This window comes from Chrysemys picta, chromosome 1 (genome assembly GCF_011386835.1).
Source record: "Chrysemys picta bellii isolate R12L10 chromosome 1, ASM1138683v2, whole genome shotgun sequence".
Taxonomy (NCBI): domain Eukaryota; kingdom Metazoa; phylum Chordata; order Testudines; family Emydidae; genus Chrysemys; species Chrysemys picta.
Window position 1 is genome coordinate 23,467,928 of NC_088791.1, and position 144,179 is coordinate 23,612,106.

The 144,179-nt window shown below is 42.3% G+C and overlaps 2 protein-coding genes and 2 long non-coding RNA genes across 6 annotated transcripts; 2 read left to right on the forward strand and 2 right to left on the reverse strand.

The window, feature by feature from the left end:
- Nucleotides 1-3,934: 3,934 nt before the first annotated feature.
- On the forward strand, nt 3,935-25,965 carry LOC135972960 (uncharacterized). Of its 3 annotated transcripts, XM_065553762.1 has the most exons (3): nt 3,935-4,043; nt 12,727-12,930; nt 13,028-25,965. In XM_065553762.1, the coding sequence occupies exon 3, from the start codon at nt 13,712-13,714 to the stop codon at nt 14,750-14,752; it is 1,041 nt and encodes a 346-aa protein (XP_065409834.1). In that variant the 5' UTR covers nt 3,935-4,043; nt 12,727-12,930; nt 13,028-13,711; the 3' UTR covers nt 14,753-25,965. The 3 variants fall into 3 exon arrangements, with proteins under 3 accessions (XP_065409834.1, XP_065409830.1, XP_065409838.1); XM_065553758.1 differs by having other exon boundaries at nt 12,727-25,965; XM_065553766.1 differs by having other exon boundaries at nt 3,941-4,043; nt 12,727-25,965.
- A 6,985-nt stretch (nt 25,966-32,950) lies between these two features.
- Nucleotides 32,951-102,536, reverse strand: GNAI1 (G protein subunit alpha i1). Its single transcript, XM_005296971.5, has 9 exons — nt 101,516-102,536; nt 80,170-80,212; nt 79,946-80,087; nt 68,735-68,892; nt 54,978-55,106; nt 38,983-39,112; nt 37,486-37,639; nt 35,183-35,389; nt 32,951-35,061 (listed from the first exon to the last, which is right to left on the reverse strand). Exons 1-8 carry the CDS (start codon nt 101,631-101,633, stop codon nt 35,199-35,201), a joined length of 1,065 nt encoding a protein of 354 aa, XP_005297028.1. The 5' UTR covers nt 101,634-102,536; the 3' UTR covers nt 32,951-35,061; nt 35,183-35,198.
- On the forward strand, nt 37,635-52,287 carry LOC122174601 (uncharacterized). The gene is made up of 3 exons (XR_006176671.2): nt 37,635-37,871; nt 46,360-46,620; nt 51,829-52,287. It is a non-coding gene; the product is annotated as an uncharacterized LOC122174601 (long non-coding RNA).
- Nucleotides 55,138-68,728, reverse strand: LOC135972963 (uncharacterized). The gene is made up of 2 exons (XR_010589586.1): nt 65,197-68,728; nt 55,138-58,812 (listed from the first exon to the last, which is right to left on the reverse strand). It is a non-coding gene; the product is annotated as an uncharacterized LOC135972963 (long non-coding RNA).
- Nucleotides 102,537-144,179: the final 41,643 nt, after the last annotated feature.

Genomic DNA, 144,179 nt, shown 5'->3' on the forward strand with positions numbered 1-144,179 from the left:
ATGATGTGAGACTGTAGCATGGGCAGGGATATATACCCGCACTCGCTCTAATCAAGCTAGCATAGATAACAACAATAATGAAGACAGGGCAGCATGGATTTCAGCATTAGCTAGCAACCCGAATACATACACAGGATCCCTGGCAGGCTTGTCATGTGGCACACAGCCCATGTTGAAGTGTGTGCTGCTACATCTTCACCCCTATTGTTAGCCATACTAGCTAGATTAATGCTGGCACAGGCATGCCTACCCATGCTACAATCAGACCTTAATTTGTGATGTGGATGTGTCCTATGCTGTCAGAAGTCTACAGCTAAGGAGGGAATATCTTCCTGTGAGCCTCATTCTCAATCCAGCAGTCAGAGGATAATCTGGTTTAGAATTGAATCCAGTCTGGATGAGTGGTACTTAGTACGGAAATGCCTTGACATGGACCTGAAGTCAAAACCAGACAGATCTAGGTAAAAGGATAGCTACTCTAGCTGGAAGCATCCTACTCTCCCTAAGATGCTCAGCTATTCAGCAGATTGCCTGACTTTCTCAGTAGTTCTTAATTCTTCATGGATGATCATAATACTGTGCCTGATTCTCTTTTCACTTCCACTTGTTTCACACCGCTGTGAGTTAATGGAGTTATTCCTGACTTACACTGCTTTAAGTAGGAGCACAATCAGCCCCTGTGGAGGTAACTGAAAGTGAATCAAGCATCCAGAGATGAAAGACTAGAGTGTATTATATCAAATTGCCACTTATTCAACTAAAAATCTTTCTTGACACAGCACTTAACCACTTTGCAAAGGAAATTTCTAGACTCAGGATGACAACTCAGGCAGATATTTTTGCATCAAATATTATCTTGTTTTGTACATCCCCTCTCATCTATCCCTCAAAAAAAATCCAGAGAAATATTTTAAATACTTGTTTACTTACACTTATAAACAGGGGAATATTGAGTAGGAGTACCAAGGTTATATGTCACCTCTGGATTTGTCAATGGTGTACCCGGTACTAGAGTACTGTGCCCTTGTTCTGGTGTCCACAATGCAAGAAGGATGTTGAAAAATTAAAGAGGATTCAGAGAAGAGCCACAAAAATGATTAAATAATTGGAAAAAATATCCATTATAGTGATAGACTGAAGGAGTTCAATCTGTTTAAGGTTATCAAAGAGATGGCTAAGTAGTAACTTGCTCAGTCTGTAAGAACCTACGTAGAGAACAGTAATTTGATAACAGAGGACTCTTCTAGCAGACAAAGATATAGCAACATTCAATAGCTTGAATTTGGAGCTGGGCAGTTTTAGTCTAGAAACAAGCTACAAATGTTTAAGAGTGAGGGCAGAGCAGATTGAGGCTTATTGGGGCCCTGGGCACAAAGACCATGTGGCGCCCCATACCCTGGGGGCCCAGGGCACCAGAATTGGGGGGAGGCAAAGGGGGGGCTATGCCCACCTAATTTTTAACGTGGGCATAGTAGCCTTGGGCAGGCACAGAGCAGCATTCGCAGGTGTTGCGCTTTGTGGCGGAGGAGCTGATCAGGTGATCAGATCCCCCACCACAAAGCACAGCCCCCGCTAAGGGTGCCTGCCTCTTCCCAGTAGAGGGCTGAGGGGGGCCTGAGCCCCCATTGCCATGGGGCCCTGTCTCCTGTTCTTCCCCTTCCCTCCAAGCCCCTGCCTCCTGGCCAGGCCAGAAGCTGGAGCTGGGCCGTGGTAAGAGCCGCTCAAGGAGCCTGGGCTGCTGTGGGGAGCCCAGTCCCTCCTCTCACTCTGGGTGGTGCACCCCAGGGGGCAGGGACATGGGCTGGCAGCTGCTTTTGGGCACCCTGTCCAAGGCAGGAAGAGGGTACAGGGCTCCCCACAGCAACCTGGGCTCCCTGGGCGCCCTAGTTCCGGCTTTTGGCTTGGCCAGGGGGCGGGGCCTTGGGGGAAGAGGAGGAGCAGGGGTGGTATGGGGGGGGGGGAAGAGCAGGAGTTAGGGGGCACAATTCCAACACCAGAGCCCCCCCCCAACTTCTACACAAGTTTCGGTGCCCCTGTGGGGGCCCCCAAATTGGCCAGGGCCCCTGGGCATGGGCTCTGTGGCCCCATGCATTAATCCACCACTGAGTGAGGGTAAATAATCTTTCAAACAATTTATCAAGGAGTGTGGTGGATTTTCCATCACCGGCAATTTTTAAATCCAGATTGGATGTTTTTCGAAAAGATATATTCTAATTTAACAGGAAATTATTCAAGGAATTGCCAAGGCCTGTATTATGCTGGAGGTCAGACTAGATGATCCCATTGTACAACTGGCTGCTCTCAGCAGAAAGATGTGGCAGCTGCTGATCGTACAGCTGATTTGAGATTGCTATTGCCTTGGCACTTCACCTCAGCCTTCTGCCATGGTCAGGACGCAAGGGTGGGGTGGGGCTTAGGGACTCAAAAGATCCTGTAGGACTGAGTGTAGGTGGCACATTGGAAATATGTGTGGATGTACATTTTGCATGTTGCTTTATTCTTTCCAGTCTTCTTTCCACAAAGATGGATGCTATAGTATCTTCCAATGAAGTTTTGACTGAGCAATGTTACAAAATTTAGAACTAAAAGGAGCATTTTGCAAACCAATCTGTGAAACGTTCTTGGGGGCACAAAGTTTCATGTCAAGCAAAATTCAGAGGGCTCAAAATTGGGTGGGCTATTTACAAGTTTTTCCCACCATCTCACTCAGTCATACATCATAGAATCATAGGATTGGAAGGGACCTCAGGAGATCATCTAGTCCAATCCCCTGATCAAAGCAGGACCAATCCCCAGACAGATTTTTGCCCCAATAGTCCTAATATTATTATCCCCCTTGGGGAAACCAAGCCAGAGAGGTTAAAGATACCATTTTTTAAAATGATCTCTGATTTTGGGTGCCTAAAGACACCTTGGCCCAGAGCCTCAAATGTATTTAGGCATCTAACTCCCTATGGGCTTTATTTTCTGAAGTGCTAAACTATCACAACTCCAACTGAAGTCAAGGAGAGGTTCAGGTGCTCAACATCTCTGAAAATCCAAGATGTTTCAGGTTGGGCACCCAAAAACACGCCATCAAAAGATAGACAATCAGACACAAATCCCTTATTGCAAGTTAAAGAATATCTAAACTGCAATAGCATACAGTTTAAATTATTCGAAGCAGTGCAATTTGCTACAGATGGCCCGTCTACAACAAATCGCCGACAGCCGTTCTTAACTTACACGTTATGTTTTACATAGGAAAATTACCATTAACACATCCATACACGTACTATACTAAAACTATACTATGCTATAATGTAATTATACTTATAATGTAACATTATGGGCACAGTGTAACTAACATAGCAAGTGGAAGGAGTGAGTAGAATAAACTCACTCCTTCCACTTGCTGTGTTAGGTACACTGTCTCTTCCTGTTTTTGCTCCTTCTGCTGTGGTTGCTGCTGCTTTTTCATTCTGTTACTGTTGCCGCTTTGGGTCTGTTGTTCTCTCTTCTCCGGCAGCTCTTCTTGCTGGCTCCTAACTGTCTAACTGCTGGTCAGCACACGGCCTTTTATACTGTCAGACCTTCATTGAGCATGTTCACTATTAAACATTACCTCATCCCTGCTTACTGTGCATGCTTACTACTACTAAAAAAAAAGCAGCCCCAAACCAGCCCAGACCTAGCCCTACCCTTCTAAGCATTATCTCAATTCTGCACATGCTCACATGCTTAGTACCAACATTCAATTTGGGGCATCCCCGGACATGTCCAGACATGCTTGGACTTATTCAATACTAATAACCCTGCACATGCTCACTGCTGTTGTTTACCTCAGAGTTATGGCCTTGCCCTACTTGGCTTTTTGCCAAGGCACCATCTTAGCAATTCTTGGCTTTTTGCCAATTAACGGAACGTTTCACCCCACTCCTTGTACTGGGCATGCTCAGCCCAGAAACACTCTGTGGCCCTTCCTTATTTTACTCTACATTCTATTGGGCATGCTCAGTCCAGGAATCTCTCCACTCTGGTTATGTGACCCACATCGTCCAATGGTAAGCGACCTGCAGTTTTCTGTTGTTGCAGTGTCTCGTGCTTATTCAAAAGGGAAGTCAGAGCAGTGGCGAATTAGCCACTGGGTTGAGAGGACCCCAGCCAATTGGGGGGCCCCAGAAAAATGGGCACCCCCATGCCCTGACCCCACTCCCCAGCAGGCACATCAGGTGGGCAGGGTGTGCCCCCATGCCCCAATCCTGCTCCCCGGCAGAAGTGCCAGGCAGTAGGGGAAGCCCCCGGACCCAGCTGTAGAACCAAGACTGGAGGATCTCTGGCTCCCTGCCACGGCTTCAGGGCTGGGGGAAGCTCTCACTCCCCACTGCGGCCATGGGGACCAGGCCTTGGGCCATGGAGGAAGGGGCAGAATGGGGTTGGATTGTGGGTGGGGCCACAGGAGGAAGGGGTTGGAAGGGCCCCCCCCCCTTGCTCTGGCCCAGGGCCTCACAAACCTTAATCTGCCTCTGAGCCAGAGACACAAAATGGAGGTTATGAACACAAAATGGAGTTAGAGGAATTTCATCAGTTTCACAATGATTTTTCCTCACTTAAGTATGTGATGGCACCTCTAACAGAACCGTTCACTGTTCTCTTAAGTCCATGCATGCTGATGAGGCAGCAAACTCATGTTAAGAATGGAATAAGCTTTCACTTGGAAGCCAATTGAAGGAAATGCCATTTTAGGGGATGAGCCCTCTGTAACCTTCTCAGCCTAGGCTGATCTCAAGGGATAGTGACCTCAGATAATCACTGACAGTATTATCTTCAGAGTCACTTCTCAGATCTATTGCTATAGTTCATCTTTCCTCTTCATCAAACCTGCAAACAGTTATATGTCTAGATCAGCACAGCCTAATCAGGAAGTACCACTGACTCTTATTGGCTCTTCCATGGAAGTTATAAATCATAGAAATGTAGGGCTGGAAGCAACCTCAAGAGGTTATTTAGTCCAGCTGCCTGAGCTGAGGTAGATCCAAGTATACTTAGATGTTCCCTGACTGGTGTTTGTCTGGTGTGTGTCTAACCTGTTTTTAAAAACTTCCAATGATGGGGATTCCACAACCTCCCTTGGAAACCTATTCCAGTGCTTAACTATCCTTATAGTTAGAAAGCTTTTCCTAATATCCTTGCTGCAGATTATGAGACATAGTATAGTGAAACATGCTACTGCACTGTAATATTTCAGCATTGATCACGGGGCAATTCAAATGTTACATTCCTTTAGTTATTCCATAAATCTTTTTGGTACAACTCTGTTAGAGGATGTAAAATGAAGTAGGGTAATTTACTTCCATGCCATGGAATGAGATTTCTAGAGATCCAAATGTTAACAGCATTGTCTAATGACTATACCTTTTGGTCTGTCTTTTGAAGAGTGTTAAAATACAGAAGTAGTGTTAATTATTTGATAGTGGTGTCCCCCACTATTGAATGTTTCATTTCAAATGCAAACATACTTTTAGGAAATTAACTCATTTCTAATCAACTTTCTTTGAAAATCTGAGATTATGAAAGACTTCAGAATTCTTGATTCAAACAAGCAGAAAATTATTCTGCAGACATATCATCTTTTCAACCTTGGCTTGTAGCTTAAAAGGAAACACATATGAGGGGTTGGGATCAGGTTTGGAGGTCAAGTATTAGCATTCCCATGGACATATATTCAACTGATCATTGTCTTCTAGACCATAGCTAAATATTTATTTTCTTCTTGTGAATTTGTATTTGCTGATTTTCACTGAGGTCTATGGTTAACAACAATATATCCATTAAAAGAGAAGGTTATGAACAATCTCTCCTTTGACCTGATCCAGCCATAGGCTAAACATGCCTATGAAACATGAAACTCATGGGAGTTGTGTGTCTTCCCCGGTGCTTGAAACAGCCTCCCTCTCTTGTACATTAAAAACAACCCCTTTCTCTTCCTTTATAGCCATACCCTTAGGCAGTAGCACCTTACTCCTGGTGTAGGCCCGCTATCATAGGGGTTGACAGGCGGTAAGAGAGATTAAGGTCTCCGAATTTCTGGCTGCAGTGGGGATAACTGTCCAATTCCTTTCTGCATGCAAGTTGGAGGAGGTAGAGAGAAGTGGGACTAGCCCTGACTCTGTCCCTTGCCCCTGATATCCAGAATAGCTGGTCAGCTGCACAGCAAGATGTAAGTTTTTCCATGAAAAGGAAGAATTATCTTACTCGCTCCCCAGAGCACCAGTGAGCAGTAGAGGAATAGCACATGATTCACAGTTCATGGTCTGATTTATTTTTGGGGCAGTGCCACCCCCTATTCCAGGCAGATTGTAAAATTACACCCTAATCTACTGAGTTGAATGGGGCTATTAGTGGAGTATGGTACTATTCAAGGTAAGTAATGGCAACAAGGTCTGGCTCTTAATTATTACTATTAAACCTTTATATTATGGTAGTGTCCAAATGCCCCAAATCAATATCAAAGCCACCAGGCCTTCCTGCAATCATCAGCGCCTCACTAACAGCAACTCCACACCTCCAACTCTTGTCCCATGGGTTGTATTTGCCCAGTTTACTCTACATGCTCTTCAGGACAGGGACATTGCCTTATAAAAGCTCATTTACAGTGCTATAGTCTGTAAGCAATTAAATCAGAGTAAAACCACCCATGACAACAAGGCCAGAAGATATTGGGAAAAGACATTCAGATTAATTATTTATGAGTAACATTCCAATTATGATATTGCATTTAGTCAGTTGTCAGTTCAGTCCCTATACACTATTTAGGTCAAACTGTCCTCAGTAATGATGTCTTTCCTCTTAGCTGACACAGAACATGCTTTGGCAGGATGCAAATTGTATTTCCCCTCTACTCCTGGTGTGTTTTATTATTTAAACTCATCGGGAACTGTGGCACACAGTTTCTTTCCCCAGATTTTACAGAATAAACATATTTTATATGGCCTTGCCTCTAGGGAAAGATCTTTGTCCTGGAGTGTTTGTATTCAAACAAATAGTTAACAAGGAGCAAAACTAATTTTTTTTGAGAACCAAGTCTAATTGCAAACAAGTTAATTCTACAAAATTGGGACTCAAAACACATTACCATCACTGAGCAGGACTAAATGATCTAGCCAGTCTAGAAAATAGGACAGACTATTTGGAAGTATTTAATCAAATGTGTCTAAAGAGTAAATGAGATTTTGTTTGATAAAACTATATTTTGCTGATTTTGTTTCTCTTGACTCTAAATGTGTGTGTGCGCTTGCACACACGTACACCCCTACATAGACATATATATGCTGTCCCAGTTGTTCTGTCATGTTCTTTCCTGTGTGTCACTCAGCCTTATTTAAAAAAAAATCACTTGGGGCCAAATTTTGCCAGCCTTACTCATGTTGAGCTCCATGAATAGTTTCATTGAAATCAACGAATGTTCATAAAGTGTTTTGAAATCAAAGGCTCTATTTAAATACAATGCATTGGGTATGTCTTCACTGCACAATTAATCTGGGTGACTGGCACCTAGCTCTGAGTACCTGGATTAGTCTAGCCTAGGTCTGAGAGTCCCCACAGCAAAGCCCTCCCTGCATTACTATGTTCTCCCTGTTTCTGCACTCACCTGTAGTGTAGACATGACCTATGCCAGTGGTTTTCAAACTTTTTTCCTTGTGACCCAGTTGAAGAAAATTGTTGATGCCCATGACCCAACATAATTATATCTTTTGACTAGAGTTTTCATAAAATCATAATATTGCAATACATTCCAGCTTAACTCACTTAACATAACTAACACTAGACACTAGCCTTAGTAAGCCTATGGTAAGGAGTGTGGGAGGTGGCTCAGGGTAGGGCAGAAAGTGCGGTGCAGGGGTGAGGGCTCTAGGGTGGAGCTGCAGATGAGGGATTCAAGGTGCAGGAGGGGGCTCAGAGCTGGGGCAGAGGGTTGGGATGCAGGGTGGTGAGGGCTCTGGCAGGGGCCGTGGGCTCTGGGGTGGGGCCAGGGATGAGGAGTTTGGGGTGCAGGCAGCTGCCCCAGGGCTGGGGCCAGAGGACTCCCCCCAGCCTTCTTCCCACCGGCAGCACCTAGCTCCAGGACAAGGGGCCCTTCTCTCCCGCTGCTGGCAGGCAGCACAGAGCACTGGGGGAATGGCCTCTCTCTCCCTCTGCACAAAGCTCCGTAGGAAGGGTCCCTCTCTCCTCGCCAGCAGCAGCGAGCTCTGGGTTTGGGGGAGAGACCCGCCGCAGCACTGAAAGCCCCAACTTGCTCCCCTCCCCAGCTCCCACCCACCACCTACCTCTCTCCTCTCCCTGCTGTGCGGCCCTTGAGAGCTGCTGCATGGTTGTTATAATTTGAATCAGCAAGGCGACCCAGTGCCTGACATTCCGCAACCTAGTACTGGGTCGCAACCTATACGCTGAAAAACACTGGCCTATGCTATGCTGGTATAAGAACATTCATACCAGGATAGCTGCAGCCACACTAAGGGGTTGTACTATTTTAACTATACTGGTGTATTTAAAGCTGTACAGCTTTTGTATGTAGACAAGCCCTTCCAATATTTTATCCTAATTTATGTCCCTCTTTCTGTCTTCCTGTGTAATAATGAGTATGTCTTCATTGCCGAGTTAACCCCACCTTACCAGGTTTTAGCCTAACCCCCCACCATCTGATCTGGATTTGGAGGTGCTTTAAGCCTGGGCTCACTGAGCTGGCTGGGAGCATGGGTTAAAGTCCAGGCTCCATTTTAATTTATGTTGGAACACACCCACTTTGCAGTGAGGAGGCAGGTAAAATCACTTGAGTGCTGATAGTCCTCTAATGCCCTTCCCACAATTCCCCCTGGAGGACAGACAAGTTCTCCCTCAGTTTACTGGGGGCAGGTCTTCACTACGGGGGGGGGGTCGATTTAAGATACGCAAATTCAGCTACGCGAATAGCATAGCTGAATTCGACATATCGCAGCCGACTTACCCTGCTGTAGGGACGGCGGCAAAATCGACCTCTGCTGCTTCCCGTCAATGGCGCTTACTCCCACCTCTGCTGGTGGAGTAAGAGCGTCGATTCGGGGATCGATTGTCGCGTCCCGTTGGGACGCGATAAATCAATCCCCGAGAGGTCGATTTCTACCCGCCGATTCAGGCGGGTAGTGTAGACTTAGCCTGGGAAAGAATCCTAGAATGTCTCAGCATGAAGAATCATGCGCTATGCCCCCAGACACGCACAGGTGAGCATTTTTGCCAGCATAGCTGATTCCAGCCTCGCCCCCAGGCAAAATAAGCTATACCAGCAAAGGCACAGTTTTGCCAATATAACTGCATCGATACTAGGGACTTTTGACAGCACATCAGCGCTGTCCCTTATTAGTGCTTTTCAAAAGTCTTTTAAAACTTTGATTCAGATTAAAAATATGAATTTAGAAAGGTCTTTTCAAGTAAAACTTGTGCAAATCATTGCAATATATATTTCAATTTTCTAGAGGAGATCAAAAGCAGAAATAACCAGCACTTTAAATAAAAATTCATAGAACATGGTTCAAAGGAAGTCGCATCTAAAGTGAATCCTCTCTTCTCTCTCTTAGGAATACTGACAGTGTTAAACAAAAATAGGTGTGTATTGAGAATATGCATCTGGATTCAAAAAGAAACACTGCCTGCATTCTCCATATGGGTATGCAATATGTATATAGTTAACTTTTAAATACCTAAAATAGTTACGTATTTTCTTCAACTATTTATTGTTTTTACAAAAGTGGGGCAGCATGGTCCAATGGATTGGGACCTAGAGTAGGAATCAGGGGACCTAGGATGTATTCCTAGCTTTGCCAGCAATTCATTTTGTATTTCATTTGTCACCTCTGTGGCTCAGTTTCCCCATCTGTGAAGCAAGGAAAATGATAATTACCTTGAAAATGCATTTTGAAGTCTACAGATGATTATTGCTTAATTATGTATAGATTACTGTTGGAAATCTAAGCATCTGATACGGGACTCGATTAATAAATAATTAAAGGAGGAAAATACAATTAATGCCAATCAACATAGGCTATATTTGCCATAAACCCATCGGACTAATTGGATATCTTTTTTTTAAATGAGATTACAAGTTTTTTGATAAAGGTAATCGTGTTTAGTAATATACTTACACTTTTGTAAGGTATTTGACTTGGTACCACATGACATTTTGATTAAAAATCTAGAAAGCTATAAAATCAACATGCCACACATGACGTGCATTAAAAGTTGGCTAATTGATAGGTCCCAAAATGCAATTGTAAACAGGGAATGATTACTGACCAGGTGTAATTCTAGTGGGGTCCCACAGGGATCAGTTCTTGGCTCTATAATTTAATATTTTTATCAATGACCAGGAAGAAAACACAAAATTATCACTGAAAAAGTTTGCAGATGACACAATAATTAATTAGAGGAATGATAAATAATGAGGAGGACAGGTCACTGGTATAGAGCAATCAGGATCTCTTGGTAATATGGGCTCAAGAAAACAATGTGTGTTTTAATACAGCTAAATGTAAATGTACACATCTGGGACAAAGAATGTAGGCCATACTTACAGAATGAGGGACTCTATCCCAGCAAGCAGTGACTAAAAAAAGATATGGGGATCGTGGTGAATATTCAGCTGAACATAAGCTCCCAGTGTGATACTGTGGCCAAAAAGGCTAATGCTGTCCTTGGATGCATAAATAGGGGAATCTCAAGTAAGAGTAGGGAGGTTATTTTACCTCTGTATTTGGCATTGATGCAACTACTGCTGGGATATTGGGCCCAGTTCTGGTGCCATCAACAACCTTCTTGAATTGTTGATAAATGGGAGAGGGTTCAGAGAAGAGCCACAAGAATGATCAAAGGATTAGAAAACATGCCTCATGGTGATAGATTTAAGGAGCTCTGGTCTATTTAGCTTAAAGAAAAGATTAAGCGGTGACTTGATTACAGTCTGTAAGTACCTTTATGGGGATCAAATATTTAATAATGGATTCTTCAGTCTAGCAGAAAAAGGTATAACATGATCCAATGGCTGGAAGTTGAAGCTAGACAAATTCAGACAATGTTTTTTAATTGAAAGAGTAATCAATCATTGGAACAGTAGATTCTCCAACAGTGACAATTTTTAAATAAAGAATGGAAGCTTTTTCTAAAAGATCTGCTCTCGGAATTTTTTGGGGGGAAGTTCTATGGCTTGTGTTATTCAGGAGGTCAGACAAGATTATCACAATGGTTCCCTCTGGCCTTAGAATCTACACTACTATTGTTACCTGTGCCAGGTAGATTAAAGTAGATTAAACCATGCCATGCCGGGGTATGCCAACCTATCCTACAAGCACACCTTTACTTGAACGTAGACATACCCTGAGAGCTTCAGGCAACCATGGTGTTTGCCAACACATACCTGTGCACGTTACTGATTGTGGGTTTAGTGACCCTGCAGGTAATGGGAAGGGACATGGCTTTTTCCTCATTATGTGACTATGGTAAAAGTCTCACAAAAAGTCACTGTCTTCCAACATTGGACAAGGAACACTATTAGGATAACCAACCAGTATTTTTTCTAAAGTTACTCTCTCTCTCTGCTTCATTAGAATCTCTTATTTGCCTCACTGGCACAAATCATCCTGGATTTTGTCGCTTTTGCCCCACTAAATGAAGGCAAGTGACAACAAACGTGAGTGAGCCAGAAAAGTGCAATATCCAAAAGAACTGTAAGAGCCACTGACACGGAATCTAGAAAATAACATTCTTCTGTTAATGATTAAAAACAGTGTAATTTTATTTAGGACTGTAATAAGCTGGGGAGATTTGCAGTGGGAGTTGGTTGCCTAACTAGGTGTGGTGCCTATACAAATCTATCCCATGCAGATATTAAATATAGAGCAAAAATAATATAACAACTCAAGATCTGTATTGCAATAAATATGTTTTCATATGTAAATTATTCAACAAGATTTGTAAAATCATCTAGTTATTGCTGTTTGTCAACATTGCACACACTTTAAATGTTATACATTAAATTCATTTTAAAATAAATCCAGCACTGAATATAAATTGAAATCACCTTCCAACTTTATTTCCACAAATTGAAAACTAATGGTGTATTTTCTTTAACTGCAAAATCATCCTGAATAATACTTTTTATTTAAGCACAAAGCCCTTAAATGTTAGATGCGAGCATTCTCTTATTTCAATTCGGTAGCAGCCACACATTTTAATTGGAATAGCTGTACTTTTATTTTAATCTATATAGAATATCCTGTAATACATTTTATTGGGTTGTTTCCTATTAAACTTTTATGGAATATAATACAATATTTATCCGTCCAAATTGCTGAGTAAGTTTTGGCTTGTGTTTTTATGAGGCTAACAGCGGGAGTTTGACCGTGTGCTTGATTGCTTGCTTGTTTGTTTGAAAAGTGTGAATTGGGAGTGCTTTGTTCCTGGTGGGCCTTGAGTGGGCCTGACTGGTATATAAGGACAGTCAGCAGCAAAAACCAGCTGAGCGGCGAACAGCAGAGGCTAACAGTGGGAGTTTGCCTGGGAGTTCGCTTGGGGAGGGCGCATGGAGGCTTTCATCTGCAGGTTTCTCTGAGTAGTTCCTGCAGCAGTTGAGGAAGTTCTTAAGAGGATGGTGATATGGAAGGTGAGCACTCAGCTGTTGTAACCTGCACAGGTTGTGCCATGTTTGTCTTTCTTCCACAGGACAGAAGCGACTTTGTCTGTACAAAGTGCAAGCTGGTCTCCATATTGGAAGAGAAAGTTCGAGGGCTGGAGAAACGAGTATCGACTCTGCGTTGCATAAGGGAAAATGAAGATTTCCTGGACAGAAGTCAGGAGATGCTTCTACGGCCACAATGTTCTGAAGATTCAGAGCAGGCGCATCAGGGACAGAAGTATTGTGAAGAGGTTTGGCAGCATGTGACCTCCAGAAGGAGAAAGAGGAGCGTCCATGCAGCAGCAATGGAGATAAAGGTGAGCAATCGTGTCCATGTTCTCTCTACAGGTACTTATGCGGAGAGTGGACTAGATGACCCATCTGAGGGAAGGGAGCAGAAGGAGACTCCACCGATTGGAAGGCAAAAGATGCACTGTCCTAGGAATGGGGGTTCCAGGACCACCACTCCCAAGAGGAGGAGGAGGGTGGTGGTGGTCGGGGACTCCCTCCTCAGGGGGACTGAGTCATCTATCTGCCGCCCCAACCGGGAAAACCGAGAGGTCTGCTGCTTGCCAGGAGCTAGGATACACGATGTGACGGAGAGACTGCCAAGACTCATCAAGCCCTCAGATCGCTACCCCTTCCTGCTTCTCCACGTGGGCACCAATGATACTGCCAAGAATGACCTTGAGCGGATCACTGCAGACTACGTGGCTCTGGGAAGAAGGATAAAGGAGTTTGAGGCGCAAGTGGTGTTCTCGTCCACCCTCCCTGTGCAAGGAAAAGGCCGGGGTAGAGACCGTCGAATCGTGGAAGTCAACGAACGGCTACGCAGGTGGTGTCGGAGAGAAGGCTTTGGATTCTTCGACCATGGGATGGTGTTCCAAGAAGGAGGAGTGCTAGGCAGAGACGGGCTCCACCTAACAAAGAGAGGGAAGAGCATCTTCGCCAGCAGGCTGGCTAACCTAGTGAGGAGGGCTTTAAACTAGGTTCACCGGGGAAGGAGACCAAAGCCCTGAGGTAAGTGGGGAAATGGGATCCTGGGAGGAAGCACAAGCAGGAGAGCGCAAGAGGGGAGGACTCCTGTCTCATGCTGAGAAAGAGGGACGATCGATGAGTTATCTTAAGTGCCTATACACAAATGCAAGAAGCCTGGGAAACAAGCAGGGAGAACTGGAAGTCCTGGCACAGTCAGGGAACTATGATGCGATTGGAATAACAGAGACTTGGTGGGATAACTCACATGACTGGAGTACTGTCATGGATGGATATAAACTGTTCAGGAAGGACAGGCAGGGCAGAAAAGGTGTGGGAGTTGCGTTGTATGTAAGAGAGGAGTATGACTGCTCAGACCTCCGGTATGAAACTGCAGAAAAACCTGATAGTCTCTGGATAAAGTTGAGAAGTGTGAGCAACAAGGGTGATGTCGTGGTTGGAGTCTGCTATAGACCACCAGACCAGGGGGATGAGGTGGACGAGGCTTTCTTCTGGCAACTGGCAGAAGTTACTAGATCGCAGGCCCTGGTTCTCATGGGAGACTTTAATCACCCTGATATCTGCTGGGAGAGCAATACAGTAGTGCACAGACAATCCAGGAAGTTTTTGGAAAGTGTAGGGGACAATTTCCTGGTGCAAGTGCTGGAGGAACCAACTAGGGGCAGAGCTTTTCTTGACCTGCTGCTCACAAACAGGGAAGAATTAGTAGGGGAAGCAAAAGTGGATGGGAACCTGGAAGGCAGTGACCATGAGATGGTCGAGTTCAGGATCCTGACACAAGGAAGAAAGGAGAGCAGCAGAATACGGACCCTGGACTTCAGAAAAGCAGACTTCGACTCCCTCAGGGAACAGATGGGCAGGATCCCCTGGGAGAATAACATGAAGGGCAAAGGGGTCCAGGAGAGCTGGCTGTATTTTAAAGAATCCTTATTGCAGTTGCAGGAACAAACCATCCCGATGTGTAGAAAGAATAGTAAATATGGCAGGCCACCAGCTTGGCTAAACAGTGAAATCCTTGCTGATCTTAAACGCAAAAAAGAAGTGGAAGATTGGACAAATGACCAGGGAGGAGTATAAAAATATTGCTCAGGCATGCAGGAGTGAAATCAGGAAGGCCAAATCACACTTGGAGTTGCAGTTAGCAAGAGATGTTAAGAGTAACAAGAAGGGTTTCTTCAGGTATGTTAGCAACAAGAAGAAAATCAAGGAAAGTGTGGGCCCCTTACTGAATGAGGGAGGCAACCTAGTGACCGAGGATGTGGAAAAAGCTAATGTACTCAATGCTTTTTTTGCCTCTGTCTTCAAGAACAAGGTCAGCTCCCAGATTGCTGCACTGGGCAGTACAGCATGGGGAGAAGGTGACCAGCCCTCTGTGGGGAAAGAAGTGGTTCAGGACTATTTAGAAAAACTGGACGTGCACAAGTCCATGGGGCCAGATGCGCTACATCCGAGGGTGCTAAAGGAGTTGGCGGGTGCGATTGCAGAGCCATTAGCCATTATTTTTGAAAACTCATGGCGATCGGGGGAGGTCCCAGATGACTGGAAAAAGGCTAATGTAGTGCCCATCTTTAAAAAAGGGAAGGAGGAGGATCCGGGGAACTACAGGCCAGTCAGCCTCACCTCAGTCCCTGGAAAAATCATGGAGCAGGTCCTCAAGGAATCAATTATGAAACATTTAGAGGAGAGGAAAGTGATCAGGAACAGTTAGCATGGATTCACGAAGGGGAAGTCGTGCCTGACTAACCTAATTGCCTTCTATGATGAGATAACTGGCTCTGTGGATGAGGGGAAAGCAGTGGATGTGTTATTCCTTGACTTTAGCAAAGCTTTTGATACGGTCTCCCACAGTATTCTTGCCGCCAAGTTAAAGAAGTATGGGCTGGATGAATGGACTGTAAGGTGGATAGAAAGCTGGCTAGATCGTCGGGCTCAACAGGTAGTGATCAATGGCTCCATGTCTAGTTGGCAGCCGGTTTCAAGCGGAGTGCCCCAAGGGTCGGTCCTGGGGCCGGTTTTGTTTAATATCTTTATTAATGATCTGGAGGATGGTGTGGACTGCACTCTCAGCAAGTTTGCAGATGACACTAAACTAGGAGGCGTGGTAGATACACTAGAGGGTAGGGATCGGATACAGAAGGACCTAGACAAATTAGAGGATTGGGCCAAAAAAAACCTGATGAAGTTCAACAAGGACAAGTGCAGAGTCCTGCACTTAGGACGGAAGAATCCCATGCACTGCTACAGACTAGGGACCGAATGGCTAGGTAGCAGTTCTGCAGAAAAGGAGCTAGGGGTCACAGTGGACGAGAAGCTGGATATGAGTCAACAGTGTGCTCTTGTTGCCAAGAAGGCTAACGGCATTTTGGGCTGTATAAGTAGGGGCATTGCCAGCAGATCGAGGAACGTGATCGTTCCCCTTTATTCGACATTGGTGAGGCCTCATCTGGAATATTGTGTCCAGTTTTGGGCCCCACACTACAAGAAGGATGTGGAAAAATTGAAAAGAGTCCAACGGAGGGCGACAAATGATTAGGGGTCTGGAGCACATTACTTATGAGGAGAGGCTGAGGGAACTGGGATTGTTTAGTCTCCAGAAGAGAAGAATGAGGGGGGATTTGATAGCAGCCTTCAACTACCTGAAGGGGGGTTCCAAAGAGGATGGAGCTCATCTGTTCTCAGTGGTGGCAGATGACAGAACAAGGAGCAATGGTCTCAAGTTGCACTGGGGGAGGTCCAGGTTGGATATTAGGAAAAACTATTTCACTAGGAGGGTGGTGAAACACTGGAATGCGTTACCTAGGGAGGTGGTGGAGTCTCCTTCCTTGGAGGTTTTTAAGGCCCGGCTTGACAAAGCCCTGGCTGGGATGATTTAGTTGGGAATTGGTCCTGCTTTGAGCAGGGGGTTGGACAATATGACCTCTTGAGGTCCCTTCCAACCCTGATATTCTATTCTATGATTATGTTTTCCTGAATAGAGGCACCATAAAATCCCAAAATACTTTTCACTTTTCTTCTGTTTTTAATCTATGGCTTTACAAAAGAATTGCCATTCTGGAACAGACTAGTGGTCACTCTGACTGTGGCCAAAGGCAGTGGCTTCAATGAAAGGCACTGAAACAAATGTATTTCTGTGAACTCATCTGTTGATCATCTTAGGACCTGAACAGGGGCACTACTGGGTGGGGGGGCAGGCTGTGGAGGCTATAGCCACCCCAAAATTTGCCTCAGACACCTGTAGCAATGGCCGGTCTCTGGCCGCCCAGATCTGAAGGCAGAGTGGAGAGTGGCAGCTGCTGGTTGGGTGCCCAGTTCTAAAGGCAGCGCCACAACAAGCAGCAAGACAGGAGTAAGCCCAGGGCAGGTGGAGGGTCCAGGGCTCCCCACATCAGCCTAGACTGCACCTCTCTGGCCTGGGTTCCTGAACCCTGCCCCCCCGGTCACTGCTCCCTGAGGGCTCTGCTGGCCCCGGAGCCAGGTCCCCGTGCCCAAGCGGCTGTTACCAGCTGTGAACAGTTGAAGGGTGGCAGGGAGCTGAGGAGCAACCCCAGGGCCCCATCACCAGCAGGAGGAGATGGGGGAGCACCCCTGCTGCCTGCACCATGGCACCAGCCAGTGTAGCAGTCACCCCTCCAACCTGGCCAGGGACTTAAGGGGGAGGAAGAGGAGGTGACAGGGCCAGCACTTACCAGAGGGGAAGCAGAGGGCAGCCTCTCCATCCCCCAATTATCTGTCTACAACATCACAGCCCCCCCACCGAGAAAAGGCTAGTGAAGCCGCTGATCCTGAATGTGTTCAACATAAGGCCCATTTGTGTTTATATAGCCAGACAACATTCAGTTTCTACAAAAAATGAAGATTAATCAGCTGTAACCAGAGTTTTTCAAAGTGTATGCTACACCTTAACGGAATGTAAAGTTTCATCAGTCTTTTCTGAAAACAAAAAGTGACTGTCAAAAGGTCAGTCCTCTGTCCTGCTGAACATCAGGGGCTATGCCAAAATTCTGCAGCCACGAGGCCTTCCTTATGGTCACAGCTTACGCCATCATTCTGGATGAAGCATCCACCATGTCCAGACTGCAATAAATCTTGGCTACCAGATGGCCCACTGCAATGAAATCCTTAAACTCCCTGGAAGCTTCTGGCAATCTCTTTGTGAATCTGCCATGATGAAGTTAGAGAAATTTTCCTCCAGACCAAGTCCAGTCTCGGACTCTTTGTCCTTAGGGGTGGACTTATAGCTCCCCTGTCATGACCTGTTATTTACTACAGTCACCACAAGAGAGTTAGGAGCTGGATGGGAGTAAAAAACACTCAAAGTCCTGCATGGGGACATACTACTGCTTTTCAGAACACTTATCTGTAGGCAGTAATGAATTTCGGAGCCTGCTTGAATCCCTTTGCAATACTCCAAAGGGCTTCATTTATCAGGAGAGCCACTCTCCCTGGAGATGAGGACTGGAGGCTATCCAGCAATTTATGAATGTTCTCCTTCACGACTTCGGCCTGGATCTCCAAGGAGGAAGGTATATGCCTAAGATCCCAGTAGGACCTAAAGTCCTCAGGCACTGGAGAGGAAGAGTCTGCTATAGCATAGTCATCTGGAAGAAGAAGGTTGAGGGGCGAATGGAGGCTGCTGGGAGGGAAGGCAGGGGGAGCATGTTCTTGCAGGAGACAGTCAGTCTGGACTGGCTCAGAAAGAATAACTTCAGACTGCACCAGTAATAGAGGTGGCTCAAGAATAGAGACCACAGTGGGAATCTGTAGTTTTGCCCCAGACTGCATCAAAGAATGGGATTTCCAAGACTGAGGCACACCCCAAGGATTCGAGGAGGCCACTGTGAATAGGAGTAGGCATTTGTGGCCAAGAGGCCAGTGGCCCCTATCCCTACTGCGGGAATGGTGCCAATCCTGGTACTGACGGTAACCCAAGGATCAAGAATAGTACTTCAAAGGCCGGGGGGGAAAGGAGGAAATCCCTGAACCAGATCTCCAGGAGCACTGGAAGTCATCTAGTGGAAATGGAGAAGGCACCCAAGGGAGCAAACAAATGGTCAGCCTCATCCAGAACCCAATATGAAGAAGGCATCAGTGCTGAGGCTGAATGGGAGGTCAACACCATCAGTACCAAAAGATGCATTGCATGTCTAATCGGCATCAAAGCAAATGACTGAGCCAAGAGGGATGTCGGTGCCAAACCCAAGGAATGTGTCTGTAGTAAGGACACAGTGACAAAGATTGCAGTACCAAGGAGTTCATTGACACAGATGCTAAGGATGTCTCTGTGACTCTACTCCGGATGGTGAGGAATGCAGTGCCAACAAGCGAGACAGCACCAATGCCACAGCAGAAGAAGATGAGGTAGAAGCCACAGCAGCTGACAGCCCCTGAACTACCAGGGAATCTTGACCAGAAAGGCAAAGCAGGTCTGACATCATCCCAGTGGTGTGGATAAAGTCCATGTCAATGCTGCAGTCATTGGTACTGGGCTCAACAGACAGCCCATGGCCAGTACTGGAGTCGACAATAGAGTCCAACTGATCTCGGTATGGTACTGTGGAGTGATTAGATGGCCAGCTCCATCGCGTATACTGAAGGACTCAGTGCCAGTCAGTAGTCCTCTTACAGGATGATGAAGAAGAGTCCCTCCGAGTCCTGGAACAGTCCCAGTTGGTCTTATGGAAGGCTCTTCCTTGGAGAACCCAAAGAAAGAACGATCATAGGATTCTAGAAGATTTAGAGTTGGAAGAAACATCAGGAGGTCACCAATCCAACCCCCTGCTCAAAGCAGGACCAATCCCAATTAAATCATCCCAGCCAGGGCTTTATCAAGCCGGGCCTTAAAAACCTCTAAGGATGGAGATTCCACCACTTCCCTAGGTAACCCATTCCAGTGCTTCACCACCCTCCTAGTGAAATAGTTTTTCCTAATATCCAACCTAGACCTCCCCCACTGCAACTTGAGAACATTGCTCCTTGTTCTGTCATCTGCCACCATTGATAACAACCGAGCTTCATCCTCTTTGGAACCCCCCTTCAGATAGTTGAAGACTGCTATCAAATCCCCCCTCACTCTTCTCTTCTACAGACAAAATAAGCCCAGTTCCCTCAGCCTCTCCTCATAAGTCATATGCCCCAGCCCCCTAATCATTTTTGTTGCCCTCTGCTGGACCCTTCCAAATTTGTCCACATCCTTTCTGTAGTGGGAAGGCCCAAAACTGGACACAATACTCCAGATGTGGCCTCACCAGTGCCAAATAGGGGGGGAATAATCACTTCCCTCAATCTGCTGGCAATGCTCCTACTAATGCAGCCCAATATGCTATTAGCCTTCTTGGCAACAAGGGTACACTGTTGACTCATATCCAGCTACCCACCCACTGTAATCCCTTGGTCCTTTTCTGCAGAACTGCTGCTTAGCCAGTTGGTCCCCAGTCTGTAGCGGTGCATGTGATTCTTTCATCCTAAGTGCAGGACTCTGCACTTGTTCCTGTTGAACCTCATCAGATTTCTTTTAGCCTAATACTCCAATTTGTCTAGGTCACTCTGGACCCTATGCCTACCCACCAGTGTATCTACCTCTCCCCACAGCTTAGTGTCATCTGCAAACTTGCTGAGGATGCAAATCATTCCATCATCCAGATCATTAATGAAGATGTTGATCAAAACCGGCGCCAGGACAGACCCCTGGGGCACTCCACTTGATACTGGCTGCCAACTACACGCTGAGCTGTTGATTACTACCCATTGAGCCCGACGGTCTAGCCAGCTTTCTATTGACCTTATAATCCATTCATCCAATCCATACTTTTTTAACTTGTTGGCAAAAATACTGTGGGAGACTATATCAAAATCTATGCTAAAGTCAAGATATATCACGTCCACCGCTTTCCCCAGACCCACAGAGCCAGTTATCTCATCATAGAAGGCAATCAGGTTGGTCAGGCATGACTTGCCCTTGGTGAATCCATGTTGACTGGAGTCACCTTCCTCTCCTCCAAGTGCTTCAAAATGGATTCCTTGAGGACCTGCTCCATGATTTTTCCAGGGTAAGGCTGACCAGTTTGTAGTTCCTGGATTCTCCTTCTTCCCTTTTTAAAAGCTGGGAACTATATTTGCCTTTTTCCCAATCATCCAGGACCTTCTCCGATAGCCACAAGTTTTCAAAGATAATGGTCAATGGCTCTGCAATCACATCAGCCAACTCCCTCAGCACCCTCAGATGCATTAGATCCAGCCCCATGGACTTGTGCATGTCCAGCTTTTCTAAATAGTCCTTAACCTGTTCTTTCACCACTGAGGGATGCTCACCTCCTCCCCATACTGTGCTCCCTAGTGCAGCAGTCTGGGAGCTGACCTTGCCTGTGAAGACTGAGGCAAAAAAAGCATTGAGTACTTCAGCTTTTTCCATATCATTTGTCACTAGGTTACTTTCCCCATTCAGTAAGGGTCCCACACTTTCCCTGACCTTTTTCTTGTTGCTAACATACCTGTAGAAACCCTTCTGTTACCCTTCACATCCCTTGCTAGCTGCAACTCCCAATTGTGCTTTGGCTTTCCCGATTACACCCCTGCATGCTTGAGCAATATTTTTATACTCCTCCCTAGTCATCTGTCCAAGTTCCCACTTCTTGTAAGCTTCCTTTTTGCATTTAAGCTCACCAAAGATTTCTCGGTTAAGCCAAGCTGGTCGCCTGCCATATTTGCTATTCTTTCTGCACATCGGGAAGGTTTGTTCCTGCGCCCTCAATAAAGCTTCTTTAAAATACAACCAGCTCTCCTGGACTCCTTTCCCCTTCATATTAGCCTCCCTGGGGATCCTGCCCATCAGTTCCCTCAGGGAGTCAAAGTCTGCTTTTCTGAAGTCCAGGGTCCATATTCTGCTGCTCTCCTTTCTTCCTTTTGTCAGGATCCTGAACTCAACCATTTCATGGTCACTGCTGCCCAGGTTGCCACCCACTTCTACTTCCCTACAAATTCTTCCCTGTTTGTAAGCAGCAGGTCAAGAGGAGAACAGCCCCTAGTTGGTTACTCCAGCACTTGCACCAGGAAGTTGTCCCCAACACTCTCCAAAAACTTCCTGGATTGTCTGTGCACTGCTGTATTGCTCTCCCAGCAGATGTCAGGGTGATTGAAGTCCCCCATGAGAACCAGGGCCTGTGATCTGGAAACTTCTGTTAGTTGTCCAAAGAAAGCCTCACCTACCTCATCCTCCTGGTCCGGTGGTTTATAGCAGATGCCCACCACGACATCACCCGTGTTGCTCTCGCCTCTAAACTTAACCCGACGATTTTCAACAGCTTTTCTCCAGTTTCATATTGGAGCTCTGAGCAATCATACTGCTCCCTTACATACAGTGTAACTCCTCCACCTTTTCTCCCCCACCTGTCCTTCCTGAACAGTTTATATCCATCCATGACAGTGCTCCAGTCATGTGAGTTACTCCACCAAGTCTCTGTTATTCCAATCACATCATAGTTCCTTGACTGTGCCAGGACTTCCAATTCTTCCTGCTTGTTTCCCAGGCTTCTTGTGTTCATGTACAGGCAGCTAAGATAACTAGCCGATTGCCCTACTTTCTCAGAATGAATCAGGAGGCCTCCCCTACTGCACCCTCCTCTTTGTGTTTCCTCCCGTCCCGGTATCCCTCTTCCTGTTAGGGGAAGCACTGGATATCGAGTCAGGAGCCACACTGTGTTAGCTCCAAAGAAGAGCGCAGGACCAGGCAACCTGAAGAGGTCCCCAGTGCTGAAGTAGGCTTTGTGGCCTGCTCCAAGAGGTACTGTTTCAGACACAAAATTTCTCACAACCTTGAATCCTCCTCTTAAATGACTTTTTTTAATGTGTCCTTCTTCCAGGCACAACAAACACTGTGTGTGGGTCGCTACTGGGTTTAGCCACCCCACACAACAGACAATATTTAAACCCTGGTGAGGGCATCATCCAGGCCAACTAACTATCCATCCTAACTAAACCTAACTAAACATCAGGGTTCTACTCAGCTACACTAACCATGACCTATATTCAACAAATTTGCAGAGAAATTGAGAAAAACAGCGTGAGGTAAATCACCACACAGAAAGCTCCAACTCCAGCCACTGGGAGTGAGGAAAGTCGGGGTGGCACTGCCTTTAAATAGCCTGGGGAGGGACTAGAGCCACAGGACACAAGTGCTGTGCCTATGGTACTGCCAGGCAAAATTCTCCAGCTTTGATGCACAGGATGTGCACACACCTGAGTGTAATACACATCTGCACCCACTCAGAGAACATGACATACAGGATTCCTAAAGTTATGGGATTGAAACTAGGTTTTTTGCAGTGTAAATTTTGCAGTGCAAAAGCCTGTCAAAACTTGAAGCAATATAAATCAAAGAAACCATTGAGTGATAAGATGTCACCAATGCAAGGTGCACTCCTTTTTGCAAGTCATCTTGACTAGCTAATTGCTTCCAGATGAAGACCTCCTCCAGAAAGCACTATTTCTGAAAGTGATATTTTAGCATAGGTGAATCGAAGTAGCTGTATTGAAACAGCATTGCTACTCCAATACTTTAGTGGGAATACTGCCCTTTTGCATTGCCAGCACTATAAAGTCACAGGTGACCGAAAATGCTGGCTATGTTCCATCTACATAGTAACTGACTGCACTAGAAACAACTGTATCAAAGAAATCAGTGTCATCACTACAACAGAAATACTTTGGGTGTGTCTACACAGCAGCTGGGAAGTGTGATTCTCTCAGCTCAAGTAGACATACACACACTAGATCTGCTTCAGCTAGTGTGTTAAAAATAGCAGTGTGGCTGCAATGGCATGGGTGCAGCACAGTCTAGACATCCCAGAATTGTACTTGAGTGGCCAGCCTGAGGTACTGCCACCACACTGATACCTCTAACACTAGCTCAAGCAGAGCTAATACATATACGTCTGCACATGCTGGCAATCACAACTCCCAGCTGCTGTGCAGACATGCCCTTAATATTCAGCCTGTTAGAAAAAGAGTTGTTGAGACATACAAGCAAATACAAGTGGCAGCATGCATTTAAAAGTCCAAAACAATATAGCAAGATACAGTCTTTGTTCAAGATGGTTTCTCTCAGTCTCCTTGCCAGCCTTTTACTGGCTGGTCTGGCCAGGACCCATCACAGAGATCAAATTGCTTGGTTTCTTTGGTGAAGGATGAAAACAGAGCCCCTCTCTGTTCCTTATATCCCCAAAGCGGTTGTTTTTTTCTTACAAGTCTCCTTTCTCTCTCTGGGGTTCAGGAGCCTTGTTAATTCTCTCTCAAGTTCAGGATAACCCCCACTGGTTTAGCTTGATGGCTTTGTTTACTGCTAATATGTAAAATGAGGCAAACCCACATTCCTTTGTCCAGGACAGACCCGTTTACTCCCTTTACCTAGACTAGGCTGTCTTGTCTTAAACATGTTCTAGTAACATCGTGCAAAGGGAAGTCACAACTTCACATACATGCATTTTACAATATTAATAACCAGTGTGTTTTTAGCTTTCACATGATACCTCACAAGGCATATTTAAACAAATCTTATTACAGTAGTGTGTAGGATATGAATACAGAGATGCCTAGGGTCACAACAACATTAAAGGTTTTGCTCAGGGAGGTGGGGTGCAGATTGAAAAAAGAAGGCCCAGCCCATAGATTATGGATAAAAAAAGGCACAATCAAGTTTCACTTTCAATTTTGTCTCAACTTTATTTAATACCACCTGTTCCCACACTTCATTCTAGTTGTGTCACTGTATTTGGATTAACAAATTTGCTCCTCCATACTTCACTTTATTGGTCTGAATTCATATTTTTCAACTCAGTGTGAAGCTTTACAGCCCTGTTACAATATCTAGGGGGAGGGAGAAAATGGGCTGATATAATACAACAAATGAATGTTTTATTCAAGCTATTTTAGTAAGGAAAAGATTAAATATTTATATCATACTACTGGCATGCACTGTGCTCCAAAGGAAAAAATGGCTTCTTATTCCACATAGTTTACAGTCTAAGGGCTGAATTGTATTTTTATCATAAGTCCTAAGTACAGGTCAGGACATAATTACTCTGCCCCAAGAGTGGACCAAGCAACAAGACTCGTCTACATGGGAAAATTGACCAGCATTGTTATTGCGGAATAAGCTATTCTGGAATAGTTCCCTGTATGGACACACTGATTCTGGAAGAAGAATATCCACAGAGAGCTATTGCAGAATAGTTTATCCCGCAATGGCTATTCCAGCCAATTTCCCTATGTAGAACAAGCCCTAAATCACAATCTGGTGTCTGGTCACATTTTGCATTTGGGGAAATAACTTATGCCAGTCCTGTACCTTGTGCAGATTACTTTCCTCTCTGCATTGGTTCAAATGTGCTGACTGCCACATCTTTGTAGGCGAGGTAGGGCAGAAGCCCTTTAGAGGCTGCTCTCCACCCTGAATTGTGACATGGGTATAGACCACACCAAGAATTAAATTAGTGATTTACACATTTTTACTCCTCTCTGTTGGCACATCATGGGGGCCACAACTGTGTCCTAAATTAGGTAGATAAGCATATGTGTCTGCATAAGAGTGCATACTAAATTTTGTACATTTAAAATTAAGTTTCTAGTAGAAAAGAAATGTGGTGGAAGTATGGAAGGGGGAAACAGGTAAACATTTCACGAAGTCTGTGATCCAAATTTGTCTTCTCAAAAAACTGGATTCATTTCTACTCCTGGGAGAAATTCTTTGTACCATTCATGGCAAAGGCAAAAGTACATTCCCAGCATGAACAAATATTAGAGGCCAATTCAAGACACTGCAGAAACAAATTCAGCAACTGAGTTGAATCTTAATCTACTGCAGGTTATGAGTGCACAGCTATGAACTTATTTTTTTGAAAGATCTCAACAGGACACCAAATTCTTGCAACATTTATACTGTGTGTACAAGTAATCAACCTGCAGAATGTGCTCCTATGGTAACTTGAAAAGTGTCACAGCACTCAGTGGGTTTAAAGAAATAAACTAACCTGTACAGACATAGTTCAAGAACAATAATGCACAGAAGTGATTCTAAAATACTACTACTAACAACATAGCAAGTATGTCAGAACAGGAAGAGAGAAGTACGAGGAACATTATGAAAATGGTTCATGTCATTACACACATGAAGTCAGAATACACAAAAAGAAGAACAGGAGTACTTGTGGCACCTTAGAGACTAACAAATGTATTAGAGCATAAGCTTTCGTGGACTACAGCCCACTTCTTCGGATGCATATAGAATGGAACATATATTGAGGAGATATTCGTGGACTACAGCCCACTTCTTCAGATACATATAGAATGGAACATATATTGAGGAGATATTCGTGGACTACAGCCCACTTCTTCGGATACATATAGAATGGAACATATATTGAGGATATATATATATATATGTTCCATTCTATATGCATCCGAAGAAGTGGGCTGTAGTCCACGAAAGCTTATGCTCTAATACATTTGTTAGTCTCTAAGGTGCCACAAGTACTCCTGTTCTTCTTTTTGCGGATACAGACTAACACGGCTGCTACTCTGAAACCTGTCAGAATACACAGATTGTCAAGCAAGTTTTTCTGCTTAATTTGTTGACCTTTTCAGTAGTTACAGATACAAATAATTCATATTAAATACCCATATTGAAAGACAGCAGGTCAATCTCACTAATGAGCAAAGATATGTGGTTTGGTCTGTTCCAACCTGACAGATTACTTAATTTACAGGAACATTCTTTGAGATATGATCATCTGCAAGGGTCCCACTGTAGAAGTATGCACCCCATGCACATAAGACCAAAATATTTTAACCAGCAGGGTCCTTTGAAGCTATGCATGTGCCCTTCACATCCTTATGCCACGGTCCTCAGTGAAGTTATAAAGGGCAGAGCAGCCCCACTGCCACTCAGTTTCTTTACTAACACATAATCCAGATAAAGGACTCCATATCAGTAGAGGAGGAGTGCAGGTTGTGGGATTGGTGCAAATTCAAAAGCATCTTGAAGAATTCCAGTTACTATAAGGTAAGTTAACCTCACTTTCTTCTTTGAGCATTTGTCCACACTGATCCCACTGTAAGTGGCTAGCAGTCACTATTTAAGGTGAGTAAGAGGAGTCCTATCTAAACTTTAGGACAGCCCTTCCAAACTGGGTATCTGATCCAAAAGCTGCCACAATGGAGTAGCAATTTATAAATGTATGAACTGAACTGCAAGTAGCTGTCCTTCAGATCTCAGAAACAGGGACTCAAAAGAGAAGAGGTAGTTTACTAAGTAGAAAATGTTAATGCAGTCTAACTCATTTAGAGAGTGAGAGGAAGCAGCCTGCCCATTGGATTTATCACCAAAAACCACAGACTGGATGATTTATGAAATGGCTTTGTTCTGGCCTGATAAGCAGATATAGCCATGAGACATATAGTGTATGGAATTTAGCCTCTACAGGAAAGTTGAGCTTTAGGGGGGGAAAAAGATACCTGTAAGTGGATAAGTTGATTTATATGAAAATCCAAAACCATCTTGGGTAAAACTTTCGGATGTGGCCTGAAAGTAATCCTGTCTTTATGGGGTGAGGAAGGAACAAAGCAAAATATTGTTTGGAGTGGCTGCCTTCAAAGCCTAAACACACTGCTGGATGGTACCAAATCAAATTATTTTTTCACAGATGTAGCAGCGAAATTAACTCTAACATAGCTATAGACAGCCCTGAGTGTTTCAAAGACAAATATTCCAAAACAGTCCAAGAGCTCAATGTGTCTCTGAATGGACAAAAAATATTTCCACTTAGCATGGTATGCCCTTATAGGAGAGTCTTTTCTGCTCTGGGCCAAAACATCCTATCCAGCTTCTATCCACCGAACTAATCCAACAAGCCTCCAAGCTGTCAGATGTAGACATGCTGGGTCCAGGTGGAGACCCAAAGGCTGATGGTAATTGCAGCCCATGCATCCATAAAATAAGGAGATTGCCAGAGAAAGGAAAGAATGGGTAAAGATTCTCTACAATGAATCCAAGTTTCTTTGAACTCAGCATAAAACATGCCACCTCCAGCCTTATAAAAAGCATGCTGTCAGAATAGTTGGGCCTCTTCTCTTTCAGAAGAGAAGCCTTTTTCTAGAAAAATTAGGATCCTTTTGTTGGTGCTGAAATAAGAAAGATGGAGGCCTCTATCTGGAGAATAAGAGAGATCTGGTTTACTTGCTCTTCTGCAATTGTAAAGACCAAAAGACTCAGAATCCTTCAGAAAGTGAAGCTCTTTGTCAGTTCTTGACTTAAAAAACCCTCAAAAGGAAGGTCCTCAATTGTGGCTTGAACCTTGTTTGGAATGCCTGACAACTGCAGCCATGGTGTTGTCTGCATAGAGACTGCAGTGGCCAATGACCATGCTCTAACATCAGAGGCATCCAGTGAGACCTGCAAATCTGTCTTCGTCACTAACTGACCTTCCATAGCCACTGCCTTCAGTTACTCTCTGGTCTCTTGAGGAAGCTTACCCATTAACTGTAACACTGCAGGAAATTGTACTTCACTCACAAGACTTGCTAGTTGACTATATGAACCTGAAAACTTGCAAAAGAGTAAACTTTTCTCCCCAGAACGTCCATCTTCTTGGGCTCTTTATCCCTGGGCATAGATTTAGGTGGCCCAAGCAGCTCAGAATTTTCATGAGCCACTGTCACAACCAAAGTTTCAGGGATTGGATGAGTAAAAAGTACTCAAAACCCCTTAGGGCGAACTTGGTACCTGCAATCTCCCCTCTTAGATGTGGCCAAGACAGATTCCAGGGTTTGCCACAGGTCCTTGGCAGGCTCAAGAATGCCTTCATTAGTAGGCATGGAATCTCTAAGATGTCTGGCATTTTTTTAAGGAAATCATGGAAGGCCTTGAAATAGTCTACTGTGGATGTATTAGATGGAGCCACAACTTTGTCAGGTGACAAAGATCATATGAAGAAGAACAGGAGTACTTGTGGCACCTTAGAGACTAACAAATTTATTAGAGCATAAGCTTTCGTGGACTACAGCCCACTTCTTCGGATGCATATAGAATGGAACATATATTGAGGAGATATATATACACACATACAGAGAGCATAAACAGGTGGGAGTTGTCTTACCAACTCTGAGAGGCCAATTAATTAAGAGAAAAAAAACTTTTGAAGTGATAATCAAGCTAGCCCAGTACAGACAGTTTGATAAGAAGTGTGAGAATACTTACAAGGGGAGATAGATTCAATGTTTGTAATGGAAAATGTTGGCATATTGTGGGGCCATGCGGGTACCCATAGCAATGCCGCTGAAAATATGCCAACATTTTCCATTACAAACATTGAATCTATCTCCCCTTGTAAGTATTCTCACACTTCTTATCAAACTGTCTGTACTGGGCTAGCTTGATTATCACTTCAAAAGTTTTTTTTCTCTTAATTAATTGGCCTCTCAGAGTTGGTAAGACAACTCCCACCTGTTTATGCTCTCTGTATGTGTGTATATATATCTCCTCAATATATGTTCCATTCTATATGCATCCGAAGAAGTGGGCTGTAGTCCACGAAAGCTTATGCTCTAATAAATTTGTTAGTCTCTAAGGTGCCACAAGTACTCCTGTTCTTCTTTTTGCGGATACAGACTAACACGGCTGCTACTCTGAAAGATCATATGGTCAGGTGAATAGGCTGATCCTCATATTTCTCAATGAGGTATTTTTCCTTGCTATGAGGTTCTTGCTAGAACTCTGAAGGAGTTCATGGTAAGATGACTGTGGCACTTGTAGATGATTCTTTAGAAGGAGGCAACCTTACACTGGATCTTGATGCAGCTGAATACAAAGCAGAGAGGGTGAGGCCAAGGATTCCACAGAGGCCAATAGAGTTAGGACTGAGTCTCATAAAGGAAGGGCAAATGATTTCCCATAAATGGAAACCAGAACATGAGAGCACACTGAAGCATGGGATCTGTGATGAGAGGGGCTCCTTTCCAAGGCTACACTCAGGAATCAATCTAGGCAAAGGAAATCTCATAGATGAAGGGCTCCTGCTGCCATGTGAAGGTGATGCAGTTTAACAGAATCCTTCTAGAGGAGCTAGTTCCTGAGGCATAGGAACAGAAAAAGACTCATAGCATGAGAAGGAGGCATTGGTACTTGTCACAAGGCACCCTCGGGGCGGGGCAAGGGCAGTAGCCCTGTGGTTAAGTCAATATGGCTGAGCTCAGCCTCAGGGCTCCATGGCCCAATGATCAGCACCAATAGGGCTCCCCTCGTCTGCGGGAAAGTGTGGTGTGGCCTAATGTCCGGAGTCAATAGGGCTCCCCTTGGCAGCAGGGAATCACTGCCCTATGGCCAAAATCAGTGGGACTCCCCTTTGCTGCAGGGAAGTGTGGCTTAATGGCCAGAGTCAATAGAAGGGGGTGGCTGGGTAGGGGTACCCAGACCCTCCCATCTCCACTAGGTTCCAGCCCTGGGCCCTGGTAGTGGCGAAGGGGTTCACCACAAAGACGGTGGGGAATCTGCCCACAACACACAGACTGACGCAGGGACAATGGCTAGTCCCTCCTTGGGCTACTTCCTACCTGGACTCCTGCAGTGGAAGTCTGGGTGTTCTCAGACTCTCCAGGCCCCTTGGGTGGCACGGCCCTTGGCAGCTGCAATCTCCCTGGGACATCTGCCGGTACCCAGGTGCCTGTCTAGGTCTCAGCGTCCCCCACTCTTGTGGCCTGGGCTTCCGGCTGCTTCTCTGCTGGAGCCGAAGAGGTGCATCCCTCCTCCTCAACAGTCAGCCCAGACTGAGCTGAGTTGCTCCCTTTTATACTGCAGCAGTTGGAGCATACCCAGTAGGGGTGAGGGGGCGTGGCTTCCACTGCCAAGAGTACTGGTTTAACCCCTTCATCTCCCGTGTGGGGCAAGTATACCCCATCACAGTACTGTATAGGTTGGATGTAGAGAAATTTTCATCTTCGGTACTCAGGGCTCTGGTATCAGCAGAGACTGGGATAGCACAGATACAGGAGAGACATCCAGAAAAGTGGATTCTGGTTCCAGAGTAATGGTATATAAAAGCAGCCTTGGTGGACATAGGTAACAGTACTGATGGCGATGGAATTGTGACTGGTACCAACACTGAGGTCTCAGAATTCTTATCAGGATGTGGTACCAATGCCAATGATGCCAAGGAAGTAATGCCAGCCACCCAAGATAGTCGACACTTTGAAACTGTTTTTGAAGCCGGAGCAGACTGCTTTTGAGGGGGAACCTCAGAATCTACACTACACAATGAACTTTCCATTAGAAATAACATTAATGGGCATGATGACACCTTTGTGGGAGCTCAGAAAAAATTACAAATGGCACACACAGATAGGAGACTCCCCTAAACAAAACATTTTGTATGTGCATCATTGGCAAGCATAGATATCTTGCAGGCAGGGCATATTTTAAAGCCCAGAAACCTAGTCTCAGCCATCAGACTGATATTCAAAAGAAAAAAAATAAAACTTATCAAAACTAATTCTAAATCTAAGAACTATGGGGAAGCTGGAGGCCACCCTGGGCTCTGACTCGCTACCATGGGTAATGAAAAGGACCTGGTGGTTGAGGCTGCTCTGTCCTTTTTACCCTTGCTGTAGGGGGTGTGAGGGTAAGCAGGATGCATGCATAGCCCCAATGGACACTTCTTGGCTCACACACCTACAGTGATATCCATGTGGACAAATGCTCAAAGAAGATACTTCCAAGTCATATATGATAGGCTTTTATCTGGTGTGGAGCCCAACAGATTCACACCTTGCAAGTTTATCTCTGTGATTCTTTGTACTCTTAGCAAAAGATGCTGAACCTTTCAAAAGCACAAAAACCTTATCTCAGTATTCTTGTAGATTTTAAATTGGCTAGATTATTTATTTCTAGGGGCTATAGCCATAATTGATAAATCATACACATGCAAACAACCTCATATAAGAGGTAGTTAATGTTGGGATAGAGTACCCTTAGTATCACTAGGCATGTCTCTGGTTCCATTAAAAATCTTAATAAATTGGTCATTTATGGTGAAATGTAAAACACACACAAGACAGAGAAGAGGTGTGCTGTTTCTTTAAAACTGTCGCAGGGAGCTGGATAAGAGGTGGACTGAGGAAGTTTCTAGGCTGTAGCGTTACAGTGAAGCAGAGAGAAAAAGGCAGCCAGATCCAGTAACTTCAAGGATACCACTTTTCTGATCTAATGAAGTTCTTTGTTCTGTATTAGAGGGAAGCTACAATTTCAGTTGTCAAAGGTGTTGGTATCACAAGTTGATGTCATTTTGGTGGCTCACACACATTTTGGTGTTGGTGTCACAAATTGGTGTAATTTTGACTCTATTCTGGAAAGCAGCAACTCTGAAAGTGTCCCTAGCCTGTTTGCCAGAAGCTGGGAATGGGCCACTTGATGATTACCTGTTCTGTTCATTCCCTCTGGGGCACCTAGCATTGGCCACTGTCAGAAGACAGGCTACTGGGCTAGATGGACCTTTGATCTGACCCAGTATGGCTGTTCTTATAAAGTGACAGATGTCATGATAATTAACTATCTGCATACATGCTTCCCGCATGATGCTATGGCTACGAGGGCTAGCACTGTCTTTGGATGTATGATTAGGGAAGTACCAAGAAGTGAGGTGACATGACCTGTGTATAAAGCATTAATGAGATTATAGGGAGACAATTTGTTAGTAGATAGTTCTTTATATTTGACAAGGCATAAACACCCTCCAATAGGCTGGAAGATAAAGCTCATGGGATTGGAGGATTCTCCAACATTTGAAGTATTTCAGATTGGATGACTTTCTAAAAGATATGCTCTAGATCAACCAGAAGTTATGAACTTGATGTAGTAATTATTCGTGAAATACCATGGTTTGTGTTATACAGCTCAGGCTAGATCTTCATAACGGTCCCTTTAGGCTTTAAAATGCATGAAAAAGAACAGCTTATTTTGTATACACCATTCCATAAATGTAAGCCAGACCTGTGAGATTCCCACCATAGAACCAATATCAGTTCCAGGGGAGGGCGGGGGGGGGGGGGGGGAGCGAGGGGGGAGGCGGCGGCAAGGAGAGTCTTCATGGAAATTTGTCCAGCTGCCAACTCAAGTCAAAAGAGGAAAGTCCATCAGTCTGGAATGGAAGAACTCATGAGCAGATATATTTTCAATGCACTTGTTTAGCACAGGACAAAAACCAGTGTATATATTTCAGGAAAGAATTATACTTCATCTTTTTAAAAAAAATCTCAATTTTATTAGGATGTTAGTAAATTATACAGGATAAAATTCAGGAATCCATCGGTAATGGTCATCAATGTGTGCTCATTTTTATTTTACTTACATACACTCGTGAATTTACTCCCAATTTCATTTCTTTTCATTTTTATTCACTATCTTCACAAAGTGGATGCAGCACGTCTTCCATCAGTAAATTTAATGAAAAACATTTCTCTTAGGCAAGGCACAAAGAATTTAGACAAATTTTCAGTAATTTTTGATTAATTCCAATTTTTTTTTTTACATTAAGTACAAAGACAACAAGTTAAATAGTCACAAAATATTTCAATGTTACATAAAATCAGTTGTGACTGCAGCATAATGCACAAATCAAAGCAGTCCAAGATGTAAACTGTTTACCATAATTACTAAATAAAAGAGCTTGTTCTGTGTGAACATTTTCAACAACCTCCATCATTAATAAATTAATATTACTGCTCCTTTGTTTTAACCTCTCATTTGAAAACATTTAGAAATTCCATAGCAAATAATGGAAAATTCCAAGAATGAAAAGAGCTGAGATAAAAACTATTTCAAGGCCATTTGACAGCCTTAAAGAATACACACAACCAAAAATGAGTTAATACTTTAAAATAACTCTAGTTAGACATTTAGAATGAACACTTCTAAGCATATGAATCTGTAAGAAAATATGGAAAACTAGCAACAGTTTCAGAGGTGTTCTCGTCTTGGACAAAGTAGTACGGTAGTTACAAACAATGTTCCAACAATTGTAGAAAGTAATATTTCTAAATTTGTTGTGATTACATTTCTTAGGTGACCAAAATGCTCAGGACAACCATCTAAGAACTTATTTACAAAATAAAAGCTTATTTCAGTTTCAAATGTATAAAAATCAGTTTTGGCACTACCCATAAGGCAATGCACAATATACCCCTTACATAGTAAATAATACAATGAAAGGTAAAATTAACTGAAAAGAAATTCTATGCAATATTATTTAAAGGGACACTGTCAATTTAAAAAAAAAAATCACACAAGTGTACACCATTAAAAGTCAACATTAGCAAATAATTACCTCATACGGAGATCAGAGATAGTGAAGATTTTCTTTATATTTGCAACAGAAAATATCTGTACTATATTTAATACCACTGTGCATTGCTTTTTGGTAGTGTCTGATGTTTTCATGACTATCAATTTGTAGAACTAGTTTTCTTACCTACAATTAATAGCAACACATTAGGAGCCAGATTCTAAATCCATGGAATGAAAAGAAAACAAGTCTTCTTGTTCTCAAGTTTTGCCACTGGCTTTTACAAGAGCAAGGAGAGTTTTGTCACTCACAGGAGAAAGAAGATAAATAGACAAAATACATTTTAAAAATGTAATCTCTGTTATTGCTCCTAATAATTTCTTTTTACATTTCCATCAGCTTGGCAATGAAAATTAACTAATCCAGTTTCAGTTTCTCAGTGTTGTAATGTTTGGGCTGAAAAGATTGCAAGCAAAAGTTTATTTGTAATCACTTGTTTCCACTGGAATTCTAATAAATCAAAGAAAACTTTTATTAGCCTTGAAATTTTTAAGAGCTTTTTCAAAACCTAAAGGTTAGGGACAAACTTGAATTCACAGTGTCCCTTTAAAGCTGAGCAAGCATAAGATTATTTTAGACTACCAAGAAGCCTATAACACTTGGTTATGCAAACAAAACCTAATAAGTCAGCATGCATATTTAAGACGAAACAAAAATTAAATTTTATAAGATGTTTAAATAATCCAAAGGCAAAAAAAAAATAAAAAATTTACTCTCCTTAAGAGCACTCTCATAAAACGTGAAAACTTTGGAACACAAATCAAGTTATTAAAATATTCTGTTCAATGTTCATACAAATAACATTCCTACAATTACAAGCATACATACAATCAAGATACTTTTCATTGTTACCTAATATTTAATTACTTAAATTTACAAGACAAACATAAATAAAGCTGTTAAAACAGGCAAGTACAGTACTGGTCTGTTATTCAGCACAAATTGTTTTGTACTTCTTTCTTCTTGAAACCTCATCAGGTTAGGAGTTTGTGAAGTCATTCTTCAAATCTAAAAATAAAGATCAAGAGAATTAGATTCCTATGTACATGTACAAATGCTTTATATTACCGAGACACATACAAAATGATGAAAAGTTCTATTTCTCATTCTGGTCAAGGAACACAATTACCATTGAATGCTAAGCCTTAGAAGAGGCCACAGTCTTTTAGGTTATTTTTTATGATGACATCAGTTACAGCATCAAAAACAAACTGCACATTCTTGGTATCTGTGGCACATGTGAAGTGAGTATAGATTTCCTTTGTGTCCTTTCTCTTGTTCAGATCTTCAAATTGACACTGGATGTATGCAGCTGCCTCTTCATAAGTGTTGGATCCTGAAGGAAGGGAAAAAGTTGATCAATAAACACTAAATTTTAGACTAAGGGCTTGTCTACACTTACTGGGGGTTCGACATGCGACGACTGATGCACTGGCGGTTGATTTAGTGGGTCTAGTGAGGACCCGCTAAATTGACCGTCGATTGCTCTTCCGTCGACTCCTGTACTCCACCTGAACGAGAAGCGTAAGGGGAGTCAATGGGAAAGCGTCTCCAGTCAACATCGCATAGTGTGGACCCCGCGGTAAGTAGATCTAAATACGTCGACTTCAGCTATGTTATTCGCGTAGCTGAAGTTGCGTAACTTAGATTGATCTCCCCCTGTAGCGTAGACAAGGCCTAAGCAGCAATGAATACTATACACTTTGAAGGAAGCCATGAACTATTTATTTTTTTTAAAACTGCTGGACAGTTTCTTTAAAAAAATGGAACAATTGTATGCAGTTTTAAGTAACCTCACAACTACTGTTTTAAGTATCAGAGTAACAGCCGTGTTAGTCTGTATCCGCAAAAAGAAGAACAGGAGTACTTGTGGCACCTTAGAGACTAACAAATTTATTAGAGCATAAGCTTTCATGGACTACAAGAAGTGGGCTGTAGTCCACGAAAGCTTATGCTCTAATAAATTTGTTAGTCTCTAAGGTGCCACAAGTACTCCTGTTTTAAGTATAAAACTTGCTGGTGGTAAAACATACTGGATTATTAATGCTTTAATTTTTATCTATCTAGCTATCTATCATATATCTATCTATCTATATATAAGGCTATGGACTCAATCCAACTCCCATTTACTTGGAAGTTTTACCCTTGACCTCAATGGGAGGTCGATCAGGTTATTAAAGAGCTATAACTGCTCTGCAAATAGAAATGATGGTTTTGTTTCCATGGAATTGTTTGTTCATGTTTTCAGATTAAACACTAAGGAAAATAAATACTGAGGGAAGCAAAACAAAACAAAAAACCTTCCCCCATTCCATCTATTTTTGTTTACACTCACTTTTCTTTTCCATGGGGCTTTCTTCCATCTCCACCTACCTAAATTTGTATTTGGCCTATTCCCTCTTTTCTCCCAGTTTTAATTACTTTTTTCAAGTAAGTATTCTCTGCACAACAGAATGATAGAATTTCATATAATTGTATAAATCTACCAATAGGTAGTAGAAATCTAAATACAGACCACTGCTGAATTACATCATCCTCTCTTCCTAAAGAATTCTTGCATATCATGTTTTTCCTTCCAATGTGTTTAAAAAAATCTAAATGCCCTAAACATCTTTAGGAGAAAATCCTACGATTTGGAACAAAATGGAGTACAGGAAGAGCCTAAGCAGAATAAATTGGAAAGGATCTCACCACAAAGAACGTTTAAACACTTTAAATACTGAACAATGAACCAAATATTTGTGTGGATTCTCCCCCAGTGTTTCCAAACATTCCATGTATTTGAAAAGATGTTTGACATCAGCTTTCAATAAACCATGAACGTAACAATACTTTTGATTAGTTAAATATTTTAAATTCTTGTTTAATGTTAGTAATTGTCCAACTATGTCCTCAAACCATCATCTTACAATACATCTATGTTGGAAAGACTATCAGAGTTGCAAGCGGTTACAAGTTTGGGACAGTTCTCTCCCCTTATATGTACAGTTTTTCGTATCTTTGAGCTTCAGTCAACTATATTTTGGAATATGTTTAGACCTGGTTGTGATTTTTCAGGCTGTCAATGCTCGCAGCCCAGAGATAGTGAGTACTGGTCTAACAGGAGCATTCCTGTTCTACAATGAGCAGTTATAAGGCTAAATTCTCTTAGGCTTACTCATATTCATTGTTCTATTGACTCAGCTGGGACTACTCATGTAAGTAAGGAGAGAAGGATTTGGCACATACTTTAAAGTGACTAAAAGTGGCATAGTGAAGTTTCATGTGAAATTGGCTCAATTTACAACTAAAAAACGATCACCCCTAACTACTAGCTACAGACGCAACTTTGATTCCAGATTAAACTGTTTCTTACTGGTTCATGCATCATAAAACCAGTAATAAGACTCCATAACTAAAGTGACTTGACTTCCCACGTAAGTAGCAGAATACCTGCATATTCAGGGTAGCAAATAGTGAGAGGACTCCTTTTGATTTTTTCTTCAAAGAGATCCTTCTTGTTTAGGAAAAGAATAATAGAAGTGTCTGTAAACCATTTATTGTTGCAGATGCTGTCAAACAATTTCATGCTTTCATGCATCCGATTCTGCAATTGAAAAGAAGATACTTCAGCCTACCCTCCATTATCCTTTTCAATAGTAATGAAATCAGGAAACATATACGTGTTTGATATGGTGAAACTCTTCTAATCGAGTAATAAAATCTCCTGTAAAAGCCTTTTTGGATATTGAATCCCAGAACCTTACCCTAATGCTGTATGAAACAGAGAACAAAATAATCAAAGCACAATTTCCTATAATAATTGTGGCGGCGTTCAGGTGAGTAAATTATTTATTTTTTCATTTACTTATGACTGTAGTTTTGAATATTGAATGTCTAACAATTGCACAGTTTAGTGTCACTCTTCCACATATAGCTGCAAATGTCATAAAGAAAAAGAATTCCAGGGAAGCCAGTGACCTTTAAGTGGATATTGATTACTGTATAACGCCTCTTAAAGAAGTTAAAAAAATCAAATATGGCAGCCCTGCCAGATAGTCAAGTACTCCAGTGTTACCAGAAGATCAAATAAAAAAGTGCTTTACTCACAAACATTTTCCAGTCATGCATATAGCCTCTGCCATGCTTTTAATTGTTTACATCAGTAGACTACCACCCACCCAGGACACAATTTGCCTAGGCTTGACTTGAAGGCTACTTCCTTACCCCCCAAATTACAGTCTACAGGAGAGTCAGCACCACAGAAGTACTTTACTTATTAAGCCAGCTAGAGAGCAACACAGATTAGGATCACTCTTGTCAGCTCCATGAATAAAGAGTGGTGCTAGTTTGTGTCTGTTTTCGCTAGGGGAGTCTGATCCTGAAAGAAGAGAAAAGAAGAGTTGCCGGAAAGAAAAACCAAAGAAACGAAGACATAGCTAGAGGAGACCAGCAAATGCAGGGAAAATTATCAGAGAAAGACATCTAGAAAGGAAGATTGAAGGACTTGAAACTAGGTAAAAAAAAAAGAAAGAAAACACAGGGAAAAGACAAAGTGGTGGTCTAAATAAGCCATACGGTTTTCCACTAAAAATTGTTTGAATCACCAAAATTTGTCTTAACAACCCCCTACTATGCAATTTAAAACAAGTGTTCACCTCTGTTACCTAATTTAAAAATAGAATGTCTTTTGGAACATGGAAAAGAGCTACCTGTAAACAAAAGTATTCATTAAGAATTTCTTTCTAGATATTTTCTTATGCCAGTGATATTCAAAGAGATGGCATTTTCTTCACCATTTCTACTGTCCACCGGGACACTTGCAAGTGGAAATTACTTCCTTGTGAAAACAGAGGACACAAACACTTTTCATAAAGGGTTTAACTTCTTTCAGGATCATTTAATTTTTATTTCCTCTTCTCCCCCTTCCTTCAAGATTAGTTTACTTGCCATTTCCTCATCTTCTGCTAGGACCAAGTCATAATCACTGAGCGCTACACAAAAGATTATTGCTGTAACTCCCTCAAAACAATGAATCCATTTCTTCCGCTCTGATCTCTGGCCTCCCACATCAAACATTCTGCAAAACAGAAAAATAAAATATAGTGTTAAAATTCCAGCCTTCTGAATACTATACATAAAATTAAAGAGCAGACTGTACTAGTCTGATCACACAATTTTATGGCGAAAGGGCATTTTTAGAGAAAGTTTTAGAGTAATAGCCTAGTGTTGAAAATTAATTTTAATAAAGCCTTAAAAATCTCTTCAATACAATAATTTGCATTACTTTCTAGCAAAAATTACTTTGAAACTAAAGCAAATAAAATGCCCTGCAGAAGTAAACGTGATCCGTACTACACAGTTTCTCTGCAACTGTTTATGGCTGCAAGATGTCAAAACACTGCAAAATATGCACCTGGATTTAGTTTTATTATACATGTACTTGAATGAAGAGCTTTTCAACTTATTTGGCTTAGTGAAAAAAATGCGATCACTAAAAATACAATAGACCATGAACAAATGTGTTTTCTTAGACAAATACTCTCTGAGCTAGGGTGCAAAATTCTGTACATTCAGGAGCACAGAATAATTATGTGTTTCACTGCTTTGGGGGGGAAGTTTTATAAAAACACTTGGATAATACTCTGAAAATTGAGTAAAAATTACATTTCCGGTTTTTATTTTCACTGTTTCAACATTGCTAAATCCAAGTCACACGGTTTATCACTCAAACTATAATTTTTCTAACTTTCAGCTTTTCAAATTCAGCCTAGAAATCAAGTTGGATTTTGACTCATGCACAGACATACAGCTGGGGTTTGGCAAACACATCAGTTGCTAGTGTTTAAAACAGAAAAATCCAGTTCTCTTTCCTATAGCTGATCGGGTTGATCTTTAAAGAACTCTAATATATAAGCTGAGGTAAGCATTTCAGTACCCAAGAGATGTTCAAGATTTAGTTTAGTCAGCGTGGATTCCTCTGTTGGCGGGCATGCACCTTATGGGTGGGAGATCTGAGTTTTTGAATAGCACTGTTCTTTGAGATCATGCATCGAGGCCTGGGACCTCCTGATACCACTGTACAAGGCATAAAGGGCAAAGTGGCCACAACTCTCCCTCAGTTTCCTCACAATTCAAAGCTTGTGTTAGCTGAGGACTCCTAAAAGCAATCTGAAGTTGCAGCTCAGGCTGGAATTTGGGCTCTGAAGCCTAGAGTGGAGTGGACTTCAAAGCTCAAGCTGCAACTTCAAAGCGCTATCTACATAGCTATTTTTAGACCACTAGTGCAAGCCCCACTATCTAAGTCTATTGACCTAGTATGGAAGGCTCTGGATGTCGTGGGCTGTGTAAACATGTTCTAAAGCAGAGGTTCTCAACCTTTTTCTTTCTGAGCCCCCCCCGCAACATGCTATAAAAACCTCCATGGCCCACCTGTGCCACGATATCTGGTTTTCTGCATATAAAAGCCAGGGCCAGCAAGCAGGGCAATTGCCTGGGGCGCCATGCCACAGGGGCCCCCACAAAGCTACATTGCTCAGGCTTCAGCCCGATGCGGTGGGGCTTCGGCTTTTGCCCTGGGCCCCAGCGAGTCTAATGCTGGTCCTTCTTGGAGACCCCCAACAAACCTGCTCGTGGCCCCCAAGGGGGTCCTGGTCCCATGGTTAAGAACCACTGCTCTAAAGGCCCTGAAAGTATTCAACACTGCAATTTAAATATTCATCATTACAATTTAATCTTTACTTTGGAAATTGTCTTTGCCATGTTTGATATACATGGAGTTATTTGCACCAAAACAAAGCTTCACAATCAAGTTTGTTGAGAAATTATAAAAGACCTATCAAAAACTGCATAGAAAGAAAATTGCTTTGCTGTATTTCTGCAAAATTAAAATTTAAGGTTTTAAACAGATACGATAAGTAAAATCCAAAAAGAACCAGCTTAACCTCTGAGATACAGCTTATCAAAAGGGGATAAAAAACTTGCTGCTACTATTTTAGATTTATTCAGTGCTCAGAAGCACATTAGGTGCTTTACAGACAATGAAGAAATGTTGCCCTACCTCAGAGAACCTTTTTTTAAAATGTAGACATGAAAAAACCAGGAGGGATGGAAGGATAAAGAGTACAATAAGCTAGAATTCTACAATGTTATGTGGTTATTTATTTATGAACCCTGATATATTAAAATATGTCTCTCTTCAAAACTTGTCCCTGTCCATTTGCATCTAAAAAATTCTGCTCAGAAGCAAGTTATTTTTACTGATTCCTCATGTCTATAAATCCACTACTGCTTGTTTAAAAACAAACAAACAAACAAAAACAACAACTCTCCCCCTAAAATCCTAATGACTTCCCACACTCCTTTTTAACTACTACAGTTTAACCCTTGTGATGTTCTGCCCACAAACTCTAAATTTTATGGAGTTCTAGCCTTTTTTAAAAAAGGAAGCAATCAGGCAACCAATTAGGCACAGCCTAGCTGGATGACACATTTACATCCAAAGTAAAGGTCAAGAAGAGTAAAAACAAGTTAAAAAAAATCTACAAAAAGTATGAATAAGGAATCTAACAAGATGTCAGAAATTTGAAAGCCAGATCTTCAGCTTACTGAGGAACAAACAGAACTGATAACTAGGGGTCAATAACTCACAATTTGTACTACTGTCACTCCCAGGGGCTTCAAATTCCCTGGCTTTGCTAATCAGTTTGCTTATCACTCTACACCTTAGGCTAGATCGGGGTCAGCAACCTTTCAGAAGTGGTGTGCTGAGTCTTCATTCATTCACTCTAATTTAACGTTTTGCTTGCCAGTAATACATTTTAACGTTTTTAGACGGTTTCTTTCTATAAGTCTATAATATATAACTAAACTATTGTTGTATGTAAAGTAAATAAGGTTTTTAAAATGTTTAAGAAGCTTCATTTAAAATTAAATTAAAATGCAGAGCCTCCCGGATCAGTGGCCAGGACCCGGGTAGTGTGAGTGCCACTGAAAATCAGCTTGCGTGCCACCTTTGGCACGTGTGCCATAGGTTGCCTACCCCTGGGCTAGATATTCAATAGTGTGGCTTTTTTAATTTTAGCACTGGATAAGTAAATTTCACACAGAATTCGGGAGACAGAGGGGAGAGGATTCATTTCCATCTGCCGCAACAGCTACATTTTTTCATGGTTGAACAAAAACAATTCAATATACTTAAAACCTTCTAAAGTACAGAAATGAAATAAATTTCCAATGTAGTAAAGTCTTAAAACTTGGATTTGTCATATCGTACCATGCATTTCTATCAATATAAATACTGATGTTTTTTTTTTTATATGGGAACAGACACAACGGTTTAGATATTTAGAACAGAAGTGCAGCTAGTGCACAAGAATCACAATTATCTAGTAAATATATTTTTGTAACAAATGCTACTCTATAGTGAATCAATACTAAGTTTATTGCTCTTCTCATTACAAGCCAATTCAGTGTACATAAAGCAAGAAAAACTTATCTCCAGTTCCAAAACAACTTCTAAGCTTTAAAGCAGACTGAAAGAACTGATTTATGATTTCTTTTTCAAAGTCCAAAAATGGAAACTAAATAGAACATACTATTTTAAGAGGAAAGTCAACTTAAAAACAAAACCCGCACACTTCTGCCAACATATTGTATTTACTATTGCTTCAATTAACACCTAAGATCACATAGCAGATTTATTTATTTCATTACACTTTATTGTGTGCCTTTGACAGTAGTCTAGTCAGTTTGTTTCCTCTGCAGAGTCAGGTAGCTAGTCATATTTCCCCCTTATTTGTGTGAGCCTTTCATATAGCAACAGAGGAGAGAAACACTTTTAAAAAGTGTGACTGTAAAACCACAAGAGTTTACAGGCTGGAATTAGGGGCAAGGTTAGTAATCTACTTGTAAAACAAAATCTAAACTATTTTAAAAATGTAAGTTAAAATTGATCTAAGAACTCTACCACAGACTTTAAATGAAAAGTTACATTTCTTTGATAAGCCATTCAATTAATAAGATTTGCATGTGACCTTAGCAAAGTCACAATCATCCAGACCAACTTGAAAATTGATGTTCAAGGTCTATTTCTACCTTCAGATACACGTAGAATAACTTCACTGAATTCAATGGAAACGGCATCATTTATCCAAGGACAAAATTTTTAGTGATAAATCACTAATAAACAGCATCCTCATTTTCAAAAGACTGGCTGGCCTAGCAAGGATTTAAAAAATGTTTGTTAAGTTAAAATGCAGCTGGACTCCATTCTTTTAAAAATATTTTTTACTAACACATCAAGAGCGAATAAGAGCCCAATTTTGGTCTTCAAAACTGTAATTCTGGATTTGACCATTTCTTTCCCCTCACATTTACACTGGAGGGAAGCCACATATTCCTACTAAGGTATGTTTGTATGTCAGCAAGGAGTGAGGCAGATGGAGCAGCCAAAGTGCCTATTTATTTGTATTACCATAGGAGCCTTAGAGCAGCCAGTTTCCTCAAAGAGCAGCAGAAGCTTCGCGAGACCTGGGGCTGGGAAGAGTGTGTGTGTGTGTGTGGGGGGGGGGGGGGGGCGAGAAAGGTATATTTGGCTCTTCCCTCAATCCACCTAAAGAATATGGGAGGGGAAAGAGAAACACATCAAACACCTCAAAGCCAGGTGAGAAAAACTGAAAGGACATCTGCGTCCCCTCGTAAGAACAGATTCATTAAAGCAAAGAAGTGATGATTTTAACCATCTAATCTGACCAAGCCAAGAATTTCATCCAGAAATTCCTCCACGTCAATACCCTGTGTTTGAGCTGAAGTATATTATTTTACAAAGACATCTAGTTTTGACTTAAGACTTCAGGTGATGGAAAAGCCACAACCCTTGATAAGCTGTTCCAATAGTTAAGTACCCAAACTTAAAAATGTGTGGTTTATCTATAGCCTGAATTAATCTATTTTAGGCTTCTTAGGCAGTCTCTGGTCTTGTCTGCTAGAATAAAGAGCCCTTTACAGGTACTAACAAGTGATCAAGTCACCTCTTAACCTTCCCTTTGATAAATTAAATAGATTGAGCTTCCTAAATCTTTCACTGAATGGTGAGTTTTCCAGACCTTAACTCATTTTTGCAGCTCTCTTCTGAACCCTTTCCAATTTTTCAACATCCTTTTTAAAGTGTTGACACCAGAACTGGACACACATTCCAATAACGATTTCACCAATGCTGTTTAGAGGTAATACTACCGCTCTATTCCTGCTCAATGTTTCCCAGCTTATACAACCAGGTACCCACCACGGCCCTTAAATACTCTTCGGAATCACTGCTTTTGAGGATACAGTTTGCCATAGGGGTAAGATCCAGGCTCTGATCTGGCACGCCATCCTTGGGCATACCCTCAAAAGGTCCGCTTAGAACCTGTCAACTGTTTCACGGGCCCAGACGTAGAGGCTGGGGAGGTGTGCGGCACATGCTTCCTCCTGAAGCCCTTGTTCCTCCGCCGGCCGAAGTCCTGTCTCTGCTGGTATTGCAGCAGGTAAAATCGGCTCATAGGTTGGGACTTGTACTGTTTGCGCATTGGGGCTGAGGTGAAGGCCCAACGACTTTAGAGTGGCCCTTTTTTTAAGGTTGTGAAGCCAAGCGTCAGTTTGTTTGGAAAAGAGGGAATTCCCCTCAAACGGAAGGTCCTGAATTGTTTGTTGGACCTCGTGGGGCAGTCCAGAGATCTTAAGCCAAGAGCTCCGTCTCATGACCATCTCTGTGGACATAGTTCTAGCTGCCGGATCCAAGGCCTCCTTAAGGGATGCTTTGACCACAGCCTTACTCTCCTCTATAAGGGCCACGAATTCAGATAAGAGAGTTCCTTAAATGTTATCATCACTGACTAGAATTAAAATCACAGCAGCCCTGGTGGTTTGATATCCTCAGCAGAAGGCCCTCTGTTGAATATTCCTTCCTGCCCAATAAACCCCGTTTCCCGGCCTCTCTCACTTTGGGTGATGGGCCTTGCTGCCTTTGTGTCTCTCATTCGTTCGCAGCAGCAATGACTAGGAATCCTGGAGGGGGATGGGTGTATAGATACTTAAAACCGCTTGGGGGGTAAAAAGTACTTTCTTTCCACCTGCTTCGCTGTGAGCTGGAGCGATGCAGGGGGTGGCCACAGAGCCTTCATAAATTGCAAGATGGCCTCATTCAAGGACAGGGCCACTTTTGCCGATCCTGAAAGTGCTAATATGTACACTAAGCCACGGGCTGACTCTGCGATCTCCTCTAACTGTATCCCCAGGTTCTGGGCTACATGACGCAAAAGTTCTTGGTGAGCCTTTTAATCATCTTGAGTGGGTGCTATGGTCATCCCCACCACTGCCTTATTGGGGGAAGACGACAATGAGGCTTGGACTGACACCAGGCCTTGCATGTCCTTTCTTGTTGGTGGGTCCTCCACAGGGGTATCCTGTGCTTCAGCCACCTCGGCACCCAGAAACAAACCCTTTTCTGAGGGGAATAGTGGGGGAGCTCTCACTTTTGAGGGCGCTGAGTGGGATCACCCTGCATGAGAACCTTGGAATGGTTGAACCATCCAAGGGGTCCACATCGGCCACAGGAGTAGCATTTATCATTGGGTCAGTGGCCATGCTGATGGGATGAGCCCTTGTGCCACGGCTGTGGAATGCCCATGGTCAACTTGATGTCTGCTCCCTCCTGACCGAGGAAGTACTTGTTGCCAAATTGGGCTGCCGCTACGATGAGGGGCAAAGTGCTGCCTCCATGAGAAGGATTTTGAGTCTGTTTTTTCTCTCCTCCTTTGTCCTGGGCTTAAAGTTTTTACAAATCCAGCACCATTCCTGAATATGACAGTCTCTCAGCTTTCATGCAGGTCACTAACTGGCATGGGCTTGTGGCACGCCACGCATTGTTTGAAGCCATGGGACCGAGGCATGCTCCAGTGTCTCAGGAGGACTAGTCCTGCAGGACAGGAACCTACTAAGGGCTTGTCTACACTGGCAATTAACAACGCTGCAACTTTCTCACTCAGAGGTGTGAAAGAACACCCCCGAGTGCAGCAAGTTGCAGCGCTATAAAGCGCCAGTGTAAACAGTGCCCCAAGCGCTAGAAGCCAAGCTCTCAGCACTGGGAGCTATGCCCCTTGTGGAGGTGGTTTTTTTTAGAGCGCTGGGAGAGCTCTCTCACAGTGCTGCACCGCGACCACACAAGGCACGTAAAGCATTGCCAGTGTAGGCTAGCCCTAAGTACCCTAAGCACCCTAAGCGATCTAACTACTTGTTAATTTATTCTAATCCTAACTATTTACATGCCATTTAAAAATCTATTTACAGGATAAAGAAAACCACTCAGGAGAATCACTTGCAAAGCAAGAGACAAACAGCGTTCCAGCAACCGTCACAGGCGGTAAGAAGGAACTGAAGGTGTGGCAGGATGTCACATACCTATATACTGCAGTATGAGGGTGCCACTCCAGGGGGCACCAGAGTCAAGCCGATGGATACCACTAGGGGAAAAACTTCTGGTGACGGTGCACGCACACCTACATTGGAACAGACATGAGCAAGCAGTCAAAGAACTCCAGTTACTATAAGGTAAGTAACCTTCATTTCCTCTTTGAGTGCTGGTCCCTATGGGTATTTGCTGTGGGTGACTTCCTGTGATGCTTCCCAGGGAACCCAGGGTTGTGAGGCACCTTGCTACCACCTGCCCTTAGTTTGAGGAAACCCTGTCTGTGCCTGCCAGAGTCAGTTCTCCAACTGCACTGATCTATGCAACATGCACTCCTCTCTAGATCTACGCAGAAACTACTCTCTCTCTACAGGTTAGCCAAAGGCACACACCAACCCCCAAACATCTCCCCAGAGTGTCCAGCCCATTCCATTGGACACTCACAATGTTCACAGATCCGCTGCTTCCAAAGAAACAGTATTTCCCCCAACTTACAGTTGCACCTCAGATCATCTCTGTGCTTAACCTTTAGATATATTTACAGAAAAATCAAATAAAAGTTTATTTAACAAAGAATAGCGATTCAAGTGATAGCAAATAGAAATACTGGAAACATGGTTATATACAAAATAAAATAATGTACATTTTAGAGCCTACAGATAATTAACAAAATAGTCTCATGTCTAGCATAGTGCTTAACAGCACTTCACCTGATACCTCTTTTCATGAGGCACAACACTGTCAGCTTGATGGGGTCTAAATTAGCTGTTACCACTCAAGAAACAGATCGTGGAGTCAATGTGGATAGTTCTCTGAAAACATCCACTCAATATGCAGTGGCAGTCCAAAAAGTGAACGGAATGTTGGGAATCATTAAGAAAGGGATAGAAATAAAAAAATATATTGCCTCTATATAAATCCATGGTACCCCCACATCTTAAACACTGTATGCAGATGTGGTCGCCCCATTTCAAAAAAAGATGTATTGGAATTGGAAAAGGTTCAGAAAAGGACAACAAAAATGGGGTATGGAACGGTTTCCATATGAGGAGAGATTAATAAGACTGGGACTTTTCAGCTTGAAAAAGAGACGACTAAGGGGGGATATGACAGAGGTCTATAAAATCATGACTGGTGTGGAGAAAGTAAATAAAAAAGTGTTATGTACGCTGTCTCATAACACAAGAACTAGGGGTCACCAAGTGAAATTAATAGGCAGCAAGTTTAAAACAAACAAAAGGAAGTATTTTTCTTTCATACAACGCACAGTCAACCTGTGGAACTCCTTGCAAGAGGATGTTGTGAAGGCCAGGACTATAACAGGGTTCAAAAAAGAACTAGATAAATTCATGGAGGATAGGTCCATCAGTGGCTATTAGCCAGGATGGTCAGGGATAGTGTCCCTAGCATCTGTTAGCCAGAAACTGGGAATGGGAGACAGTGGATGGATCACTTGATGATTACCTGTTCTGTTCACTCCCTCTAGGGCACCTGGCATTGGCCACTGTTGGAAGACAGAACACTGGGCTAGATGGACCTTTGGTCTGACCCAGTATGGCTGTTCTTATGTTAGCTTGCCTCCTCAGTGAAGGATCCATCCTTAGAGGGTTTTTAAGGCCCGGCTTGACAAAGCCCTGGCTGGGATGATTTAGTTGGGGGTGGTCCTGCTTCGAGCAGGGGGTTGGACTAGATGACCTCCTGAGGTCTCTTCCAACCCTAATCTTTTATGATTCTATGAACCAGAGTGTCTCCTGGTACCCCTAGAAACAAGTATCAAGACAATCATTTATCCTTATTCATAAACAGGACATCCCCTGCTTACTGTTTCTTCTTGGCTTTCCTCTTATTGATTTCGCAATCTCTTGATTAGCACCAGGCTCAATATGCAAATAGGCATACACTGTGAGGCAGACAATACCTAATACGCATATGACCAGACAGGGAGATAAACATCTGTTACCACCTGTCTGAAACAAAAAGTGTTACTAACCTTTCTGGAACTACTGTTCTTCGAGAGGCGTTGCCCATTCCGCATTAGGTGTGTGCGTGCTGTGAAGTCACCAGAAATTTTTTCCAGTGATCCGCACTGAGTCGGCTCTAGCTCTCTCTGGTGTTGCGTGCTCATGTGCCAGTATAAGGGGCCCAGCCAAACCTGCACCCTCTCAGTTCCTTTTTTGCCAGCCAACTCTGACAGAGGGTTAGGGGGTCGTGGAATGGACATAGAATCATAGAAGATTAGGGTTGGAAGAGACCTCAGGAGGTCATCTAGTCCAATGCCCTGCTCAAAGCAGGAGCATATGCAACACATCTCTAAGAGTAAGTTATGGAAAGGTTAGAAACTGTTTTTCTTCGAGTGCTTGCATATGTCCATTCCATGTTAGGTGACTTCCAAGCAGTACCATAGGAGGTGGGATCGGAGTTCATGGACATGCTGACCGCAACACAGCTTGACCAAAAATGGAATCATCTCTAGCTTGCTGGGTGATGGCACAGTGGCAAGAAAACATATGTACCAATAACCAAGTCACCATTCTGCAGATGTCCTGGATTGGCACCTGGGCCAGGAATGCTGCTGAGGAAGCTTGTGTCCTTTTAGAATGGGCCATCACTATAGCCAGTGGTGGGAACTCTGCCTGCTCGTAGCATGTGTGAATGCATGATGTGATCCAGGATGAGATTCCTCTGAGCTGAAATAGGAAGGCCTTTCATCCTGTCCGCTACTGCCACAAAGAGTTGTGTGGATCTACGGAACTTTTTGTCCTCTCAATGTAGAATGCCAGGGTACATCTAATGTCCAATGTGCGGTGACGTTGCGTCTCCCTGTTCGTGTGCAGTTTTGGGAAGAAAACTAGCAGAAAAATAGCCTGATTACGGTGAAATTGCGAAACCACCTTTGAGAGGAATGCAAGGTGAGAGCAAAGCTGTCCCTTGTCCTTAAAGAAGGCTGTACAGGGCCCTGATCTCCTGGCTAAAGTTATAGTCACCAAAAAGGCCACCTTCCAGGAAAAGTTTGACAAGGGGCATGTTGTCAGCAGCTTGAACAGGGGGTCCATGAGTTTTGACAAGACCAGGTTCAGAACCCACAGGAGAATGGGTTCCCAAATCTGAGGGTATAGTCTTTCCAGGCTCTTGAGAAAACAAACAGTCATCTCAAGCGAGAAAACTGATCTGCCATCCACCGGGGTGTGGAATGCAGAAATCGCTGCCAGGTGTACTTTAACTGATGAAATTGCCAGACCTTGCTGTTTCAGATGTAGCAAATACTCCAGAACGGCCTGCAGAGATGACCACATGGGCGAGAGACCTTGCTGGGAAGAGCAAATGGAAAAACACTTCCATTTGGCGAGGTATGTAGCCCTGGTAGAGAGCTTCCTGCTACCTAGCAGAATCTGGTGGACTTGCTCCAAACAGGCCAGCTCCTTAGGATTTAGCCATAGAGCTTCCAAGCTGTCAGGTGAAGGAAGCTGACGTTTGGGTGGAGCATTCAACCGTGGTCCTGCTATATCAGGTCTGGGAGGAGAGAGTGGCATCAGAGTCGCTACTAAAAGGCCCAACAGCATGGCAAACCAGTGTTCGCAGGGCTAGGCTGGGGCTACAAAAATGACCCACTCTCTGTCTTGCTTGATCTTCAATAGGACCTTGTGCACTAGAAGAATGGGGGTGGGGGAGGGGGGGGGGAAGTGTCCAGTCCAAGAGAGCAGGAAAGCGTCCATGAGTGAGCCCTGGCTGTGGCCTCACAGGGAGCAGAATGGGTGACATTTCCTATTCTGCCTGATTGAAAAACAGGTCTAACTGGGGAGTCCCCCACTGATAGAAAATGATCTTTACTAGGTCAGAGCAACAGGGACCACTCATGGTGATTGGAAAGGTGATCTGCCAGCTTGTTGCGGGCTCTTGGAAGGTGAAAAGCTTTGAGATGGATTGAGTGTGTTATGCAGAACTCCCACAAGCAAATAGTTTCCTGACTTGGGGGGGTGGCGGAAGGAAAAAAGGGGGGGGGGGAGGATGAGCTCCTCCCTGCTTGGTGAGTTGAACATGGCTTCCATACAGTCAGTGAGTACTAGCACATTCTGTTCATGATGTGGGAGAACACCTGATAGGTCAGGCAGACTGCTCTTAGCACCGATATTTGTATGTAGGAAAGCTCCTCCTGGGACCACAGGCCCTGCATCCCGAGGTGCCCTAGGTGAGACCCTCATCTTAGATCTGACGCATCCGAAATTAGGGATAATGAGGGCTTGGGTCTGTTGAAGGGAATCACCTGAGCGGACCAACAGAGGATCCCCCCCACCAGTTGATGGAGGAAAGGACCGGGCAGGAACCATGAGCACTGAGTCCAAGTGATGGCAACTTAGTGAGTACACCAAGGCTAGTCAAGCCTGAAGGGGTCTGAGGCGTTGCCTCACATGCTGCACTACGTATGTGCACGTGGCCATGTGGCTAAACTATTAATGACACCATTGTTTGGAAGTGGGCTTCTGGGAGGAAAGCCCTGTCCTGGGAGAAATCAAGCACTGCTCTGTGATAAACTCTATCCTCTGTACAGGCCTAGCACCTGAAAGGTCGACTGTATGAGGCAGATACTGGCCTGCACCTGGGCCTGGGACCGGCCTTTGACCAGCCAGTCATTGAGGTTCAGGAAGACTTGTAGCCCTCTTTTTCTCAGGAAGGCCAACACTACCGCCATGCATTTCATGCAAACCTCAGGGATGCTGAAAGGCTGAACAGGAGAATCATAAATTGGTATTGAGTCTGGTTTAGTGTGAACCTGAGAAACCTTCTGTGGACTTGGAAAATCAAGATGTGGAAATAATCATCTCTCAAGTCGAGGATGGTGTACCAGTCCCCCGGATCCAGGGAATGGATAATGGCGGTCAGGGAGACCAGGTGGAACTTCAGCTTTTTGGGGTAGCCGCTACAACGGCACAGGTCTAAAATGAGTCGGAGACCCTCCTTGGCCTGTGGAATTAGGAAATACTAGAGTAAAACCCCTTCCCTCTTAAGTCACGAAGAACCTCTCTCGCTTCCACTCAGAGGAAGACTTGTATCTCCTGAGCCAGAAATTGCTCATGAGAAGGAAAACATGTGGGAGGTGGTAGTAGAAATAAATGTAAGCATATAACCCCTTTCCACAGAGCTCAGCACACAGTGGTCTGAGGTGCTGAAGGGGGGCAGGCGGTCTGAAAACTAAAGGTGGATGTGATCTAGTGGCATGGGAACTGGTATAATGCCCTAAGGAATCCCATCAAAAGTTCTGTTTGGCTGGTAGGCCTCAGTATCCCAGGTAGGGATGCTGAGGCGGATGGGGGCAGCTGCCTGCATCTAAAACCCCTGCTTCATTTCTTTTGCAGGTCCTGATGGGGCGATGGAGCTGAGAAACAGGTGGAGTGCTGGGGCCTGAAGTGTTTCCTCAAAGGCACCATAAAGACCCAGAGACTTGAGGGTGGCTTTGGAGTCTTTCAGACCATGGAGCTTTGCATCTGTTTGCTCTGAGAAGAGCGAAGCGCCTTCAAACAGAAGGTCTGAATGGACTGCTCGACCTCCATTGGAGCCAAGAGCATCTGTGCATGACCACTGTAGAAGCCATGGATCTAGCCGCCCAGTCTTTTGCATCCAGGGGAACCTGCAGGGAAGTCCTGGCTACATACTTACACTCATCTACCAGAGCACAGAACTCCTGCCTGAACTCCTCGGGAATTGAGTCCTTGAATTTTAACATCTAGTCACAGACGTTAAAGTCATACCTCCCGAACAACCCCACCTGCTGGTTGGAGCTGCAGACCTCCGTAGAATAAACCTTTGTACCAAAAGGTCTAGTCTGAGTCTTTCACTTCAGGGGTTGCTGCTTGTCTCCCTTGTCCATCTCGGTGGTCTCGGCAGCCGACGAGACCACCAAGGACCTGGGAGGGGGATGGGAGTACAAATAATCATACCCTTGAGTGGGAACAAAATACTTTTTTTCGGCTCTGAGGTGGGAGGCAGGGAGGATGGGGTTTGCCACAGGACTTTAACTGGTACCGTGATGGCCTCACTGAGAGGGAATGCCTCCTTCAATGGGGGTGCCACGCTCAAAATATCAGCCAGGTTGTTGGAGGACTCTATCTCCACTTTCAGCCCAAGGTTCGAGACCACTCTTTTCAACAGCTCCTGCTGAGCTTTGAAGTCATAGTGGGGAGGTGACACGCCCACCCGACACTGCCTCATCTGGGGAGGACGATGAGTAGGCCTGCACCAGCAGGGGGTCCTCTTCTCCTTCTGCACCGATCCGATCCTGAGGGTCTAGGTTCTGAGATCGGTACTAGGCTTGGTACTGGAGTCCAGATCGGGTGTTGCTCGATGGGATGGAAGTGCTTTCCTCTCTGAGACCACTGAGCATGAGCTCCTGGAGTCAGGGGAAAATCCCCCGGGTTCGAAAATGGCCATTGCATCTACATAGGCCAGTGCCCACTGCGCCAAGCACTTGGGGGTAGCCCTACACCTGGATCCACAACCTGATAAGGCTGACTGGGGTGGTACTGGGAAAAGTTCCTTGGCTGGGAATACAACTCCACTTCTGAGTCAAATGACGAGCCTTCCTCCAGGACCCACAGAGGAGCAGTACCATTCGGTGCCAGGGAATGGTGCTGAGGCGGGGAGACCTGAGTTGAGACCAGCAGGGACAGTTTCCCTCTTGACGGTACCGAACAGGAGCTTGGGGCAACATGCTGCCTTCTGCTCACTGGCACTGACATCGCCAATTCTTGTACTGCCAGCGACAGTGGTACCAAAAGTACCAGCAAATCCCTGGCTGCAACAAACGCCTCTGGAGTTGATGGCACCACAACTCTGCTGGTGCCACAATGTCCCTCCGGTGCCAAAGGTTGATCTGGGACTGGACTCAACAGAGCTTGCGTATAGGACAGAGTCAACGAAACCTCGGAGTGGGGGCAGAGGAGTGGCCACACTCAGCTGTGCTCTCCATGCTTGGCTTTCTTCAGAGTCGGGGAACATCTTCTCTCAGCCACCTGCTTATGTTTTTTCTTCGGCATAGGTGATGGGAAATGGTGCCAAGAGGCTCTCACAGTGGGAGAAGCACTCCACACCAACACCGAAGTGTCAAGTCGACCAGCTCAGCTCCAACAAGGGTCGGCACGCCGCCTACACCAAGATATTTTGGCCACAGCATCACACTGGGAGCTCACGTTCAGCTGATTATCCACCAGCACCAAATCTTTTTCAGAGAGTATCTGCTTTCCAGGAAAGAGTCCCCCATCCTGTAATTGTGACCTATATTCTTTGTTTACATTCAGCCACATTAAAATGCACATTGTTTGCTTGTGCCCAGTTTACCAAGCGATCCCAATTGCTCTGAGTGACGTGTCTTCTTCATTATTTACCACTCCTCCAATTTTTGTGTCATCTGCAAACTATCAGTGATGAGTTTATGTTTTCTTCCAGGTCACTGATAAAAATGGTAAATAGTGCAGGGACAAGAACAGATTCCTGCAGGACCCCACTGGAAAGAGACCCACTCGAGACAATTTCCAATTTACAACTGCAGTTTGAGACCTATCAGTTAGCCCATTTTAAATCCATTTAATATGTGCCATGTTAATTTTATATTGTTCTAGTTTTTTAATCAAAATATAGTGTGGTACCAAGTCAAACACTTCACATAGCCTAAGCATATTACATCAACACTATTACTTTCATCAACCAAACTTGTAATCTCATGGAAAAAGATATCAAGTTTGACAGGATCTATTTGCCATAAACCCATGTTGATTTACATACTACACAGACAGCACATATAACTCTTCCCCTGTATCCTTTTCATGCATTTGCTTTGCTGAGAAGTGGAGGAGATTCCAAAATGTTTAGTTTCAAAACACCTAATGCAAAGAGAGATAACATCTCTTAGTAAGACTCGATGCAGAGATGTCTGCGCCTTAGAAGTTTCCTGAACTCTCTTTACAAAATCTCATTTTTTCTTCATGAAGAAAAAAAATAGATTTGAAAAAGTAGTCAGTAAACAAAGAATCATGTTGCAAACTTGGATAGAAATCAGCATTTAGCTTTACTAGAAAAGATATTTTGGTGGTTTCACTTCACAAATAGTGAATGTTCATAGTCTGTCAGCTCTTCAACTGATTTTCAAGTAGAAGAAAAGCTGATTTTTCAATCACTAGTTCTTCAACATTACACAAAAGGGATTATTTGAAAGGAGTTTATATGTGCATGTAAACATGTAAGCTTACACGGGAATTAAATAGGCTTTCCTGGTGCTGCAATTCAATATTAAATATGCCTCCAAGAAGTTGTGTTATTTCATTATACTTGGTTTCACTATGAAAGTCATTTCCCCAATCCCTTCTCTTCCCGCTGACATCCTATCTTCTCTGAAAATAGCTCCAAATGCCAAGAAATAAGTTGTGACAAAAATAAGTCAAAGTTGTTAATCAACATTTAAAACTTTGAATAAAACACATCACAGGGTTATGTGTACAGCTTGAATACTCACTTAAAATGAAGATCTTTGAAAGTAAAATGAGTTTCCACTATTCCTGTAGTTTTCACTCTAGTCCTGAGAACATCCTGTTGCGTCGGGATGTAACTGGTTTGTGCTATCCTGTCCAAATCATTCAAGTAACTAAAGATAAAATAAACACCGCTTTTAATTATTTTAAAAAAAGTTAAGAGATTTGCACAGATAAAGGTATTTTATCTGTTATAAAAGTTAACATATCTAAAAATCCTCACATCTATTCAGCACATTCAGTTTAGCGCTCATCATAGACATGTGCGGGGACAGTATTCTTTGGGGTAAAAACAGAGAACCTGCATACTACATTCACGTATTACGGGTTATTTATCAGTTTAAAAATAGAATTTGGCAAGCCTTTACTAGTTAAAAAAATGCATACTGAAAAATATTAAGAAAGAAAAAACATTTAAGCAATTCATTCCATCTTAAATAATTCTTCCTTCTAAGTCTCAGAACCCGTGTGGTTTTCTTTCAGTTGGTGCAAGCAATTATAAAGTAGGAAAACATGTAAACAAAGAATACATATTATCTTTACACCTGTCTACAGAATTAAAGTATTTTAATATGCTGTCCCTTAATGGGAATTATTAAATGTATGAAGAATGTTCCAACCAAAATACTGAATCAACAGATGTTCATGTGACTTAATGCTCTATGATTCTGTTTATTGACTAGGTGGCTGGTTTGGCACACTGTAACACAGTAACTTTCCTTCTAATCAGATAGTCTTGAAAACAAAGCCTTGTGTTTTACTTTCTGAAATTCTTGAGATGCATGCCATCAGTTCAGTGCTTTAAATACAGTACATAAGTGATTTTATTTGCATTCACTTTGAAAAGGAACAGAAAAAAGGAACGGCTACCTATGTGATCAGAAATTATCAACTTCAGGGACATAATTAGGGGTTAAGTAAACTGTGCTGTCATTATAAAATTGCAGGAAAGAGAAGAGAAGGTTACTGGAGGTTCTTTGAGATGTGTGCTCCCTATATGTATTCCACTGAGGGTTATGCACATGTGCTGGAGCTTTTCAAAGTACTATTGCTTGACTGTCCGCACGGGCACCTTTGTATTGCCTTGTGGGTTCGATCGATTGTATTAGTACCGATTGTATTCCATGGAGGGTGATTGAGACAAGAGGGTGCAAGGAAGATGGTGGAACCGTAGAACCGAGGACTACTGCACCGAATGAAGCATCCGTCGCAGCATCATGTACTAGAGGATAGTGAGAAGGAAAGGTGTGTACTGAACTCCACGTGGCTGCCTTACATATGTCCGCAAGGAATCTATCATGGAACATGGCTCTGGTTGATGCTTGTGCTCTCATGGAATGGGCTTGTATCCCATCTGGTGGGGAGTTCCCTGACAATTGATAGCGACACTTAATGAACCCTGAGACCCACTGAGAGATTCTCTGGGTGGAAATGGCATGTCCTTTAATTCTCTCAGCTATGGCAACAAATAGCCTGGGAGACTTTGAGAATGGCTTCGTCTTTTGTAGGTAAAAGGCTAGGGCCCTACACACATCGAGGGAATGAAGCCACCGTTGCTCATTAGTGGTTTTGGAAGGGAGGTAGGCAGATGTATGGGTTGGTTGAGATGGAATTGGGAAACCACTTTTGGCAGAAACTTGGGATGCAGTCACAGTGAGACCTTGTCCTTATCTAGTGTGGTGAAAGGGGAGGAGGGGGGACACCATAGTTTGTCCAGTCTGACCAATCGACGACCAGAGCGTTGATCAGTGAGTGAGCACCGAGTCTTCTCCTGGAGCAATACTGGGTGCACTTGGTGTTGGTGCAAAAAGGTCTCTGATTAGTGTACCCCAACGACCAAAGTTGTCTGTGATTATCATTTCGTGCAACTCCCATTTGTGGTCGGTTGTAAAGTTCTTGCTGAGAGAATCTGTGATCACATTCTGGGTGCCAGGCAGGTAGGCTGCTGACAAAAGGATATGATGTGCAATGCACCATTCCTAGAGGTGAATTGCTTCCATACACAGCGCTGGGGACTTGTGCCACTTTATGTAGTATACTGTGGTGGTGTTGTCTGACATGACGAGGACGTGGCAATAGCAGATAGCTGGTAAGAACACGTGACATGCTTTGTGTACTGCTCAAAGTTCGATTATGTTTATGTGCATCCTGGACTCTCGCATGGGTCCAGATACCTTGTGTCATGTGATCTCCAATGTAAGTGTCCCAGCCCAGTGGTTCTCAACCAGGAATACACGTACCCCTGGGGGTATGCAGAGGTCTTACAGGGGGCACATCAACTCCTCTAGGTATTTGCCTATTTCTACTACGGCTACATAAAAAGCACTAGCAAAGTCAGCACAAATTTCATACAATGACTTGTTTATACTGCTCTATATACAATACACTGAAATGTAAGTACAATATTTATATTCCAATTGATTTATTTTATAAGTATATGGTAAAAATGAGAAAGTAAGCAATTTTTCAGTAACTATGCTGTCACACTTGTATTTTTATGTCTGATTTTGTAAGCAAGTAGTTTTTAAGTGAGGTGAAACCTGGGGTACGCAAGACAAATCGGACTCCTGAAAAGGGCACAATAGTCTGGAAAGGTTGAGACACACTGCAGCAGCCTGTGAGTAACACGCCCAATATGAATATCACAGTCGGCAAGGATGGGAGGAAGGGCATCCCGGAGCAGACTTGTAGTGGGTCTGTCCACCACCAAAGAGAAGAGATGACACTGAGTGGAATGTTAAGTAGGGTGTGCACAGATTGGTGCATAGGAGAATAGATTCTTTGCAGCCATAGCTGTAGACAGTGAAGATGCAGGCGGGTGAAGGGCGTGATGTATGTGCACGCCGCCATGTGCCCTAGAATGGAAAGGCAGGTCTTGGCAGAGACTAAAGAATTGGAGATTATCAGGGCTATTTGGTTCAGTAGGCTTTGGAATGTGACCTGTGGCATACAAGCTCATGCAGAGATCACATCAATGTGAGTTCCTATGAATGTGAGAGAACTTGTTCACCTTTGCCTCTAAGGATAGAACCAGAAACAATGGGTTTAAACTGCAGCAAGGGAGGTCTAGGTTGGACATTAGGAAAAAGTTCCTAACTGTCAGGGTGGTTAAACACTGGAACAAATTGCCTAGGGAGGTTGTGGAATCTCCGTCTCTGGAGATATATAAGAGTAGGTTAGATAATTGTCTATCAGGGATGGTCTAGACAGTATTTGGTCCTGCCATGCGGGCAGGGGACTGGACTCGATGACCTCTCGAGGTCCCTTCCAGTCCTATAATCTATGAATCTATGAATTCCAGGGACTAAGGAGGGCACAAAGTTGATTTTTCGACATTGATGCTCACTCTTAGGGAGAAGTAGAAGCAGCTGGGATATCAATGCTTGAGCTTCCTCTTTGGACCACACTGCCAACAGCCAGTTGTCCAGATAGGGGAAGACAAGGATTCCCTGACATCATAAGTGAGCCGCTACCACAGAGAAAACCTTTGTAAAAACTCACGGGGCAGCGGTGAATCTGAATGGGAGAACCCTGTATTGGAAGTGCCGTTGCCCCACTTTGAACCTCAGGAACCTTCTGTAGGTCATATGTATGTTGATATGGAAGTATGCATCTTGCATGTTGAGAGCCACATGCCTTTTTCCAGTGAGGGAATGATGGCCACAAGCGTGACCATATGGAATTTCAACTTGCAAATCGAATGGTTGAGGTGTCAGAGATCCAAGATTGGTCTCCATCCTGCTTTCTTCTTGGATACCAGGAAATAGTTGGAGTAGAACTCTGTGCCACAAAAGGCTGCCAGGACTGGCTCCCCTGCTCCTCTCTTGTGACGTTATTGACATAAACTGGGACCATATAGATCATTGTTGCAACCAAAGTCCTGTAGTGGCACCCAAATCTTGTATAAAGGGGGTCAAATGGGGTGTCTAGGACAAGGTTATGGTTTACTGGTTATGATTATGCTGTCTATATGTGTGTATCAGTTTTGTAGTCGAAGTTATGAATATTGGCTCTATACTGTCTGTATGGCAAACTTATGCTATACTTCTGGGTGACATCCCAGACAAGCTGAGATTAGCTCGGCCTAGCCTGCTTGATGGCCCATTAAGGACCATCAGCTATACAATGGACCCATTGAGAGAAGGCAGATACGCCTTGTACCTCAGCAAAGTATGCAGGGACTGGCCCATGTGACTCCAGACTCCATGTTGCTGTAATTTAAGAACAAAGAGGTGTTCTTACACCTGGAAAAGACTATATAAGGCTGATGCCTGATCTCCATCTTGTCTTCAATCCTGCTTCTTACCTCTGGAGGAACTTTGCTACAAGCTGAAGCTTTGAACAAAGGACTGAGGACCCATCCCAGCGGGGGATGTATTCCAGAGACTTGATTTGAACCTGCAGTTTATTCCATCGCTGCTGCAAGCCTGAACCAAGAACTTTGCCATTACTGTATGTAATTGATTCCATTTAACCAATTCTAACTCTCATCTCTATCTTTTTCCTTTTATGAATAAACCTTTAGATTTTAGATTCTAAAGGATTGGCAACAGCGTGATTTGTGGGTAAGATCTGATTTGTATATTGACCTGGGTCTGGGGCTTGGTCCTTTGGGATCAGGAGAACCTTTTTCTTTTACTGGGGTATTGGTTGTCATAACCATTTGGCCCCATAACGAGTGGTACTGGTGGTAATACTGGGAAACTGGAGTATCTAAGGAGATTGCTTGTGAGACTTGCAGTTAGCCAGTGGGGTGAGACTGAAGTCCTCTTAGTCTGGCTGGTTTGGTTTGCCTTAGAAGTGGAAAAAACCCCAGCCTTGGGCTGTAACTGCCCTATTTGAGCAATTTGTCCTGAGTTGGCACTCTCAGTTGGGTTCTGCCAGAACCGCATTGTCACAGTGGCGTAGTCGTGCTTGGATCCACAGAACCAGGTCAATTAAGCTTTGGGTCAGAACCCCACGCTATCCAAATTTGAATTTTGGGATTGAGAGTTTTGTTGGTTAAAGAGCTGCTGCAATGGCTGAGCAAAGAGCATATGAGGGACTTGGCAAAAAAGCCCTGGAAAATTTGTGTTCAGAAAAGAGGATAAGCTTTAGAAAGAAAGCTACAAAGGAAGAATTGAGAAATCTGCTAATAGCCAGTGATCAGGGGGCAAGAGCACAGCCCTTACCTGAGGCTGCAGAAGATGCAGAAAAAATTAGGATGCAAAGGGTGACAAGTAAACTGCAATTTGAGCATGAACAGAAGCTAGCAGATCTTCGATTGCTGGAGAAGCACAAAATAGCAGAGTTAGAAGAGAGAGCTCGTAAGGGGCGTCTAGAGCTGCTCGCTGCGGAACAGGAGACTCACAGGATGGAGCAGGAGACTCACAAGATGGAACAGGAGACGGCCAGACTTCAGCTCCAAGTAATGGAAGAGCGGAAAAAGTCATCCCCACCTGGTACTCCACTTCCCCCCCACCATGAGAAAAACTGGGAAAGGATGTGTCCCATTTACAATGATACTGAGGATATAGAGGAGTTTTTGTCTACCTTTGAACGCCTCTGCAATCTGTACCAGATCCCTGAGGGTCAGCGAATGCCTGTCCTGCTAACCAGACTGACTGGAAAAGCCAGGGAGGTGTTTAATGACTTGGGGGAACAAGAAGCATTAAATTATGAGCGGTTTAAGGATTCTGTGTTAAGGCGATTCAAGGTTACTCCTGAATCTTACAGAGTTAAGTTTAGAGAATTTAAAATGCCTAAGGATTGTACTTTTGTAGAATGTGCTCATAAGCTGATGGGTTTTGTTAAAAAGTGGGTTATGGGAGCCAAGGTTCATGGGAGTTTTGAAAAACTGCTGGATTTAATAACTTTGGAACAGTTCTTAGACATTGTGCCTGACAATGTGAGAGCAGCTGTGTGTGACAGGGACCCTGAGTCAGTCCTACGGGCGGCGGAGATTGCGGATGCCCATACCCAAAACAGGGCTCGAGAAGGGTGTAAAACCCCGGGGAAAACTGATCACCATTCTCCCCAGTTCAAGAGGAGGGAAGGATTTAAAAATAAACCTGACTCTTCTAAAGGAGTTCAAGAGGGCCCGGAGGGTAGGAACTCACATCCCCAGCAGGTTACATGCTATCGCTGTGGTATGCTGGGCCACATGAGACCAGACTGCCCGACACTGAAGGGCAGCCCAAAACCAGCAACCCCAAATTCCACGGCCAATGCTAACCCTGTTGTTGTAAACTCACAGGCAAGCCACACAGAGCCCAGCATTGGTGCCCTGTGTGCAAATGCTGTTTCTGTTGTCTCTGAAGGATTTGACCTTAAAACTCACATTAAAGCTAAATATGGGGGAAATAATGCAGAGTTTATTAGCAGTGCAGAAGTGAATGGAGTGAGGTGTATGGCATGGAGGGACACCGCAGCAGATATTACTCTGGTTAAAGCAAGTCTTGTCAGGAAGGAAGATTATTTGCCAGGTGAAGATGTAACTGTTGTAGCCTTATCTAAGTATTTTGTCAGGGTGCCTTTGGCTAAAATCCACCTGAAATGGAAGGGATTGGAGGGCACCATGGTTGTGGGAGTAAAAGACATAATCCCTAAGGATATTATGATTGGAAATGATATTAAAGCTATGGTCAGTCAAGTTAATACAAACCAGGCACAAGAGAGGATTGATCCTAAGGTTGTGCCTATGGAGGGTTTCTCCAAAAGTTTGTCTTTGGAAAGTAGCTGTTTGGCTATGAATGAAGTTTCTGAATGTCTATCTAATGTCTCAGAAGTAAATCTGGAATTAGATCAAGCGAAGGGAGAGGAGAACAAGGAGCTTTTGGATGAGCCTAGGCAGTCTTGTGAGCTGATGGCTTTATCTAGTCAGCAGTTTGGGAAGGCAAGGAGAGTGGAAGATGAGTGTCCCTATACCTTATCTGTTTCCTGTGCGAAGAATAGTGACAGTGAAGGAAATGTGCCTGTGTCTGTCAGGGGTATTGACTTGCCTATGGAGGAAGCTACCCCAGTCTCCAAGCAGTTGTCTGTGAACAGCCCGGTGAGCTGGGACAAGGGAAATGAAATCCCAAACAGTATGTCTAGTAAAGGAAAATGCGTCTCCAACTCTTTTTTGTCTGTGGAGCAGACAGAAGGTGCCTTTCGGCCTGTGATGGTTGAGAGTAATTTAGTTGTCTCAGAGTTGGTTCTGGATTCAACTAAAGCCCAGGAAGGGAATGGTCCTAAGTTTGCATCTGCTGGGGAGAATGGCCCCGTAACTAGGTTGCATCCAGTTAGTGGCTTAGCAAAATCCCAGAGACCAAACAATTCTGGTGCTTGTATTTTGCCTGTTGCTCATGTGTGGTTGAAGAAGGGTGTAACAACTCTGTCTGATCAGGGTGATACCCTAGCCAGGGCACAAGGAGAGCAGAAAGGTAATTTGGTTGTGTTACCTACCGACAGTTTAACAACTTGTAGCAAAAAGGAAAAAATTCCTAAGCTTGTGTGTGGCAAAGAGAAGGGAAGTATTTCTAACCTTTTATCTAGGAAGTCTATGGGTTCGCCTGAAAGGGGATTGTGTAGAGATCTGCCTGATGGGCCAAAGGTGATCCTGAATGTAAGTAAGACCCAGACAGAGTCTGTTGTTGCTCAGGAAAGTGTGCCTTTAGAGCAAGCCCTAGGTGAAGAGGGTAAGGGCAGAATTTCTGTGAGGGGTGAATTGCTGCTTAGAAAAGCTCCTGGAGAAAGGAATCCTCATGGTACTCGGTGCAAGCAGTTCCCTGCAATTGAAGGGTGTGAGAGTGATTTAATCAAGGAAGTTTCAGTTCCTAGCAGCCAAAAATTGTCTGTTGTGAAGGGATCCACTAACTTTCCTTGTAAAAGATCCAGTGTGGGTAGCTTTGAGAAGGTCTCAGAGGAAGTAAAAGTTGTTAAGGAATTGAGGCATCCCTATAACCAAGTGGCTGTGTGGGGCCAACTTGTTGGGGAGACAATGGTGTTGGAACAGGAATGTCTCCTTTCTGATTCTTTAAATGAGCAGTTTGTGCTTCAGGGTTTGAGGACAGATTTGGTTACTGATGTGTCAGAGCAGAGCAGTTTTATGGCTAAATGCTTGAGGATGCGGGGGAGAGGAAGCAAACTCTCACCCGCAGACTCTTTGGATTTGTGTGGTATCTCTTTAAGACAGAGTCCAGCCTTGGAGATGATAGCAGTTACGAATATGAAAACTGGTGGACTGGCTCTGGTCTGGGGTAGTGCAAATTACTTGCCTGGCTGGGAAAGGAAGGACTTGCTAATAGCTGTTAGCAAAGAGGGCCCACCCCATCAGCCAGTGAATTCTGTTAAGCAAGAGAAATCAGGGTTTGATCCTGCAGGACAAGGAGGAAAGAGAAAACTGAATTTTGCAAAGGGAAGCCACAGGTTAACCCTAAAATGCCCAAACTCCAATGGTATTGAGCCAAAGGGGTGGCATGACAAACATGACTGTAGATGGACACTTGCAATGAACTTGTTGTTATTGCTAGATTTTGTAATTAATGTGTTGCTATTGCCACAAACTGTAAAAATATACAATGTGCCTAATCTTTTGGAGAATTCCTTGAACATGTTAAAAGGAATACATGAAAACACACGTTATGTTAAAAGGCCTTGTTACACTGGGGTTTCACAGGCAATGCATATAAACAATATGGGAACTTTTCACAGGGGAAAGGACATTCCAGACCTAATGTGCTGTATGAAAAGGAAGACTGAGGCACACTACCATATTGCTTTCATGGCTAAATGCCAAGATTCCTGGACTATGAAGAACATTAATATCTGCATTTATTCGATGTTAATTGGGTTCCAAACATTGGCCCGAGCTTGTATGGATAAAGTAGCAGTTTTCTTTAGCTCTTGGCAAGATCACATGGCACATACAGGAACCATGCTGCCAGAGCAGATCCAATCCACTATTGTTCTAACTAAGTGTTACCTTGAGTTTGTAAAGAGGTTCAATCATGTGGTTGAACATGATTTTGATAAACCATTTCTGTTATACACTGGTATGGCTTCTAACCCAATACTAGCTGTAGTGAGACAGAACCCAGGATGGGGAGCTCTTGGGATGCAGTCAGTGATGTTTGTGTCATCCCTTCCTGCATCAGTTTTGCGTTGGGGGTGTGACGTTATTGACATAAACTGGGACCATATAGATCATTGTTGCAACCAAAGTCCTGTAGTGGCACCCAAATCTTGTATAAAGGGGGTCAAATGGGGTGTCTAGGACAAGGTTATGGTTTACTGGTTATGATTATGCTGTCTATATGTGTGTATCAGTTTTGTAGTCGAAGTTATGAATATTGGCTCTATACTGTCTGTATGGCAAACTTATGCTATACTTCTGGGTGACATCCCAGACAAGCTGAGATTAGCTCGGCCTAGCCTGCTTGATGGCCCATTAAGGACCATCAGCTATACAATGGACCCATTGAGAGAAGGCAGATACGCCTTGTACCTCAGCAAAGTATGCAGGGACTGGCCCATGTGACTCCAGACTCCATGTTGCTGTAATTTAAGAACAAAGAGGTGTTCTTACACCTGGAAAAGACTATATAAGGCTGATGCCTGATCTCCATCTTGTCTTCAATCCTGCTTCTTACCTCTGGAGGAACTTTGCTACAAGCTGAAGCTTTGAACAAAGGACTGAGGACCCATCCCAGCGGGGGATGTATTCCAGAGACTTGATTTGAACCTGCAGTTTATTCCATCGCTGCTGCAAGCCTGAACCAAGAACTTTGCCATTACTGTATGTAATTGATTCCATTTAACCAATTCTAACTCTCATCTCTATCTTTTTCCTTTTATGAATAAACCTTTAGATTTTAGATTCTAAAGGATTGGCAACAGCGTGATTTGTGGGTAAGATCTGATTTGTATATTGACCTGGGTCTGGGGCTTGGTCCTTTGGGATCAGGAGAACCTTTTTCTTTTACTGGGGTATTGGTTGTCATAACCATTTGGCCCCATAACGAGTGGTACTGGTGGTAATACTGGGAAACTGGAGTATCTAAGGAGATTGCTTGTGAGACTTGCAGTTAGCCAGTGGGGTGAGACTGAAGTCCTCTTAGTCTGGCTGGTTTGGTTTGCCTTAGAAGTGGAAAAAACCCCAGCCTTGGGCTGTAACTGCCCTATTTGAGCAATTTGTCCTGAGTTGGCACTCTCAGTTGGGTTCTGCCAGAACCGCATTGTCACATCTCTGCAGGAGGAAGTCCACCTTTAGGGTAAGAATATGGTCATGAGGAGGGGGGCAGGAAGGGGATGTGGAGGAGGCGTCATCGAACTCTATGGTGTAGCCACATCGAATGACATCCAAGACCCCTATGCCCATTGTTATATAACTCTCAAGCTGGTAGAGAAAGAGTTTCAAACAACCCTCGAAAGGGGCGGAGGGTAGGAGCACTGGTGTGCAGAGTGACCGATAGTGCTCTAAGTGCACTAAGAGACCACTTTCGTGATGAAAGAGTGTTGTTCAGAGGTCTGCGTTGCCGGAATAGGCAGACATGCTCCGAGTACCTTAGGGCACTTCTGAAGAGGTTCGTAGGCCCACTGACGGCCAAAGCGTGGAGTTCTGTATTGTTGGGCTGATGGTGGGCGATAAAATTTCCTCCTTGGTGCTGGTGTATCTATGCCCAAGGATCGTAAGATGACTCTAGAGCAGTTGTGAGCAACCTGTAGCCTGTGGGCTGCATGCGGCCCATCAGGATAATCTGATTGCGGGCTGCGAGACATTTTGCGGACGTTGAGCATCCGCAGGCACACCCTACCCGCCCCCCCTCCCCCGCAGCTCCCAGTGGACGCAGTTCACCGTTCCCGGCCAATGGGAGCTGCAGGAAGCGGCGACCTGTCCAACCATGGGCTGCAGGTTGCCCACCACTGCTCTAGAGTTTTTTAGTTAGTGTAAGGAATCATCAGTTTTCTGGTTGAAGAGGTGTGATTCATTGAAGGAAAGGTCCTCAATAGTGTTCCGCACCTCTCTAGGGAAACCTAAGGAGTGTAACCAGGATTCCTTCCTCATGACAATTCCAGTCACCAATACACGCAAGGACATGTCCGCTGAACCAACTGCAGCCTGAAGTATGGACTTGGTGACAAACTCGTCTTCCTGTACAATTGCTTGGAATCAAGTACAATCCTGATGAGGTAACTTATCTGCAAATTCCTCCATCCAGCCATAGTTCATAAAGCCATTCTTGGCCATCAGTGCCAAGTAATTAGAGATCTGGAACTGCAGTCCAATTGAGGATAAGACTGTTCGACCCATGAGGTCAGGTCTCTTACCCTCCCTGTCTGCCGAGACTGAGCGTGGGTATTGTTGTTTGGTCTGCTCTAAAGCAGCCTGTATTACCAAGAAGTTAGGTGGAGGGTGTGAAAATAAAAGTTCTGGTCATGCGTGGTGGGGGAGAGGGTAAGAGAGGCTCAGTATCTTTTTGCAGCCCCCTTTGGGGTTGGTACACACGTGTCCAGGATGTGCCATACAGTGCGTGCTGGTTGAAGAATAGCATTATTGATTGGTAAGGCTATCCTTGCCAGTACTAATGTGTGCAGAATATCTAGTAACTGGTGCCAACTGTCCCACACCTCTTCCCGTGGGATCTCAAGGACAATGGCTATCTCCATAGAAGTTCTTAAAACTGACGATAGTCATCTGGTGGGGAGGAAGGTGTTGATGACATAGCTGCATCTGGAGATGACAAAGGGAATCTCTCCTGATCTGCCAGTACCATTGGAGCCGGCCTGATAGGTGCCTCATCTAACCCCATTTCTGAACCTCTGCCGGACAAAGGGTGGGAGGGTGAAACAGTGGAGTTCTCCTGAGCCGAACGAGACTATTTTGGAGGAATATATTGGGGCCATGAGCTCCAATATGGCCAACCCAGTTGATCCTGCTGCTGTTATGCTTGTGCCCAAGGAGACAGATACCAGCTTCTTGGGTAAGGGCAAGGTGGAAACTGCTATGGAGCTGTTGGAAGTCTCCGGTAGTCGTGTTTCCTGAATGGAAGCGGCAGACCATGCTGAACGCCCAGATTGTCAGATTCAGGGAAGTCGGAGTCTTGCATGAATGCCAGTGCCGATGGAATGGGAGGTGTTAGAGGGGTACGGCCAGCAGGTGATATATGTAACGCATGAGATGGAGCTCTCTACAGAGGTGAGTGCATCAGAACATGCGTTGATATAGCTCCCTCCAGGGTGAACGGTTCGTGAGGGCTGAAACTGCTTCCGAGTTTCCACAAAGTCAATAATAACCGGAACCAGTAAAGGTATCTGGGATGCGACCAACCAAAGCAGGAGGGGTACGCAGATCTGGCACCGGGACCGGCAGATCCGGCAAGTGGTGCAGCCTCTTATCACTCAGGCGAAACCACAAGACAATACAAGGGCAAATACGCAGACCACTGAGCAAAACTACTTTGAAAAGCTTCGGCTCCGGGCGCATGTGGAATATAATAGGGACCATCACTCAAAAAGGAATGACTATTTCCCCAATAAAGCTAGTTACCTAAAATACTGAAGCCCTAGAGACTTTGAGGGATCTTATTAGAAGTAGGAAAATGACGCACAAAAATGACTTTCCAGTTCTTTTGGTCATGGATGTGCTTTCTTCAGGCTCATCTTTCTATTAAGTTATTTGCTACCTTGAGTTTCATCCTGTTTGTCCCTATTCTTGATGGCTTAAAGAGTCTAGAAAGTTCAAGCTGTCCTTCAGGTTCAGAGCAGATAAAAGCAGGCTGGAGATCTCTACAGCAGTGTTTTTCAACAACTGATCCGTAGACCAATGCCGGTCCCCGAGATCTCCCTGACAGAGTTTAGGAAGGCAGCAAGCCAGTCCCTGGTATCAAAAAGGTTGAGAAACACTGATCTATAGTATCTCAATGCACTAATGGCATCATGTTTTTGTTCATTATATATGGATTTGAATCGGTCACTTTGTTATATTTTTGAAAATTAAACCAATCATTTAGCCTGTGTACCGATCAGTATTGGTAATTCATGGTTTAGATATGCTTCAGCCACACTATCCCGATCCTTTTCCTTTCTACTGCAAAAAAAACTAGTAGCAGCAAATTTGAAGAGCAGTCAGGAACAGAAGATTTATTAAACTTAGTGTACTTTCACATAATTCAGAATCATGATTTACACATCACAAGCCTGTAATTGCATCATCTTATTACTATTATCATCCTCCTTCTACCCTATTTTCCATCTGTTTTTCCTCTCTTGCTGCATCTAGTCTTAATTAGTTTTAAACTCATTGGGGCAAGAACTATATCTATCTATGCATTTGTACAGTGCCTAGCACAACAAAGACAAATCCTGATTGGTATTTTTGGATGCTACCACAATATTAACATAATGGAAGTGAAGCAAAGTTCAATTGATAATGCTGATTCAGAGCCAACAGTCATGAAAGGTTTCCGTATACAGAACAAGTAGCCTTGAGACCACAACAACTCACCCCACCCCCAATATATGGGCAGAAATATAACAACTGGCCACATAAAGCATTCGAGAGTACCTGTTAGTTTTTATTTCTCACATTAACTGCTCTGGGTACTGTTCACAGATTTGACCTGTTAATTCCAGCACAACACTTAGGTTCCCCACCCAACTCCTTTTCTTCGAGTTCAGACTTCTACTTCAGGACTGCTGCAACTGTCTGATCCCAGAAAAGGACCTCTCTGTCTAGGTACTTCTAAGACTCCCATCAACATAGTATCAGTTCTACACTTACTAAGCTGCAGAGTCATTAAGCTGGTATTCTCTGGATCTATTGAAACAGGCTTGAACTCCACTATCTTTCCACAATCTCTTGATGACTCCTGCAAGTTCCGTGGTCATAAATCCTTCCTCTGCTGCTCCAGCTAGTACAAAGAGTTGTCGGGCATCATCCTGTAAGAAACATGGAAACAGAAAACTTGAGGGGGGAAAAAAAAAACTAGAGCAGAAATCCATACCATTCCTTTAAATTAATAGAAGGATTTAAAAGCATCAGCCCAGTCCACAGCAAATGGATGAATTAGTAGACTAAGGAAATGAGTATGTCTACACAGCCCATGACAGTGACCTCCCGACCCAGGCTGGCAGACTAGGTCTCACAGAGCTCATGCTACTGTAACCCACATGCCTAATAGGGAGATCTCTTTAAGAGATCTATAGGGGTGGGGTAGGAATAAGTTGTGTCTGGGTCCTTATTGTAAGGCAGATGCACAATTAGATCTCCACACTCAGAAGTTTCTGGACTTGGATGTGGCAGTTTTGGGAATGCTAAATAGGTTCCCTGTTGCTGAACTCAGACTCCATGAGGGCAAGTAGTCAGGGCAGCTACTTTACAAAAGGCCATATGCCCTATGTAGTTTGGGAGAAGTTGAGCTTCTGGAGCAGAAAGCAGACTGTTTTCCCTAACGCTAAAGCATTTTGCAGCAGTTAAAAATCTATATACTGAACTAAGTGGTTGATTAATTGTTTAGCTAACTAGCTAACTGAGTTCATTTCAGCAGAGCAGGAGGAAGAGTCTTCATGGATTTCAACTGAAGATTTCTACAAGCAAGTGGTGGGAAGATGTTGCTTTTAACTCAGCAGACTATATAAATTTCATGATCAAAGACTAATAGAGACTCAGGTGAACTCAACCTAAGCTTTTGGGAACTCAATTTCTTTTAACTGGGTTTCTGTGGGGACTGACCTGTTTAGATTTAATTTGTAAAAAGCAACAGAGGGTCCCTGTGGCACCTTTAAGACTAACAGAAGTATTGGGAGCATAAGCTTTCGTGGGTAAGAACCTCACTTCTTCAGATGCACTTGCACTTGCATCTGAAGAAGTGAGGTTCTTACCCACGAAAGCTTATGCTACCAATACTTCTGTTAGTCTTAAAGGTGCCACAGGACCCTCTGTTGCTTTTTACAGATTCAGACTAACACGGCTACCCCTCTGATACTAGATTTAATTTGTTTTCTTTATTTATGCTTATGTACAAACTGTGAAGATAATGTATGTGGATTATAAAGTAGCCATGTTATGTTGTGAAAAATATATTATTAACTATGTTTCTTTATCATAAGATTTTATAAAGTTGGTACTTAATTAAGTTTACTCCTTTTGTTCTTTCTGGGACTTGAGTGTGGGGAGGTTGACCCTGTACAATCCTTGCTGAAAAATCTTTAGAGACTGAATCTGGGTCTCTTACTGCTTTTCTATGGGAGCTGGGGTTTTTAAGGCACTGGAGAAGGGCAATGAAGTGAACTCTAGCCCACCCAAAGGTTACACTAACACACTAAAAATAGCAGTGTAGACAGCACTTTGAAGTTGTAACTCAGGCTGGAGCTCGGGCTCTAAAGCCCACCCCTGTGCCTGGGCTTCTAAGCCCAAGCTGCAACAGCTACACATCGATTTTTAGTACAGTAGCACAAGTCTGAGTCTGTCCATCCAACTGTAGAAAATAAAAGCCTATTGTTAATTGAGGTTTTTATATATCGACATATTGGTAGTAAATCAAATAGCTGCATGAAGACACAAAATGTTATTGATAAGGAAATTTGTAAGATTTCAACAAGAAAAATAAGTGGAACCAGCATATTTCAAGTTGAAGCCAAACTCCAATCTCATTCTAGTCCTCAAAACCAACCGGATACAGTTATATTTACACTCAAATTTTTACAGATACATTTACGTGAATTCTGAATTTGTAGTACACTATTTTTTAAAGACCTACAAAAAAAAAAATCAACTGTGAGTACAAGCCATAAATTGCTAGCTCTCCTCAAAGCATTCCTCCTCTTCTGTCAGCAGATGCATCAGGTAACCAATCGTCTCAATATACTAGAAAAAGTTTTCTTCATTTTTCCCAAAAAATACTAGAGGTATTAAGCTGCAAGCCTATTTTACCCAGCAAGAATCCATTCTCTCTCAATGCTGGCCAACATCGAGCAACTAATAGTTCTTAATAGAACAAATATGGGGGGTTTAAAAATTAAATTGTTGAATAAAAGGCAGAATATAGAAAACTATTCAACCATGAGTAATTTTTGTGGTACATGTATTGCATTATTGCATTTTATTTCTCCTCCCATTTCTAGATATGGTGAGAATGAAGAGCAGTTCTTGTTTTGAGGGGGGTTAACCATTATGTTATCATATTAGAACACTATGGAATTCATAAGTCATATCATAGTATCACTAGTTAAAAAATTCTTATCTTACACTTATGCTGCTCTGACCTTCAATACACACAAGTCTAACCACAAGAAAAAAACCCCTTCCTTACAGCTTAATTTTCAGATCTGTTTGAAATGATAGTACAGGAATGGCATCTCCCAACATCACGAGAATTGTATGTCATTGTCTTTTTGCTCTGATTCTCCCACAGGCAAGGCTTGCTTGTTTGTCACCAACTCAAATATGGGTCCCAGTTCTCCAGGAAAGAGATTGCAGTTCAAATTTTGCCTTCATTTACAAGAGCGAAACTTTCACTGAAGGACAATTAGACTGACAGGTGTAACTGAGGGCAGAATTTGACCACAGCTGTTCTATACACTTACCAATATAGAGATGAAAAAACCCTGCCCCAAGGAGCAGACAATCTCTACAATGGATTACATAAACAACTGAAGTAGTAACAGACACCAAGAAAGGACGTTTGTTAAATACACAGATATTCTCTTTATGAATATATACATATGAGTAGTTGAAATATTTGTTTTATTTTGAAGTATAAGCATACTTTTGAGAGTGGCAGAGGTGATTTCTCTGGAATGATTTGAATAAAACAGTGGAGTCTTGACAAGAGAACTGAGAAACATACTATAAGCAAAGGGGAGCATGGCAGGAGACACAGAGACAGCTCCTGCTGCAGAAGATGGAAAGTAGGTCTCAATTAGACTGGTATCTTTGGTGGAATGGAAAGGGATAGGAGACTTTGGATTCAAAAGGTGACCATGTTAGAAATGTAAGTGGGGCTGCATGATGCAGGGCACAATTTATAGAGCACAGAACTATTTATGAAGCTAGCAATCACCTGCCTCTCTTCATCCCACCTCCAATTCCATCAACAAATCCTTCAGTGCCACATTTCCCTTTACAGAAACAGTAGACACACCAAGTGTGGCTGTATTAGGGGACATTAGGGTCAACTTTTCTTTTTATGAAGTTAAGTAATGTGGGGTTTCTTCCATCCTTCACAAACAGTCTGGAATAGAGGGGCTTCCCTTCAGGAAAAAAGTTACTAACTTTTCCGTAACTACTGTTCTTTGTGATGTGTTGCTCATGTCCCTCAGTGATATCTGGCAGACTGGCTCTAGCGCCCTCTGGTGCCATGCGCTCATGTGCTGGTATAAAGGGCCTGGCTGGCCCCTCACCCTCTCAGTTCCCTCTTGCTGATTACACTGGTCTACCATTTTTGAGAAGTCGTCTGCTTCAGAGATAAAATGTGCTATTTGTTATGTATTTTGATGTGCTGAATTCAAATATGACAATTAAAACAACTGATTGGCTACTGTTTAAGATATTTAAGTTTTTACATTTTATGTCTATGTATATTGTGTAGATAGAGTTTTAATCATAAATTGTAAACCTAGGTCTTTTCATGTGTTTATGGTTGCTTTACATGATAATATTTCACCTGTCCTGTTTACGTAACACTTGAAAAATCAGCAAAAGGGTTATATAAATAAAATTTATTATGAAACAAAAGGCCAAAAACTATTATGTACATAGTTTAGTCCTATTCAGTGTCTACTCGGCGCTTCTTGGCTTGTCTCTTGTATTCATTAAATGGAGCATCTCTTGTCACTCTCCAGCAATAGTCTGCAAGCATTGATGGGCTCCATTTGCCCTGATAGCGTTTCTCCATTGTTGCAATGTCCTGGTGAAATCGCTCGCCATGCTCGTTGCTCACTGCTCCGCAGTTCGGTGGGAAAAAATCTAGATGAGAGTGCAAAAAAATGTATCTTTAGTGACATGTTGCAACCAAGGCTTTTGTATGCCTTGAGGAGGTTTTCCACCAACAACTTGTAGTTGTCTGCCTGGTTGTTTCCGAGAAAATTTATTGCCACTAACTGGAAGGCTTTCCATGCCGTCTTTTCCTTGCCACGCAGTGCATGGTCAAATGCATCATCTCGAAGAAGTTCACGAATTTGAGGACCAACAAAGACACCTTCCTTTATCTTAGCTTCACTTAACTTTGGAAATTTTCCACGGAGGTACTTGAAAGCTGCTTGTGTTTTGTCAATGGCCTTGACAAAGTTCTTCATTAGACCCAGCTTGATGTGTAAGGGTGGTAACAAAATCTTCCTCGATTCAACAAGTGGTGGATGCTGAACACTTTTCCTCCCATGCTCCAATGACTGTTGGAGTGGCCAACCTTTCTTGATGTAGTGGGAATCTCTTGCACAACTATCCCATTAGCAGAGAAAACAGCAGTACTTTGTGTATCCAGTCTGCAGACCAAGCAAGAGAGCAACAACCTTCAAATCGCCACAAAGCTGCCACTGATGTTGGTCATAGTTTATGCACCTCAAAAGTTGTTTCATGTTGTCATAGGTTTCCTTCATATGGACTGCATGACCAACTGGAATTGATGGCAAAACATTGCCATTATGCAGTAAAACAGCTTTAAGACTCGTCTTCGATGAATCAATGAACAGTCTCCACTCATCTGGATCGTGAACGATGTTGAGGGCTGCCATCACACCATCGATGTTGTTGCAAGCTACAAGATCACCTTCCATGAAGAAGAATGGGACAAGATCCTTTTGACGGTCATGGAAACCCTAACATCACCTGCCAGGAGATTCCACTGCTGTAGTCTGGAGCCCAACAGCTCTGCCTTACTCTTGGGTAGTTCCAAATCCCTGACAATGTCATTCAGTTCACCTTGTGTTATGAGGTGTGGTTCAGAGGAGGAGGATGGGAGAAAATGTGGGTCCTGTGACATTGATGGTTCAGGACCAGAAGTTTCATCCTCTTCCTCGTCTGACTCAAGTGAGAATGATTCTGGTGCATCAGGAACCGGCAGTCCTTCTCCGTGGGGTACTGGGCGTATAGCTGATGGAATGTTTGGATAATGCACAGTCCACTTTTTCTTCTTTGTCACACCTTTCCCAACTGGAGGCACCATGCAGAAGTAACAATAGCTGGTATGATCCGTTGGCTCTCTCCAAATCATTGGCACTGCAAAAGGCATAGATTTCCTTTTCCTGTTCAATCACTGGCGAAGATTTGTTGCACAAGTGTTGCAGCATATGTGTGGGGCCTACCTCTTGTCCTGATCTCCAATTTTGCAGCCAAAATAAAAGTGATAGGCTTTCTTAACCATAGTGGTTATACTGCGCTTTTGTGATGCAAAAGTCACTTCACCACAAACATAGCAGAAGTTATCTGCACTGTTCACACAAGTACGAGGCATCTCTGCTCACTTTGGCTAAACAGAAATGTGTCCCTTTGCAAAAACAAACACTGACAAATAAGAGAGCACGACACTGTATGATTTCTAGAGCTGATATAGGGCAATTTGTTCAGCAGAGTGATGTAAGCTTCGTTATGATTGCATCATCCATGACTTCTAGGAATAACATGATGCAATTCATATCATGTATGACGCAATACCAGCTTCAGATTGCATCATTCATTGTTTTACCTAAAAAGCAAGTACTGTCCAAACCCAGTCATAGATTTAGTCATAGATCCAGTCAAAGATGTATTTTAGTCATTTCTGGTTTAAACTGAGATCCCTTCCCTTTATAACTCACTTATCCTCCACCATTCCCAAATCAAGGGTTGTATATACTGACCCAATAGCATATCTTGAAAACTAGAGCCAATCAACAATTTTAAGCATCATTTTCGTTCTCAGTGACCCAGAATTAGTAAAGTTTGACTACATTTATTTCAGAAGCATTTTGGCTGTAGAGCAGTGTTAACTCTGACAGAGGGGCAGGAGGGTGGGTCGTGGAATGGACACGAACCACACATTTTGAAGAATAGTGACGGAAACGTTAATATCCATTTTTTCTTCTTCAAGAACTTGGTCATGTCCATTCCACTTTAGATGACTCACATGCGGTACCCAAGGAGGTGGGTTTAGAGTTCATAGACATGCAGATAGCAACAGTACTCTTCCAAACTTAGCATCATCTCTGGCCTGTTGGGTGATGGTGTAGTGGGAGCAGAGAGTATGTACTAACAACAATAAAGCACAAAGAAAAAGCCTCAAAACACACTTCCCCCGATTTCCTATTTTCCATACCAAGACTACACTAACAGATTTAGCTGGACCAAAGTCACTTCCAGGAAAATATATTTTCTAACTCCTCATTTAACGTTGTAGTTATGTTCCTGAAAAATGAAACTAAGTGAAATGATGTTAAACGAATCTAATTTTCCCATAAGATTTAATGTAAATGCGGGGGTTACGTTCCAAGGAAATTTTTTGGGGGCAGACAAAAGGCATTATATACTGTACAGTACTGTACTGTGGTTGGGAGGTGCCCCTGGCTTACCCCACACAGGCACAGCCCGCTTCAGGCAAGGATGCTAGGAAGCACCTTGCACAGCGGCAGCTTCCACACAGAAGAACAGGTGCCGACTTTGCCAGGGGATACTCCAGGCCCGCCTCTTCCTGGCCCTGTTCCACCCCACCTGTTCCCACCCCCACTCCACCTCCTCTCCAGAATACGCTGCGTCCCTGCTCCTCCCCCTCCCTCCCAGCGCTTCCCTGCTGTCAAACAGCTGTTTGGTGGTGCTTAGGACTTTCTGGGAGGGAGGGGGAGAGCGGGGACACAGAACTTCCGCCTCCTCCCCATCCCTCCCAGAAAGTCCTAAGCGCCACCAAGGGAAAGTTGGTGCTCTTCCACAGAATCTTACAAGCAGTGGACAGAGCAGGCAGCCAAACGACGTTATAAGGGATCATTGCACAACTTTAAATGAGCATGTTCCCTAATGGAGCAGTGACGCAACTTTGAAACAATGTTAGGCAGGGGACGTTAAGTGAAGAGTTACTGTGTGTGTGCCTGTGCGCACACACAGCCTTTCTCTGCTTGCTGAAGGGTCTAAACAAACTGAATGTTGATACTACAGAGCTATATATGCTGAAGGTTTAGTCCCCCCATCAAACACGCCAATTAGTGATAAACCAAGTCCACAGAGCTACTTAAATTACTTATTTTCTCAGAGTCAAAATGTAAATTTGCACTGAAGCAAGAATTCAGAGCAATAGTATCAACTTAATTTCCATATACATATACATATACATACACACACACACAATTTCACTATATAATTATAATTATATAGTGAAATTGTATATATGCACCCAGAACTCTGGACTATTGTAATATTTTACAAAATAAATAGCATTGGGTTTGTCCTGTCCCTACAGACAGGAAACAAGTGACCTGACTGTAAATTTATGCATTACACAAAGAAAAAAAAGTCACAAAACTTAGTCATCTCCTCCTTATGAACCACAAATTTATCTCTCCATCTCCTTCTTGTTACCACTATTAATATAGTAATTACTTTTGAATACCATCACAATAAAGAGTCTCCACCCACCCAAAAGCTGTCAGTTCAACATTTACATCTGGGGGAATTCTGCACCACTCCAAAATTCATGTCTAGTGCATAATTTTTCCCCCGTGCAGGAAATACATTCTTCCCAAGAATTGCTGCCGTTCCACTTTCACCCACCAGAGGCCACTGTGGCGCCAGAACAGCCAGCAGTACAAACCCAGCCACCTGTTCTGGCGCCACCGCAGCCTCTGATGGGCAAAAGGTAGAACTGCAGAATTCTGGGGCAGAATGATTTTCTGTTGGGAAAAAAAATTCTGTGCATGTGCAGTGGTGCATAATTCCCCCAGGAGTAGAAGATCATCACAGCACCCTGCCCATGGAGCCAGGTTAAGCCACACCGAGTGGGGTACATGGTGTTGCTGGGAGGTGGTCACAGACTGGGATTCAGAATGGCTAGTGGGGGGGGAGGAAGGGGAAGACTGGGCATGGGCCCAGGGGCTAATGGGGTGACAGCATTGTGCCAGGGGCTGAATGGGAGTGGGGGTGCAAGGCCGCAAGGCCATATGGGGACGGATGGGGAAGGGTGTGCGGGGACAGGGGCAGATATGTGACTGAATGGGAGAGGCTTCGGGTCAGCCAGGGTCTCCATAGGGGAGGCTCCCCAACTACCTAACAATCCCACCCCCACCAAATTCTGTTCCATACTTCTCTCACCCACACCCAACAACCCTCCAGGTTCATTCCAGGCTCTTCCCTCTCCCTCAGCCCGTTACCTCTGACTCCCCCAAGCCTTTGCACTGCTTCAGATGGGTGCAGGAAATACAGTTCTGTAGTGTAATTTAAATGAACTATTCAAAGTTCTGTATTAATATGCCTAGTAAGGAATCTACTTGTCAAAAAAAGTTATGAGAATCTTTTTTTTTTTGTCTGTATTGTTACAGACATACTTTTTGACAGGAATTTTGAAATAAATTACCAAAATAATTGAAACTTGCATGATTATATTGTGTTATTTTGATAAATAAAATATGTACAATTTTGCAAAATTTTAAAATATTGTGCCTAGAATTTTTTGTTGCAGAATTCCCCCAGGAGTAAACATTGGTCTCTCTCTAATGCTACTGAATTATTTTCTACTATATTACCATCTAGAAGCTTCATTCAGAGTCAGGGCTCCATTGAACTGGTGCTGTACAAACACACAGCATGAGACAATCCCTGTCCTAGGGAGATTACAAAAGGCAAGACACAACCACTTGGAGAACAAACTGAGCAACAGGTTAGGAAAATGAGGGTAACAGTGAGAGAAACAAGGTCATATAGACTAGCTGTGTGCATAATTGGCAGGTTCTGAGCACATTATTATATATTAGTTTTCTTGTTAGATATGAAACAAGAAAATGTATATGATCTAGTAACTCCTATTAGTCAAACCATTATTATTTCTGTCTTACCATCACTATAAACTTAATGTCTAAAGCAAAGCAGCATTATCTAGTAATCTGAATATAGGACTGGAATCTGAAGATCTGGGTTCTACTCCCAGCTTTGCCACTGACTTGGTGGCCTTAGACAGCTGAAAATCTCTGTTCACACTCTTCCCTGCAAAATTATGATAATGGCTACTTCATAGGGGCATTGTGGCTATAGTCATTAATGTTAGAAAAAAGTGTTTTTGAGACTTACATAAAAGAGGCATAAAAATGCAAAGCGACAACATATAAAATGGTGCTGCTTTCCTGATAAAACCATTTTTCTTCCCCTTGTTCTTTGTTCCTACCCACCCCCTTTCTGTCATTCAAACTTGCAATCTTGACTTGTGAGGAAAAAGTAAATATGGCACAAAACCCTAAAGTACTAAATAATAAATAAAACATGTAATACAAATAAATACTTTACAAGTTTCTTTCAGTACATGATCTGCAGAATCTCTCCCCTTCCGCTATGTCCCTTCTGCGAAGACTAGCCCATACTGGGGCTACTTCCTGCTTCAGCTGTTGCAGCCAATGAATATTCCACACACTGACCTTGACCTCCATTGAGTGCAATAACTTTTTATACATTCCAGGGTACGGACTGACATTTTAGGTGTTAAGTCCAACATCTGGGTGTTACTGAGGTCCTCAAAACCCCTTCTTACCCAATGCCTAATTCTGTAGACACTTCAAATCCTGGGTGCTTGAGTATTCTCTGTTGAAAGTCCCTAGACATTCAAATTTCTGCAAGTGTGTATGCACACAGATGCCTCAGTCTACGTGCGTGGGTACCTCTTTTATGCTTTAGCTTTCAAACTAGGCATTTCCCCACCAAACTCACCTGCAGGGCCTGATCTGGCAGGTGTGCTCAGGGCATGCCTAAACTCACGCAATTCTCCCATGGTACAATTCTCCCATGTCTGATGTGTAGAAGCAATCTGAAAACAAATTTCCCATCTCTCAGGTGAGTGCCCGAAGCACTGTACTATGGGATATTCTGGTGCAGAGTCTCAATTTTCCCTGTTGAAACTGTTCCAATGTCTATAAATGAATAAATAATTATGCATTCGGACAGAGGAGCAGAATGACTGTGCAGAGTAGCAGTTAGGGCATTCACTTGGGAGGTAGGAAATAAGTTCAAATCCCTTCTCCACATGAGGCAGAAGGACAATTTGAATAGCCATATATCATGTAAAGTGCAATGCCATTTATGGTGCTCTATAAATCAAACCTCCTGCAAAGGAAAATTGTCTGTCATTTATTTGGAATGTTAAAAGTGGACTATTAATATTTTTGTTTGTCTGCACCCATTAGGTAAGACAAGGTAGGTTTGTATAAATGTTGCCAAAGTTCTTTAGAGTCTGTAAAAAGAACAGGAGTACTTGTGGCACCTTAGAGACTAATAAATTTATTTGAGCATAAGCTTTGGTGGGCTACAGCCCACTTCTTCAGATGAATAGAATGGAACATATAGTAAGGAGATATATGTACATACAGAACATGAAAAGGTGGAAGTAGCCATATCAACTCTAAGAGGCTAATTAATTAAGATGAGCATTTATCAGCAGGAGGGAAAAAAAAAAAAACTTTTGTAGTGATAATCAAAATGGACCATTTCAGACAGTTGACAAGAGATGAGAGGATACTATCTATCTATTTCCCCATGTTAAGTATCCTCACACCTCTGTTAGTCTCTAAGGTGCCACAAGTACTCCTGTTCTTTTTACGGATACAGACTAACATGGCTGCTACTCTGAAACTTTAGATTCTGTGTTATTCTGAAAAGTATTTTTCTCACTCTAAGGAGTTTTGGTTTTTTCTCTTCTCTTCTTTTTTGGAGTGTGGATGGGGGAAAAAAGTTTTAATATCTTTACCATGAAGTAACAATGGACAGAAAATGATGTTTGAATGACATATGGCATGTTAGCTGCATATCTACATTTGTATGTACTTCAATACTCACAGCCCTGGTTGGATCACAAAAGTCTATCTTCAATCTCCCCATTGCTCTAATGATAGCAATAATGGACTGAATGGTATTACTGTAGACAACAGCTTTGTATTGTTTACATTCTTCTTCTGAATAACCAGCTTCATGGATAATCCTATGGAGGAAAATAATATTAAATCTTCTATTCAAATGCAAGCAAATAAATAATTTCAGTTATATCTTTTAACCATACTTACTTCATTTGCTTTACAATTGTGCTTTTCCCTGATTCTCCAGCTCCTGAAAAATAGAAGTGTAAAAATTATTAAAAGACATCCTTCTTGACTTCCCTTCGTTTCCAAAGCTAGCAGTTAAAAAGTCAGTTTTCACATTTCAAGAATTCCTTAACAACTGATATATTACTGAAGAATTTTAAAACACAATTGTTACAAGTTACCTTTTAACACCAGGCAGGAAGTTTAAATTACAATTTCTTGCTTTTGACACTTACAATAGGAGGAGATCTGAAATGCCTTTATATTCATAGCTATACTCCAATCAAGCCACAAAATCTTCTCATTTAAAAAACTTGTAGGAATTTCTAATGCAAACAAATGGCCAAATACATATGTGTAGAATCCACTAACTAAACCAGGGGTGGGAAAACTATGGCCCGCGGGCCAGATCCAGCCCTCCAGACGTTTTAATCCGGCCCTCAAGCTCCTATCGGGGAGTGGGGTCCGGGGCTGGGGGCTTTCCCCATCTCTTATCCGGCTCCAACGAATATGGGCAGTCAAGGGGCTCCACACGCTGCCCCCGCAGCTCCAATTGGATGGGAACCATGGCCAATGGGAGCTGCAGGGGTGACGCCTGTGGACGGGGCAGCGCACGGAACCATCTGGATGCGCCTCTGCGTAGGAGCCAGAGGAGGGACATACCGCTGCTTCTAGGAGCTGCTTGAGGTAAGTGCTCCCCAGAGCCTTCACCCTTGACCCCCTCCCATGCCCCAACCCCCTGTCCCACCCCGATCCTCCTCCCACCCTCTGAACCCCTCGGTCCCAGCCCCACCCCAGAGCCCACACCCACAGCCGGAGCCCTCACCCCCTCCTACACCTCAACCCCCAATTTAGTGAGCATTCATGGCCCGCCATACAATTTCCATACCCAGAAGTGGCCCTCGGGCCAAAAAGTTTGCCCACCCCAGAACTAAACACCAACAAGTTGACAACCTTTTCCCTCACATGTTTTCACAATACCTCCCCTGAAAGACAGTGTAATCAAAACATCATTAGTGTGACATCTAAAGGCTTGTCTATGCGGCCCCGCAATGCAGGCTATGGGTGTGTGAGTTGCAAAACATACTAAAGTGTTTACCAGAGCTGCCCCACGTAGACGAACTGAAAGACACAATGGGACCGCATTAACAAAAACTAAGTACACCTTTTAGTACACTATGTCAATCATTTCATTAGTCAGCTTCTGGCACTTAACACGTCTTTCAGCTTGACTTGGGCTAAAAGTTGTATGAGATTCAGTCTAAAAACAATTTATACTTTTAAAAAGTTATGAAAATCATTTGTGTAAGTAATTTGTTATTCATATGAAATATACAGCTATGAATGATTCCCTCTCCTCCATATGTAAGTAGTTTTTGGTTTTTTTTCTGTGCCTGGGACGGTACATTTTACCACAATCTGAAGAGAGAGAGAGAGAGAGAGAGAGAGAGAGAGAGTGTGTGTGTACACGCACATACACACGCTACATACATATTCTCAGAGGTTCTTCTCAAGACTCATATGGGATGACCTTCATAACTCACTTGTAGTTTCACTACTCATGAATAATGCAGCCATCCCAGACTCCTATTGATAGAACCCTTATATGGTACCACATAATCACATTCCATACAGTCACAGATAGACATAATAAGTAAAGGAAGGGAGAGAAGGGTTCCCCAACACCACCAGCGAACTCTAGGGACAAATATTTCCCCACCTCAACTGACAGGAAGGGAGAGAGGATTGACTACATAAGTCCTCCAACTTTAGTATCAACCTCTAGTAAATATGTCTAATAAAGTTGGTGCCTCCTGCCTACCATACATTGGAAAGGAGAAGAATCTTTCTCCCCCATCCCATAATTCCATCCTACTTCAGGGCTTGTCTACACCAGCATATCTGCACTTGTGCAATCCTCTACTGTACTCATGTAAAAAGTGACAAACTGGGGCAAGTTGTACTAATGCAACTAACACTAGAGGTTTGCATGAGTGCAGCTACATCACTAAAAATAAATAAATAAAAACAACCAAAGAAAAAATATACCCACTATGTCAGAACCAAGTGTGCCATGGAAACACAGGGCTATGGAGGAGGACTTGAAACTTTTCTTGAGGGAATTTTCAATCTACAAAATCATTCCGGTCAACAGTTCTATCTACTGAGATCAGGGTCTCCCCGTACCAAGAATGGATGAGGGGGAGAAGTTTTAGATACTGAACAATAGCTTTGCCTTGTGGGGCTACTATATTTTAAAGGCAGCCTTGTTAATCCACCTCTCTCTCCCCAAATTAAACAATCCCAAAACCACAATTTTCTCCAGGGAACCCAGACTGAGAATAAGATATTTGCCCTTTTTGCATCTGATCATTAGCTTTTTCAGGTGGTGAGCAAGAGCTTATTGTTGGCATGTGCTATATTCCAAGGTGGAAGGAACAATTTCTACCTAACATTCCATATCATCTGAATCATATTGGTCTGAGATTAAGAAGTGTCCTCCATCCTTACAAGGAGAAAGGGAGGTGGACACTTAGCAAGCCCCACAGGACTGCAGAGCTTCAGTGAACAATACTCTGATTTCCATTTGGGATAGAAGGGGATCATGAGGCATCATGCCCCAGCTTCCTCTCTTTCTGATTGCTCTCACTTTGGAAGGCACAGTTCAAGAACGCCATACACTCTGACTATATAGTTCCTGTAACTATCTGCAGAGGGCACACACCTGCAAGAACAGGAGAAGCCCTGCCACTAGTGGTTGCTGGTTTGGTTTCTCCACTACTGTACTGTTCGCTACAAGAATAAGAAGAGGGGTCCAATGGAGCTTGAGCTAGTCTTTTATCAGTGGAGGAGGAAACCTTTCCTTTATTTTCCCTGTCAAGGATCTTTGCCCCCAGTCGCCTTTCTGCCCCTCATCAAAACCAAGAGCTCTGTGCTGACAGCTTAGAGTGCATCTGCAGGCAGAAGAACTACAGCTTATAAATTATCCCCCAAGTCCCTGCTAATTTACCCCTGACCACTTTCCTAGGAGCTAGGTATGTGAAGGAGCCAATTTCTAGGGTTGCTGATGCTTGACCAGTTCCTGTGTTTGATTCCTGCTCCCTGATGAAGGAGGGTGAATCTTTCTGCAGAAGCCTCTACTGTTAGAACTGCTCCTGCCTCCAGGAAAGCAGGAAGTGTGGTCCTCCTTGGCCTTGAGAGAGAGAGATTATACCAGAGGTATTTCCAGAAAACTTATGGGGGGCTTCTCCAGACCTCCCTAAGTTCTTTGCTAAAACCACTATCCTTTCTCAGCATGGGAGCTCAGACTTTTTCCAAGCAAAGACAGAACCTGTACTTTTTTCCCCAACACAGGCCCATCCTTTTTCCTGGAGAAGTCTAAGGCCTGGTGTACATTAGGATATTAGGTCAGGATAACAACATTGGAAAGGGATATGAAAAATCCACACCCCTGAGCAACACAGTTAAAACGCCCTAACCCCAGGGGTAGACAGCACTAGGTCAAAGGGAAACTTCTCACATTGACATAGCTACTGCCTCTCAGGGAGGGGAGTACATACGCCGATGAGGGAATCACTCCCATTGGTGTAGGCAGAGTGTTCACTGAAACGCTGCTGCTACACCGCTGTTGCATTTTAAGTGTAGCCAAGCCCTTAGACAGGGGAAGCACTAGGGCTAAGCATACACTGGACCTGTACCCTCTTTTCCTTAACTCTTCCTTACCCTGGGTGGCATAGCTAGTGTTGTGAAAGGGACTGCCTGAGTAAATAGGTAGGCAGCTGGTTGAAGGGGTGTCTGAGCACCCCTTGCCACCTTAAAGGGACCAAGTCCTAAGGTATTGGGGTGTTTTTATAGGCCTTCCTAATTTCCTCCTCTCTTCATGAGGAGAGACGCTTCTCTGCTTAAACTAAATCTGAGCCACCTCTGCATTTCAGTCAGGTAAGGCACGCTAGACTTAGCTGGTGCCTGGCATTGAACCTGGTTATGGTCAGTTACACTGGCCACCTATTAAGGGAAAATTCAGTATACATGAACTGTGGGCCACAGTCTGTCAGTGTGTCAAGTGTGCTGCTAGGGCAGATGGACAACGAAGTGTGTAACAGGAGCTGCTTAAGTCCTCAAAGGCCTATTTCCTACTTCTAGCAGAAACTTGGTAGAGACAATGGTCTCCACCTGCTCAACACAAACAAATGATACCACCAATCAAGTAAGCAATATTAGCAGTAGAATGACTATACCTAAACTGGTGAGGAATCTGTGCGAAGCCAAGCAGAAACAACTAAGATGTTTGTACACCAAATGCAAGGAGCGTCGGTAAAAAAATGGAGGTACTAGAATAACTGGTGGAAGGGGAAACAGATATTATAGAGATAGCAGAAACATGGTAGAACAGTAGTTATAACTGGAGTAAAGGTATTGAAGGGTATGTGCTCTTTAGGAAAGACAGAAATAAAGGTAAAGATGGTGGAGTAGCATTGTATATTAATGATGAGTAGACTGTAAAGAAATTAGAAATGACGGAATGGATAAAAACAAACAGTCTGTTTGTGTCAAAATTCCAAACTACAGAAGATTAGATGGGATCTATTTTTATCTTTCTATCTTCAGTTGCACTAATTTTTTCAAATTCAGTCGATCACAAGTTAAAATAACTACCGTATATACTTGTTCATAAGCTGAATTTTTTTTAGTAAAAAAGGAAAGCACCAGAGAAAGGGATTAGCTTATGAACGGGTATAGAGACGGAGAGGTGGGACACAGCCCCTCCCCCCAACAGAGGGAGCAAGGAGACGCAGCACAGCCAGCAGAGCCAGAAGGAAAGAGGCAGGGCCAGAGTTTCTGCTTCTGGCCACGCTGCTCTCCCCCCAGCCTCTGAAGCAGCTGCAGTTCCGGGGCTGGCACGCTGCGGCCGTGCCGCCGCCGGAGCAACTCCAGCCAGGCCAGAGGCATCCTCCCATGGCCCTCCCCAGATAAGGTGGGAAGGGATGGGATGGGGAGAGCGTGGGGGTCCCGGGCTAGGGGTGGGGTCATGTGGGGGGTGGTCACAGGGGTCACTCCCCTGACCCCCAGCTTCTCCCCCCCCCCCAAAAAATCTCCCCATCAGTTGCTGTCCCGGCCCATCAGGGTAAGCAGCTGGCGCGCCGGGACATTTTGTTTACTTAGGTTTACATCCATGCCTGCAGACACTCCAGGTAAACAAACCATGATGGCCTTGGAACCAAAGTTTGCTGACCCCTGAATTATAGGGTTGGCTTATGAACAGGTCATAAAAAAATATTCCATTTTTACTTATCTTAGTAAACAAACTTAGCTTATAAACAAACCAGCTTATGATCGAGTATATACGGTATATACATAACTTTCTCAGGAAGAGCGACTAGGCCTGGTAAAGCCTGATAAATAGTATTTCAGAATGATCAAATAAAACCATTTAAGAAGCAGAACAGTATATATTACAGTATATATAATTATCACAATAGTATCAAAGTATAATATAATGGAGAAGTTGGTTGTGATTTCATAGCTCATGTTGGATTTAAACTTCCATTTTAAGACCCATTTTCAATATCCCTCTAACTTTATATGCTTAAATTAGGTTTGAAGTAGAATTCTTCTACAGATTTAGAAGTCTACAATTAAAAACTGAAATTGTAAGAGAGCAAAAGTTAAGAGTTTCATGACTGTAGACATACACCACATTACTTAGAAATTGAGAATGCTAGAAAAAAAAAATATTTGCAGCGTGGTTGTAGCCCTGTTAGTCCCAGGATAGGAGAGAGAGATATGGACGAAACCACTGTGGAATGGGCCACCTGAATATTCTGAGAAACTCTACTTCCCCCCACCCACACCTACTGCACATGCCTAGCACCTCTCCTATCACCCCACATTAGAACCCATATGGAATTTCACAAAAAAATTGCCACCCATACTTGATGGAGACCACACCCTGAAAGAAATTTTTCCTGAATACCCTCTTCTGGCCTTGAAACAATCCCCCATCCTTGTCATCATCAGAAACAAGTTCCCCACATAAGAGGACAGTCCAACTCAAAATGGCGCCAGACCCTGACATAACAGATTCAAAACATGCAGACATATCTCCACTGGTATGATGATCAACACCCCCCCCCCCACAGACCCGTCAAGATCCCTGGGTCTTATACATGTCTATCACAACATGCATCAAATACCACAAAAACAAATATGTGAGTGAAACCAGAGAATCACTACACTCTTGAATAAACTTCCACAAAACAAAAACACCCTATCAACTCAAGGGCGAACACTTTTCACAAAATGATCATTCCATATCTGATTTCTCTGTCCTCATCCTCAAAAGAAACCTGCACAACACCTTCAAAAGATGTGCCTGGGAACTTAAATTTATAACTTTGCTAGACACTAAAATCATGGACTCAATAGACACCAGTTTTATGTCTCATTGCAACAGTCTAAGGGCATAGCTACATTAGAGAGTTTACAGTGGTGCAGCTGCACCGATTAAACAGATCTTCATTAGTTGCTTATCAATTAAAGTTTCCTTATATGAATAACTAAAGTTTTGAGTGCTAAGAACTTAACTGCATTCCAATCTGCCATGAGTTGGAGGGTGACAGATTTGGGTGGGTCATAAGGGAGCACAGAGGGAAGCCTCAAGCTATATTACTCTGGCACCTTAAGGATATGACTGGGATATACTAAGGTCTAAGCACAGAGATCTCCTTTTGCAAACATTAAAAGAGGAATGATTGTGAATTGAGGATGGGATTAAGAGGAAGCCAATGAAAGAGTTTGGCTGGAGCTGCGGAACAGAGCTGGTTCTGCATTTCCAATTCAATCTGGCTCAGGAATAGAGCCAGGGAGTTAATAAAACAATCTTATTTGCTCCAGGAAAACAGGTTGCAAGCAGGGCAGAGAAAATTTTAACTGACACAAACTTGGGGATTGGTCCTGCTTTGAGCAGGGGGTTGGACTAGATGACCTCCTGAGGTCCCTTCCAACCCTGATATTCTATGATTCAGACAGCGCTCAGCTTTTCACGTGAAACAGAAGTCTGTCACTGTATTAAATCAGAAACAAAAGGACAGGAAATTCCAAAACAAAACTAAAGTTACAGTTAAGGTTGCAAAGCACCATTGTGAAGTATCAATGAACACATCTGTGTTAAGAGCCAACCTATACACATTAAAAATTATGGAAATAGGCTAAACACCCTATGCACATACAGACCATAGAATAGAAACATTCTCAATCACCAGCATCCAAATCACCTTAACTCTGCCCTTGCAAGTGTTTATTTGTTTTTTAAACAGAGGAAGGGTTAAGGTTATGTAGATGTTGGTGACTAAGCCCTGGTCTACAATAGGAAATTTGGTCAGCATAACTTTTGCTTGGGGTGTGAAAAATTCACACTCCTGAATGCCACAATTAAACCCACCTAACCCTCAGTGTAGACAGCACCAGGGCAATAGAAGAATTCTACTGTCAACCTAGCTACAGCCTCTTGGAGAGATGGACTACCTATCCTGACAAGAGAAGCCCTCCTATCAGCATAGGCAGAATCTTCGCTGCAGTATTTTAAGCATAGACATGCCCTGAGTTTTTTTGTTTTATTTTATTTTAATACCAGGGTGAATAAAAATCAATGATTTAAAAAAAAATTTTATTTTTATTTAAATTGGATTTTTTTTTTGATAAAAAGGTTTTTTCCTCAAAAAGCAATCTAAAGATAGTTTTAATTAAGATACATTATAGCTCAAAGATATCTTATCATAGAATAGGGATTATAAATTCTAATTCTATAGTATGAGACAATATATTCATGTCATGTTTAAGGAAAGTTTTGTAAATAAGTTCCAATAGTTCACGGATTAGGGCCCCAATCTTATGGGGTTCCAGGAGCTTCTGTATTGCTGATGATGTTTTAAAGAAAGTCACACCAGTGAACTGGTGGAAGTCACTTAAGATTCACTTGGATTCAGAGACTGTTGAAGTGATAATCTCACTTTTAACAGCAGTAACTTCTGCCGGTGTAGAAAGAATATTTTCTTCCTTTGGACCATGGGTGGCAAACCTGAGCCTGAGAAGCAGCCAGAATTTATCAACGTACATTGCCAAAGAGCCACAGTAATACGTCAGCAGTCCCCCATCAGCTCCCGCCTCCAACCCACCAGCAGCCCCACCAATCAGTGCCTCCCCTCCTTCCCTGTACCTCCCGATCAGCTGTTTCATGATGTGCAGGAGGCTCTGGGGGGGAGGAGGGAGGAGCAAGGGCACAGCAAGCTCAGGGGAGGGTGCAGGAAGGGGTGGAGTGGGGGCATGGCCTGTGGCAGAGCCAGGGGCTGAGCAGAGAGCACCCTCCAGCACACTGGAAAGTTGGCGTCTGTAGCTCCAGCCACGGTGCCTATACAAGGAGCCGCATATTAACTTCTGAAGAGCCACATGTGGCTCCGGAGCCACAGGTTGGCCACCTCTGCTTTTGACTAAGTCATTCCAAATTGAGAAATCATTTGGGACTTGAAAAAGCAGGAAAGCTTGTTTTTCTTTTCCAGATTATGAACAAATAGGAAAATGAAGGCGAAGACGACGGAGTTAGCTGCAGAAGCCAATATTTTAAGTTTCTCATGTTGACCTGGCTGACAGTCTATTTAATTTTTTTTTTTAATATTTCATTTAACTATTTTAGTTAAACAATTTTAACAAAAACAAACCTGATTTTAAAAAACTTGAATGTTTAACCAAATTCAAAAATTAATATGCTTGTTTTGTTAAAATGTGTTTGCCGTTTAAGAAAAAAAATGCAGAATACATAACGTTGTTGTTTTAGTTAAATGTCTGTCTGGTGATGTTCTCCTCCTAAAACAAAATGGCAAGAAAATCCTCCAAATATTAATGATTATCCTATTGAATTGGAGATAGTTCACCTACCAAAGACTTCATAAATGTCTGCACTTCAATTACCTTTGGTAAATGAAATAACCAATCATTCATTTTCTGATATAGCTGTAAAACTAATCAGAAAAGTTTTCAAAATAAATCACTTTAAAAATGTATAGTGTGTACCTTCTAAAAATGAAACCTACATCTATCTCTGAGTTGTGAAGAATATGTATTAAGGTTATAACAACCAACATGAATGTACTTTTATGTAGAAATCCATGATTAAATCGAGTCTTTCCGACTAGTGATTTAAATCAAATCCACCCTGTTTAACACGTTGATGTTTTTAATGTTATGTCTTCTCTTGAACTGCTCTTACTTTTTTGTGTTTTGGAATTTACAAATTACTTGAAATGCAATCATTTGAGAGAAGCTTGAAGGACTTAAGAAGAAAGTTGTCTACATAGTACCTACAGACTACAGAAAATAAAATATTACAGTAACTCACCCAGGAAGTAATGAAGCATGAAATAAAGATCAGAACATCACTATTAGAAGACACAAGAATAACATGATAGAATTTGAAGTGATAATGACACTTATTTGTTGGACAGAAGATTTGAGATAATTCAAGATCTAGAAATCAGCCAGCGTGCAGATATTAGGTAGAAACAGAAACCATGTGTATGCCAAAATTTCAATCCACTCTCACTTTTGGTAAGCACTCCGGAAAACTAAGGAATTAAAGCTGCTTTATTTCTTCCTCGATAGGTCTTTATTGCTCTAGACAAATCCTTAGAGTCAGTCTCTCACAACAATAACTCATTTAGCTGATTACAAAGAATACATACTACTTAAGGTTACTTGTATTTTATTTACACCCCTATCATCTAGGGTAATTATGCAACAACTCATTTAAGTATATAGAATATAATGCTTTACCACAACCTCTGTTAGTTTGTTTTGGTTTGTTTAAAGTAGTCAAATTGAACTTGAATACCTAGATTATTATACCTAGAATTCATCAAGCCTGGAGCAAGCAAGAAAAAGAGAAGGTAATTCAGGATTTTTCATTTAGACCATTATTTCTACAAGAGTACGTTATAAGTAGTCCAATGTTTCAGAAGAAAATTGGAATTTAAAAATAACCCTAAGAATAGCATTCACACTCCATAATTTCCACTTTTATCAAACTTTAAAAGACAAAAACCTTTAAACCCGTATTTATCTCTGGATTCCTGACCTGAAATTTAAGTTAAATTTAACAGGATATCTTCAGATCATCCCCAATTCTTTCTATATTATGGCTTAAACACATCCACACATCACTGTGTCAAATAAAGTGCTTACCCATCAGTTTCAAAAGAACATTCCAAATATAAAATGATGCATTTTGTCTTCCTACATCTACTGACACTCTAAAAGCAGAATGTAGCAAATTACCCAAGGGCCAAATCCTGGACCCAAAACACAGCCCAAACAAACAGACCATGGGTTGGGGAGAAGTGTTATCCCAGGTTTCAAGTTTTTTCCAATATGTTCACCATATCTTAACAGAGACTGACTAGTTGGCCACCTTCCCTCCCATTTGCAATTGCAAAGATCACCTCACTTCCCCGTTGGCACCTACACCAAATAAAATCTCTGAACACAGTAATTGTTTATATAGGAAATATTAGTATTAACATTATAATAGCACTCACCAGACCCATTATGTTGGGTGCTATGCAAATACATATTAAAAAAAACACTCTGGCCCTAAAGAACATATTGTTCTATGCTCTGATCTTGCTCAGTTTCACATGTTAGCAACTTTCCTCATATAAGCAGTCCTGCTGAAGCAGATTACAACAAAAACACAAGTGGCTTTAAGAAATTAAAGGAAACAGAAGGGAAGACAAGGATAGGAATGCACAGCTATAGTTAGCCATATGACAAACCAAACTCCAACCCAGAAGTAATTTTTTTTATTTTAAACAAGGAATATTCATAGCATCAGTATTTCCTACTGACCACCAGTCCGGCTATTGTCTGTCAGAAAGTATAATGTTCTGTGTAACTGCAAGTCTACCTCTGCTCCAGAACCTTCCTGTTCAACAGCTGACCTCCGCTGAATATAAGGAGTGCCTAGACTTTTGCTGTGACACATCAGGAACAAATTTACTCCATAGTTCTTCACTTCCCTTCTCTGGGGAAGAGAATATGAAGTAAGACTCACTAAGCAGGAGGTCTCAGGATCAGCATCAGTGGTCCATGAAACCAGTACTATTTTGCAGAGAGGGCCACCTGGTAACAAGTCTGTGATTGAGCAAACACACCAAGTGTCAAGTGTATTGCATAAAGGTGTATAGAAACAAAACCTCTTTCAGATGAACTTACTGCTGGACTGGAGTCATCATCTCCTATATGACTTCCCTTTCATTCCCCTGATATTCAACGTATACCTGCGATTGGCCTGGGTCAGATGACTCTGGCTTCCTGGGGGTTGGGCTGTGGGACTAAAAATTGCTGTGCAGATGTTTGGGCCTGAACTGGATCCCAAGCTCTGGGACCCCACGAGATTGGGTCAGCCACAGGTCTTTTATTCCAGGGTAAATGTATGGTCAGAGTCGTAAGAATGGACAGAACAAACTCATTAACAGCCCCACTGTGGCCTTGTCTGCACTGGTATCCAGATCTCCTGCAGGTGGCCAGAGAACCACCATATCCACTGCTTTTGTTCCCAGATCTCCTGTCTCAACAGAAAAGGAGGATTCTGCATTCCAGCCTAGACACACTCCAGTTTGCAGTGTTGAGGATAATATGCCGACTAATGTTGACCACATCTGCTCTCAGAGGCAGAAACCTCTCAAGCCATCCTCTTACAATCCAGGAAGGTTTCCACCCTAAAATGTTGTCTGTTCCCTCCACCCCTCAAAAAGGAAACGGTTTACTATCTGTGTCACTGGTAAAGGACTTGCTCCATCTCAACTGGAGTCTCTGCAGTCCTAGAATACTAATGTTTTCACCCTTTACAACTGAAGTCTGAAGGCATAACCTTCCTAAAGGTCTATATAGCAGCAATATCTGCTCATGACAATTATGTTGTCTCTCATCCTACAATCTTCAAATTCCTTAATGGCACAGTGAAATTGTTTACCTTTATTAGGGAGCCCATGGTTTCACAGGGCCTAAATACTGTCCTATCAAAGCTGATGGGCCTCTCATTATAAGCCTCTGGCACAAACCTCTCAACATCAAAATGGCATGCTCATACCAATTACATTTTCTAGGAGTGTGAGTTAGTACTTTGTAGCCCATTCCACTTTACACTGTGGTTCCTAGGAGACCCCATCCAAGCTTCACACCTCAAATGGATTCAGATTTCCACCTCTCTCAATATATTTCCCTCCCCATGTTTTTACCCAGATTCCATTCCCACTCAGGAAGATTATCTCCATTTCCTAGATGTAAAAAGGTTCTCTGTTTTTACTTGGGAAAAAAAAATCGTTAGAAAATCAAATAGATTGTTTATAGCATATGGGGACAGATGTCAGGGATAATCCCTTATGAAACAGACTCTCACTGGATTAGATGTATAGAACATTACCAGTATATTTTATCTTTAAAACCAGTAATCCATGGTTTAAACCTCACCAAGACCTCCCACATTATCAGTGGCATCTCTTAGGCAGGTTCCTCTTATGGAGATAAGCAAAGCAGAAACTTGGAGTTCAGTTCATCGTTTCACCAGATGCTTACTACTCCTTGGATTTAGCATGGCACTACAATTACCAGTTTAGGAGAGCGGTGCTATTGTCCATATTTAGCTAAAAACTCCTAGCCCACCATCATCTTGGTGGAGTACCGCTTATGGGAGGCCCTCAAAGAAGAAAAGTCACTTAATAACAGTTGCTCAAAGAAGGGCTGTGTGTATTCACCATATTGGCCCACCTTTACCTCTACTTCAAAGTTCTACATATCACCACAATTTGGCAGTCAGGGAGAAGGAACTCTAAGGCGATTGCAGTGCACTCCCTTAGACAGAAGAGCAATAACATCACCCTCACAAAAGATCCCTCAAGAACCCTTTAACTGACATGGCTTTTCAAGGGAGTTCGGCGGCCTGGTATCTGGGGAGCCATATCCTACAAGTGGGACTACGCTGAGGCCCTGGAAGAAGAAAGCCGGGCTTGCCCTAGGGCACTGCTTTACATCGGAGCAGTGCATCAACACTGGATGTGTTGCATTGGCATAGTACCAGCAGTACAAAAATCCCTAATGTAGCCAAACCTTTAATCTTTAACCTTCTTGAATGAAGAGCCTAGGTATGAGCCTAAAACTCTAACCAATGTTCCAAAGCAAACTATTAAGGAACTCTGATATAGGGCCCTATTTTCAAAACTCAAGTTCTAAGTTATATATACAAAATGTGTTTGCATGTGCGAATGTATGTTTCACATAAAAGAAAGTTTGTGATAAATTATACACATCACAAAAAACACAAATTGGGAAAATAATTACAATCAATTTTTCAACAGGTTAAATATAAAATATGTAATTGCTTGACAGAGCTTTGAAATACAGCAAAGATTCAAATTACCCGAGCAGAGGTTCATGTCCTCCAACAGTTTCAAATACTTTGCTCTATCAGTCTCCCCTGCTTCTGCAGAGGAGTGGTTCTCCTTTAAAAACAGAGCCATACCCCTACACCCCCCGCCCCCTTCACTATGGCTAACCAGTTGGCTTCATTAAGGCTTCAACACATTAAAATTTATGTTTGTAGTGTACAAAAAGCAGCAGGCACCCACACATGTGAAAATTTCGGTTTGTGACTTGCTGGTTTTCTGAGGATATTAAGACTAAATCTAGTTTGACACACCCACAAAAACGCCACTGAACAGCACAGAAAGACAAAATTCAACTATTGTAGAATCCAGGGCAGAGGCAAAACACCACCGCTAACAAGGTCTGAGGTGTTAAATCATATTAGTTGGGAATCCCAGGCAATGACCTTAAGAGCTTTAGCAGCAAATAATGGTTTTGCTATGAGTTTACTGGATTTGTCAGGGATCAGTAAGTGAACCACCATATAGCTGACAAATCCACTTCCAAGACAAATATATAATGACAGGGAATAAAGAGGACACTGGTCCAAGCTTTGGGACTTTATATTCAGTCCATCACTAGTTGCAAGAAAGCAATGGTGAATTCATCAGTGACTATTAGCATCAGACATCTCATTAACCATTAAAGCTACAAATGCCTAATCCTACTGACTTGTTTATATCCAGCTTCTCACTACTGCAGGGTGTTTCTAGTACTAGCAGATCCTAAGTTCAGACCTTAAAACTGTGTACATCGTTCAGTTACTATCTTGCTATAAGTCACAGAAATTCATATATAATTTTAATAGCTGCTATCTTAAAAAGTGGTAGAGCTACCTAGACTGTAAACTAAGAAAGAGACTCTTTATTGCATGTTTATGCAGAAATTCACAACAGGACTCTATGTGAACATAAATAATAATATAACTAGAAACTGAAAACCAGAATGAAGCATTCATCTCCAGCAGTTCACAAACTATTTGCTGCTAAAGTCTTGTCATAATTGACATTTGAGGAAATTTAAGATAGTCACTTGCATAATCAGCAATATTCAGAAGACCAGTTTCTCAACTTTCTAATGCTAGATGTTTCTGGGTTACAATTTTCCTAATGTGGATGCAGACTGAGATGTAGAAATCCTGTGGGGAGGGGAAGAGGGGGAACATGGATCATTCAAATGCTTTCAAAATGGCTCGCTTCCTCAACACAAGACCCGCTTTTTGACCATAGATCAGAAATGTTTCAATCCATGTGTTAATATCTATTTTACTTCCCGTTCTATAAGACAGCAAAACACTTCTACATAAAACTCCTCCATCCTACAACTCAGACCACTTCTGGTGAAAGTATTGCAACATATAGTGATAGGAAGACTGTTACCACAAACAGGCTCATACAACAAAGGCCTCGTCGACACTAGAAAAGTTAAGCTCAGTTATTTATCATGGGTACAGCTCCACCAGTAGTAACAAAGTGGTTTATGGGTCCCATTTTGCCTAATGCAGGAATCCTAGAAAAGTTATTTCAGTTTCAAAACTGGATTTTCAAACACAAACATCTCAGAACTGTTAAATTTAAGAGATGCATCTCATCTGAAACAAGAGTTTGTAAAGCTCATTATCATTAAAGGACCAATAGTTTATTAACAAGGAAGAAAAATTAATGAACAGTTCAGAAAGCTCCTGCAAGCGCTTATGTAAGTAAGTACTTAACTTTACTCATGTGAGCAGCCCCAATGACTCCAATGGAGTTACCCATGTGAAAAAAGTTAATCATGTGCTAAGTGTATGTAGGACAAGGGCCTAAGAATATTCCATTTTAAGTCTACATTTAGCCATTAGATTTCCAATAGCTACATATCACACAACCCCATGGAGGTTTAAAACAAAAACAAAAAGATAGACAAACTTTTCTTAATCATTGTTTCACCAATGATAAGCACATTTCAACAGCTCCAACATGTAATATCTTCATTACTGTGTACTGCATGCTTCTGTAAAGGCAGCCCGTTCAGAGCTGATTGCAGAGATTTTTTTCACTGTTTTTCTGTTGCCTAGTTCCTGTAAACTCCTACTAAATATTTAATTAGGTGCTTTTGCTAGGTATATTGATGTCAAGTACAATACATATGTCTTTAAAAATTATATAAAACAGGATTATTACACACTACCATTTGACTTCAAAAATCCATCTATTATTCCAGTGAACTACAATATTTGCTAGTAAAATTCCTTGAAAATATCATCTTTATAAAAGGCAGGTAGCTCACATTTTTCCCATTAACACCTTATTTTCTTATTTCAATATCCCTTTTTTAAGGAAAAAGATTGTACTTGTATAACGTCAGCACCGACAGATTAGAAATTCCAGTTATTTGGAAGCTGCAATGTCCTGTCAGTTACCCCTGAATCTAGGGGAGAAAAGCAAGCTGTTTTCCCACCACAGTTAATACTGTGGTATGGTTCTGAGAAGCATCTTCTGTTCATTCTTAAGCCTGATAAGCCAATCAACTGATTAGATGGCAGAACTGTAAGGAACAGTATTAAGTTCTAAGAGGACAAATACTTTAAACCATAACAGCTAAACTAAAATCAGTGCAATAGACATGTAAAGATGTGCTTTTCCTATTAGAAGCAATATCAATATTGGCTATTAATAGACCTGACTTTATACAAGTATGGTAAAAATACCATTGCTATGTTGAGTTAATGGTTCTCAATCATACTGGGTCTATGACCCAGAGAAATGGCCAAAATTGACTCACAACTGACCATACCCATAATCCTTTGTGCTTGTAGAGATGTGGAAGCGAGATCACAGGATATTTTTTATATCATTTTGTGTGTTGGCAGACAGCATGCTGATAGAGATGCTTCTCTCCACCACTTACACAGCACTCAACCTCAGGGAAGCAGTGCCTCCAGAGATTTTGCAGATAAACCCACCACCTCTGGCATCCCACTTTCCATGCCCACAGCTACATAGCAACTGGGTTTGGGGCAAGAGACAACAAGCTTGGGAAGGAGAAGACAAGGAAATAACCTGCTTCTTCCTTTTCCTCCCCAGGAAACTTCACACACCAACCCAACCCCAATCAATGGGTGAGAGGCATAAGATGTCTCTTTGCACCTCAGAGACAAAGAGCTGAGTCCAAATCTTCTTGTGTCAAGAACACAGATTCCTGAGGCACAAGACTGTCTCAGCATGAAAAAAATTATTTTCTCTGTCCCACTAGTCAAATTGCTTGTCCATGCCCTAATTATTTAATGCTCAACCATGTCACCCTTATTTTGAGTCATTTCACTGACTTCCAATTTGCCTGTGTAATAAATTCAAAATTCTTGTCCTCACTTTCAAGACCTTACATTATTCAACACTTCTCTACATTTCTGACTTGATCTCATTTACTGTTCCCCACCACCACAAGTGCTTATTCCTGGTCACAGTTCAACACAGGGCCAACTGATATCTTTGGTCATGTTGTAATAAGGTTAGTCCAAACAAAGCTTGACGGTAAATACTGAAAAGTCCAGGGACAAAACTTTCTTGATGACAACATCGGGTCTCCAGGCTATCAATTAAGTTCTCTACACTCTTCTGATGGAAAGCCGTTACACCACTGTGTGCTAAACATTAAGACTGTATACAGTTTTGCCCCAGCTGTGTTGGTCCCAAGTGATTAGAGAGACAAGGTGGGTGAGGTAACATAACATTAAACCCAGACCTGAAGAAGAGCTCTGTGTAAGCTTGAAGTCTGTCTCTCACCAACAGAAGTTGGTTCAATAAAATATATTATCTCACACACCTTGTCATTCCAACAGTAAAATAAAGTAACTTAAATTAAGGTTAAAAGAAAGTTAAAAGTGTACTAAAGTTAACATCCAACCCTGCTAAACAACAACTTCATACGCTTCTGTCAGACAGTTTAAAAAAAATCTTAAAAAGTTCTGAATATTAGAAAGTTTGGAAGAACACTTAGGTTATGTCTACACTAGAGACCCAAGTTGCACTGCTGTAAAATATCCCATGTAGCCGCTCTATGCTGATTCACTAGGCTTTTTTTATTGAAAAAAGTTTTTTGATCAAAGCGAATGTCTGTTTTTTCAACCAAAAAGTAGACAACAACAAAAACTGTTAGAAGTTTTCAATTGTCAGAAACTGAATCTTTTTTTACCTCTTCTATGAAAAACAAAAAAATTCATAGTAATTTTTAATTTTGAAGTTTCTTCAAGAAAACAATGAGCATTTGCCAGCTTTATTTACTACAATTCAGTAATAAATTTTACAAAATATACACCAAAGAGATTGTATACCCTAAAGATCCGATTGTTGGAAGATCACCCCTAAGAATGTGGGATATTTTGACTCAAAAAGATAAAAAAAAAAAAAAATCAAGAATAAATTACCACAACCTAGTGTCTCTAAGGCAGTGGTCTCCAAAGTGTGGGGCATGCCCCTTTAGGGCACAGCAAGGCACTGAGCACCACCCAACCCCACTCCGCTCCCAGACCGGCCCCCAACCACAGCACAGCCCTACTCCAAGTCCCAGCCTCAACTCCAGCCCTGGCCTAGCAGCAGCTTCGCTCCCAGCTCCCCGGGGCGTGGACAGATTCCATTACAGGTAAGGGGTGGGGCACAAAATAAAAAGTTTGGGGACCACTTTCTAAGGCCTACCTTAGTTGCACTGGCTTGACTAAAAGTGTGATGTTAAACTGATTTAGCTAAACCAGTGCAACTTTGTGTTTAGACAACATTTAAACTCAATTGTTATTTAACATTGGGAAGATAAATCAGGATCAAACCCAATGAGAGACAATCCACACAAAAAGTTACCCTAAATCAGTTTAATATCAAACCTTTAGTTTCACCGATACAATTTCTGCTCTTATACAAGCCCTTAATAAAACATACAATGAAAAAAAGCTAGAAATACTAATATTTTCAATATGTTTAACACCTAGCATTTGAATATATGTGTTAGCACAAGAACCAACAAGAAACACTTAAGTCAGGGTACTGAAATAAAAATAGTTTTTGTAGATTCTAGAGCATTGGTTCCCAAACTGGGGAGCGTGAAGAAATTCCAAGAGGGGCATGAGGCTGCCTGGCCCTTGAGCTCCCGGCCGGGGAGGCTAGCCCCCAGCCCTTCCCCTGTAGCTATGCCACTGCGCGGGCAGCACGGCTTGCGCCCGCCCACCTCCCAGGCTTTCCAATAAACCTGTCCTGCTGCTATGAGCAGCCTGGTAAGGGGGTGGGGGAGAATGGCAGGAGGTCCCAAAGGGCAGTCAGGGGACAGGGAGTGGTTGGATGGGGTGGAGGTTCTGGGGGAATGGTCAGGAGACAGGAAGCGGGGGTGGAGGGCGGAGGGTTGGACAGGCGTGGGAGTCCCAGGGAGCCTGTCAGGGGTGGGGGTGAATAGAGGTTGGGGCAGTCAGGAGACAGGGAGCAGGGGGGGGGGGCTCGATGGAGGGGGGTCCTAGGAGGGGGCGGTTAGGGGACAAGGAGCGGGGGGGGTTGGATGATGGTAAAGGAGAGGTGGGGGGCGTGAGGGTTTTTAAAAAATTAAAAAGGGGGCACGATGCCAAAAAGTTTGGGAACCACTGCTCTAGAGTAATTTTGTCCCTAGCCTCTGTTTGCCAGAAGCTGGGTATGGGGGACAGGCGATGGATCACTTGATGATTATCTGATCTGTTAATTCCTTCTGGGGCACCTATCATTGGCCACTGTCAGAAGACAGGATACTGGGATAGATGGACCTTTGGTCTAACCCAGTATGGCCGTGCTTATCTAGCAAGAAAAAACACCAGGAGAAATAAACCAACTTTGGTGCAGGACAGATGGCGAGCCACACAAATAGGTCAAGAGGTATTCCCTGAATTATGGGCCTCTTCATGCAGTCCTTAATTATGTAAAAACTTAGTCCAATTATTTTCAATGGGTTCTTCCTGCGTAAGAACTTTAGGATCCAGACCCAATAAAAATTAACCCTCTGGTTTTCACAGCCCATTTTAACTGAAGCAAGCTTTTAACTCCTGGGTTATGCTATTCTCAAAATGTATTGGTATGAGCAGATTAGCTATATACACTGGGACTGCATGAAAACTGTACAGAAGAATATGTATTTTCCTATATTACAAACCCTGAATATGTGAAACTTTTAATTAAGAAGAAACAGTTGCTGAGAGGACATTATTATTTGTGAAATACAAAAGTGAAAATACAATTATTTAAAAATCATGCTTTTTAAAGGGTATGTTCAAAGTGCTTCTATGGATGTCATGCAAATGTTTGTGCATACTATAACTGCACAAGTTAAAAACGCCACAGAAAATAATGAAATGTTTAAAAAACAAATTTCAGTTGGAGCTTGTAGGCACTACCATAATAATAAAACGATCAGTTTCTATCACCTTCAAGAACAGAAACACTTTTAACACTGACCCCACATACTTTTAACCTTTCATGCAACAATCAATGGCTGAGGAAGCACTGCACTAACCAAACAGGCCTGACACTGAAAAAAAATCAGTTGTTTCCTTCATAAGAAAAATGTCAAGTGCATGAATGCAGTGTAGGACTACATTTGTTTTTCTCCATACAAGGTTTGTTTCACCTCTACATCTATGCAGGAGAGAACTTAAGTTTCCTGTGCAATAGATATCCAATGTGCCATTTTAGAAGTTAGAATAGAAAAGAAGAAGAATTGTTTCCTGTGCAAAAAATATATCAGAGTAGTATTCTGGCAGTCAACATTTCCTGAGAAAAATCAGAAAACTTTTCTTTTTGAAATTACCATTAACTACTAACGCAGCTCCTAAAAGGCAGAAAAACCATGCAGTTCATTGAGTTTGTATATGTGAGTTAATACATTCCTGTTCAGTTTGTACTTTTAAAATATATAATATAAGATACCTCACAATAATAGTGTAGTGCAAATCTCACTTCCCTCATTCGTGGGTTGATACTTTTAAAAGTATCTTCTGCTTATAAGGAAGGATTATGCCACATCTACTTTAGTGAAGGGTTTAAAATGCTCACTTCCGATTTTCTGAAACCTCTTAAAAACTTTCTGGTTTACACATCCCCTCATTCCCCAGACACTTGTAAGTCTGTTAAAAATATGTCAAAAAACCCCACCCCAAATAATCATGGAAAGGACTAACAAACTACTGCATTCATACACTTGTGGCAGGAGACAAATATATAGTGATTCATTGAATTACAAATCGCAAAAAAACCCAGTCACAAAAGGTCATTTAAAAATAGATATTTAAAGTGTAGGCAAAATAAGTGTTCCTCGTGGAAGCAGAGCATTTGGAGAGTAAAAGCTGTACCTTTTTGTGTGTCCCTTTAATGCCTGCTGTTTCAAAAGGCGGGTGTGAAATGAATGGGCATGTCTACAGGGCGTCAATGTTAAAGTAAAAATCGTCCAACCCAAGGGTGCTGTCTACAACACTGATCATTACAGTTTCCAAACTCTCTTCTTCTAAGCCAGCAGAGGCCAAGCGCGCCGCTCTACGGGGGGGTGGGAGGGGGCGCTGCCTTCCCTATCCCCACTCCCCGAGCACTTGTAAGAGGCATGGAGGCCACAAGAGCATCCACGGTCCCGTCCGCGAGTGATCATCATACAGGACAACATCATCTCTGGTGCCACGCGCCACGTCTCGCCCTCGGCAGCGGGCGCGCAGGAGTGTTACCCGGAACCGTGCCAGGCCCCGGGGAGGGAGTTACCGGCTGCCACCAGCGCACAGGCGAAGCAGGATCCCTGCCCCGAGGAGCCCAGGCCCGGCAGGCACAGAGCAGCGGACCGGGGGGCACCGGGCCCACGGGCCGGGAAAGGCGGCAGCCCCGTCCCTTACCTAGGAGGAGCAGCTTGACCTCCCTGGCCGCCTTCTCGCCATCCTCCCGCAGGTTCCTGTCGATCATCTTACTCCGCTCCACCGCCGCCTTGTCCTCCGCGCTCAGCGTGCAGCCCATCTTGGGGGCGGTAGGTGGTTAAGGATCCCCCCTCCCGAAAACCCCCCGTCTAGGCGCCCGGGTGACAGCGCTCACCCCACACACGCTCACCGGGGGGGCACGCTCCACAGACAAGGCTCAAAGCCGTTTCTGTCCGGGCGTGAGTGGAGCCAACGGTCCCCGAGAGCAGGGACCCGCTGCCGCCCTCCTCTTCCCGAGCTCCCTCAGCCCAGTGATGCTGCCCAGCCCCAGCTCCCAAGGCGCCGCCTGTCTCTCGCTCTCCTCAGCAGCGCGCGCACTCCAAACAACACCTCGCGCGGGGGAGCGCGCGCCGCTCGCTCGCGTACAGTCTTTCTCGCTCTAGGTGGGGGGGGGGAGGCAGTGCGCGTGCGCAGGACAGCTCGGGTTAAAAAAAGCCTGGGGGGAAACTGGGGGGGATGGAAAAGAAGGGGGTAGGAAACCCGGATGAAAAATGGGGAAGGGGCAAACCACCTCTCCCAATCCACTCTGCGTCGGCGTGACGTCACCGGGCCGACAGTTTTTAACGAAAATTCTGTTAACGGAGAGAACGGAAGAGAACCGTTGAAGGGATTTGAATTTCAACGGTCGCAGTACCAGACTCTACCAGTCTTACTGAAGGGAGGAGTCACCCATGCAAGACTGTACCAACAGGAGCGGGGGAGTCCCCCAGTTGACTGGGGAAAGTAAGCCCCGCCCACCCGTTCACTGTGGCTATACCGGCCAGGGGAGCGCATCACTCAACCCCGACCGAGCTCCCTGCAGTGGGGGGGAAAAGCCCTCCAGTAACCCCCAGGGGTCAAAACTCATGAAACTCTTTTAAAAGGGAGCGAGGAGCCGCTAGGAACCGCCCTGTCGCTCGCTTGCTAACAGAAGGAGAGGAAGGAGGGGCCTGTAGCTCCGCCTTCTCCTGTGAGAAGAGCGTGGGCTCCTGACGGGAGGGGATGGGGTGCTTTGGCTTCAGCAGCTCCAATTGGTTATTCTGCCCTTGAAAGGGGGGGACCAAGTGGGTTGGGCAGCCAATCAGAGGCAGTCAATCAAATTGGGCAGTCAATCAAATTCGCTAGGGGGGGGTGGAACTTCTGCCAGGATGAGAGAAGTCAACGTCTCTCCATGGCAGGAGTTGACCAGAGGCGTGGCTGACCTATCCTCCATGCGGCTGCCACGCCACCCATCTGGGTTTCACCCAGCCAAGTATCAGAGGGGTAGCCATGTTAGTCTGGATCTGTAACTCTTTGTTGCTTTTTACCCAGGCAGTTCATTTTGGGGGTTCTGGGTCCAGCTGCCATTTAGGGTTGCCTGGTGCCCAAAAAGGGGACCTGGCAGTGTCTGGTCACATGCACTGAATGGACACCAAAAGTTGGGTTACCACACGGCTGGGGGAGATGCCGGGTCATTAACCCATTCCAGTCCCTGCTCAGCCAGGGCTGCCTCCTACCTGTAGGCAGGCTCCTTGTCAAGCAGAAACAGCTCCAGCCCCAGCTCTGGAGCAGAGGAACCGCTGGGGGGCAGAGGGGTGAAGGGATATCTAGATGATTCAGAAAGTGGAGGGGGAAGAGGTATGAGCAATAGGGATGGGCCTTGGGGGAAAGAGGCAGAGCAGGGTTGGGGCCTTGGGATCCGGTTACTAGCCATTAGAAAGGTGGCAACCCTAAGCAGTAACTGGTTCACGGTCCCTGGACTGCACTCCCCCTGTTTCCTTGCCATCACAGTGCCCTCACCCAGCTACAGCCAGACTGGGCCCACTCTGCCTTTTAGGCCCTTGGGTGCAGGGGAGGGTAGATGGGGTGCAAGGGCATGGGCCCAGCCAGCTGAGCTTGCCCAAAAGAACCTGGGCTCCTGCACGTGGGGTGCACACGCACTAGAAGCAGAATCGATATGGACAACACAGGTCAAAGAACTACTGTTACTGAAGAAGATGTCACGTTCTCTCTTGGGAATAGTGAGCAGTATTGTATAGTTAAAGATGAGAAACTTATAGTTCCTTCTGATTTTCACACACTAAAAAAATCCCCTCTGTGAAAATGTCCACAACTGACTTCAACTGAAGTGTGCTTGTTAGGTTTTTTAAGTTTGAGTTTATTTGGTATCAAATTATGGTTGAAAAAATTTCTTTTGTAAATGAAGAAATTATTCCCCATTAAAATATCTTAAACTCTCAAACTGTCTGAACATAACATTTCAAACTTGGTATGATTTAAGTCCTCACTCAGCAAAGAAAATGAAGCCAAATTTGAAGAAAAATGGTTTGGTTAACCAGCAGCGGGAAACAGCTGCCTGGGCCAGAAGTCTTAAATCTCAAATGTATAATTAGCAGAATAAAGGGAAGATGCATCTCTCCTCATTCTCCCTCCTTCACCACAAGAATCTGCTTCCTGCCCTGCTCTTCCCACCCCAATTAGTTCCCAACTCTTCCAGCCACATGTGCTTTCCATGCTCAATTTTGGTTCACTTCTGGCACCTTCCCCCAACCACCCTCTTCCCCAAGCTATTTTCCATTAAAAAAATGAACAACTTTTTACTAGCTCTGCTATTTATTAGTGTTATTACATATCAAAATAAACTATGGTCTACTGTGGTTTTTGCACTGCCATGTGAGAGACCTAGTGTCAGTCTCATTTCTCAAACCAGAGACTTTTGGGAGCAGCTGCATAATTTACTCATTTCCAAGAATGAAGGGGGTGACTAATGCTACCACAGTGATCCTTAAAGTAGATTAAAATGGATGAAGGAATGGTGGCCATGAAATAAAATCAGGGGGATTTGGGTCACTAGGTTAGCTATTTGAGGGGTTGCAAAAGTGATGTGTATGAACTTGCAGATGAGCTTTTGTAAAATAACCCAGTTCCTTTGTACACATCTACTAATTTAAGAAGAGTTATTCTGATTCAATCACTTTTAACTTACTCCTTTTGAGCTAAGAATCACAGCATGTTTGTATTGTTCATCACAGTGGCTCAAATTTTGACAATAGGACAGATCATTCCCCTTGAGACACGGATTTGTTATAAAATTTGGGGTGGAAGTATACAGAAATGAAGAATTTCATCTCCACAGTATCATTTCCCACATATCCAAAAGCCTGGGTTTTGCAAGTGAGATGGAGCAAAGGATTAGAGGAAGCAGATAGCAGACAGCTGCTCTCTTTGGTATCATACCCTCCCTAAAAATCGGAGCTATTTTACCACTTTCTCCTCTCCCTGAGGGAGGGACTGGGGCAGCAGGCAATAGGGTAGTTCATGGGAATAAGGTGGAATCATGGAAGCCAGTGGGCATGAGGTACATAGGATGTAGTAAAGGAATTCCGTGGCTTTCAGAGGTTGAACCCCCTTCCATGAGGCCCAGGGAGGATGGAGCTGAATTAACTCTGATATGGCCCCTCCTATCCCGCTACTGAATAAAGCTGAAACTACTATAGCTGGGTTAGATAATTGAGTCTCAGGACACAACCAGGCAGACCTGAGGGACTAGGTACAGACCTGATCAAGTGCACCTCAGGACTCTGGAGCCACGCTACCCACTTACACCAAACAGAAAGTGGGGTTTAGTGGATAGAGAAGTGATGTGGTAAAGGGACATTTGCCTATTGGATGCTGACACCAGCAGAATTAATGGACTACTGCCATGGGAAAGTGTTTTATTATTGATATATTGTTGTTGGGTTTTCCCTAATTGATGCTGTTTCCTTTTCCCCAAATAAGGTTTTAAATATTTAATACTCAGATTCACTGCCTGCGAGTGGAGGATTATTGCCTATTAAGTACACCAATGGAAAGTACGTAGTGATCCCAGAAATTCTGATTGAGGGCTTGAGGTGGTGGTGTTTGGTTAGTTTTAAGAGACATCCCTAGCTATTTGAATCCAGACGTTGCTGCAGATGACATCTAGGAGAAGGGTCATATTATGATCTACGTATTTTATATCTATATAGGGCTAAATTGTACAACCCATACTCTTGTTGGTGACCACTCAGCCAAATAGTCTCACTGAATTTCATGTGAAAACCCATGGAAGTGTTTCCAACATGAGTAATGGTTGCATTGTCTAGCCCTTATGTAAGCAAGGGAATAGTCCCGCTATTGTGGGGAACTTTCCTGGCTTATACACTACCCCAGTGAAGTGGGTTAGTATAAGGATCTGAGTCCTCGCTCCCACTTCCTTTACCCAGAGGCCTGCCTGACCTCAAGGGCTTCCCTTCCACTCTCCTGTGTGGCAGAGTCCTCATAACACAAACCAGGCTGGGCCCAGGATTCCTGGGGGGGCTCGACCCCCCCAACCTTTTTGTTGTCACTTAGGGCAGGGGCTAGGATGTCATTCTAACTTTCTCTGGCCCAATTAATATTTAGTTATTCAATTATTTAATTAAATTGGAAAAAACTTCAACAGGAGAGACTGAGGGAAACCAATATTAGCATATTCCATAGGGTAGTCAGTGGTAGCAGCATGTGAAGTTAGATAGCCTCTGATTGTGCCCCAGGCACAATTTAGGCAGCCAAATGCCTATCTTTTCCTGGTTCATGAATCACACACAGAGATAGCTGCCTCCCTGTAACCCAGACTTAGGCACCAAACTCCATGAGATGGGTGGGGCTTATCATACCCCTCTCACCAGCATCGCTTATTGACTAGCTTAAGCAGCTCCCTGCCTAGTGTGCTGGTTTAGTGGGTTGCATTCTAAGGAGCCTATCTCTCCCCATTCATTGTATAGGGAGTGTGGGTGCCTACTCAGGCTTTGTGGATTGCAGCGCTCTTTCTGTGATTTTATAGGTGCCTAAAAGTTAGGTATTGTGACACTTTGTCCAACACCTAGTTCCCATTTGTGTATCTGGACCCATGAAGCCACTAATACCCTTCAGCACACCACCTAGTAATATATTTGTAGTTGGAGTCCCACCAAGAGATGGTAAATTGTAGGTCTTGAAGGTCTTCGTAAATAATTTACTCTCCTATTTAATATTATACAATAAGTCATTGCATGCCTTAGAAAATTACACTCATGTTGGAAATTAAAATTCATGCCAACATTTGTAAAATAACCAGTGCAGGAATGTAGCTAATAAAAACCTAAAATAGTTAGGAGTTGCCTCAGATGATAATAAACCAGTTTAGAGTACGTCCCAGTTCATTAATTTCATTGGTGAAGAACAGCATCCAGATGTTAAATGTAACACCTCTATAGGGATGGCTTTTCCACTACTGACTTCATCAAATCTAGATCATCAACTTGCCTGTCTACATTTAATGCAAACCAGAATTTTGTTGCAGCCAAAAGCACTAAACAACATGTGGTTTGTAAATTTTATAGTATCATAGTCTACCTAACATTATCCAGCTGAGCAGGCAACTGGACAGTATAATAATTTGAATATACTGATAAGATTGCAATGAATGCAAGTAATTACTATAAATGCCATGGGGGATTTCAGTGAAAGTAAAATGTAATGTGTTGCACAAGAGAAACAGTGTTGGATAGAAGAGGAGCTGGGAGAATGCCTTATAATGTAGGGCTTGATTCTGCCCTCAGATATATAGTGCAGCTTCTGTTTACTTCAGTGGAATTAGTTCTAATTACACTAGTGGAGAGGAGAATCAGTTTTGTGTGAGCATGCTATGCAATCCAGTAATCCTTACAGATAATTTCTGGCAAAATATTTGCAGTTAAAGTGTTTTTAAATGCCTGAAATAACAGTGATAGAGGGGCATTTGGTGCTTAGTTTATTTTAAATTAACCTTTCAGAAAAAAAGTCAGGTTTCCCACAAGTCACATTGGTCAGCTCTCAGTTATCGTGACTCCAGAGAGCAATGGTCTGAGATGTCATAGATATGAAGACTCTACTAGAGAAAGTTATGGCATCAGGCCATAACTGCTCTAGTAAATGGATTTCTTGTAGTATCATGCATATGTTTTCAAAAGGCTTTTTATTAAGATATAATATGAAAAATCATACCAAAGAAGGCCCCATTCCCTACCATTCCCATACAACCTGAACTGATAATGAAATAATCATGATTTGGTGTCCTGAATGCCCCAAGTAAGCAAGAGGGATAGGATATTTCTTAGCCCCTACAAAATAACAAATAATTAAATTAAGAAGTAATGCTTCTCAAAAACTTGTAAGTATCTAAAAATACTAACCTGGGCTTCTGCAGGGATATAATGGCAGTCTTGATGTGACATAATTATGTGTTCAGGATCATCACAGCAGAACAGGAATGATTGCCGGAACTAGGAGAATTAGACATTTTTAAAAAAAGTCTAGTTAGTTAAGTGTTAAGTCAAATCATGATTATTTCACTTTTAGTCATATTTGAAGTTCTCCTTTAGGCACGGACAAATGGAGTTTCCTTCACAGTAAACATCACATTCATCACTAGATTTAAATACCTAGTAGACACACACATCTGATGTGAATTTGGCAACTCATGAACAATTTTTCTTGTCAGCAAAAATATTGCCAAAGTTGAGTAAAACATTCTTTTCACTGTCTGAAAGCCCTTGAAATTTTCAGTGCAACTTTTTTGTGGTGCACTTTCAGATATTGAATTACAATGACATTTTTTCAGGTTTCCTGATTGGCAAAGTCTACTTGATATGTTCAAGATTGTCCACAGAAACCATTTTGCCTTGTTTCTCCAGGCATATGTAGAGTGAATGGGATATTCCTCCCAAAAGACACTAGAAGGCAGAGCAATCCTAAAATCCAAAAAGACACAAGGGGTGAGCCGCTGACACCCTGCTCTGGCCTCTTTACATCTGGTAAAAGGGCCGGAGCTGTATAAAGGGGCCCTAAACTTGCCAGTTCTAGCTGAGGGAGAATTCCTGTGACATAGGCACTGTGGAAGACAGCCGAAAGACTTTCCTTTGAAGACCCCCTTTTAAGCCCTGGCATATCTGGTGTAGCTGGGGTAGGAGGGGTGAGTTGGGAGTATGTTGCAGATATTCCAGGCATATTACAGATCATAAGGCAACCCAGGGAGGTTACCATAACTCAGACAGGTCCCTGAGGCTGTCCAAGTTACACCTGGGGCCACTTCAGTCCCCAACACAGCCCAGGAGCAAGAGGGCACAAAGGTATCTTAAAGGTAGTTTGGACTCTCTCCCTGCTGTCTGCAAGTTCTGTGCTGCAGCTATAAGAGGTGCAGCACAGAATCCCATCTCAGATGGGAAACAGTGGTGACCTGTTAACCTCACCAAAGATAATACAAGGATGGGAGAATGTCCAAGGGAGGATGCACTGAAATTTGCATATTCTGTTTATTAATATTAAACTCATAGAAATGTAGGGCTGGAAGGGACCTTGAGAGGTCTAATCCCCCCATGCTGAGGCAGGACAAAGTATACCTAGAGCATCCCTAGTAGTTGCTTGTTTAACCTGTTCTTAAAAATCTCTAATGATGGGGATTCCACAACCTCCCTTGGTAACCTTTTCCAGTCCCTAAGTATCCTTATAGTTAGAAAGTTTGTCCTGATTCCTAAGTCTCCTGTGCTGCAGATTAAGTCTATTATTTTTCGTACTGCCTTCAATGGACATGGAGAACAGTTGATCACCATCTTCTTTATAACAGCCCTTAACATATTAGAAGACTGTTACTAGGTCCCCCCTCAGTCTTCTTTTCTCAAGACTAAAAATGCCTAGTTTTTATAACCTTTACTCAGTGGTCAGGTTTTCTACTGAAATTTAAAAACACTGAAATTTGCATTTTATGTTTATTAATATTAAATGTAGACTGTGCCATTTGAACCTTTTCATTAAATTATGTTAGTGATTAATCAGTAAAGGCCAGATTGTGCAAGCCTTACTCATGTTGGTTAACACTTATTCATGCAAGCAGTTTCATTTAACTGGTGTAAGTAAATGTTCATCAACATAAGAGTTGTGCATTTGGACCTTAAGGTAATGTATGTTTGAGAGTAAAAACCTGAATTCAGCCTTGTTTAGCCGTCTTGGTTGGGTAAAAATGTGAAGTGTTGAAAAGATGAGGAAGAAAAGAAGTTCAGAAGAGGAAAAGAAAATGAAAAAGAATTATCAAAGGTTTATATAAACAAAAAGGATATGAATCATATTTCATACAGACCTTGTCTTTATTTCTACATAGTCTTTAGAATATATGGAAGACAAAGACTGCTCTGAATCAGAATTATAGAATCATAGGACTGGAAGGGAGTTCAAGAGGTCATCTAGTCCAGTTCCCTGCACTCATGGCAGGACTAAGTATTATCTAGACCATCCCTGACAGGTGTTTGTCTAACCTGCTCTTAAAGATCTCCAATGATATAGATTCCACAACCTCCCTAGGGAATTTATTCCAGTGCTTAGCCACCCTGACAGTTAGGAACTTTTTCCTAATGTCCAACCAAAACCGCCCTTGCTGCAATTTAAGCCCATTCCTTCTTGTTCTGTCCTCACAGGTTAAGGAGAACATTTTTTCTCCCTCCTCCTTTTAACAACCTTTTATGTACGGGAAAACTGTTATGTTCCCTCTCAGTTGTCTCTTCTCCAGACTAAACAAACTCAATTTTTTCAATCTTCCCTTATGGATAATGTTTTCTAGACCTTTAATCATTTTTCTTGTTCTTCTTTGGACTTTCTCCAGTTTGTCCATATTTTTCCTGAAATGTGACACCCTGAATTGGACACAATACTCGAGTTGAGGCCTAATCAACATGAGGTAGAGCAGAAGAATTATCTTGTGTTTTGCTTACAACACTCCTGCTAATACATTCCACAATCATATTTGCTTTTTTTGCAACAGAGTTACACTGTTGTAGGCTTGTCAGCCCTCCAGGATTGGCCTGGGATCTCCAGAAATTAAAGATTAATCTTTAATTAAAGATTGTGTCATGTGATGAAATCTCCAGGAATACATCCATCCAAAATTGGCAACCCTACACTATTGACTCATATTTAGCTTGTGATCCACTATGACCCTCAGATCTCTTTCTGCAGTACTCCTTCTTAGGCAGTCATTTCCCATTGTGTAGGTGTGCAACTGATTATTCCTTCCTAATTGAATTACTTTGCATTTGTCCTTATTGAATTTCATCCTATTTACTTCAGACCATTTCTCCAATTTTTCCAGATCATTTTGGATTTTAATCCTATCCTCCAAAGCACTAGCAACCCCTCCCAGCTTGATCTCATCTGCAAACTTTATAAGTGTCCTCTCTATGCCATTATCTAAATCATTGATGAAGATATTGAATAGAACCAGACCCAGATCCCTGTGGGACTGCACTGGATATGCCCTTCCAGCTTGACTTTGAACCATTGATAACTACTCTCTGGGTATGGTTTTCCAACCAGTTATGGTCCCACCTTATAGTAGCTCCCTCTAGGTAGTATTTCCCTAGTTTGTTTATGAGAAGGTCACGTCAGTCAGTAGCAAAAGCCTTACTAACATCAAGATATACCACATCTATTGCTTCCTCCATTCACAAGGCTTGTTACCCTGTCAAAGATGTTATCAAAAGTTATCAAAAGTTAAATTGCCATAAAATTATTACAACTGATATCCCCTATTAGTTAACAAACATTGACACTACACACATATAATTCATAAGAATAATCATTCAAATATATCTAAAATACCTAAAAATGTAAAATTAAAAATTACATACTAGTATTAACACAAGAATACCAGAAAGATTATTAGAGTTAAATTTTTCTGCTCTTGAATCTGCAAATTTAAGAACTTCAGGCTTTTTAAACAAAAGTTTCTGTTCCTTTAAAGATCTTAATGGTTGCCGGGTGAATGGTAAAGTATATGTTATACGCTGATCTTTCAATAGTTTTCTTGTGGGATTGAATGCAGATTTCTGCCACCATAAATGGAGAGAAAAGTCATGGAAAATTACAGATTTTCCTGTTTGAGTCAGTAAAGATCTCTCTTCCACAGCAACCTGTAAAATTCTGTCTTTAAAGTTCTGAAGGCAGATAACGATAGTTAAGGGTGAAGGCTGTCTCTTACAACCATGCTTCGTATTCCTGGAGACTTTAGGTAAAATCCTGGCCCACTTAACTTGTACAGATTTCAGTGGGGCCAGGACTTCACTCTTTTTTTTCCAGGTGTTGCATAATGGTGTCTATTGTTTGAGTTCATTCAGACAACATTCTCATTTTGTTGCACTGCTGTTAGTTGATTTTAAAATTTGTCTGTCCTTTTAGTTGATCACTCTAAGGTGGATTGCAGAGTCATTTGGATTTCTGAAGACTTCCAGTCCATTACTATGATCACCGCTAAGGTAATTTCTTTTGTAGTTGCCAAAAAGCTAAATTTTTCAATGTGAATGGATCCACCATCTCAACTGTCTTCCTGATCCATTCCCATTTCTTTTAAATCTGCAAGTTGTGATATCAAGTTGAGCAGGTTAATCTTTGAGTAGTTTCCACAGATGTTTAGAAAGTTATTTCTGTGGTCTGATCAGCTGGGAAGCTAAAAAAATAGTGCTTTGGAAGAAGACCTTAAAAGAATTCAGCCAGGAGCTCTTAGGGACACAGCTTAGCTGTTGTACTGTTTCATGTCATACAATTTAAGGCCAGAATGGACCACCAGATCATCTTATCTACGCCTCCACATCACAGGTTACTAAACTCCACGCAGTTACCCCTCCACATTGAAGGCAATAACCTGCATTAATCTAAAGTCTTAGTGCTCCGAGGAGTCTAAACTATTGTATGCCACAGGCAGCGAATAGGAGGGACTGAGATGTACCAATGCCCACGACCCTAACAAGCAACCCATGCTGCAGAGGAAGGCAAAAAACCCTAAGGTCCCTGCTAATCTGATCTGGGGGGAAATTCCTTCCAGATCCTGAAAATGGTAATCTGTTTGACCTTGAGCCTGTGAGCAAGATCCACCAGCCAAGCATCTGAGAAAGAATTCTCAATACTGCTTCAGAGCACCAGCTACCACCGTCCAGTGTCTTATCTCCAGCCAGCTCCATCTCTGCTTCAGAGGAAGGAGAAAAAACAACCCAGAATACACTGGGGAGAAAACATCCCTCCTGATCCTTCCAGGAGATCAGCTGAAATAGCCATTACAGAATTTTTTTTGTTATTTTTTAAGTCAGAAGGGATAATCTCAATGTTATTGATATTGACACATATATACAAACACTCTGAAATAGTAAGATAATAAAAGGTACATCACCAACTTGAATCTTTTTTTACTAACTTAAAAGCATTCAATTTTCAGACAAAGTCCCCTTTTAAATAGTGTGTGATCTTTTCTTGCCTTTAGTTAATACAAATAATTTTTGGGATCAACTCTCCAGTTACAGGTATAAAAGGAAATGCACATGAAGCTTTGTGTCCTTAAAGAGACATTAAAATTAACATACTATCATGGCAAGTCTGCAATAAACCACCATGATGAGCATGCTGCCAAATAGATCTAAAAACTGCATCTGTATAATAATAGTATAGAAAAATGGAGGTTTGAGTGATTTAAATGGCAGATAGGAAAACAAATTAATTAAGCCAATTTAGGACCATTTCATTAATCTTATAAATTTTAGGGGCGTTGATTAATCGCAGTGAACTCAAAAAAATTAATCGTGATTAAAAAAATTAATCGCGATTAATCGCAGTTTTAATTGCACTGTTAAAAATAGAATACCAATTGAAAGTTGTTAAATATTTTTGGATGTTTTTCTATATTTTCAAATATATTTATTTCAATTACAACACAGAATACAACATGTACAGTGCTCACTTTAGTGCCCTCAGGAATCAAATTATTTTTTATTACAAATATTTGCTCTGTAAAAATGATAAACAAAAGAAATAATATTTTTCATTTCACCTCATACAAGTACTGTATTGCAATCTCTTTATCATGAAAGTGCAATTTACAAATGTAGATTTTCTTTTGTTACATAACTGCACTCAAAAACAAAACACTGCAAAACTTTAGAGCCTACAAGTCCACTCAGTCCTACTTCTTGTTCAACCAGTTGCTAAGACAAACAAGTTTGTTTGCATTTATGGGAGATAATGCTGCCCACTTCTTATTTACAGCATCACCAGAAAGTGAGAACAGGCGTTTGCATGGGACTTTTGTAGCTGGCATTGCAAGGTATTTACGTGCCACATACGCTTAACAGTCTTATGCCCCTTCATGCTTCGGCCCCAATTTCAGAGGACATGCTTCCATGTTGATGATGCTTGTTAAAAGAATAATGTGTTAATTAAATTTGTGACTGAACTCCTTGGGGGAGAATCGTATGTCTCCAGCTCTGTTTTACCTGCATTCTGCCATATATTTCATGTCATAGTAGTCTCGGATGATGACTCAGCACATTTTAAGAACACTTTCGCTGCAGATTTGACAAAAGGCAAAGAAGGTACCAATCTGAAATTTCTAAAGACAGCTACAGCACTCGACCCAAGGTTTAAGAATCTGAAGTGCCTTCCAAAATCTGAGAGGGACAAGGTGTGGAGCATGCTTTCCAAAGTCTTAAAAGAGCAACACTCCAGTGTGGAAACTACAAGACTCAAACCACCAAAAAAGAAAAACAACCTTTTGCTGGTGGCATCTGACTCAGATGATGCAAATGAACATGTATCAGTCCACACTGCTTTGGATTGTTATTGAACAGAACCCGTCATCAGCATGTCCTCCGTAATGGTGGCTGAAGCATAAAGGGACATATGAATCTTTAGCGCATCTGGCATGTAAATATCTTGCGACTCCGGCTGAAACAGTGCCATGCAAACTCCTGTTCTCACTTTCAGGTGACACTGTGAGCAAGAAGCAGGTAGCATTATCTTCTGCAAATGTAAACAAGCTTGTTTTCTGAGTGATTGGCTGAACAAGAAATAGAACTGAGTGGACTTGTAGGCTTTAAAGTTTTACATTGTTTTATTTTTGAATGCAGTTATTTTTTTACATAATTGTACATTTGTAAGTTCAACTTTCATGATAAAGAGATTGCACTACAGTACGTGTATTAGGTGAATTGAAAAATACTATTTATTTTGTTTTTTACAGTGCAAATATTTGTAATCAAAAATAAATATAAAGTGAGCACTGTACACTTTGTATTCTGTGTTGCAATTGAAATCATTATATTTGAAATTGTAGAAAACATACAAAAATATTTAAATAAATGGTATTCTATTATTAACAGTGTGAGGGGGCAACAAAATGGCAAATGAAATTTAATGTGGATAAATGTAAAGTAATGCACATTGGAAAAAATAACCCCAACTATACATACAATATGATGGGGGCTAATTTAGCTACAACAAGTAAGGAAAAAGATCTTGGATAGTTCTCTGAAGATGTCCGCGCAGTGTGCAGAGGCGGTCAAAAAAGCAAACAGGATATTAGGGATCATTAAAAAGGGGATAGAGAATAAAACTGAGAATATATTATTGCCCTTATATTAATCGATGGTACACCCACATCTCGAATACTGCGTACAGATGTGGTCTCCTCATCTAAAGAAAGATATACTGGCACTAGAAAAGGTTCAGAAAAGGGCAACTAAAATGATTAGGGGTTTGGAACGGGTCCCATATGAGGAGAGATTAAAGAGGCTAGGACTCTTCAGCTTGGAAAAGAGGAGACTAAGGGGGGATATGATAGAGGTATATAAAATCATGAGTGATGTGGAGAAAGTGGATAAGGAAAAGTTATTTATTTATTCCCATAATACAAGAACTAGGGGTCACCAAATGAAATTAATAGGCAGCAGGTTTAAAACAAATAAAAGGAAGTTCTTCTTCACGCATCACACAGTTAACTTGTGGAACTCCTTACCTGAGGAGGTTGTGAAGGCTAGGAATATAACAGCGTTTAAAAGAGAACTGGATAAATTCATGGTGGTTAAGTCCATTAATGGCTATTAGCCAGGATGGGTAAGGAATGGTGTCCTAGCCTCTGTTTTTCAGAGGATGGAAATGGATGGCAGGAGAGAGATCACTTGATCATTGCCTGTTGGTCCACTCCCTCTGGGGCACCTGGCATTGGCCACTGTCAGTAGACAGGATACTGGGCTAGATGGACCTTTGGTCTGACCTGGTATGGCCGTTCTTATGTTCTTTATGTTCTTATATAAATGTGGTTGAATATGACCAAAATTCTGGTGGTAGCACTCATCTTCTAGGTGCAATTATTCATTGCTTAACAGTTTGCTACTGTTTGGTGCACAATGCAGAATGGTTTGTGCCCTGATCTAATATGCATATACTGTTTTGAAACCTGATCCTGCGCCACTGAATTCAATGGGCATTTTGTCATTGGCTTCAATCCAACTAGGATCAAGCCCATAGTTCTGGGTGTCTCTTGTAAATAAATACTGGCAAGTGAGTAAGCATTCAGCAGACCTAGGGAAGGCTTACTCACATTCTCATATTGCTAACATGTTCCCTCATCATAGGCCTCTAATTAGGTGCCCAGATTCTCCACATTGTGCACAGGGAGAGTGAGGCGCCTAAGAAAGGAATTTGCAGAAGCCAGCAAGCTGTCCAGGGAGTTGCCTAAACTAGTCAGTAGGAAATGCCAAGCAGAGGGATGGGGTCTAAGTACTGCCCCTCAATGGTAATTAGGCACATTACTCCAGTGCCAGAGGAAGGTTCTTCCCTCCACTTGGGATTCTCAGCAGTGAACCCTCTCCTGGAGGTCGGCGTCAGGTCGGCAGCCTGGTCAGCCCTTTCTCATTAAAAAAGAGAGACTCCCCTGCTCTATTATAGTTAGGGCCTCACCTGGGATACAGGAGACTGTTTTCAATCCCTGCTCTGCCTGGTTTGAAGTAGAAATGTGATCTCCCACCTACTAGGAGAGTGCCCTGACCACTAGGCAATGGAGGTATTCTGGTGGGGTCTCTCAGTCTTTCCTGTTGAAATTTGTATAATTAAATACTCACTGGGCCAGAGAGAGAGAGAGAGAGAGAGAGAGAGACTATAGACCCATGGTTAGGACACCCACTAAGGATGTGGGGGAGTGAAGTTTAAGTCCCTTCTCCAATGAATATTATACACAGTAGAATATCTTCAGCAGGAGAAGTTGAGATAGTCCCACCCCACCATGCTCAACTGGCAGGTGGCTTGGGCAGCTGGGATGTCAGAGACCTGGATTCAAGCCTCTGCTCCAAATATGGCAGATCAGGGATTTGAAAACAGCTCTCTTCTATGCCAGGTGAGTGTGCTTACCACTGGGCTACTGGGTATAACAAGACACGAAGGGCCAGCTAAAATCTTGCTCTCACCTGCATTTTCTGAGGGCTAGGTGTGCTCTGAGCATGCCTACTGGATCAGGCCCTACAGGTGAGGGAATGCATACATTGAGAATCCCACCAGGGTCTGAGTGCCAAGCAGTTTTGTAGCAGCAGCAGGACTTAGGTGGTTTTGTGCATGCTGGCCAGTGAAAACTAAGGTGCCTACAGACTCGGCTAGCAGTTGAGTAATAACTTTGTGAATGTCAGAGGCATCTACATGTTGGATTCAGGCATCTAAAGAGGCCATTAGGAACATATGTCCTTTTGCAAATCTAGCCCTTAAACTCATGCTTTGGCCTGGTCCACACTAACCCCCACTTCGAACTAAGGTACGCAAATTCAGCTACGTTAGCTGAATTCGAAGTACCCTAGTTCGAACTTACCGTGGGTCCAGACGCGGCAGGCAGGCTCCCCCGTCGATGCCGCGTACTCCTCTCGCCGAGCTGGAGTACCGGCGGCGACGGCGAGCACTTCCAGAATCCATCCCAGAAGATCGATTGCTTACCGCCGGACCCGGAGGAAAGTGTAGACCTACCCTTAGTTTTAAGCATTTGAATCATCCCACTGAAGTCAATGGGTGAAATCCTGTCTGCATTGAAGTCAATGGAAATTTTGTATTGATTTAATGAGGCCAAGATTTCACCAAAGGAGAGCTGTTAAGCATGTGGTTGGTTAGGTGCTATTCTGGACTGGGGTCAGGGTGCTCGACCCCCATGTCACTAACAAGTTGTTGAGTAAGCTGACACTTGCTATATTGCACAGTTGTTATTGTTATAGCTCAGCTGAGACTTCTTAAGTCATGATGATGATCCTATATCCACAGTCTGACACCAAACTGCTTGGGAAGAAGGATATTCTTTTGGTTAAGGTGCTGGAATCTGAGGATATGGATTCGATTCTCATCCTCAGTGTAACTTTTGACTAATCTATTAGTCTCTCTGTTCCTCATTTCACCTCTGTAAAATGGGGGTATAATACTTCCCTGCCTCAGAGGGATGAGGATATATATGAGGAATTTGCTCAGATACTTGCTGATCAGAGCTATAGTAGTAGATAAATATTGTTTTATATTTGGTAAATAATGTATTAAGGAAAACAAGAATTATTAGACTCATTAAAGGAAATATGGGTTACTTTTAATGCATTAATTTTCAACTTACAAACAGGAATGAATAAATTAGCCCTTCAGTCGGTTTAACTTGAGTGTTCCTTGTTTGAGTAGGCAGTCCTTTCTATATTGAAATAAAACTGGTCCAGGTTGATTGGATAATGTTATCTGTACCATTTTATTGCTTATATGTTAAATATACATAAAGTGTGTATTAGGTTGTATTTTCAATATAGAGACTTATTTTTTCTTATACAGTACATTGTTCTCCATAACTGTTACAGAAAGTCAAAATTGTTTGCAAAGTTCATAATTTTTAGTTTCCACAGTAAATGGAATACCATTAGGGTGTTTAGCTAAATAATAAATTGATATTTAATGGGGTCATGAAATTATAAATTACCTTTCTAAGGATAATCTTTCCTTTCAAAGTTAGAAAGTTCTACCTTGGTGCACTCAATTGATTTGTTTAGGCCTCACAGAAAAATTAACCCATAACTAGGGAGTTTGTCTTGCTCTTTTACTAATGCAATGCAGTTGTAAAACTACTACCAAGCCTGTCAGTATTGCTGGACAGCAGACCTTCTCTGTTATTACCAATACAAAGTTGTGTCTACTCTTTCAACCTTAACTGTCAGAAGCCCTGTTGAAGTCAATTAAACCACTGTGTATGAGTGTAATATGAGTAAAGGTTGCAGGATTAAGTTCACTCCTTTAAGATATTAAAACTCCAACCAATGAAAATTTAGTATATTCATAAAAATGCAACTACTTAGAAAAAAGCTTTCACTGATAATCTATAGATGTGGTGGTTAGCAACAGAATTAATGCTTATTAGACAAAATAGACTCAAAACGATTATTTATAGGTTACATCCTGATCCCATTGCAGTCAAGGGAAATTTTGCCATTAATTTAAAATTGGACCAATGTGACATTCTGTACCTCGTGAGAACACCTTGCACCCCCATGTTCATCCTTATAAAATGATTTTGCAGTATCCAATGCAAAGTTTGTCATGTTGGGTGTCTTCGGAAGGCTCATGATGCACTGAGCATTGTTGTTATAGTGATGTTATAGTAATTGTTGTTACAGTAATGTTATAGTTATAATTTAATGTATATAATTATGAAGCTAAAAAGGTATCCTCATGGCTTAAAGCAAGTCCAGGAAAAAACTCTCCAAGAGCAGAGCAGCAGTTCACACCTCATCAGGGCATGTATGGGACAAACCCAGCCCAGCCTTACAGGAACAAAGGATACTGGCCTAGGCAACAACAAAGAATCTTTTGGACTCTCAAGTGAGTCACCCCCTTCCTTTGGTCAGTTTGGGTTTGCGATGAGGTAATGCTCACCTGACTCGGAGGGGGGGGGGCAAAACCAAGAGGGAAGAAAGGACGTGATAAAAGGGAGAGACATTTGCCATGCTCTTCCTCTCTCTTCCACCTACGTCTACAGATACCACCACCAAGTGACTGAAGCGCTGATCAAAGGGGAGAGCCTGATTGAAGGACAACCAGCCTGTGCTGAGAAACATCTAAGTTTGTAAGGGCAATGAGAGTGTTAAGATCAGCTTAGAATTCATTTTGCTTTTATTTCATTTGACCAAATATGGCTTGTTATGCTTTGATTTATAATCACTTAAAATCTTTATAATTAATAAATTTGTTTGTTTATTCTACCTGAAGCAGTGTGTTTGGTTTGAAGCGTGTCAGAGACTCCCCTTGGGATAACAAGCCTGGTACATATCAATTTCTTTGTTAAATTGATGAACTCATATAAGCTTGCAGCATCCAGGGGGCATAACTGGACACTACAAAATGGAGGTTCCTAGGGTTGTGTCTGGGATCGGAGATATTGGCTAGTATCATTTGGTTGCACAGCTTATATGCCAGAGGCTGTGCGTGAACAGCCCAGAAGTTGGGGTTCTCACAGCAGAGCAGGGTAAGGCTGGCTCCCAGAGTCAAGGATTGGAGTGACCCAGCAGATCACTGGTCCAGATAACATCAGAGGGGAATGTCACAACCAGTATCTAATTATGTAAGCAGCAATAGGTAAGACTTACAGCAATGTGTATAAGCCATTTAGCTAGATATTAGCCCTGAGTCTTATCAGTCCTGTTTTTTAAGATACTTTCCCTATCTCTGCATTTCACCAGTGGTCAGAAGTTTGTTTCTCCCAGTCTCTGAAAATGGTCCCAACAATAGCCAGAGTAATTAATTAATTAATTGATTGATAAAGTGCCAAGACAAATCAAATTAAAGGGTAAATGGTATAAAAGCTTACCTAGTCTGAAAGCTGGGTAACCTCAAAGAGGTTAAACATTTTCAAGTTACAGAGGTTGAAACAAGTACTCACTTTAATAGTAGAGTACAGGTGTCTGTAACAGGTTATTTCCTTTTCTTTAAGCCCTTTTCTCCCCTACATGGAAGAACCCATATAGAAGAAAGATAAACTGAACCTTTAGCTTCTCAAGAATTCTTTTATTTGCATGTGTGAGACAGAATCACCATATAATAGCCAAGATTAAGTTCTTAGGGGGGAAAGAAACTGTTTGCTGCATCCCTTATTTGATGCACTTGGGAGGTCCAGCTGTTTCCCCTTACTGAAGCACAATTATAAAAGTGAGTCATGAGCCCTTGCTTAAACAATTTTAAAACCCCCAGATAAGGAAAGCTGGCATTGAGAAATCTGTAAGAAGGAACAAAAGCAGCGAACATTTTGTATTGTCAAGGAGCTTAAACAGGAAAGGTTCTGTACTGAATGTTATTAAAGAGGTCCTCGACAGAGAAGTTGTCAGTACACTGAGTATTTGGGAAAAAACAGGATTTTTCCTATTTGAACTTTTTTTTTTAATTATATCTATATTCTTGCTTAGTTTATTTAAAGCAGGGATCATGTTTTAGTAAGATCTGCTTTCCCTGTTAACTCTTGCCCAGCACAGGTATTAAAACATAAATTAGAAGGTTATCAGGGAGGCTTAGGCTGAGAAGTTGTAAAAATGCTCACCTGAGTCCCTGCTTCCTTGACCTTCCTTGCAATTAGGCTGTCAGAAACTTGCTGGCTTTATCTGCCCTTGAAAGCTTCTCATGTGGAGTCAGTAGCATTGAGGAACAATGAGCTAAAGTTAACATAGTCCTAGCTCAAAAGCTACTAGTTAACATTAGAAGCTGAATATTTGATTAAGCTGTATTTAAGCGTCCATGTGTGCCTTCCCCATACAACGGTTTCTCCCTTCCTGGATACAGACCATTTAACTTTTAGGACTCAATTATACAATCTTTACCCATGTTGGTAAGCACTTGCATCAGTAGTCTCACTAAAGTCAAACATCAGTAAGTGCGTGCTAATGTGAGTAACAGTTGCACCATGCAGCTATTTTTATCCTTGGCTAAAGTGTTAGCTTTTTTTCATGCAAGTTTACCACTTCCATCCCTTTAAGGCTGTTTGCTGTCTCTGCTTACCATGTTAGATAGATAGATAGATAGGTCAGTATTCTTAGTTGTAATTTGAAAGTTACAATATCTTTCCATAATTGGAATTTGTCTCACAGATGACTTCTCACATGCTGCCCAGTCAGTCTCAAACTGTGGTACTTATAAATGAGATATTTCTGTGTTTTGTGTTGCAAAAGTAAAAAGCTACATTCAGCAGGGACTCAAAATTGACAGTTTACAACTAAAATAGAGCAGATTGCATGTTGATACAGTTATAAAATAATCTAAAATTACCTTTTAAAATCTCTCGCCCAGTGAATTCTATCACTCCTCAGCAATCTCATTCTCTGTTCATTCTACTCCCTCTCAACCTCTTCTTCTCTCACCTCATCCAGTCACCACCTGAATCCACTCTTCATTTCTCCCTTGGCCATGCTACATTTCCAAAAATGCCACAACAGCTGGCCTTACATGATGGCCTCTGAACTGGAAACATGGTGTCAGGCAAAAGCAGTGGTATTTTGATGGTTATATCAGTATTGTGAGGTCCGATAGAGATCTGTTAGCTATATCTACTAATCAATACTAATCGTTGTACAGCAAGGATGAATATAATGCAATTACATATATATACTGCTAATATTCAAAAAAGGCAAAATTACATATATATACTGCTAATATTCAAAAAAGGATGACCTGGGTAACTATAGGTCAGTTAGCCTGACATCCATCCTGGGCAAAACAATAAAAAAGTTGATATAGGATTCAATTAAGAAAGACTTAAAGGGTAGGAATATAATTAATGTCAGTCAACATGGTTTTATGGAAAATAGGTCATATCAAACAAACCTGATTTTATTCTTTGAGATTATAGGATTGGTTGATGAAAGTAACTGCGTAGATGTAATATACTTAGGCTATGTCTGCAATACAAAGTTAAGTCGACTTAAGTTACGTCAAAGTACAGCCACTGCTGTAATTAAACTGCTGTTGCAAGTCCACGATACGCCTCGTGTCGGCAGAACACATCCACTGTAGCAGCATTTGTATCGACACAGAAAGCAGTGCACTGGCCGCAGGGTGTTTTGCGAAGGATTTGCAATGTCTCATGGGGCTGGGGGCAGGATCAGTACCACATGATGCAGGTTTCTCAATTCCATCATGCCATGGGCATCCTACTAGGTTTCCAGCTGCTTTTCAACTGCCCTGGTAACCTGCGAGCCAACCATCTGTGTCAGAAAGCAGGATCCTGCACTGCTCTTCAGTATTGTGTTGTGAATTATGAACACAAGACTATAAGAGGAACTCAATGGGGGAGGGTATTCACCACCACACTGATCCCAGCCCCTTTTTTGTAGAAGCAGCGTGTCTGTGGCTCCATACCAGAGGCAACTACTTGCATCCCTTGCCTTCTCCTATGTTTGCCACAGCTCTTTGAGTTTTACACAGCACTGTTGCATGTCCCTATCCCTTCTATGACCCGAGCAAGTTCCTGCACAGTCTCCTCTTCCCAGAGACCCAGAAGATCCACCATCTCTCATGTACTCCAGGCAGGAGCGCATTTGCTGTGTGGAGCCGGCATGCTTAGCTCGGCAGTTGCTATGGGAGCATTCCACACCGAGTAAACAGGAAGAGCAAGTTCAAAACTTCCCTGAGGCTTAACAGGGGAGAGCCATTCACCTGTGTACCTGGCTTCAGGGCAGCAGAGTTCAAAATGGTGACCAGAGCAGTCATGGTGGGCATTGTGGGATACCTTCTGAAGGCCACTTAGTGCACGTAAGCAATGCAGTGTTTACACTGACACTACATTGCTCTAACTACGTCACCCTAAGCTCTACGCCTCTTGTCAAAGTAGTTTTATTATGTTGGCGTAGCAGGTGAGTTAAAGCTTTGTGAGGAGCATTGCAGTGTGTACATCTCCATAGTTAGGTCAACGTAAGGTGCCTTATGTCGACAAAACTGAGTAGTGTCGACATGGCCTTAAGTATCAGAGGGGTAGCCGTGTTAGTCTGAATCTGTAAGAAGCAACAGAGGGTCCTGTGGCACTCACTTCTTCAGATGCAAGACATCAACCCTAACCCTAACCCTAACCCTTGCATCTGAAGAAGTGAGGTTCTTACCCACGAAAGCTTATGCTCCCAAAACTTCTGTTAGTCTTAAAGGTGCCACAGGACCCTCTGTTGCTTTTGACATGGCCTTAGACTTCTGATTAACAAATTAGTACTATACAATATCAACAAATCACACGTTAAATGGATTAAGAACTGGAAAACTGACAGATCTCCAAAAATATTCCTCAAAGGGGAATCATCATGGAATAGGTGTGTTTCTAGTGGGATTCTACAGGGATTGGTACTGGGCCTGATGTTATTCAACATTTTCGTCTGATCTAGAAGTAAACATAAAATCACTACTGATCAAATTTGTGGCATGGACAGGGCTTTTTGTATAATAGTTGTAATTTCTGTTACAAGAAAACATGATAAAGGGTTTTGTAACTTGGATAATAAAGATTTTATTTATTTATAATGAAAGATGATCAATGCACCTTGAAACGTTTGTTTTCCTTTGAACTCATTCTTATCTGACTCCAAGCTTGACTGCAGTTAGTCTTTGTAGTTAAAATTTCAAAGTCTGATTCATATCACTGCTGAAAATCCACCAATGAGCTGGCAAAGACAATTATAGGTATATGAGTATACACTAAAAGTGTCTTGTCAAGACACTCTCAGACACTTGTGGAATACGTAACTGACACTGACGAACATTTTGATTATTTTCACTACAGAAAATTTGAATGGCAGTAACAAATTCAAAGCTGGAGCAGTAGTAAAAATAAAAAATTGGAACAATTATTTTCATGTGCATCTCATGAGATGTCTGATACCCTGGGCATCCCATAAGATACTCAAAAGGGATGGTGTACGGAACTGATACATGTATTTGTGGAGCGAATTAGGGAAAGAGTTGGTGGAAGTTCCTGATTAAACAGGAGTTGTGAAGTGAATATATGATCTGCTCCAGCAAAAATCATACTAAAAGGGCAAATAACCTGACTCTCAAGGGTACTGGAGCCAATGCAGTAAGTATCACACTAGCATTTCCACCCACTCCTGGTGTGGTAAGACCCCACAAACTAGGAACAATGTGATTGTACGTATGGCAGCAGTAACTGAACCAGGTCAGACTAGACTGCACCAAAATAAAAAAATTATTCTATTTTGAATACTGAAGTTATTCATTTTAACTTCCACTTACATGACTCTTAATAAATGTATATATTTTGTTTATTCACAAGAATTTTGTGGGCTGAAGCAGGCGGTGGGTATTTTACTATTCATACATCTCTGCTTCTTAGCAGTGCCTATTCAGGGCTAGACAAAAGCCCAATTGAACAACTAGGAGAAATTTTGTATTATACCGTCATGTAAATGAGCAGCTAGGACATTCTCTGGACAATTACATAAAAATGGCAAGTGACCTGCTGCACAATAGTTGCTTTCAACACGATCCAAGGCCAAAACAGGCTTTTGACAGTTGCATAATACAGATGGATCATAATCAGCCAACACAGAAATATTTCCTCATTCATGCAATAAATGGAATCACATTTAGCAGAAGTTGAAAAAAAATAGTAATGTCAGATAAGAAAATTGATCATCATCCATTGAAGGTGAAAGCTTTCCTGATGTTATTAACGACAATAAAGCTTAGAATTCAGTATTAGGTCCTGAAAGCCAGATAAAAATCAGAAGTCTAGAAAAAACTGCAGTATCAGGAAATTTGGGAGCTACTCAGCCTGTGAATGGAACTGGTTTTGCAAAGACCTCTGAAATGTTGCAGCACATTGTGAATGTTTTATGAAATGAATAACTGGAGATAACGTGTGTTGTTAATATATGTAAAATACACAAAATTATATTTAGAATATCTTGCAACACTTTAAAAATATAGTTTCTAAATTAATTTAATTCTTGTACACTGAAAGGTAATAGATAAACATATGGTGACCATTTTGTCCCGATATCCGCTGGCAGCACTGTGTTGTTGTTTTTTTTCCCCCTCAGCTGGCAGGACTCGGATTTTTTTTTTTTTTTTTTTGCTCTGCCGGCGGGCACCCTCCCCCTATTCTTCCCCTCATCTGGTCACCCTAGATAAACAACAGTGACCAGTAAAGTTTTCTATCCAAAGAAGAGGTATAATTTAAAGAGCAGCAGCACATTCTTCCTTGCACTGCTTGCTGTTATATTTTCACTATGACCTGGAGAAACGTCTCCTAGTATTAAAGGATAATTCAGTCTCCCTGTACATTCTCTCCTTGACTTCCAAGCGACAACAAGGGTGCCAGTCAATGGAACACAGGAAGTACAACACCATTTTAAACCGATGGCCCATTTTTATGGTGTCCTTTTGCTGAGAATAGCCAGCATGAAATATTCCACAGGAAGGTACATAATGTATTGTAATGGATAATCGTGCAACAGCATTCTCAGGGGGAAGCTTTTTTTCTAGTCCCACGCAGGAAGCGATTGGCTCATGGCCTGATGCATGAAAGTTGATGCCTCTAAAATATTTTTTAAATCTAGATAGTGTGACTGAAGATGCTATTGTTATAATTCATATGTCTAATCTCTTTAGAGCCTTCTGAATTCTTTGCCTCAATAATACTTTATAGTAGGGGTTTCCACAGATTAATGATGAGTTGTGTTTTTTAAAGAAGTATTTCCTTTTGATAACTTTTAAATATGTTTCCTTTTTAGTTTTCTTTGTTCATTATGTACAAATTATATATTTTTGTTGAATGCTAAATTCTGGTAATGTTTTTCTTGATATGTCTGTCTCTCCACTAGACTTGGACTGAGACCCCTATCTTGTGTCATATACACCATCAAACTGCATCAGATGGCAACACTTTTTGGCTGCTAATCACCTTTGTGCTGGATTTAAGTTGTCAATCTTGTGTTGAAAGATTTTATATTTTAAAGCTGTGCAAAAGATTCAACTTCACTCTAGAGTATAGTAAAAACTAGCCTCTGTTCAAAGTTACCTACATCTGAGACCAAGTGGTGCTTAATCAGAAATGTTTTTTTGTGTCTGCAAACTCCATCAAAGACATATACCAACTTTCTCCCCCCAAATTGGATATTGGCTAACTTATTCAAGCTGCTTTTTATCAATGGATTTCAAAAATGTTTGCTAGGAACAATCACCTGGGACAAATCAATATGGCCATTAGTCCTGCTTCTGGTTCTAGTGAACCAGGAAAACCTGTGTGAACTGGAACCTACCATATGGAAACCAGATTTGATTAAATTCAATCCATTTAGATCTTGACAGCCTCCAAAAGCATGCAAACCTTTTCAGAGACAAAAAATAACATACCCATTACTATTGATCAGGTCTCTATTCTGTATCCTATTACTAATCATCTGATCCATTGAGGCACTCAATGAAATACATTTTAGAAATGTGGACAATAGATGTGGTCCATACTAACATGTACATGTGCATGAGTTCATCCAGCTTGAGGCATGATTAAACTGAACTGTATAAAGTGAGAACCATTCTATATGTCTCATAAAATACACTAGCCGTGGACTCAACTTTTACCCCCTGCCTGGGGTTTCCTTTTACTGTTTATTTAAATAATAGCAAACATAAGCCTCAATCTGATCTTCTTGTTTTAGGATGGTTGTTTCCTAAAGGTTTCTCTCTCTGTTCCTTCCTTTAGTTCATTCTCTTTTCTGAGTGACCCTAAATTTGGTCTGGCAGTTAGGGAGAGTCAGCAAAATAGCTCTACATCATTATGAAGGGTCCTAGAGCCTGACTCCATGGTGAATCAGCAGATTAGCTCTACTTCTCAATGGAGGGTTCAGAATGACAACTTCTTCATAATAAGAAATGTGTGCTCCTATGAAAATAGTATTGATGCACTTCATTGTCAGAAATGCATTCAGAAAAGTCAAGGAAAAATAAAAACCTGTATACTCTGAAAAACCTCAGGAAGACTAACCAGTATTAATTAATTTTTCTATTTAATTTATTCATTATTATTATTCAAGATAGTTCCAAGACACGAGTCTCATTCTGATTCCCTTCCGACCCCCACACTTACAAAATTCAGGGAGTCTGAATCTGGGCTTTTCTTGTGCGGAGGCAAGCTCGGACAAAGCATAGAGGAAGGCAAGGTCTCTTCCCAAAGACTTTATAATCGAAAGAAGACAATACAAAACAGATATTAAGGGCCTGATCCATAGCCCATTGAAGTTAAAGTGAGTCTTTCTACTGACTTAATGGGATTTGGATCGTGCCCATAGTGCCCAAAGTGGCCAGATGAAGGGTTTGTATCTCAAAGCATAGAAAAAAAATTAAATTGTAAATGAATATTGAGCACTTATTTTATGAGTGGATTAACCTAGATAGAATTTGTGGAGGAAGTGGAGTTTTTAATTGTCAATGAATCATTGGCTGTGTTTTGTAAGAGGCGGTCTCAGTGTCCTGGCCAGATTCCAATTTGGGTAATTACATTTGCCTATTTAAAATCCCCTCTGTAGTTCCAGTTGAAAAAATGTTATATTCCACTTATTTTTTGCTTAGGAATTTCTATTTTTCTGTGCACAAAGCAACCACCTTTAAACATCTTTAAACCATCCTTCTTTGGCTTAGCCTACCACCACTGCTATCCTACAAATCTGTCTGCTCCCACTCTCATGATTCTTCATGTAATTGTTTGTATTGTAACAAGACAGATAAGACTGTAACTACTCAGGACACAGACCACATCAGTCTGTATTTGTAAAGTAACATGCACACTTACTGCACTCTATAAATATTAATAAATAATAACAATAAAATGGATTGTGTGCAATATGCTAGCACAGAATGACTGCAACGTTCCACCTCAGATATAGCTGCATTGCAGTCATGAATAAATGCATACATTATATACCTATGAAGTGCAGTGGGAGTTTTTAGGGTGAGAGGCACGACAAATACATACATGTAAGTTGTTATTGTTGTACAAAGTCTTTCTCAATATGAACTCAGAAACAATTACCCCCTAGATGAAATCCACATCATACATATCTCAGATATATTCTTTTTCATAATTCCAGGATAATCTGTGAATTATTCAAGGAAGAGGTGTGTACTAACTCTTCTCAATTCCTATGAACAATAACAGATTGGTTGTAAAAGAGCCAAGTTGTCAAAAAGGATATTGTCAAGACTTGTGGGAGGAAGAGTCCTGTTCACCCCTTGATATGCAGAGGAGTTTACTCTTGTAAGTTCTCTCTGCAATGTGGGGAGGATAATTCACTAAGGAATCTTAAAACTTGTACTGTAGATGTAAATTACATGAGGAAAGCAACTTAAATAAAACAGGCTATGTTGTTGATTTGTATGCAAAAGAGATATCAAAACAAGTCAAATAAAATGACAGTTGGAGAATGCCTGATGAATTTGAGCCTAATGGAAAATATAATGTTCATAGTGATGCAGTCCGAAAGTGTCATCAATGTCATAAAACACCTGCTGTTTGAATGCTTTAAAGAATCCTAATGAAGACGTGCAGTCCAAAAACATGATTGCCAACCAGCTCCAAGAGCTGTTGTGATGGAGGAAAGAGATGGATTGCTATGGAGACAATAGATAGCTAATAGGCAGTGTGGTAGGTGGAATAAAAGGGGAGGAGGAGTAAACAGACACAATTAAAAAAATGATAGATAATAATATGCCTAACACAAAGAGTTCCTGATTTTATGTTGAAATTTGTAGAGGGTAAATTTAGATACTGTCAATAAAAACTGATGACGCCATTAAAGCATTGTTGGAGAAAATTCCTTCCAGAGAATGGTCTAACGTTTAAAGCAGGGAACTAAGAGAGGTAATTTCTGGGTTCTACTATTCCTAACTCTGCCACTGATTCTATGGCCTTAGGCAAGTCATTGCACTAATTTACTGTGGAGTTCTGTAAGGATTACTAACTGCTAGGAGTGCTGTGGATACCTTTCCCCTAATTAGCCAATTCATTTCTTTCCTGACAGCGGCCAGGAAACTGACTAGGGATGACAAGCCAAGACCAATAGATGTGATCCCTTTATTTTCTGAAACACCTGTTTGTCTGTAAACGATATATATATACACACACACATGAGAAGGATCATTAAATAATGTAGTCTAGGGGAGTTGCACCAGATTTATGTTCACTGAAACAATCACTACATAGTGACCATCAGAAGTGTAGAGAAACCATACAAAAAAGTGGCTATTGCTGTAACATTATTGGATGTCACCAGATAGTTCTATTACAGATAGTCTTGCTAGTGCTATTTGTTCAGAATGTTGGGAGGTCTTAGACAAATGCCTATTGTGAGCAGTGGTGCAGTTCTTTTTAGAAGGTGAAAAATAATAAAAGTGAAGTTCTTTTCTACATGAACCTGCATAATTAGGAATAAAGTCATACAGTTTAAGGCCAGAAGGGGACAACTGGATCATCATCTCACCTCCTGTATATCACAGGCCACCTGCACTACCTAGCATCCCCACACTAAACCCAACAACTGAAATTAAACCAAAGCATTATAGCCCATGGGAGGCTACACTATCATGTGTTCACAGGCAGAGAATAAGAGGAACCAAGTTACACCAGTTCCCGAGCCCCAGTGGCAGGGAAATGATTAAGTGAGATATTCCCAGATTATCCTGACAAGTGACCTGCATGCACACATTGCAGAGAAAGGCAAAAACCCAGCAACGTCACTGTCAATCTGACCTGGGGAAAAATTCCTTCCCAACCTACATATGGCAATCAGTTAGACCCTGAGCACGTGAGAAAGAGAGAACCAAGCACCTGAGAGAGAGAGAGAGAGAAAGAGAGAGAGAATGCTCAATGCCATTCTCTGGTCCACCCCACCCAATGTCCCATGGCAGGCCATGGCCAACCCAGATGCTTCAAGGAAGGAGTTAAAAATACCCAGAATACACTGAGGGAGAATACCTTCCTGACCACTGCAGGTAGCTGGCTGAAACCCTGAAGCATGAGCTGTTAGGAACAGAAGTCATAAACTAGAAGCGAACTCCAGAGCTGCTGAGCCCTGACCCCTACCAGTACAAGCAACCTAGCGATACAATAATTTCCTTAAGTGTAGGTGCTGCTTACAAAATATCACATAACATTGAAACATTACAAATATCATAATGGGATGGGGAAATTCCAGCTCCAACCTTCACACTTTATACTTGTCCAAACTTGACTCCTTCTGTTTCAGGACCAGATTACAAATACTGTTCCTGTGGTAACTCTTCTGTTCCCTGATTTCCCCTCATTTCACTCAGATGGCTGTGTATAGTTCCCTTTGTCTAGCCATTCTTCCTCTTCATTTCCTGGATTCTTGCTTTGTTTCTGTCATTAGTCATGTCTCAATCCTTGAAGACTGGAAGGAGAGAGAGATTAAATCTCTTTCTAGACTCCAGAATCTATCAATCATTCACATTACAGCTAATCAGCATGGGAACATCCTAAATTAGGATTTCCCCCAGGAATTGAAATTGGGGGGGTAGTGAGGGGATTTGGGGGCTGAGGGGTGATCATAGAATATCAGGGTTGGATGGGACCTCAGGAGGTCATCTAGTCCAACCCCTGCTCAAAGCAGGACCAATCCCCAGACAGAATTGTGAGGGCGTGTACACTGAAAAATATAGTAAACACTGAAAAATATTTCACGACCATTTTATTAGATTTAACTCATGTTTTAAAATCATCACACAAATTAAAGTGGACTACTCAAGTCTTCTATGAAGCACTACATCTACATCTTTCTTGGTTTCTTGTAATTTTGCACAATTCTGTTAATGAACTTCTTGAATGCAGTGTGTTCATTTTTGGAGGTTTCTCATGCATCTGGTACTCCAGTCCTTCAACTGATATGCTCATTAGTTCATTCATGTGATCAGGCAGAAGGCAACTTCTTTAAGAACACAAAATTCTATTCAATGACAAAAAAGAACTCTCAACAGTAGCTTTTGTGACTGAGAGTAGCAAGAGATGAATTCCTACTTCTTTCAGCCCAGGAAACATGGCACAAAGATCAAGTCAAGTCACTAGTAATGATAAAAAAGAAGTTGAAGTCAAATCTTCATTCATTCGTTGTATGATATTCCACTCTGTGTTCAAATTCTCTATTCTGTTCCAATCACATGGCAACCCCATTGCTGGTAGTGCCTCACTCCACTCAACTGTCAGTGTTTTATAAGACAAGCATCTGTAAAAGCTACGTAGAGGTTGAGTAGAATCCAAAAGTTGCTGTTGTAGATTGGAAAGAATCAAGTCTGTGTATTTTTTCAGCTGTCTTAAACCCTTCTTGTCCTCTTCACTTAAGGCACATAAGTGTCTTCATTAGTCAACTTCTGTACTGAAGTCTTTGCTTCTTCTAGTATGTTTTCAATGGATATTTCTCTGATTGATCCAAGTGTAGTTTCTATTGCAGGATAAAGATCTACTGCTGTTGTAGCAGATGCTTGGATGGCATTGTTTAATGACCCAAGTGGTTTCAACAGTAGGCTTACAAGAGAGAGAATGGCAATTGTCTTCTCTAAATGTAGTAGCAGAAGTAGTCCACCAGCCTCAATATTTAGATCTGTCCCATGTTGGTAGATATTTGCTGAAGACAGTAATAATGGTTGCAGTAATTTTAAGATAATAGCCAAGGATAGTTCATGAGAAAGCCAGCGGGTTTTCCCAGGTTGAACTAATTTGAACTTCAGTCCCAGAGCATCTTCTATTTTTTCCATGATGGAAAAAAGAGTATAACAAAGATATAAAATGTATGGCTTTTGAATGTTTTTTTGAAGAGTCTGCAGCTCGTACTAGTGCTAGTTGAGATAATGGAATCATAGGACTGGAAGGGACCTTGAGAGGTCTTCTAACCCAGTCCCCTGCTCTCAGGGCAGAACTAAATATTATCTAGACCATTCCCAAGATATGATTGTATAACCTGTTCTTAAAAACCTCCAATGACCAAGATTCCACAACTTCCATAGGCAATTTATTCCAGTGCTTAACTACCCTGATAGATACGAAGTTTTTTCTAATGCCCAATCTAAACCTCCCTTGCTGCAGTTTAGGCCCATTGCTTCCTGTTCTATTCTCAGAGGTTAATGAGAACAATTTTTCTCCCTCCTCCTTGTAACAGCCTTTCATGTACTTGAAAACTGTTATCATGTCCCCTCTCCGTCTTCTCTTCTCCAGACTAAACCAACCCAATTCGTTCAATCTTTCCTCATAGGTCATGTTTTCTAGCTCTTTAATCCTTTTTGTTGCTCTCCTCTGGACTTTCTCCAATTTGTCCACATTTTTCCTGAAATGTGGCACCTAAAACTGGACACAATACTCCAGCTGAGGCCATATCAACTGACTGCTATTTATTATTTTCTAGGTGTTTGCAAATTAATTGATTAATTATTTGCTCCATTATCTTTCTGGGTACTAAAGTTAAGATGGCCTCTCCAGTATGTATAGGTGTAAGCCCCGCCCCAGCCTTTGCACACCACTTGCCAATTAGGAGAGTGGCCGGTATCCAGACTGCAGTTTGCCCTGAGGGGCTGGACCTTGGACTGCAGTTGGCCCCTGAGGCAAGTGGCAGGACTAAGGACTGCTGGTCCCCCAGAAGGGGGGATCTACCGGAGTGGGGGCGCAGCTGGAGGGGGGTGCTCACATGAGGATGCTGTGGTCCGGGGAGTGATGCGGGTCCAAAGAGTGGAGACAGCAGCAACGGCAGGCCTGACACCACTAGCTGAAGGCGGACTGGAGGGGTCAAGAGCTAATTAGGATTACACTTTTCTCTGAGCAAAATTTGTACACCACTATGTCTTCCAGAGAAGTTTGCAGCTCCATCAAATGCACAACCAGACATCTATTTGGCATCCAGTTTACAAGCATTTAACTCTTCTAAGCTCTGGGTTGTCAGAGATGCAGCCAATGTGTCTTCTATAACCTGAACATCTAGAAATGCATCTACTGGCTTATGACTGACATAAAATAACGTATGCAATGACTTAATACTTGACGTCCATTTGCATTTGTGCATTCATCAGCCATGTATGCACATTTTTTGAGTGTGCTTAGAGAGTTCTTCACTTTTTCAACTGCTAAGCCTTTCATTGTTGCACCACATGCTTCTAACCAGTCAGTTCAGTTTCTTGCCGAAAGATAGCGAACATTTGCCAGTCTTGTTCAGAACCAGTGTCCAAGTTCAGGATTAACAAGTGATAATGCACTGAATATTGGCCTCCAGTTTGTAGTGTGTGGTATCTCTTGCTTAAATAGAAAGTATGATACAACAGCCATGTTTGTTTGTGTAAACTGTGTTGTGCCTCCAGCATTCTTAACAGTCTCATTAAGTGCCTCTAAAATTGGCTTTGACAGTGACTGGCTTATAAGGCTTTCTGCATGTCGATGTAGTCCAGAGGCTTGGTGTTTTGCAGCCTTTTCACTTAGTTTGTCAGCATAGGCTTTGCTGATTGGTCTAGCAAACCAAGCTCCTTGGTACACAGCTTTACCAATGGGAAATAGTTTTACCAGTGGAAAGCTTTCTTTCTTCGTAAGCTTTTTTGCAAGAGATGCACCAGTAGCCATCTTTAGTAACGTCAATAAATGGGAAGAGTTTGACTGACAAACATCAGAAACTGCCTTTAGGTTGTGGTGACACTGTTTCTTCAGTGGGTAGCTGTATTTGTATTTTGGGCAGTTTGGATGTAGATACACCACTTGAACCTTCAGTTAACATGTTGGTATGTTCTTGGTATGTTCATCTTGGTTGGCTTGACCTCGGGGGGGGGGGGGGGTTGATGGGGAAGTTCAAGGGGGTATACATCCCCCCTCCTCCCCGGGGGGTTTGGGAAATCCCTTCTGAACTGTCTACTGTAACTTGGGAGAAATGAACTTTTGCTATCTCTCTTCCTGGGACAGAAGATTGTTCTGAATTCATGTGAGCACCAACATTGCTCATCTGTAAAACAAGAATAAAACTACTTCAATAACTTGTGAATGCCATAAGGATCCGCTTATTAATGATTGAAAAGTGCTCTGAGGCCCTTGAACAAAAGAAACTATATAACTGCAGTTCTCAAACTGTGGGTCAGGACCCCAAAGTGGGTCTCGACCCCCTTTGAATGGGGTTGCCAGCACTGGCTTAGACTTGCTGGGGCCCGTGGCTGAAGCCCGAGCCCCATTACCCAGGGCCAAAGCCAAAGCATGAAGGCTTCAGCCCTGGGAGACAGGACTCAGGTTACAGGCCCCCTGTCTGGAGCTGAAGCCCTTTGGCTCTGGCTACAGTTTCAAGTTCAACAGAGTGAAAGTCACCTCTGATACCTGCTTCAAATTTAGAGCCTCCAGGAACACAAGAAGACCGAGGATAGTGACCACACATACATCCACAAGTACAAGTTCTAGTCTGTTTTACAAGTTTTATTAAAGTTACAGTTAAGGTTATGATTACCCATGCATACAAAAATTCTATAAAGACCTATGCACAAGGTACAAATATAGTCATACTCCCACCCTTAATGATATTCTTAAGGTCTGATGTCTGCCTTGCCAATTGATCATCAGTAGAGGGATGATTCTGAGTACACCTAACACTCTGCGCATGTACATGAAGATGTCAACCCTCCTTTTCCTTATTTGTATTGTGTCTCTCAAGAATATTTTTTTAGGTTGTTTGTAGTTCCTTTTATTCTCATTAGCATTTACACACAATATGTACCCTGCCGTTAGTGCACGTGTTAGAAAAATGTGACCACAGGGTGTCTTGCAATCATACATTGTATATTATGCTTAATTTTTATCAGTACCACCCATTGGCACATCTTTTCCTGCAATCTAATGGCATAGGGTCATTCTTTGGTCACTTACTTAGGTCAAGCATTTATTAAGCCTGAGGCCTAGTATGGCTAAACTAAAATCTTACAGGCCTCAACCTGTGAGCCTTGCGTTTTAACCTTACTTACTTAGATACCTAATACATACATATCCGTTCTGACAACTGATCAATCTTATACTTCTACAACTTAAATCTATTTAGCATACAATGATTATATATGACATGACATGTTAGTTAATCATAACATCACACAATAAATGAATGATAAAATGAAATAATTGGCTACACGTGTATTCCTGACTGCCAGTTCAGTTAGCTAACTGATGGCTGATTTCCTCTAGCTGTCATAGCAATAGTGGGTCATGAGGATGGATTTTAAGAAGGAAAGTGTAGTGTCCTTATTGATTAATTCAGGAAGGACATACTCTGCGAAATGGGATCTTGGATGAAAGTGCTGAGATGTTTGGGAGATTTAGATAAATGGGCATTCAAAGGCTGGCATAACTGGTGGAGCAGCATGGGTGGGATTGACAAGATAAGTGTCCAGGGTCCATAAATAGGGATGGGAGGCAGAATAGTGAGAAAGACCTTGAAAGCGGGGCAAGAAAACTGCATTTTAGTGCAGGAGGGAAGGAGGAGACAATGGAGAGATTCAAACAGAAGAAAACATGGTCAGGGCTGATCTTAGCAGCTGCACTCTGAATGAATGTTAAGATCAATATGTGTGTCAGAGGAGGCCACAGGGCTAGTAGTTGAGGCAGGAAATAAGGAGTGTGTTGTGAGTTTTAACTATAAGACAGAGTGTCTGATTTTTAAAAATGTTACGAGGGGGAGAGGGGCATGATTTGGGCATGGCTGGGATGTGTGTGCCAAGGGAGAAGGAGGAGTCAGTGACCCCCTTCCAGTCTATGGGCCTGAGTGACAGAAAGAATGGTAGTGTCAAGAGTAACAGAAAAACCAGGAAGGAGTGGGAGTTTGGGAGTGAAATCAGGAATTCAGTTTTGGACATATTAAGTTTGAGCTGCTGGTCAGACACCTGGGAGGAGGAGATGTCAGAGAGAGCAGTGTGGGACTGGATGGATGGAGACAAGTCAGTAATGAAAATATAGATTTACAAGTTTTTGTGATAAAGTACTGTAAATGACTGTGCAGTGTTGTGTTATAGTGCATTGTTAAAAATGCCATGTTGCAACCCCAGAGGAAGCTAGATTTAAGTACTGGTTGAAATTATCCTTATATTACCATTGAAAACTCAGCACTTCTTGCACTAATATTTGGCTTTATCACACTATTTTGCAGTATTAACTACAGTACTAAGTAATAATGGTAACTTTCTAGTAAACACAAGTATCATTGCACTATGAATGCTGATTTCTATTGGCAGCCACTCTCTGGACCAGATCATCAGCTGATACAAATCAGCATCACTCCATTGAAGTAAGTGGGTCTATACTGCTTTACATCAGCTGTGAATTTGGTCCCATATATTTTGTTGGAACTTTTTGAGATAAATGGCACTGCAATATATAAGTATGACAGATATTCATGACTAATCCAAAAGCAGAAATTTTTTGAATGTATTAGATATTGACAAACATCTCCTTGACCAAGTTGGATAGTAAATCATCCTTAAATTGTACAGGAATAACTGTCCAAAATGAAACACAGTTGAATCTTTTTTCTTTTGTCCGTTCTCTTTTTTGAGAACACAATAAACCAGCTAATGGAGACAAGAAGTGTACTATGTAGCTTCTGGCAGTGGCTGACACTAGTTCAAATAGAAGGCCGTTAGATACAATTCTCAACACAGTTGTGACCGGGTCCCAGTGGGGGCCAGCTGTGGTCACTCAATTAGGGTGAACTGCAAAGAATGGGGCAGACAATCCCCAAAAGGCTGGTGGACATTCCAATACTTAGATTTACCAAGCCAGCATAAAACAGCTTCTTAATTACCTCACTGGTTACTCAGAAGTCCAAACCACACAGTTCCCTTAAAATGATCCAGCCTCAGGCCTCCATCCAGGTACCTAAGTTAAATAATAAATAAAGATATCCTATCTCCTAGAACTGGAAGGGACCTTGAAAGGTCATTGAGTCCAGCCCCCTGCCTTTGCTAGCAGGACCAAGTACTGATTTTGCCCCAAATCCCTAAGTGGCCCCCTCAAGGATTGAGCTTATAACCCTGGGTTTAGCAGGCCAATGCTCAAACCACTGAGCTATCCCTCCCCACAAATATGATAAAGATTCCAGAAAATCTTATTTCATCTTATAAAGAAAAGGTTCTACCAATCCCAAAGGATCGGACACATTACCTCCCAGGTTAATGAATGTTTCAGATCTTACCCAAATACATGCTACAGCCAATTCTTATTAACTAAACTAACATTTAAAAAAAAACAAAAAAGAGAGAGAGTATGGTTAAAAGATCAATATACATACAGACATAAGTTCAATTCATTGAGGTTCAGATTCATAGCAGAGATGGTGAGCTTTATAGCTGCAAAGAGTTCTTTCGGAAATAGTTCATAGGTTAGAGTCCAATGTCATTGCAGGGTGTTCCAGTCTAGGATTGGGATCTCAGTCCTTTTGCCTAAGCTTCCCCTGTATGAAGCCTAAAGCAGATCTGAGATGAACAGGATCAGGACCAAAGGATCTTTTATACAATTTCACGTCCTTTTTGACAAGTTGGAGTTCAAAAGGTAATTAGCATGACTTTGTAGGAGGTCCATCACCGGTACTTAGCATTGCAAGTGAACATAAGGCAATTTGCTTGTTCCTCCAGCATTCACAGTACATTTCAAAGAGAGATGAATACCAAGATATCCCATGTTTACAATTCATTTACATGCTAGGATGTTCTTTTGATCTCTGAACTATCAGAATACAGCATGATGGGCAATCACTGGTTACCGAGTATGATCATCTTCCATGGGAGTTATGGGTCCTCAGGTGGCTAATAAGGCCAATCCTTGAACCACAAGTTCTATTGCAATGAGGGCAGATGTTTTCAGGTTCAGCAGGAGGCTGATGACCATGACTGGAAGCCAGTCTCTCCTTCCTTCTGCGCCTCTTGTCCTCTTCAGCTTGTCGGCGAACAAGTTCAAAATGCAGGGGACCATCACGTAGAACTTCACTCCAGTTTAAGCGATCCTGGGCAAGTATGTCCCAAGTGTCAATGTCAATATTACACGTTGTTCTTCAGTAAGTCCTTATAACACTTTTATTGTCCACCCACGTTATGGTACCCTTCTTTCAGCTGAGAAAACAGGACCTGTTTTGGGAGGCGATGATCTGGCATCTGGACAATGTGACCAGTCCAGCGGAATTGCTGACGGATGATCATTGCCTCGATACTGGTGGTCTTTGCCTCTTCCAGGACATTAATATTGGTGCACTGTCTTCCCATTTGATCGTCAGAATCTTACGAAGGCAGCGATGATGGTGCCTCTCAAGGACTTTCAAGTGGTGTCTGTAGGTTGTCCAAGTTTTGGACCAATACAACAGTGTTGGGAGAATAACGGCTTGATAAACGAGAAGCTTGGTTTCTGTTTGAATGTCGTGATCTTCAAAAACCCTGTGCCGTAAACGAGAAAAAGCTACACTGGCACAGCTTAGGCGATGTTGAATTTCTGCATCAATATCTGCCTTGGATGAAAGATGACTTCCAAGGTAGAGGAAATGATCGACATTCTTCAGTACCACTCCATTGATTTTTGGAGAGGGCTGATAGAGCACTTTAGTCTTCTTGATATTAAGAGTGAGACCAAGACATGCGTAAGCATTGGCAAACACATTCAAGATAGTTTGAAGATCTTTCTCAGAGTGGGCAAAGATTGCGTTGTCATCAGCATACTGAAGTTCCACAATAGATGTTGTGGAGATCTTACTCTTGGCTTTCAGCCTGCTAAGCCTGAACAGCTTTGCGTCCATTCTGTAAATGATTTCAACGCAACCTGTAGACGTCCCAGCAACTAGGCAAAGAATGATGGCAATAAAAACCACAAACATGGTTGGAGCGATGATACAGCCCTGTTTTACTCCTGTTTGTACTTTGAAAGGTTCACTCTGAGAGCCAGTGCTGCTCAGAACAGTTGCTTTCATGTTATCATGAAGCAATTTTAGGACATTGAGGTATTTATCAGGACATCCAATCTTAGAGAGTACAGTCCAGAGGGCATGGTGATTCACTGAATCAAAGGCTTTAGTTAGATCAATAAAAGCCATGTACAGTGGTTGGTTTTGCTCCCAACACTTTTCTTGCAGCTGCCATGCTGTGAACATCATATCCACAGTTCCACAACATGGTCGGAAACCACTCTGACTCTGGTAAAATTTCTTCTGACAGGGGCAAAAGGCAAGTTGCAAGGATCCGCACCAGAACTTTGCCTGCAATGGCTAGGAAGGAGATACCACAATAATTTCCACAATCCATTTTATCCCCTTTCTTGAAGAGGGTGACAATCAGGGCATCCCTCATTTTACTGGGTATCTCCTCCTTTATCCAGATTTTAAGGATAAGCAGGTAAAGCTACTGAATTAGCTCTGGTCCACCATCTTTAAAGATTTCAGGGGGGATCCCATCTAGACTTGCTGCCTTGTTGTTCTTCATCTGCTTGGTGGCATTGTGTACCTCATACAAATTAGGAGGGTCTCCGAGCTCATCCCTAAATGGTCGTTGAAGGATTTGCTCAAGGACTTCATCTGCAACCATAGAATTACGGTTAAGGAGATCTTCAAAATGTTCTTTCCAGCAGGAATTGATGGCTTCGTTGTCCTTCAGAAGTGTGGTTCCATCCTTAGAGCGAAGAGGATTCATACCATGGCAAATTGGCCCATAAACAGCCTTGGTGGCACTAAAGAAATCACATGTATTGTGGATGTCTGCGAGATGTTGGAGTTCTTGCACTTTCTCAGTCCACCATTTGTTCTTGAGTTCTCTGGTTTTACATTGGACTTCCACGCTCGCCTTGGCATGGGCTTCTCTCTTTATATTACAATTTATGTCATTCTGCCAAGCATGAAATGCCATTCTCTTCTCATTAATGAGTTGCTCAATTTCAGCATCATTTTCATTAAACCAGTCCTGATGTTTTCTGGTTTGGTAGCTATGGTTTCCTCACAGGCATTGATGGTTACTGCTTTCAACTGGCTCCAGTGTTCCTCAGTTTCTTGGAAGTGGTCATGCTTAATAGGGTCCTTCAAATCTTGAATCTTCAACTTGCGCCTGACCTGCTTCTTTTGCAATCTCCATTTGGGAGCAATCTTAATTTTCATTGTGGATCGAATAAGGCGATGATCAGTCCAACAGTCTTCAGCACTTGTCATTGCTCTTGTGAGAAGTATGTCACTATGATCTCAGGCACGAACTATAACGTAGTCAAGGAGAAGCCAGTGCGTTGACCATGGGTGTCTCCAAGATGTTTTGAACTTTTCCTTTTGTTGGAAGAGAGTGTTCATAATAATAAGTTCATGTTCAGCACACTTGGTCAGGAGCAGAATTCCATTTGAATCGCTTTTGCCAACTCCTTCTTTCCCAGTTGTTCCCTTCCACAGGTCTGAGTCTCATCCCACACGTGCATTGAAATCCCCCAGAAGGATGATGTTGTTTTCTGTAGGGGTCTCCAATAAAATGGTTTCCAACTGAGAATAAAAATCTTCCTTTACCTTCTCATCGGCATTCAGCGTTGGTGCATAGGTGCTCACAATAGTTGCCTGTAGATTTTTGGTGAGCCTCAATCTGAGTGTCATAAACCACTCATTGATGCCAACTGGTACCTCAGAGAGGCAGCCGATAGCAAAGCCCACTCCATACAATCGGTGTTTGTCCTTACTCTCTTGCCCTTCCCCTTGCTCTCCTGCTTGGTCCTGCTCAGATTGTGACTCCAGTCACAGTAGGGAGAACAAAGACTGCTTGCCTGCTGCTGCTGATTTGTGTAAGGAATAGGAGCAGGAGCCTTGATTACACCTCACTGCTTGCCAGCCAGATCAGTGAGCTGAGTGCACAAGGGGATGTAAACTTGTCCATAAAAAGGGGTGGAGAAACTGACTGCCCTTCAAAGTCACAATTCCTTTCAGTGCCCCTTGCCCAGGGCCCCGTTGCAAAAAGCACATACTAGTTCATAGATATCATACCTGAACTGTGAACCTCTTAAAGTATGGACCAAAACTTTGGTAACTTACACATTGCAGTTGCAGGGTGGCTACGGATCACATTTATGTTTTATATTCACATATACCCAAAACTGAAGTCTTGGATTTCAGAGTGTGTTAACTCCACAAGTGAACTATGCAAACAAAATAGATTTAGCAGGACTCGTTTCCACCTGTGAAAGTCTCAAAGTCCTTATCAGATTCTCCTTCAGAAAAATGCCCCCATCATACAAACAAACATGGGACACACAATGGAAGGTTGCCAATTGCAGAAGGGCAGTTAAGGTTGCTTATTAATTGTGCATTTTGGTACTCTTAATGTTTAGGTTTTGCTTTTTTGTTGGTTTCCTAAATTTTCTTTTTTGAGTTTCTAGGCTTTGTAACATTTGTGTGTGTAAGTGTAACACTGATAGACCCCAGTTGTTGGCGGGCAGGACCTAACCTGGGGCCTCGGGAGCTTAGTGCATGAGCCTCTACCGCATGAGCTAAAAGCCAACTGGCTCTTAGCTAAGGCTGTAGAGCAGAGTCATAGTCTCTCTCCCTAAGAGGTCTCGATGCCACTAGATGGGACAGAACACCACACCCAGGAGGTGTGTGTGTTACATAAGGGGGGGAAGGATGCCATAAGACTACAAAGCAAACTCATTTCCCTCCTTTCCCCCAATAAAATTGCTGGATAGTTATAGCCTTAGCTCCAGTTTAAGAGGGTTTTTTGTTTGCTCGCTTTTTGTTTTTGCGTAGGATTTTATATGCAACAAAAACAAAGACACGTTTGATTAAAAGAACACTTCAGCTAACATTCTGAAAATATTCTTAAGTGAATTCAATAAGTAGAGATGGTCAGGTAATAAAAACACAAACACCTGTAAATAAACTGTCAACTACTGAAAAAATATTCACAAATAATTTATTTGAGAAATAGTGTTGGACCATCTATAGAATTGATCAGTGCAATAATGTATTAATATAGCATTTATCCAACAATCATTTTGAAAAGTTTGGGTTTAGGCAGCTCTATTACTATTTCTTAGCCAAAGCAGTTCTGTTTAATTAAAAAAAATAATGATATATCCCAAATCCTCCTGGTAGCTTCCAGCCCTAGTATCTAGGCTGGAAACTGGACAGATGCATCCAAGGCGGAGACACAGAAGAGAGCACCAGACCTGATATACAAAAGTCACTTGAGCCTATTGTATGAAGTAACCTTTTGCATCCCTTACACACTCCAACTGTAGGTTGTACAGCAGCACCCCTGCCCCTGGACCCGTTCTCTCTCGACTTGTCCCTGTGCATCACCATGTATGGAGTGTACTTACCCTGCACAGGCCCCCAAATCCTTGCCCACCTGTCCACAACAGAACTACTTTAATTCCCTTGCTAAGGGACCTGCAGCAGTTGTGTGGGATGGGATGAGGAAGACAGGGGTTGCACTGAAACATGCTTCAACAGCTCTCTCTAGTCTAGTGCATTCACCTTAGTTAGCCATTTGGAGAATCCCCATGAACTGCAAGGTATATTGTGTTTACAGTAAACTGGATGCTTTCAACATGCAGTCTACCATAATCAGGGTAACTGATGGCTCCATTGTGTCCTTGCTGATCATAACAGACACATCAACAGGTGCAATAATTTACAATAACAATCTCTTTTGTAAATGGCATTGTGTCTGTGACATCTAGCTAGAATAGTTTATCCAAAAATATATTGGTATTTGAAATAATGACTGGTAGTGTGCTGCCAGCTGGTAGTAGTATTATCTATGAAATGGCACAACATAGTCATATACATTTTTTAAAAGCATGAGACTCATTTTCCCACTGGTTCCTATAATAAAACACATGGGATAACACAATGTTAATTTTCATCCAATGTTTTATAGACTTTATATATTATATACATGTGTATATAGCTTATGAAATGGCTTATTTATTTATATTTGTACTATGGTACAACTTGGAGGCTGCACTGAAGATTAGGGCCCGCTTGCACTAGGTCTTGAACACAGTATCAGACAGTGTTTTCCCCAATAGAACTGTCCTTATATTGGTGGGAACTTCCATACATCCATATACAAGTTGTTTTTTTGTTCCCCCCATTCATGGTTTTCTGGATACCCATTGATGGAAGTTACTCCAGTTCCCACTGAAATTACTGTTCGTATGCGGGCCTTAAATCAGTGTAGTGCCTGGGAGGACACATCCCACTACCTTTGGAACTACACTGGTGAAAACACTCCTCTCATGTCTGTCCCACACTGCATCAGCCCTTGTAGAACTGCTCTGTCTTAGCCATCTGTCCACAGTCCACTGCTCCAGGGTTATCTAGGCTGGAAGTCACTCACTTGTTCAAATTGTGCTTGATCACTGACGCAAGACACGGCAAGTGAGAGTAACAATCAGAAGAAATAGGAAAGGAAGATCAGGCAAATAGTAATAAAATATGCATTTACATGATATTTACAGAACTGTTCACAGCCAGATGGTTTCCAGTCTGTTAATTTTTTAAATTCTTATTTAAAAAAAATAAACAAGATAACCACCAGAAGTCCCTACTAACCTTCTACCTAACAGTTAGCAGTTTCCTATGGGCATCCCGGCAGAAAGGATTTTTGAATAGGTATTGGATGAAGGGCCAGGGCAATGGCTTTCCAGATTAGATTGCAGAAGGTGTTCCATGCATAAGGGAATGTGTGGAAATAAAGCCTGATGGTATGGAAGAGGAAGAGAGACAGATGAAATGAGGACCAGAGACTT

Excerpts from the sequence above, each read along its gene's own strand:
- LOC135972960 (XM_065553758.1), top strand. The coding sequence starts at position 13,712 with ATGGGATCCTGGGAGGAAGCACAAGCAGGAGAGCGCAAGAGGGGAGGA.
- GNAI1 (XM_005296971.5), bottom strand. The coding sequence starts at position 101,633 with ATGGGCTGCACGCTGAGCGCGGAGGACAAGGCGGCGGTGGAGCGGAGT. Across the intron at positions 80,088-80,169 it reads ACAATTGTAAAGCAAATGAA|GATTATCCATGAAGCTGGTT; the intron begins GTAAGTATGGTT and ends TTTCCTCCATAG. Across the intron at positions 55,107-68,734 it reads CTTAATGACTCTGCAGCTTA|TTACTTGAATGATTTGGACA; the intron begins GTAAGTGTAGAA and ends TTTTATCTTTAG.